The sequence below is a fragment of the Oreochromis niloticus genome, linkage group LG18, assembly GCF_001858045.2.
Source record: "Oreochromis niloticus isolate F11D_XX linkage group LG18, O_niloticus_UMD_NMBU, whole genome shotgun sequence".
Classification (NCBI taxonomy): domain Eukaryota; kingdom Metazoa; phylum Chordata; class Actinopteri; order Cichliformes; family Cichlidae; genus Oreochromis; species Oreochromis niloticus.
The window spans coordinates 27,342,261-27,459,646 of NC_031982.2; the positions used below are offsets into that span (position 1 = coordinate 27,342,261).

General features: G+C 42.1%; 7 protein-coding genes across 11 annotated transcripts; 4 read left to right on the top strand and 3 right to left on the bottom strand.

Moving 5' to 3' along the window:
* Positions 1-12,033: 12,033 nt before the first annotated feature.
* On the bottom strand, positions 12,034-68,486 carry LOC106097657 (acyl-coenzyme A thioesterase 5). Its single transcript, XM_025900391.1, has 4 exons — positions 68,404-68,486; positions 17,952-18,407; positions 15,821-16,008; positions 12,034-13,890 (listed from the first exon to the last, which is right to left on the bottom strand). The coding sequence occupies exons 2-4, from the start codon at positions 18,400-18,402 to the stop codon at positions 13,282-13,284; spliced, it is 1,248 nt and encodes a 415-aa protein (XP_025756176.1). The 5' UTR covers positions 18,403-18,407; positions 68,404-68,486; the 3' UTR covers positions 12,034-13,281.
* On the top strand, positions 26,645-30,728 carry LOC112842889 (uncharacterized). The gene is made up of 2 exons (XM_025900390.1): positions 26,645-29,133; positions 29,231-30,728. Exons 1-2 carry the CDS (start codon positions 29,075-29,077, stop codon positions 30,717-30,719), a joined length of 1,548 nt encoding a protein of 515 aa, XP_025756175.1. The 5' UTR covers positions 26,645-29,074; the 3' UTR covers positions 30,720-30,728.
* LOC109195671 (uncharacterized) lies at positions 32,143-35,484 on the top strand. Its single transcript, XM_019348164.2, has 2 exons — positions 32,143-32,277; positions 32,477-35,484. The coding sequence occupies exons 1-2, from the start codon at positions 32,237-32,239 to the stop codon at positions 35,184-35,186; spliced, it is 2,751 nt and encodes a 916-aa protein (XP_019203709.1). The 5' UTR covers positions 32,143-32,236; the 3' UTR covers positions 35,187-35,484.
* Positions 43,346-48,437, bottom strand: LOC106098395 (retrovirus-related Pol polyprotein from transposon 412). Its single transcript, XM_025900389.1, has 2 exons — positions 47,573-48,437; positions 43,346-46,083 (listed from the first exon to the last, which is right to left on the bottom strand). The coding sequence occupies exons 1-2, from the start codon at positions 48,101-48,103 to the stop codon at positions 44,818-44,820; spliced, it is 1,797 nt and encodes a 598-aa protein (XP_025756174.1). The 5' UTR covers positions 48,104-48,437; the 3' UTR covers positions 43,346-44,817.
* On the top strand, positions 65,354-70,424 carry LOC109195672 (zinc finger BED domain-containing protein 1-like). The gene is made up of 2 exons (XM_019348165.2): positions 65,354-66,820; positions 66,981-70,424. Exons 1-2 carry the CDS (start codon positions 65,378-65,380, stop codon positions 67,155-67,157), a joined length of 1,620 nt encoding a protein of 539 aa, XP_019203710.1. The 5' UTR covers positions 65,354-65,377; the 3' UTR covers positions 67,158-70,424.
* Positions 70,425-79,373: 8,949 nt separating this feature from the next.
* LOC100702363 (acyl-coenzyme A thioesterase 2, mitochondrial) lies at positions 79,374-96,094 on the top strand. 5 transcript variants are annotated; one of them, XM_003447487.5, is made up of 4 exons: positions 79,374-79,502; positions 86,358-86,813; positions 93,728-93,915; positions 94,988-96,094. In XM_003447487.5, exons 2-4 carry the CDS (start codon positions 86,363-86,365, stop codon positions 95,597-95,599), a joined length of 1,251 nt encoding a protein of 416 aa, XP_003447535.1. In that variant the 5' UTR covers positions 79,374-79,502; positions 86,358-86,362; the 3' UTR covers positions 95,600-96,094. The 5 variants fall into 5 exon arrangements, with proteins under 5 accessions (XP_003447535.1, XP_025756243.1, XP_019203887.1 ...); XM_025900458.1 differs by having other exon boundaries at positions 79,421-79,502; positions 86,363-86,813; XM_019348342.2 differs by lacking the exon at positions 79,374-79,502 and adding an exon at positions 80,624-80,841.
* Positions 96,095-103,278: 7,184 nt separating this feature from the next.
* On the bottom strand, positions 103,279-110,529 carry LOC102079261 (acyl-coenzyme A thioesterase 5). Its single transcript, XM_019348345.2, has 4 exons — positions 110,331-110,529; positions 106,972-107,427; positions 106,433-106,620; positions 103,279-104,667 (listed from the first exon to the last, which is right to left on the bottom strand). Exons 1-4 carry the CDS (start codon positions 110,512-110,514, stop codon positions 104,059-104,061), a joined length of 1,437 nt encoding a protein of 478 aa, XP_019203890.1. The 5' UTR covers positions 110,515-110,529; the 3' UTR covers positions 103,279-104,058.
* Between the last annotated feature and the right edge of the window lie 6,857 nt (positions 110,530-117,386).

Consider the following 117,386-nt stretch of genomic DNA (forward strand, 5'->3'; position numbering starts at 1 on the left):
CAAAAATTGTTTTAGAAGCATGGGATGGTTTCTGATGTAAAGTTCTCACACTGATATAGGTTAAGCGACAGTTGCTCAAAATTAACCAAAAGGTAGCACATTGAGACTTCCCCTGTCATTCTAGCAAATCCTGTTAAACACATTTACTACCCCATGCAATATAATACATATGCAAATTTATAGCTTCTTGACAATATTCGTATTTATTTATTTATTTAGCTTGTCTCACTGTGATAGGTCTGTGTAGCACAGGCCTACTGCTGGAACGCCAAGACAATTCTACTACAACAGTAAAAGCAAGACGCAAGTCACCAAAGTTCTTTGTGTTGCTCGTGCACGAGGGAGAGAACTGTGACGAGCGCCGTTCCTTCCGCTCAAACTCCAGTCACTCTCAGTTAGCTCCCCCATAGCACTATCCTTTATTGAGGTTACATGAATATGCATAGGTCCATTAACATATGGCGTCTTACATAGGCATACATGTGAACAAAGAGTACCGTAGGTGTGTGTGTGTGTGTGTGTGTCAAGATGTGACCCTGTGAACGACTCCCCAAAGCTGGTGCCAGGAGTCCAGGAGTCCATCTAAACAAAGGGCTCTTATGCTTAAACAGATACAGAGTAGGTGTCTTCCTATACCAGGGGTCGGCAACCCGCGGCTCCGGAGCCGCATGCGGCTCTTTAGTCCTTATTTTGCGGCTCAAGGTGGTTTGGGAAAATAGAAGAAGTATTTAGCTTAAGTGTATTTTATTTGTGTTTAGTTCTTTCTTTTTTTTAACTTGTAGTTCTAAATTGGAAGATTATTGTGATTTTGAAATATAAAAATAAAATGATATCTTATTATTTTTTTTTCATCGCTCACAGTAAGCGTCACACTCGCGGAAGCCGGTGTACCCGCAGAAACGCCGTGCATTTATCGAGACTTTCGACACCAGATAGGCCAATTATGGATCTTCAGATCCACATCGGCAGCTGTTCTCCACCATGAACTATGTTAAAAACAAACACCGCTCACGCCTCACAGATGACAGCTTACAGTCCTGCATGAAGATGAAAGCCCCGATTTGCGGACGCTGTGCGCCGAGGTTCGGGACCAGAAGTCTCATTGTAAACACATCATGGCAGACCCGACGATGTTTCCATGAACATGCTTTTCAGCATCTCTTTATTGCGCACTTTTCACACACGGTTGCTGTACGCATACAGCCGGCTGTAGCTTTTCAGCTCACAGCCCGACAACACAACAGCAGAGAGAACACAGACTTTAAGGCGGCAAGGCGCGATTGCGGGTGTCGCTCAGGTGCGTCCGACTCCCATGCAGCGGCACTGCAGACCACGCCCCGCCGCACGCATTAACCAGGTAAAATAGATATTTAGGCAGAATTTTGCAAATATCTATTTTTATTTTTTTTTTTAGCAGCATAGTGCTTTTTTTCCAATTACTTTTTAAAAGTCAGGTCAAGGCTCCAAAAGCCCAAAGGCGATATAAGGGTGGCGGCTGAGAACAGTTTTGTTTGCTACATGGGTCATTTTAGTTCAGCTGGGTGTCTTTCCTTTTGTTATATTTCTTTAAGAGTTCAAAATGTGTTAATTACATAAATAAAATGTAATTTTCTCTGTAGCACTTCATGGATTACATAAGCAACACACCTTAGTTGCTCTGTGGATTCTTTTAAAAAGCAGTTAAAAACCTTTCTGTTCAAACAAGCCTTTTGTTGATCTACGCATTTTATATTCTTTACATTCTTTACATTTGATCTTTTACATTGTGTATAATGTCTATTGATTGTATTGTTTATTTTAATATTTGTGTACAGCGCTTTGTGACTGCCTGTCTGTGAAAAGCGTTTAATAAATAAACTTTACTTACTTACTTTAGTTGTTCACACAAAGCACAAAAAACAATATATACAGTGTTATCTTCATTTCAGATTTCAAAAAGTATTTGCGGCTCCCAGTGTTTTCTTTTGCGTGGAAACCGGGTCCAAGTGGCTCTTTGGGTGTTAAAGGTTGCAGACCCCTGTCCTATACCATAAATCAGTAAGAGAAGGTACGACCTCTCTCATGACCTTAGGATGTGTGTGTATGCCAGAGTGCTCTGGGAGGCACACAGAGTCTTTGCAGACTGCTAAGGATCAGACATCCTATCACTATGCAATCGATTATATACCTTTAAGCATATATGAATATATATTTCTAAGCATAAATGACAATCCAACAATATAAACCTAACACACTGTATGAATATGTTATATGGGTGTGAAGTGAGACCACTTTATCCTGCAAGATTACTCAGTACACACTGAATTTATCTGAAGGATTTTGTAGTTTTTGTTAGATATTTTCATACTGAATTCTATAACTGAATACTGAATGAAGATCACTTCATGTTTTATTTCAGTCAACCAAAGAGTTGAGTTCAGTTTTTTCCTCTAAGTTCAGTCCAAAGCTCCCGTTTATCTGAAAGTTGACAATTTTTTTTCTGGAACAAGCAGCAGAAGAAAGAAGTGGAGGAAGGAAATCTCTCAGACAGATCCCCAGCAAAAAGATCACTGTCACAGTCCTTCCAGAGAGCAAAGATCTCCAGGTAGCTTATATAGTGGCGAAAGTAATGTTTCTGTCATGAATGATGCCGGTTCTTCAGCATTAGTTCATGACAAAGTGTTGTTCTGGTTATCATAGCTGTTAAATTAGCACACTGATTACTAGAGATGGGAACTGAGAAATGGTTTTTGTAGCAAACTGGTTCCCAGTAGTCCAGTTCATTGTGATTGTTAGTCTGCCTGCCTATCAATCCTTATTGGTTCCTGTTTCACTTGCGCTACAGCTGATTTCATCTGATTTCAGGAAAACAGCAGCGCAGTCCACAGCATGAATATGGAGTTCTTTTAGTCTTAGATTTTTTTCATGTTATTTTGCTTTCACTTTCTGCCATGTTTCAGTGTTAATTACTGTTTAACCTCTCTGACACTTGTTTTTTTTGTTCCTTCTCACTGACTTTTTATCTTTGCATTGCTATGATACAAAGAACCTGCTAAAGTAACCCCTAAAGCAAACCTTCTTCAAATGTTTGTTTCACAGGTTACTTTTGCAAATGGGTCACTGTGTTAGTCCATCCTTTTCTTAATTAAATCATTCAATTTTCAGTCAGTTTTAAGAAAAGGTGTATGGTGTATAGAAAGTTAGATTTCTGGGGTTTATTACACTTTTGAATGCATACTGGATTTATGCCTCTCAAAACTGACTTACTGAAGTTAGATTTCTAACTTGATCTTCCATCTATTGTCTCCTTACAACAGGTAGTCTGACAGAGAATGTTTTTTTTTTTTTTAACTTTAATTCAATCTTTTTCGTCTTTCAGAAAAGATGTCCTCTCAAGTCAGATTGAGGCTGCTGCCAAGAGCAAGGTGCCTGTTTGACGAACCCATTAAGGTGAAGGTGGAAGGGTTGAGGTCCAGACAGGTGGTCACCATGAGAGCCAGATTAACTGACGATAAGGGAGTGGTGTTCAGCTCCTCGGCTACCTACAGAGCTAATGGCAGTGGGGAGGTCGACCTGAACAAGGATCCCTCTCTTGGTGGGTCCTACGTTGGAGTAGAACCTATGGGTCTCCTGTGGTCCATGAGGACAAAAAGCACAAAAGTCTCACAAAAAGTTTCAAAAGGCAACATCTCTGAAGCCTCAGTTGGTGAATTTTTCTGTGCATGACGGGGAAGGCAGGATGCTGGCAGAAGAGACAAATGAGAGGCTTCTGATGGGAGATGGGGTCAGTCGGGTTCCTGTCAAAGAGGGGAACATTAGTGGAGTCCTGTTCACTCCTCCAGGTACTGCAGTTGTTCCTAGCTTTCTGGCTTTATTTTAATTTAACTACAGCCTAATGAATATTTCTGAACAAATATATTTACCATGGTCCTGGGTCTTTGGCCCCAGCGTTTTGAGTGCCGTTATGGATTTATGATTGTTGCCTTTTCTGTAAGAGATTATTTTAACTTTGTAGTTCTGAGTTGGTTCTTTTTTAGTGCCCGAAGTTTATCTTTATTTCTCGTCATGATTTCTTGTTTGTTATTGTTAGGTTCCTTTTGTGTCCTTGTCTCACCCCTGTGTCTTCTGTGAGAGTCAGTCTTATCCTCTGTGTTTATGTACCTATTTGTTTCACTAGTCTTTGTTTATCCCTTCTGTCTTTGTCAAATTTATGTGTCTTGGTGTTGGTCTCTTTCACGTCTCCCCCTCTGTCCCTTGCTTACTCTCTTACAGCTCTGATACGTCTGCCTCCATCAAGCTGTGTGTCTTAGTCTGCATCTCAGTGTGTTTCCTGTTTTATTTTGATAGTCCCTGTTTCATGTGCCCAGTTGTATTTCTCAGGTGTTCTCTCTTGTTACCTGTGTATATTTAAATCCTCAGTTTTCCTCGGTTTCTTGTCACGTTGTTCACATTTTGTGTCTGGAGTTCTGCCCTTGGCTCTTTATCCTGCCTACCACATAGCCAGATCTTGACAACAAGGGCATAAGCTTTTTTATTTCTGTTGTTGCAGTTTAGTTTTTTAATCAAGTAAATATCAAGTGATATTTCTGTAGTTAACACACTAATGGTCACCCTGTGTGTAGTAGATATTTACAGGACTGGTATAATAACTGTCAGGATTCCTGGGTCATTGACCCAGCGTTTTCAGTTCATGTTCTGTTTTCGCCACTCCTACCGTTTCCTGTTTCATTATGTTCACCTGTGTATTCGCCTGTGTCCAATTATCGTCATCATCCAGTCTGTGTATTTAAGTTCCTCAGTTTTACCACTTCTCTGTCGTGTCATTGATGTTAATGTGGATGTTGTCACTATTGTCCAGTCCTTGCGTTTGCCTTTCAGTTCAGATCAGTCAGCCGTTCTTTCAGTTCAGTTATTCAGTTAGTCAGCCATCTCCTGTTCTTGCCATTTGTCCCTCACAATAAACACCCTGAACCTTCACCGTGAATCCTGCGTTTGAGTCCTCTACTCCACCTCCACTCAGCAAACCTGACAGAATGACACGACCCGTGCCACGACGACACGCTGTGGACTCAGCGGACTCAGACCTGTTCGAGCGGCAGGACGCAGCGCTCTCCATTTGGGCGGAGAAGCTCAGGGGGAAACAGCGGCTCTTCTCAGAGAGGGAGCACGTCTTTGAGGGGACTCGTCTGGCTCTGGGCGAGCCTCGGAGACGCCGCGGTTCTCCACCTGCTGCCTCACCTGCATCGGAGCATTCGCCGCGGAGAGTGGGCGTCACAGGCCAAGCTTCGGCTGCTCGCTCTCCTGCCGCTCCGCTCCTCGCTCGCCCGCCAGCCGTTTCCCTCACCGGTTCTTCCACTTCGCCACGGCACAGCGGCTATGCCTCCCACTTCGGCTCAACGGAGGCTCCCGCGCCAGAGGTTCAGCTGTTCACCCCGCCCGCTTCCTCTTCCCGGAGAAAGCGGCGCACACGCCGTCATAAATTGGACTATTCTCAGCAACTCCCGGTGGTGAGTTCCAGTGACTGTTTTCCACACCCTTCATCCAATTGTTCTCTCAAAACGCATAACGGACTCATTTCTGATTCCTGGGGAACTTCCCTCCTAGAGGATGAAGTGGACTGGGAAGATTTTTTCTGCTCTGCACCCAGTGGCGGTCCTAGCCTGTTTGGTGCCCCGGGCGAACACTCCCTCTGGCGCCCCTCTGGCACACATGCACACACACATAAAACATATTAAGGATTGTACATTAACATAAAACTGTTGTTGAAACCATACTGAATTTCACCAGAGAAACACACACACACACATGAAGAGAGAGAGAGAGTATGCACTGTATGCAAACGGCTACCAAACAGCCATCATAATTTGTCATACAATGAGAACAGGACAAATCAACAACTGAGAATGACTAATTAATATTAAAATCTGTAACATAATGTATTGTTTGGAGTTTAGTCTGTTACTGTTACTATTTTTACCAATTCTTTTTGGAGCAACAGTAACCCACATTATTTCCTTAGGGATTAATAAAGTATTCTGATTCTGATTGTTTCAGGATGACCTGCCATTATCCAATGACACATCTGCTTACCTGTATCTTTTGCTCGTTTCTCCTCCTCTTCTTTTCTATTTTTTCTAAACTGAGCACCTGATGGCTTTGAACTTTTCTTGTCCATCTTCCATTGGTTTTAATTTTGCACTCCAGCATGAACACCCATCCCCCAACTCAAGGATCACCACAACATAACCTAATAGACCTACACCTTAGTTCACAGATTCACTTTGTCTAAGGTGTATTTCTGGGATTTCACACAACCCAGAATTCAAATCATGAATACATAACGGGCTTGGATTTACAACATTATGAATGAAATGTGCTCTATTTGGAAGCAGCCGGCCCCCCTCACCTTTCAACGAGTTGTGTGTGAGACTTTAAATCATCAAACTGTAAATTATAAATTATAAATTGTTATTGATCTCTTTACCCCGAGTCCTAAAGTGTATATTTATTTTCTTACTCTTCTTATATATATTGTTTGTTTACTTGCACTGCTGTAACTGGAGCCTCGTCGTCTCGTCTCTCTATATACTGGACTGTATGTAGCGGAGATGACAATAAAGTTTACTTTGACTTCAGCAGCAAGCAGGCGCACCGAGGGCTCTCGCGCTCACTTTTCGCATATAGAATTTCGAAAAAAACATTGGTGCAAATTATAAGTCTGTATCATGATGTCTGGTGTTTTCGTGTTTGTTGTTTTGTTTTTATTTTGTTTTATTTTGCGAGTTGGTTATTGGATGCCGCTCCAGCCAGCCAGTGAATCCCCCACCGCCCCGCCCTCTCCTCCCTGTGCCGCAAGCAGCAGGCGCACCTCGCAAACGGAGGGCGCCCTTACTCCCAGCAAATGGGCGATAGAAAACCGATCGGTGCCTACGACTTTCCCAATATGCGCTGGCTGATGTCGGTGCAGCATGAGTACGAGCAATTTTTTCTTTTCTTTTTCTTTTGCCGATGCCCGTGACGCCGCCCCCCACCACGATGCCGCCCCGGGCAATCGCCCGTGTCGCCCGTATCTAAAACCGCTACTGGGGACAGCCGTCGTCACGTGGCGGTGACGTAATCGCACTTAAAATGCGTACTTCAAGCGTGCAGACCCTGAATTGGGACACAGCCTTTGTCAGTGCCTCCAGTACAACCTGCAGGCAGTGTTGGGCAAGTTACTTTGAAAAAGTAATTAATTATAGTCACTAGTTACTTCTTCAAAAAAGTAACTGAGTTACAAGATTCTAAAAGTAATTAAATACTTGAAAAGTAACTATTGTGTTACTTTAAAAAAATGTTTAACCTTCTGGGGTCCAGGGTATAATTGGCCATTTTTAACTACTTTTGATTTTCCCTCTACATTTCACCTTTAAAAACTATTTACTTTGCCTTGTTTGGTATCATCCTTTTCAGCACAACCTCACGTGTTTCAATTTACAGTTATGTTTTCATTTTGACATACTGTATTAATACAATTGATCTAAAATCAGACAAAAAAAATAAAATCCAAGTAGAAAAAGTTATATTTTTTTACTGTAACAACCACCAACATGTTTAATGAATCATATTTCATAACTTTAAATGCAAATATAAATTGTCAATTTTAAAATCCTATGCACAACTTTTGCAAACAACAAAGTTATTTTCAGCCATTTATCTTTTACCCTTTTTTTTAAAATAACCATTTCAAACTATTTACATAACAATCAGATGCTCTGCATTCAAAAAGATGCCACACAAATTATTTCTTTCTGCTGTCTTCCTCTCTCTCTCTCTCGCCATCACTCCTAAAACTTCCCCCTCTTCCTAAACAACCAAATGTCACGTTGCCATATCAGTTTTGATTGGTTGACATGGTGCATTTTTCCACCAACACAAAGGGCTGTTTTTTTTGTTTGTTTGTTTTTTGGCCATAAGCAGAGTGCGCTCGCTAGCGCTGTCCTTAGACAGTAAATGGGACGAAAGTATTCAGAAAAAAAAACACCGCGTATATATTGTTTATCATGACTCTGGTTTTACATGGCCTATCAACACAATTTAAAAACTGGTATATATCACCTTGTTGCTTTGTCATCTTGAAGTGGTCATGTGATTGGCTTACCACCACTACTTTATTCTTCCTCAGTCAAACAGCAGCACTCATGCGATTGTTTTGCCCCCTTAGCTACAGGTGTTGTGCTAAGAAGTGATCGTCAGGCAGAAAGTGATTGCCGTCTGTGGGAGCGCGCGCAGCTGCTTAAAGCTGTAGCGCCCAGATTAATTACAGCTACTTCCGTGCAACTGATATAACATGCGGTAAGCTGAACACAGCTTTAACCATCTGTTTGTTGAAAAATAGTAACGCGACCGCACCACATTTTTTTGTTAGTAACGGTAATGGCGTTGTAACAATAGAAATAGTAATTAGTCAGATTACTCGTTACTGAAAAAAGTAACGCCGTTAGTAACACCGGTACTTGTAACGTCGTTATTCCCATCACTGCCTGCAGGTCCCATGAAAATACAGTGAAAGTGGCTAAGAGGTGTCTGTGAGCCCATTGCACCTTTAGTAAGACCGACTGTCACACATGGCAGCTACATACCCTCTCTGTATAGACTCTGTAGCAGGGGCGTTTTTAGCCCATATTTGGGGGTGCTGAAGCACCCCTAAAATGAATCAAAGCACCCCCAAAGATTTCTTACTTTTTGACAATATTTGCTGTGACACACTACTAAAAATATAAAAACCATACAGTATTTGGTTGACACGTAATATTCTAACGACAAACGTATAGATATGAGCTAACCGCCCTAACGAGCTAACCACGCTAACGCCATGCAGCCCACAGGGGCTGCACGGCCTAAAATCCTTTCATTTTCTCAAAAGTTGACAGCGCGCCTCATGTATGAATTCTGGTTGTGCTTACTGACCGCGAACCGATTTTATGCGGTACACAGCGCTCAGCAATCTGTCAAAAAATGTTTTGGTACGACTTTGGTAAGCTACAGAGCTGCACTGCTTGATGGATTGTCGGAGCATTACAGCTACCGAGGAGCATCGCGGAGTAATACGTACTGTGCTTCAACGTAATATTACCGTATTGTGTGTGTGTATAAGGACCATAAACGGCACCTGTTCAGAGACATGGTTACTAAGCGGATTTCAAACTCAAGGCTGTCAGTCACGCAGTAGAAGTTGGGAATAGAGCAGCTGTGATCTGTCTTTGTTATTATGCGCAGCGTCTCTTAGTTTACATTTTGACTGCACAATTGTGAGCTTTTTGTTATGCACAAAAACAACATTGTTTTCTTTTATTTATGGAGCATTATTATTTAATAAATGCTCATAATTGATTTTTGATTAATGTTTTCATGTACATCTATGCTGTATGTTAATAAAAGTGCCTGTGTGACATCTGGGACACAGCTTTGACTAAGAACTCTCTGTTTGTTTTTACTTTATGGCTTTAAAAAAAATATCGAGATATATATGTTATATCGCCATCCAGCTAAAAAATTGAATTTTGGGTCATATCGCCCAGCCCTAATTGTCAGTCTAAAGAGGGAGAGAGGAAAGAGGGGAACGTGAGGAGAAAGTACAAGGTCAGGAAGAACCAGGTAAGAAAACAGACAGGGAATAGTGACAGGCAAAACAGAAACTGTTAAACTGACAAAGAAAACAACCTAATTTTACTCATACAGTCTGGAAGTTGTGTTCTCCCTATATTAAAGCTGGTAAACAGAATCTGCAAAACAAACTGGGTTGAAACATCTTTGACTCTCTTTAACAACATTCCGACATAACATTATCATTGATTGGGGAGATTAAAATTAATGATATATTTTTATGTGGTTCAGCCACAACTCTACTAAAACCTTAGCCAGTAATAGGTAGGCCACCTTTTGGACCATCTAGTTGTCTGTATGCAGAGATGGGCAGTAACGCATTACTGTAATCCGATTACTTTTTTCAAGTAACGAGTAATGTAAGGGATTACCATTTCAAAAACGGTAATTAGATTACCGTTACTTTCCCGTAGGAACGCTGCGTTACTGCGTTACTAAAACTGTGTTTTTTGCAAGAGTGTCTCATTATAGTGATGTAAGCGAGTGCGACGTTCGTGACAACAGCTGTCTGCAGATCAACAATGGATAATATATCAAGTACAGGAGAGAGTATGAGCGTGCAGCGTTTAAAGCGTGGAAGTACTGACCTTATTTTGAGTTTGATTCCATAAAAAGTGACAAAAACATTAGCGTCCGTTGTGCGTGGGAAGAAAACTTCTTTTTACAGCGAAAAAACCCCCCCTTAACTTCCAAGCAAGCACCGAGTGCGCTACGACTGCAATGGGAAATTGACAGAGAAACTCGCGGAGTCTTCAACTGACCTGTTAATCAGTAATTAGTTACTGATTACTTTTTTCAAGTAACTTGACCAACACTGTCTGTATGTCTGCTGCAGTACATGCACCACATTTGCGCACTATCAGAAAGTGTCAAACAGAGCCCTGGTGGAGTGAGGAGCTGTAAAGAGAAGCAGAGTGCTCTGTTTATATTCTAAAAATGTTTTAAGCTAGCTTGTTTTAAAATTTCTGTACAGCAGTTTTAAATGTTTTCACACATACACCTACATTATCAGTGTTTCTCAAACTTTTTACAGTGTTTACCACCTGAAAAAATGTCAAGCTCTCCCAAGTACCACTATGAAAGCATCAAACTCAAAAATCTTACAACACAAAATTAGGGCTGTTCGATATAACGATATATATCGGCTGACGATATAAAAACGGCTATCGTTTCATTTTACGCTATCGTTTGTTTCGTGGTGTCGCAAAATAAACTGTTTACGGCAATATTTTTTCATTATTTTGATGGTCACTGTAGTGGCTATATTAATTTCCTAAAGTTCTCTCTTTCTCTTATATTTAATATAACCACACTACCAACGGACAAGCGCTTGTTTTTAAGCATTGTCGTTAGCAACAACGACGGTAAAACCACCTCGTGTCCGCTTGTTTATTTTCCACATAAACCTTTCACAATAAAGCTCAAGATCCTGTTGAGACTTTTCAAAATAAACTGAATCACGTGAAAGATGCAGAGTATTTACGGATGAGAAGCAAAAAAGAGCCGCCAGGTGCTAAAAAATAAACCTTAGACTCAAACGTTAGAACAGGCTTTTCCCCGCAGCATGCTGTGTAATAAATACTCACAAAGAAAATGGCGGCCGTTACAACCTATGTCTAAAAATGTATCGTTTCATGCATCAGTTAAAACACTCGACTCCAGGTACACGACGCCCAGCTGGAAACACTTCACGCAAGTCGAGCTGCCCGACATTCACGGAATTTACAGAAAATGTTACATTTTTGTGATTTATATCGTTATCGGACGATAGATGTCTTAATATCGGGATATGAGATTTTGGTCATATCGCACAGCCCTACACAAAATTAGTTTTAGTAAATTAGTATCTGCAGTAAAGATTTTTTAATATATTGTTTACATTGTACCATAGGCAAAGTTGCATCAATTTTTACAATTTTTTTATTCATATTTTGTACATTTGTACATTTCAAGGACTCTTCTATTTTTGGAGTGTATTTTTATGTATCTGTATTATATTATACATACACATTAAAAGTGAATCTCTGTCCAAAAAATGCTCTCAGTTTACTTGTTACTCACTATGATCATCATTCATAATTTTCCCCCAGTAATTAAGGTTAGGATATGTTTTTTTTTTTTATTCCAATCCATTCTTCTTTTGCAGCATTTAAATAACCTTTATGAGATTTGATGGTTTTGTTACAGATCTTTCAAAAAAGTGTTTTGCTTTTCTTTCACAAATGTGAGGATTAAATTGTGTTAAAATGTACAAAACAGTGATGTCATGTTTTGTGACCAGGACCCAGGCACAGAGAGACTTGATGAATTTAAGAATCTTATGATTTAGTCAAGAAATTTGCAGACTTGCACAGAGATGGTAAAATTATGATAACTGATAACGGAGACGAAGACAACAGACGACCAGGACAGGGAGGAACAGGGGTTTAAATGCACCAAGGAGACAGTCAGAGAGAACTCAGGACAACTGGACACATTTAAGAATGCAGGGACTGACAGAGACAGGGAAGAAGTCTCATCATGATGAGTAAAGTTCATCTTGCCTGGCTGGGCAGCTCCAAAGCGCTGATCCTAGAATCGCCCCTGGGTCAGTCAAAAAGGAAGTTGTGACTGCAGCAAGTTTAGACACAGTTTCACTCCTTCCTCCTCTTAGTTAATTTACGCCGAAGGGTGATTTTTGAACACATACATATAGCAAAAGATTTTTTTAAATCAAGTAAACACGATAATTTCATATTTACTCCCATTCCCACAATAGTTACATTGCACATAACAATTGATTGATTGATTGATGCTCATCACCAGCTCATAAAGTACACGACCAACTATATAGTGTTTAATCTAAGAAAGCATTGCATTGATAGGATATTTGAGATACTGACCAGTACACAAGGAGTAAATGTGAAGAAACTTGATTAAATTGTTCAGTGCATTAATTCCTATATATAATTTAATTAGTTAAATCCTAATTAGTGACTGCAGAAGATATATCAGGTCAAAAAGTAGGATTAGTAGTAGGATGAACTTTTTTCTGTATAAATACCAGGAGAGAAGAGCCTCTTTACTGGTCAACAAAGGCTTCATGGCCTTCCCAGTAGCTGAATACAAATCAAAGCTTTCAAAGGCAAAAAGATGAATCTGGACTACTTTGAAGAAGCGATAGACTTAGCTTTTCATGATGACAGTGCCATTTCGTGTCGCATACTTCATTCTCTATTGTTCTATTTCCTTTCTTAACCATTCAGCAATTTTTCCTCTTACAGCTGAATAAATGTACAATGTGTCCCAATAACACCAGGAGAGAAGGTTCATCTGCACAACACTATTTCAGAGTCAAAACAAATAAAAAGTCATTTCAATGAAACATTAAAAGAAGGCTGACTGGAAATAAACAATAGCTTGCTGCAGAGTCCAAGAAGACAGAAGATCAAGTGGCAATCTAAAGAGTTATAAAGAAAAGAGAAAAAAGAAACATGAGTACAGGGCTCAGGAGATACAGGAGGGGAAGACACATGTGCAAATCACAATTTCATCACAACTTCAAACTGTCACATTAAAAGCTATTATATTAATTATAAAATGTGATTTTCATACAGCCAATTTGCTGTCATGATTTATGTTTCTGTAACTCAAGCTTCCTAATCATCCTGTTTGAATCTATAATTTGGCTTTAGTCTGTGTTGCATCACAACTCAGATGAGTTTTGAAGAAATCCTGGATCTTCTTCCACAGGTGGATCTCAGCTGCTATGTGGGCCTTGAGCTCACCTCCCCACAGGACTGGCTTGCCTACACCTGCATGGAAGCTGGAGGGGCAGTGGGGTGCATAAGGTGGCTCCAACATGTGTCCAGCTCCAGGGTAAAAAACAGTCTCAAAGTTCTCCTTCCCATGATGCTTAAGTCTCACCACCATTTCATCCATGTAGGCTTTGCTGTCCCAGCTGAGGTCGTCCTCTACAGCCGCAAAAAGAAAATGGGTCTTGGCTCGTTCAATGGGGATGAGGCTGCCCTTGTTCTTCTCTGCCAGGGGATCTTCAAGAGCATCCTTTACAATGACTGCACCCGATTCAGTGGTAATAAACTTGCTTTCGTCATACAGTAATGATGACAGGATCTGCCGTTTCTTGTAGTAGAGAGGAGTGACCACATTGGCATTACAGGCATTGATGCACACTATGGCCTCGACACCTGGCACAAAAGCAGCGAGTGACAGTCCGATATTTGCTCCCTTGCATCTTGACATTATGCCAACTCCTTTACTGCCCACCTGTAAAAAAACACAAAAATTCAAAGGTGATAAAACATTTGGAGTCAAGGGCTGACTTCACTTGTCATTATTTTTATTTTTGTTGCAGATTGGTGTATATTGCCATTAGTGACACATTCACATATGCACAGTGAAGCACTGTGAACCTTCATGATTCCAATAAATAAAAGAAGAAAATGGCATTGTCGCTAAACAGGAAAAAAATTAAGAAATTATTAGCTACCTGATGCTAATAGTCAGTTGTGTACCTCATTTGCTTGATAACAGCCTGCAATCACTTTTTGTGGTTTTCAAAAAGTCTCTCACTTCTCCTGAGCAATCCCAGCCCATTAATCTTTGGTGAATCTCTCAAACGCCTCCAGATTTGATGGGCTTCTATCATGGACATTTTTCTTCACTTCACACTCCTATTTTGAATGGGATTCAAATCAGGTCTTTGTGCAGGTCAGTCAGTGATGTTCAATTTGGTGTTCTGGCCATAGTTCTTTGCAAGAAGAGATGTATGTTTTGGGTTGTTTGCTGGCTCAGACTGAGTTTTGATACTGATTGCTTGAGGTTTTCCTTTAAATCTTTGCATATCCTTCTTTTAATGATTCATCTCACCTTGATTCCAGTTCCAGATATTCCCACAGCATAATAGCATTATTATTATTATTTTGGGGCTGGTGTTCTTTGGGTTGTATGCCTCTCCCCTTTTTCTCCGAACATAACCAAGTGACTCAAAGAGCTCCAGTTGTTGTCTCATCTGACCAAAGGATGTGCTTCCAGTATGCATTATTTTTTTCCATGTTGTCCTTAGCATACTTCAGTCTGGTTTGAAGGTGTCTCATCTGCAGAAGTGTTATTTTTTTTTCTTTGTTTGTTTGCTCTAGTGATTGTCTTCTTTAAGACTACAATTCCAGATTTGGCTAAGTCATTCTCAAGTGTCTTGGCAGTAGTTCTGGGGTCTTTGGACACATCTCTCACTAGTTTTCTTTCCAGAATCTTGGAAATCTTTTGCTTTCTACCTCTGCCAAACTTGTTCTGTACTGTGTAACTCTCTCGGCCAAATTTCTTAAAACATCTCATCTTGAAACTTGGAAATGTTGTGATAACCATTTCTTGCTTAGTGATCTTCAACATTTTGTATTCTCAAGTCTAAATGGATTTCTTCTGTTTTTGGCATGTTACTTTCTCAAGTGACAGCTCACACCTTTGCTGAAGTTTGAAATTGTGTATTAACTGGATGATAACCCTCAGTTTCAACTTGATTTTACAAAGTTTGAGCATTACAAAGTTAAAGCACAGCATTGCACATCAGTGGCTTCTACTATCAATAAAAAGGTCAATTTTCAGGGGGTTTATAATATTGACCCTGAAAATTATTATTTGTTGGAAATAAATCACAACTGTGTGATAATAGAAATAATTCATGCTTTCTAAAGAAAATGGTAAATGGCCTGTATTTGTATAGCACTTTACTTAGTCCCTAAGGACCCCAAAGCGCTTTACACTACATTCAGTCATTTACGCACACTGACCACCACCAATAGGCAACGAGTGAAGTGTCTTGCCCAAGGACACAATGACCGAGACTGTCCAAGCCGGGGCTTGAACCGGCAACCTTCCGATTACAAGATGAACTGCCAACTCTTGAGCCACGATCGCCCCATAAAGAAAAATAGTGTGATTAAAAAAAGATACTATGTTGTAAAGCTTTATGCTCTCTGAAACGTATTCAGTTATCTGAATTAATGCAAATGAGAATATTTCTTAACTGCAGCCCTTCCCCCTTAAGTTGAGTCAAATCGCCATTAGCTACAGGAATACAGCAGATATTCCACCTGGGATCTACAAATTTACTCTCTGAGAGTACACAGCTTACAAAGACATAACCTTCCCTTTAGTATGAAACATCTTTCTGCAATCTGTGCGCACTAGAGCGACTCACCTTTGGTTGCTCTTTTAAGAAATTCATTGCTTCTTCAAAGTGGTCCAGATGCATCTCTGTGAAATTGTCACCCTTCTTATCGTACACCGCCTTTGAGAGAACCACAAAGCCTTTGTTAGCCAGTAGACTGGGTCTTGCCTCAGATATTGAGGTGGGCAATTCCAACACAGCAGGAAAAGGACCTTTTCCTGGAAGAAAGAAAAAAGGTTCTCGTCAGCAGCAGGTCACATTTTAAATTTTATTCTTAATGTCTATATAGTCTTCAAACGTAGATCTGTTCTCTGCTACAACCAACATATGTTTTATTATGATATGACTAATTAAATAACTCAACAATAGAAAGCCAAGACCCAGGTCAACTGTCACAGCCACAACTGAATAAAAGTCCACATAAAAGTGGGCAAAGCTTTTTGCCCACTATAGAATCAAGTTTTTATTGATTAATTTCTTCATGAATAACACTGATATGGTTAGACATTGATTCCAGTGTACCTATATACATGACAATTTGGCTTAAAATAAATGGAAAAATATTAAGGGGAAGCTAAGTTATAAAGATCAGTTTTTAGCAGTCATTTAGAACAAATAACAGAGTCAGCCGACCTGAATGACCGAGGAAGGCTGTTCACCAATCCAGCAACCTCAAAAGTACCATCACCTCTGGTTTAAAAATCAAAGCAAGGTAGTGTCAGGAATAGAAATATTTTCCTGCTATTAGTTGCTGCTATTTTGATAATCATCATTACCGTTTCAGGTTAATAGTGAGGTTGCATTCAGATGCACTCAGATGTTCAAATATATTGGTATTATATTAGCCTTTATTACAGGTCCAAGAAGAACCATTTTAAACGGTTGAGTTGAATCTATAATTTAAATGTTATTAATGCTTCTATGATCTCAGTGTAGAGGGCAGAGACAGGAAAATACACTCTGTGCCAAAATGAGACAGGAAACGCGTCTGCAGAGCATGTTTTTGCAGAAGTGAAACTCAAGCCAGAGTTTAAGTGCAAGCCAAAGAGCAGGGTGTTATTATGCATGTATCGTTGAGACACACACACGCTTAGTTAGAGGGATCACTGATAGGGGAAAGTTCAAATTGCTTTGCTTGGGGTTACTTTTAGACTATATTAGGAGGAGCAAACATATTGGCAGATCTGAGAAGGAAAACCTGTGTTATGAAAATGATTTTAATCTTTTATACATGATTGCATTTGAGCTTATTAAAGAGCTGTGGCTCCTGGTCACGTGAAGGTCAGAAGTGTAACGGGTGAGATGTGAGAGCATTTAAGGGCGAGACATATACATACAGACACAAATAGTGAGAGGTCATGACACGTACGCAGTACACAGCATGCACGCGCCCTCGCACGTGCACGCACACACACATACACACCATGGTAGATCTATTTTGGTAGGGCAGAAGTGAAGATGTGTGCCGACGTACTTAGAGGAAGTGCAACAGATGTCCCAGAGGGAAGCGACAGCGAAGACGAGCTGAGGGGAAGCACCGACCTGAAGACAATGTTCTTTAAAACTATGCTAAAGTTCATGGAACATGTTGTGGTTTAAGTTGACGTAAGCTGTACTTTGTCTGTTTTTGCAAAAGAGGGGGCTTTGTTGTCTCAACCCTATAAAACCTTGTCTAATGATTGTAAGTTCAGTTCGACGCTGAAATCTGCACAGCGGTCGGACTCACACATGTGTTTATTAAAATGCCGTCTAAATTGCACACGCCTGGATCTGTGGTTATTTATGGATTCTTCTCTCAACATTGAACCCTAACAGTAGCTTTATAGGTTAGTCACGGAGTTTTAAAGTGGATTTAGAATTTCACTGGAAGCCACAGAAGGGATCCAAAATAGGTGTAATATGTGACCACCAACTATTTTTGTTAGCAGTCTTTCTAGCAAGTCTTGCTGTGTTCTGCACTAATTTGATATGAGCTGTGGACGACTGAGAAATGCACCTGAAATGTGAATTGCAATAATCAAGGTGTGAGAATACTGAGATGTGAATTAGAAGTTTCAGATGAATGACACTAAAGGTTTAATTTCAACAATGCTGATTTATAAGCTGGTTAATATTACATGAACTAAAATGAAGACAGAAAGTTTGGAACCACCTCCAGTACCTGGAGGAGTGAACAGGACTCCACGGATGTTTCCTTCATTGACGGGGACCCTGGTGACCCCATCTCTCATCAGAAGCCTCTCATTTGTCATCTCTGCCAGTAATCTGCCCTCCTCTTCATGCACAGAAAACTTCACCACCTGGGGGTTTATGCAATTTGTCTTTTGATATTTTTTGTGCATGGTATGTGGCCTCATGGAACACAGCAGACCCATGGGTTCTACTCCAACGTAGCTCCCACCTAGCGAGGGGTCTCTTTTCAGGTCGACCTCCCCATTGCTGTCTGCCCTGTAGGTAGCCGAGGAGCTGAACACCACTCCCTTGTCATCAGTTGATTTGGCTCTCATGCTGACAACCTGCCTTGGCCTCAGCCCGGCCACCTTCACCTGAATGGGCTCATCAAACATACATTTGACGCTCGGCAGCAGTTTCAATCTGATTTGAGAGGACATCTTTTCTGAAAATGAGAAAAATTGGAGTCCATGAATGTAACATAAAAAGTCCCTTTTCAAAATAAATTTGCAAGAAGATTTAGAATGAGACAAGGTGAGATAGAAAATGGGAGACCCATCCATATTACATATTGTTTTATGCTTTCAGACAAACAGAGGGACAGATAAAGACTCAAGGGTGCCATTACTAACATCCAGTGTTTAAAACAATCCACTGTTCCAGTTTGCCCCAGAGCGTATGAAATCCTTTGCACCACACTCTATTCAAATATGTATTATTAGTTTTTGGTAGCTGGGGATCCGTTGACGGAGATGCTGGACAGACCTGGCACATTTAACATATAGTGAGGGTGCTCTGGGAACGCCTGGCACAGGCCTTGTTCTGCAAGATCTTCAACAACTCAACTCGCAAGGTGGTTGCCCTGAACCAAATGGTGGACACCAGAGGTGAAGGGAGCCAACAGGCTGAAGAAGGAGTCCTATCCGGCTTGGTTAGCATGTGGGACTTTGGGTGCAGTGACTTAAGCAAAAACTCGTGTATGGGAGGAGTTCAGAGAGGCCATGGATAAAGACTTTTAGACTGCCTTGAAGAGATTCTGGCAAACCTTCAGCTGACTCAGGAGGGGAAAGCAGTGCTGTACCTGCACTGTGTATAGCAGTGGTTCCCAAAGTGTGGGGCCCGCCCCCTAGGGGGGGCGCAGAGCTATTGCAGGGGGGCGCGGCATGAAAAGGGAAAAAAACCAAAAACAACGCTTGGACACTGCTAGCACGGGGCGCCCACACAAACGCAAAGCAGGAGATGAAGCATCGCTGAATATGTTTCCAAACCAACTTCATTCTAAGCCAAAGACTAGAAAATATGGTGAAGCATATCTTCCCTTTGGCTTCACCTGCACAAGTGCTGAGGTAGGTCTCCCTGCAGAATTAGTTTTCCCTGCATCGGGAGCAGCGCTGGGCTGTTCAAATCACGGACAGTATCCCACAGTTGTTTATGTTTTTGAACCCATTTTGTAGAGGGTTTTTTTGAAAAATGTATTGATAGCAATGTTGAACATTATTACACAGGAAAAAAAACAACTACATGTAAAATAATTACACCGTGATGCCTCTGCCTTTCTAAATGCAGGGACAGTAATGGCCTGTATATGTAAGCCTGTAAAACCTGCAGATAGTCAGATTAACAGTAACAGTATTTTGTCTCTATCTGCCATTCTGCAATTCATCTCATGTAAACAATAACGTGGCGCACAGTGTGACGTGAAAAAGGCACATACGTTTGACATTGCGTGACAAACTCTGTATTCCTTGTCCACACGTAAACGCAAAAAAAAGGAGTTTTAAAAAATCTCCGTTCTCGGTGATTCGATACGCCGTTTACATGTGCCCGAAACAGCTGCGCGTTCAAAAATACCCGTGTAGGTGCGGACGGAGCGTAAAAGAGTTGGTAGTTTATTTTCTTCAATTCAATTCAATTCAATTCAATTTTATTTATATAGCGCCAAATCACAACAAAAGTCGCCTCAAGGCGCTTTATATTGTACAGTAGATAGCACAATAATAAATACAGAGAAAAACCCAACAATCATATGACCCCCTATGAGCAAGCACTTTGGCGACAGTGGGAAGGAAAAACTCCCTTTTAACAGGAAGAAACCTCCGGCAGAACCAGGCTCAGGGAGGGGCGGCCATCTGCTGCGACCGGTTGGGGTGAAAGAAGGAAAACAGGATGAAAGACATGCTGTGGAAGAGAGACAGAGATTAATAACAGATATGATTCGATGCAGAGAGGTCTATTAGCACATAGTGAGTGAGAAAGGTGACTGGAAGGGAAAAACTCAATGCATCATGGGAATCCCCGGCAGCCTACGTCTATTGCAGCATAACTAAGGGAGGATTCAGGGTCACCTGGTCCAGCCCTAACTATATGCTTTAGCAAAAAGGAAAGTTTTAAGCCTAATCTTGAAAGTAGAGATAGTGTCTGTCTCCCGAATCCAAACTGGAAGTTGGTTCCACAGAAGAGGGGCCTGAAAACTGAAGGCTCTGCCTCCCATTCTACTTTTAAATACTCTAGGAACAACAAGTAGGCCTGCAGTGCAAGAGCGAAGTGCTCTAATAGGGTGATATGGTACTACAAGGTCATTAAGATAAGATGGGGCCTGATTATTTAAGACCTTGTATGTGAGGAGCAGGATTTTGAATTCAATTCTGGATTTAACAGGAAGCCAATGAAGGGAAGCCAAAACAGGAGAAATATGCTCTCTCTTTCTAGTCCCTGTCAGGACTCTTGCTGCAGCATTTTGGATTAGCTGAAGGCTTTTCAGCGAGTTTTTAGGACTTCCTGATAATAATGAATTACAGTAGTCCAGCCTGGAAGTAATAAATGCATGAACTAGTTTTTCAGCATCACTCTGAGACAGGATATTTCTAATTTTAGAGATGTTGCGCAAATGGAAGAAAGCAGTCTTACATATTTGTTTAATATGTGCGTTGAAGGACATGTCCTGGTCAAAAATGACTCCAAGGTTTCTCACAGTGTTACTGGAGGCCAAGGTAATGCCATCCAGAGTAAGAATCTGCTTAGATACCATATTTCTAAGATTTTCAGGGCCGAGTACAATAACCTCAGTTTTATCTGAATTAAGAAGCAGAAAGTTAGCGGCCATCCAGGTCTTTATGTCTTTAAGACATTCCTGCAGTTTAACTAATTGGTGTGTGTTACCTGGCTTCATGGATAGATAGAGCTGCGTGTCATCTGCATAGCAGTGAAAATTTATGCTATGTCTTCTAATGATGTTGCCTAGGGGAAGCATGTATAATGTAAATAGAATTGGTCCTAGCACTGAACCCTGTGGAACACCATAATTGACCTTAGTGTCTGAAGAGGACTCTCCATTTACATGTACAAATTGGAGTCTATTAGATAGATATGATACAAACCACTGCAGTGCAGTATCTGTAATACCTACAGCATGTTCCAATCGCTCTAATAGGATATTATGATCAACAGTATCAAACGCTGCACTAAGGTCTAGCAGGACAAGCACAGAGATGAGTCCACTGTCAGAGGCCATAAGAAGATCATTTGTAACCTTCACTAAAGCTGTTTCTGTGCTGTGCTGAGCTCTGAAACCTGACTGAAACGCTTCAAATAAGCCATTCCTCTGCAGATGATCTGTTAGCTGTTTGACAACTACTCTTTCAAGGATTTTTGATATGAAAGGAAGGTTGGAGATTGGCCTATAATTAGCTAAGACAGCTGGGTCTAGAGATGGCTTTTTAAGTAAAGGTTTAACTACAGCCACCTTGAAGGCCTGTGGTACATAGCCGATTATTAGAGATAGGTTGATCATATTTAAGATCGAAGAATTAATTAATGGCAGGACTTCTTTGAGCAGTTTTGTAGGAATGGGGTCTAAAAGACACGTTGATGGTTTGGAGGAATTAATTATTGAAGTTAACTCAGAAAGATCAATTGGAGAAAAAGAGTCTAACTTAACATTGATGGTACTAAGAGTAGCTGTAGATAATATTACATCTGTGGGATGATTATTGGTAATTTTTTCTCTAATGATAAAAATTTTATTTGTGAAGAAGTTCATGAAGTCATTACTAGTTAACGTTAAAGGGATGGTTGGCTCAGTAGAGCTCTGACTTTTTGTCAGCCTGGCTACAGTGCTGAAGAGAAACCTGGGGTTGTTCTTATTTTCTTCAATCAGTGATGAATAGTAAGATGTTCTGGCTTTGCGGAGGGCTTTCTTATAAAGCAGCAAACTATTTCTCCAGGCTAAATGATGATCCTCTAAATTTGTGACACGCCATTTCCTCTCCAGCTTACGAGTTATCTGCTTTAGGCTACGTGTTTGAGAATTATACCACGGAGTCAGGGACTTTGGATTTGAGGCCTTAGTTTTCACAGGAGCTACAGTATCCAGAGTCGTACGTAGTGAGGAGGTAAAATTATTAACAAGATAATCGACCTCTGTTGGAGTAGCGTTCAGATAGCTGCTCTGCTCTATGTTGGTACAGGGCATTGAAGATGATAACAGTGGGTGGATTATATTCTTAAACTTAGTTACAGCACTTTCAGAAAGACATCTACTTTGATAAAGTCTACTCTCCACTGCTGTGTAATCAATTATTGTAAATGTAAATGTTATCAGGAAATGATCAGACAGCAGAGGGTTTTCAGGAAACACTGTTAAATGTTCAGTTTCTATGCCATATGTTAAAACAAGATCTAGAGTGTGATTAAAGTGGTGGGTGGGTTCTTTTACATTTTGAGAGAAGCCAATTGAGTCTAATAACAGATTAAATGCGATGTTGAGGCTGTCATTTTTAGCATCTACATGGATGTTAAAATCACCCACAATAATTATTTTATCTGAGCTGAGCACTAAATCAGATAAAAAGTCTGAGAAATCAGAGAGAAACTCTGTGTAAGGCCCAGGTGGACGATATATGATAACAAGTAAGACTGGTTTCTGAGTTTTACAGCTGGGGTGGACGAGGCTAAGCATCAGGCTTTCAAATGAATTAAAAGTCTGTCTTGGTCTTTCGTTAATTAATAGGCTGGTGTGAAAAATTGCTGCCACACCGCCCCCTCGGCCTGTGCTTCGAGATTTCTGGTAGTTAGAATGACTCGGGGGTGTTGATTCATTTAAACTAACATACTCATCCTGCTGCAACCAGGTTTCTGTAAGGCAGAGTAAATCGATTTGTTGATCAATTATTAAGTCATGTACTAACAGAGACTTGGAAGAGAGAGACCTAATATTTAATAATCCACATTTCACTGTTTTACTCTTTGGTTCAGATGTGGATACTGTATTGTTCTTTCTTTGTGATTTTTTATGTTTAAGTTGTTTATTGCTGGTTTTTGGTTTGTTTTTTGTCTTTTTGGGAGCTGACACAGTCTCAATGGAGATGGGTTTTTGGGGGGGTAGCAGGAGGAGAGAAGCTGCAGAGAGGCGTGTAAGACTGCAACTCTGCTTCCTGGTCCCAACTCTGGATAGTCATATTTTGGGGGGTTTAATAAATTGGTCCATATTTCTAGAAATGAGAGCTGCTCCATCCAAAGTGGGATGGATGCCGTCTCTCCTAACAAGACCAGGTTTCCTCCAGAAGGTTTGCCAATTATCTATGAAGCCCACATCGTTTCTGGGACACCACTCAGACAGCCAGCAATTTAAGGAGAACATGCGGCTAAACATGTCACTCCTGGTCTGATTGGGGAGGGGACCAGAGAAAACTACAGAGTCCGACATTGTTTTGGCAAAGTTACACACCGATTCAATATTGATTTTAGTGACCTCCGATTGGCGTAAGCGGGTGTCATTACTGCCGACGTGAATTATGATCTTACTGTATTTACGTTTACCCTTAGCCAGCAGTTTTAAATTTCCTTCAATGTCGCCTGCTCTGGCCCCTGGAAGACAATTGACTATGGTTGCCGGTGTCTCTAGCTTCACATGTCTGAGAACAGAATCACCAATTACCAGAGTTTGACCCCCGGCGGGTGTGTCGCCGAGTGGGGAAAAACGGTTAGACACATGAACAGGTTGGTGGTGTACCTGGGGCTTCAGTTTAAGACTATGCTTCCTCCTCACCGTCACCCAGCCGCCCTCTTTCCCCAGCTGCTTGGGGTCTGCCGGGGAACAGCTAGCGGGGCCTACGCTATCTTCGGCTGCACCAGCTACAGGGCCTGGCTAGCTACGGGTGAATGAAGGGTGCGAAGCCGAGTCTCCAATTCAGTAATCCTGGCCTCCAGAGCTGCAAATATGCTACATTTATTACAGGTATCATTACTGCGAAAGGAGGCCGAGGAGTAACTAAACATCTGACACAATGAGCAGGAAAGTGCAGGAGGGACAGGTGAAGTAGCCATGGTGCTAACGAGTCGGCTACGAGCTAAGCTAAGCTAGCGAAACAGTAAAGAGACAGTGAGTGAATACTTTGGCTATAAATTAGGTAGTGAGTACACAGAAAGGGTGATTCAGATGAAGCACGTTAAGATTATACTATGAAAAAGGGATGTATCAAAAGATTTAAATTAAATTGCTAAGCAGAAAAGCTACTCAGAAACACCACTGTGTTTGAGCAGGAACAGGAAGTGATACTCTACCACAAAGCGAGCGAACACCAAGTGATTTTCTTACTACCTGTAATTTATTGCAGATTATTTGTATTTGCTTAATTGTTTAATAAATGTTTGAGGTGTGAAATGAACCGCAATGGAGCAAAATATGGGTGGTGTGGTTGAAGGATGTGTTTGTGCGTGTGCGCGTGCGGGGGGGGGGGGCGCGAACATTTTTCTTGTTAAACAAGGGGGGCCCAGCAAAAAAAGTTTGGGAACCACTGGTGTATAGTGTGGGTGGGGGGCTGTTGTTTTCGACTAAGAACATTGTCGGATGGTGGAAGGAATAATTTGAGGACCTCCCGAATCCCCATTGCTAGGGGCCATTCAGTCTTTATACCCTAACCCTCTGCGGTAGAGTATCACTTCCTGTTCCAACACACAGTGGTGTTTTTATGTAGCCTTATCTGCATAGCAATTTAATTAAAAACCTTTAGATATCTTCTTATTTCATAGTGTGATCTTCACGTGCTTCATTCGAAGCATACTCTCTGTGTACTCACTTGCTAATTTATAGCCAAAGTATTCACTCACTGTTTCTTTACTGTTTCGCTAGCTTAGCTTAGCTTAGCTCATAGCCGACTTGCTAGCAGCATGGCCTCTTCACCTGTCCCTCCTGCACTTTCCTGTCCATTGTGTCAGGTGTTCAGTTTCTCTTCGGCCTCCTTTAGCAGTAATGATACTTGTAATAAAGGTAGCCTATTTGCAGCTCTGGAGGCCAGGATCACTGAATTGGAGACTCGGCTCCGCACTCTTGAAAAACCTTGAGATAGCCAGGCCCCTGTGGGCCCTGCTAGCTGTCCCCAGACCATACATGCCAACGCTCCCGATTTTTCCATGAGAATCCCGAATTTCAGTGCCCCTCCCGAAAATTTCCTGGAGTCACCATAATCCTGAATTTCTCCCGATTTTCCACCCGGACATCAAAATTGAAAAACTATATCCCAGATTGGCCCAGCCAATTCCAGTTTCCAACAATGGCTACTACTACTGCAGCTACTTAGTTTTAATATTACTTTTATTACTCTTTCTGGGTCGCAAAATAAACTTTTAACAAATTTTCAGGTGAGAATGTAGCTGTGTAAACTTCAAATATCTGAGCCGGATAAAGATGTTTATTGTGTGGCTTTTTTCAGTGTTTTATTTGTTAGTGAGTAAATCGGTTTGGCGGAGATTAAAATTATTAGATTATCTTAGATTAAATAAAACTTTATTAATCCCTCAGGTGGGTTCGTCCAGCGTTTTTAAAAAGCTGAATAAACGTCAAACAGAAAACTGATTAAAGAGAAGTGTGAGATTGTCGAAAATGTACGCCAGTGTCCGGTTATATTTTAGATAGCAAGTAGCAGACGGCAGAGTTTCACTCCACCGAGAGAGCTCGTGATGTAATTCCAAAGGCTAGACCGTCCAATTTCACAGTCACTCATTTCCAGTCTACCCAGCTTTCGGAGGACCCGGCCCACTTAGACTGCGAAGGCCGGGTCCTCAGGTGGACGCAGCCTCTGAATTGAGACACCCCCGCTGTTTCGGGCCAGACAATAATATGTGACATTTAACTTATTTTATCCAATAAATAAACACTGTAAAATTCAAGTTTTTTGTACATATATGTATATGTACACCCCCTAACAGCCCTTTTGAATGTCTCCCTAATTCTGAGGTCTCAAGGTTGGCAAGTATGCCCCAGACAGACTGCCCTGAGCAGCCGTGGAAACAGGATGTCTGGGTGACTGTGAGGTAGAAGCATAGTCTTAAACAGAAGCACCAGGTACACCACCAACCGGTTCATGTCCCTAACCATTTTTCCCAACTCGGCAACACACCCGCTTGGAATCAAACTCTGGTAATTAGCAATTCTGTTCTGAGACATGTGAAGCTAAAGACACCAGCAACCATAGTCAATTGTCTTCCAGGGGCCAGAGCAGGCGACATTGGTGGAAATTTAAAACTGCTGGCTAAGGGTAAACGTAAATTCAGTAAAATTATAATTCACGTTGGCAGTCTTGGTGTTCCCCTGGAGAAGCTGGAGGAAGTCGCTGGGGAGAGGGAGGTCTGGGCTTCTCTGCTTAGGTTGCTGCCCCTGTGACTCGGACCCGGATAAGCTAAAGGAGATGAATAAAAGGATGGATGGATATTATTAGCAAGCAACCAACCACGCAACAAGTGCCCACTGTACTCTCTATCGATTCAACAAACTGTTAATATTAGATCCATTTGTCACAGCTGGCGAGGCAGGCCGTGTGGAGGTAAAGTGAGGACCCAAGTGCAGGCGAAGGTTGGTATGAGGAGTAAGTTTATTTAAGGTGGAGATGGCGAGGGCAGGAACTAAGAAATAACTAAACTGGTGTAAGAATGTTTAGCTTATTTTAGAGTTTAGGAATGTGTTAGCTAGGATAGAACTATTGTAGAGGCACTGACACTGCCCTGGATGTAATAAAGGCCTGACTGTGTCATAAAGTTAGGAGTAGATTTTAGGAGACCCTCCCCCAGTTGAACTGTGAATGTAAGACCAAGAAGAGTTAATGCTGAGTGGAAATTCACCAGGAGATACCTGAGTGGGGGTCTCATTATTGTAACTGGATAACTGTGGTCTGGAAGGGAGATGGACTTTTATGACCCCCAGGAAGTCACGTATACAGAGACACACAAACAGTGCTTTAACTGTTACGCACCCACACCCACATGCACATTCACTCACGTGCACACACATACACACAAGTATGCGCACATGTAGGCATTCACGTGCTCGTACACACACAAACATGTAAACATAGTGCTTAGTTTTATGGCACCTCGTAGAGGGATTAGAAGGGGGTCACTTATACAAAACTGCATGGAACAGACAAAGGAGTTGAGATCTGCAGAGGAAGTCCGGGGTTCTGTACATCTCCCTTCTAGAAGCTATAATCAATAAGTGTGTATTAATAAAATATTGTTAATTGACTACTGAGTCCCGGAGTTTTTTCTGGAAGCCTGACGAATATACGAACCGGGGTGGAACTGCTTTTTGCAACAGTTTTGGTGCCGAAACCCTGGGATTCGCTCGAGGCCCAGAGAGGACGAATTGGCAGAGCTGAGGTCGTGAAACGAGGCGAACAGAGAGCCGGCTCAATCATTATAAGGTAAGCACCACCTGTTTATTTTCGAAGTGTGCAGATTGAATGAAGTCTAAATTATCTGTTCGCTAAGTTGAGCGTATCTCAGTGTAAATTCACTCAGTATGTTAAAGAAACGGTGTGTGATCCGTTCTAGTGGCGGTGTGTGATCCGTCTTAGTTAGTAATTAATAGCATCGGTGTTTCATCCGTGGCGGTGTGTGATCCGTCTTAGTTATTAGGAAAAAGTGGCGGTGTGCGATCCGTCCTCCGTGCGTTAAAGCAGGAAACGTGTTACTATTAGTTAGAAAGCGGGGCTGAGAGGCCTCGTCGCAGCTGAAGGCTGTGTGCTCAGAGTTTGGCAACTACACCCTCCTTCGGACGCGTCGTTGGGATTATAGCCGGGGTGGTGACCTAGGTAGTGAGGGCGCCTTAAATAACTAAAGCTAGGTGTTGGATCCTAGTCGTGGTTGATAATCTGCATGAAAGTGGGAGCAAGTTGCTTCATTGACTGCAGTGTTTGTAGACTGCGTAGTGTGTGTGAAAGCGCCGTTAGAGTCGGCGTCTCGTCTGAAGTACAGGAGTCAATTAAAGTAATAAAAATAATTTGGGTCTAAAAGTGTGTGTTTGTGGTGTGTAGAAATCGCGGCAGGAGGCCGTGTCGCGAATTGTTGCAAACTGTGAAGTCAATTGGGGGGTTTAATTTGGTTTTATTTTTTGGGGGAAGAGAAACTGCGGTACCCAGTCCGTGGCGCAGCTTGAATAATTCGTGAGGCAAATGTGGTGCGATCTGACGATTGTGAGCCTAATTGTCCTATTTTTGTGAGGTGTGAGCGGACGGCACCCGCTCTTGGTGCTGACCAGGGCGTTCTCCTGAAATTAGCAGAGGAGGAAGTGTCCTGCAGTGAGTTGTAAAGGTGACTGCGAGAAATAGGAGGTGTGAGATAGCCAGCCCCAGGGGGCGGACTCATTTTTGGGACGAAGGAGGAGTACCAGTGAGGAGATCAGAGGGGTCCGAGGAAAACTACGGCGACATCTGGTGGTAAGTAAAGGGAATTTTAGGTGAGTAAAATCATGGCTGAACAAGAGGAGATTCTTAGAGAAGGAGTGAGGAGTCCAACGGAGGGAGAAATGCAATGGAAAACTGTTGAGAAGCAAAAAGAGAAATTAGGGGAAGCATTGAAGATCACCATGACAGGACACCTAACAGGTAAGAATGGTAAAATACTGGAAATGGGGAAGGAAATAATGAGTGTGTGTGATCAAGCTGGAATAAAAGGTGATATGCGATGCTCTCTTGCAAAAGTTTTGTTGGAAGCGGCCAAGGCATCTGAGGAGAAGGAGGAGAAACTCAGGAGAGAGTTGGATGGAGCAAATATCTTGGAGAAGAGGGGAGTTAAGGACCGAATAAAAGAGGAGGAGGAGAAACGAGCCAGGCTGGCTATATGGGGAATCAGCTGCCAAGGATTGGAGCACTGGATGAGGGAACCTGTGGAAGAGGAAGGTAAGTTGAGACCTGATTGTCTTCCACACCCACAGCCCACGGCTCCTCTTTTTTCAGCATGTCCTCCTCCATATTTCGGTAATTATCCTATGTTGAGCATTAAGGATGGCAGCATGGAGAATGAAGATGGTGTGGTGCTGCGACTAACTGGAGGGCAGGCTGAGTGTGAGTATGAGGAGCAGCACCGCCCAAGGCCGCAGCAACAAATGATAACAATAGAACCTGAAAAGACAGAGCCACCTGCTGCTCAGGTCCAGACCCATGTGGATCATAAAGAGGAGGAGGACGAGGAAGGAGAAGAAGAACGGTCCAGTGCAGCAGGAGCAACAGCTAGGTCTCCTCCGGAATTATTAGCCGGAGAGGCAGAGAGATTGGTGGAGATGCTTCGCAAGCGACTCGAAGAAGAAGAACTGACTGAAAAATTTAAAAAGCAAAAAGGAGTAGCTGAAGGGAAAGCAGTCCCGCCCTCGGATGTGAGAAAAAAGGTGCATCTTAAGGTGCACATACCTAAGGTAAGAGGTGTTGACTCTTGGGATGGATGGATACAGGGCACTCTGGAAGAGGATATAGATGAATGTAGTGTGCTTCAGAGTGCAGGAGGGGATGAAGATGACTCAAGAAGACGCCACGCGTTTGGATCTAGAAAAGAGCGAGAGGAGATGGAGGAGCAATGGCTTCAAAGTGGAGGAATGCGTGGAGAACATCCAATGTTGAGAAGAAGTCAAATGACAGCGGCAGAAAACCCCCAAAAGGGGGTCATGGGACATTCCAATTATGCATTAGAAATGCCCCTAGTGGTCACAGCAGGGGGTGAGAGACGATATAAACCATATGGAGTAGGGGATGTTACAGCCCTAGTGCAGATGCTCCCACCCATCATTGATGGAGGGGCGGGTTGGCTGAGACAACTTGATAAAGTGACATCAGGCACACAGCTCGCCCTGGGGGATTTTCGAGCCATAGCTGGCCGGTGTATGACAGTTACTGCGCTGGAGGAAATCCAGGTACTGGCAGCTGTCGTCACTAGACCAGACTCTACACCCTTTTTCAGAGTGCAGGAGCAGATTGGGAATGCTGTGCGTCAACAATACCCCACCCCAAATGCGGCTGCCATTACAAAGTTAGAATGGAAGCCTGATCAAAATCCCAGAGATTATGTAGAGCAGGTGAAAGAGAAGTGGATGCAGAACACGGGTTATAACCCTTCTGCACCGGGCCTTCATCAGGTTTGGTTTAGACAGGCAGTGCTAGAGGGATTACCAGAACAGGTAAGAGAAAAAATTCTGGATGTCCCTGACTTAGAAGGGGCAGATGCACATCGCTGGGAGAGATATTTGGTGCATTATTTGGATAAATATAAGCAAAATAAAGATAAGAAAAAAGGGGAGGTGGAGGAGATTCAGGAACAGTTGGTTAAGTTTAATTGGGGAGAAGCGAGACAGAAGGCAGAGGAAACGAAAAAAGCGAAGAAATTAACTGATTTATCTAAGGTGATGGTAGCTCAAGACTGCCCACCTGAGCTTAATATACCTGAATTTAACCCAAATATCTATCCAATGAATCCCTGGACACAGTATGGGGGTTAGCAGAGTGCACCCATGGCCAGCTGGGGAGGTAATATGTGGGCCGGTAGAGGACGGGCAAGAGGCCGTGGTGGCCCAGTGGGTGTGAGAGGCGCCTCGGGGTATGGAAGGGGTGCATCTGGAGCGGGTCGTGGGCCTAGAGGTGTCTGTTGGGTGTGTTATCAGCCTGGGCACTGGGCGAAAGACTGTCCTCAGCAGCCACAAATACAGCAGCAAATGGGCCCGCCTCAAGCAGGACGGGGTGGTCCATATTACCAGGCTCCAAACCCACACATGATCCCCGGACCAAGACCTCAAATGCCGACCTGGGAGACCGGCTGGGGCGGCCAGGACTGGCAGCAGTGACACACCCCATAGGGAGGCCGAGGAGAGGGGGGAAAGGCAGACCCCTTACTCTCACTGACGGTGAATGGACTGACTCTGCCGTTCCTTGTTGATACAGGAGCTACTTATTCAACCATCCAAGAAGTTCCTGATAACACTCAATTATCTGGGGACGAGGTCAGCGTGGTCGGCTTCTCTGGGGTTTCAATGACATTGCCAGTGACTGTTCCTTTAAAGACTGAAATTGGAAAGCAAGCAGTGGCTCATCCATATGTCATTTCAGCGCAGGTGCCTGTGAACTTGATGGGGCGAGACCTGCTCATCAAACTGGGAGCTGTGATCATGTGTGGGCCTGATGGTTTAACAGTGACTCTTAAGGATGGCACACAGCTTCCTTGTGTGGCCACAGGTACAAGAGGACAGTGGCTGCTGTCTGAGGACATTGACCGTACAGCAGAAATCTATTGGGCCCGGCTGACGACCTCTAACGGCATCCTGGCACACTTCCAGCTCTGGCGGCCCTGGCTCATGGCCCTCGATGTGTATGCTCCACCCATTGACCCATACCACGTGACACTCTTTTATGATCGCGAAAATACTGAGTGGTATGAAGATCTGTTCCATGAGTTCCTGGAGGGGAAGGCATGGCAGGTCTCTACCAGAGATATTTATGTTGGACCGCAGGGTGTAGCAGCCCTGGTCCATTTGTCGGAGGAACAAAAGAGCTGGTTCCGAATGGGTGATGAATCTGTGCCTCATGTGTCTCTAGCGGTTCATTCTGGACATCAAGCGAAGGACTTGGGTCCCATGATGCGAGTAGCTTCACGAGCAATTGATTGGCAACTCACACAGATTCCTGATGTTTCCTTCTCCCCAAGTACTAAAACTTATAGAATTTCAACATCCCACACAGATGACACTGTATTGGAACATCGTCACATTCGTAGGACACATGGCAGGGAACTGACAGATCATCCAGAGGCCATTAAAGGCCTCTTACAGTTGCCTCACACACTGTGGTCACAGGGGCCTACGGATGTTGGCTTAACCACCTGTTCGCCTGTGACCTTTGAACTTAAATCTGACATTCCAATATGGCGTCCGCAGTACCGACATTCACCACAGGCAGAGGAAGGCATTGCAGAGACTATTGAAGGGCTGTTAAAGGTGGGGGTGTTGGAGCCTTCCACGTCTCAATGGAACACGCCTATTTTGCCAGTGGAAAAGCATGGCACAGGTAAATATCGTATGGCTCATGATTTGCGGGCCATTAATGCTATCTTGAAAACTAAAACTGTGCCAGTTCCTAATCCATTTACTGCATTGACAAATCTCTCCCCAGATCAGCGTTGGTTTACATGCATTGACCTGGCAAATGCCTTCTTTTGCTTACCTTTGCACCACTCTCTGCGTGATGTGTTTTCTTTTTCTTACAGGGGTCAACAGTTAAGGTATACTCGGTTGCCACAGGGATTTGCTCTGTCACCGGGGATTTTTAACCAGGTGTTGAAGCAGACGTTGGAACCATGTGTGATGCCGGCTGGCTGCACTCTGGTTCAATATGTTGATGACCTCCTCATTGCCGCTCCCACGGCAGACGCTTGCTTTCAGGCCACCATGACCGTGCTCAGGAGACTGGCGGAGGCGGGCTTTAAAGTGAGTAAAGACAAATTACAGTTGGTGAGACCACAGGTGACTTTTTTAGGGAGAGAGGTGAAACAGCATATGGTGGGGATGATGGCTGCTCATAGAAGTGCCATTCTCTCCCACCCGCGGCCGGAGACTGTGAAAGAGATGCTTTCCTTTTTAGGTCTCACAGGCTACAGCCGGCAGTACATTCCAGACTATGTGGGCCGCACTAAGCCTTTGCGTGATTTGGTAAAGCAGCATGGAATGAGAGACCTGACTGCTAAGTTGAACTGGACTACTGAAGCTGAACAATGCTTTATTTCTCTGAAACAGGATCTTTCGCGAGCAGTAGATTTAGCTGTGCCAGATTACAACAGGGACTTCTTCTTAGATGTTTCTGAAACAAAAGGGGTGGTGAATGGCGTTTTGTTTCAGAAAAAAGGGGGAGGCAGACAGGTTTTGATGTACATCAGTGTATCTTTAGATAACATGGAGAAAAGGCATCCTACATGCACTCAGCATGTAGTTGGAGTGGCAAAGGCCATCCAGAAAGTAGCACATATAGTTAGAGGACACCCGTTGAGGGTTTTAACAACACACAGTGTGGTGGCTTATGTTAACTCACAGGCCTTCACCATGACCCCACTTAGACAACAGAGGCTTAGCAAAGTGTTGGAGGCCCCAAATTTGACTTTTATGCATGAAGGGATAAATATGGCGGACCAAATGGGGTCAGGGGAACCGCACGACTGCGCTCAGGCGGTCTGGAAAGAAGAGAAGACAAGACCAGATCTCAAAGCGGAAGCCATGGAAGGAGCGGAGGATCTCTTCACAGATGACTGCTGCTTTAGGGATGAGAAGGAGGGGCTCAAGGCAGGCTATGCAGTGGTAAGTAAGAAAGGGGAACAGCTGGAGGTGATCAAAGCAGCAAAGTTGGAAGGGCAGCAGTCAGCACAGAGAGCAGAGGTGATTGCACTGACTGAAGCCCTTAAATATGGTCAAGGAAAGAAGATAAACATTTACACTGATTCAGCCTATGCCTTTGGAGCTGCACATGTGGAGCTGGCTCAGTGGAAGAGAGCTGGATTCCTTACTACTAATCAACAACCCATCAAACATGAGAAGGAGATGAAGGCGCTGGAAGAGGCGCTGGAAGGACCCCTGGAGGTGGCAATAATAAAGTGCAAGGGGCACGACGATTCGGCCACCTGGGTTGCTCGAGGCAATCGAGCAGCGGATGAAGCAGCCAAAAAGGCGGTTGGCTACACGGGGATCAGACAAATGGTAAGTATGGGAATGGATTGGGAAGAAAATCCAGGGCTGGAACGTGAAGACATTATAAAAGAACAGGAGAAGGCCTCTCCAGAAGAAAAGTCACTGTGGAAGGAGAGAGGAGCCATAAAGGTAAGTAACATCTGGAGGGGCCCAGATGGAAGACCAGTGTTGACGGCAGATTTGGCAGAGAAGAAGATCAGAGAATCTCATGGCCTTGGGCATGTGGGTGTGGCCCAGATGGAGAGGAATCTCTGTCATTGGTGGCACCCATTCCTGAAGGACATGTTGAGGGAGCATGTGCGAACCTGCCTTATCTGTGGCCAACACAATCCTAAACCTACAGTGAAACCAGAGATGGGTAAGTTTCCCCTGGTCCAGAGACCAGGGCAGGAAATCGTGATTGATTACACAGATATGGTGACACCAGCGAGGGGTTTCAGATACCTGCTGGTATGTGTGGATAGTTTGACAGGGTGGCCAGAGGCGTGGCCAGCCCGGAGGGAGGATAGCACCACAGTCATTAAGTGTTTGATAAATCATTACATTCCCTGGCATGGATTCCCAGAGAGAATTAGATCAGATAATGGGACACATTTTAAGAATAAACATCTGCAGGAAGTGGAATCCATGCTAGGGTTGCAACACAGGTTTGGGACCGTTTATCATCCACAGTCGCAAGGTAAGGTTGAGCGAATGAACCAAAATCTAAAAAATAAGTTGGCCAAGATCTGTGCACAGACTAAAATGGATTGGGTTGAGGCGTTACCAGTAGCGCTCATGAGCATTAGATGCTCAGTAAATCAGTCTACCGGGTTCACTCCTTATGAGCTGTTCACCGGGAGGCAATTTCCTGGACCCACTGCAGGGGTGCCAGCTTTAAGACAGGAAATGCATGCATTTGAACATTTAAAGCAGTTTAAGGCACTAAAATCTCTTGTCTTAAGTTTTACATCCCAGGTGACTGCGGGCCAAGGACAGGAGCAGACGGTGCCAGAGGCGAAGTGGGTGTGGCTGAAGGTTTACAAACGGAAGTGGAACGAGCCCAGGTGGACAGGTCCGTTCGAGGTGGGGACCAGGACCTCACATGCAGTGCAGCTGAAGGGGAAAGGTGAAACCTGGTACCACTGGAGCCAGTGTGCTGTAGCTGAAGAGCCTAAGCGGTCGGAGAGGCTCTTGGCAAAAGAAAAGAGGGGGAACTCGGCTGAGACCCCCCACATGGATCCCAGCCCAGGGACAGAATAAATCCCTGATCCATGCAACGACTGAAGGGTAGTCTACCCCGGAAGTTGAAGAAAGAAGAGCGACAGAGAATCGCCCGACTCAGAAGATAAAGGTGGTTTCATAAAAACAAGTGGAAAGTGAAACTATATTGAATTAAAAGAGATGAGATTAAAAAACAACAACAAAAAAAACAAAATAAAACAAAACTAAGATGGGGTTATGGGGAAATTGGAAAGAAATGGTAGTGTTAGGAGTGATGGCTGTTGTTATTGTAACTGTGATTTTTCTTCTAAGTGAATTGCCCATAGACAGACTTGAATCCACTCCGGCGACTCCACCATCACAGGCCACGGCGAAGCAAACCAAACGCAGTGAAACAGGTAAATCAGATGAGTGTTTGGATTATTATGGCGGTATAGAGTTGGACTACGTTAAAGGGTCCACTACCTCGTATACATTCGACCTTTGTGCTGTCATTAAATGTAAAGGCTTAAACAGTTCATGGCGGGGATATGATGTCTGGGTAGGTTACAATCCAATGGTAGATATAGAGTGTAATAATCAGAAGCTTGGCTACCCCTATCACACTTATTGGAAGGGCCCGTGTGATCATTGGTCTACCATAGTGGAGTATTCTGGCACGTGGCGCCCCTACAAGGACACCACATGGCAGAAGCTTGGGTTTCAGCGGGACTTCTCAGCTGGGCAGAACCCGTTGACCCTCTCACTGAATCGTTGGTATGACACTGTGTGGCCCGCCCGATCTGTGGTGTATTTATTTATAGGTGCAGATGTCTCAGGGAAGGATCCATACGGTTTGGTTAAAATTAATTTTAGAGATTTGGCACACGATGTGGCTGAAATAACTGTATCAACACCTCCCCCACTATTGTCACTTTCTGAATTGGGCCCACAAATAATCGAGGTAGATTATACAAGACTCAAACCTAAACAGCTCATTTCAATGGCTACTGGCTATCGTGAAAGCAATTTATGGCTAGATTGGCTCATCCAAAATGCTAGGGAACAGAATGTTTCAGATTGTGTGGCGTGCGCAGCTGCCCGCCCACATCTTTTCACAGAACCGGCTCCTTTACATCCCGAAGACCAGTGGGGATTTGAGTGCATGCTCAGACTCACTAGAGAAGCGGTTTCTGAAGGTAATTGTACTACATTAGCAAGTTTGTTTCCACCAATAGGTAATGATACTGTACTTGGTCCCTTCACGCCAAGAAGAGCCAACTACACGTGTTTTAACTTTACTGTATCTTTCCCTGACAGACATGAGCATGAGGCCGGGGAGATTAACGCCGATTGGTGCACTGTGACGTACCTGGCCAGAGGAAAGTTATCAAGAGACACCGGCACCGAAATAGGCCTGAGGGCACGTGCTGGTTTGTATTATTATTGTGGTGGGTACAGATTGTATGTTAGAATTCCTACTGGGACTTCTGGTCTCTGTGCCATGGTACGTTTAGGTGCACCTCTTGTTTTAGTAGGTGAAAAGGGGGTGCGGCTGGCTAAGCCCGGCACCGCTCAATTGACAGCCAGGCGGAGACGTCATGTGTTGGCCAAGCGGTCATCAGGATTGTTTGACCTTACAATAGGATCACCAACGTATATAGATGCTATTGGAGTGCCTAGGGGTGTGCCTAATGAATTTAAGTTAGCGGACCAAATTGCTGGAGGATTTGAAAATCTTCCCATAATTTCTGCATTCTTTCCAGTAACTCCTAGCAAGAATGTGGATCGTATTAATTATGTGCATTATAACGTCTTGAGACTGGCAAACCTTACTAGGGACGCGGTTGAAGGGCTTGCTGAACAGTTGGGTCCAACATCTTTAATGGCAGTACAAAATCGGATGGCGTTAGACATGTTGTTGGGAGAAAAAGGGGGCGTTTGCGCGATGTTTGGGGATATGTGTTGCACCTTCATTCCAAATAACACAGCTCCCGATGGCTCTGTGACCCGAGCGCTGGAAGGCCTGAGGACGTTGTCCATCACAATGCATGAGCATTCAGGAGTGGATAACTCGCTGGAAGAGTGGATGACCTCTGTCTTTGGGCAATGGAAAGGTTTTATTATGTCAATTATGGTTTCTTTGTCTGTTTTTATTGCAATATTAGTGACGTGTGGGTGTTGTTGTGTGCCTTGTATCAGAGCCTTGCTCGTAAGACTTATCAATCGTGCTGTGGGAGAATCTGATACAAAGGTAGACACCATGATGCCACTTTTGGGAAATGGGGAGTCACAGTATGAAAACATTATGGTGAAAGATTTAGTGTAGTTTTATCTGCCGTAGGGCAGATAAAAAGGGGGATTTGTAAGAATGTTTAGCTTATTTTAGAGTTTAGGAATGTGTTAGCTAGGATAGAACTATTGTAGAGGCACTGACACTGCCCTGGATGTAATAAAGGCCTGACTGTGTCATAAAGTTAGGAGTAGATTTTAGGAGACCCTCCCCCAGTTGAACTGTGAATGTAAGACCAAGAAGAGTTAATGCTGAGTGGAAATTCACCAGGAGATACCTGAGTGGGGGTCTCATTATTGTAACTGGATAACTGTGGTCTGGAAGGGAGATGGACTTTTATGACCCCCAGGAAGTCACGTATACAGAGACACACAAACAGTGCTTTAACTGTTACGCACCCACACCCACATGCACATTCACTCACGTGCACACACATACACACAAGTATGCGCACATGTAGGCATTCACGTGCTCGTACACACACAAACATGTAAACATAGTGCTTAGTTTTATGGCACCTCGTAGAGGGATTAGAAGGGGGTCACTTATACAAAACTGCATGGAACAGACAAAGGAGTTGAGATCTGCAGAGGAAGTCCGGGGTTCTGTACATCTCCCTTCTAGAAGCTATAATCAATAAGTGTGTATTAATAAAATATTGTTAATTGACTACTGAGTCCCGGAGTTTTTTCTGGAAGCCTGACGAATATACGAACCGGGGTGGAACTGCTTTTTGCAACACTGGGAAAACCTAAAAACCTGAAACTGAAACCAAAATTCACGGAGTGACATGCAAAGGAAAACAGGAAGGACCATGGAGGAAACACAGGGAGACTGGGGGTAGACATCACAGACGGACCAGCAACAAGCAGAAGAAAGCACAGGGCTTATATACACAGAGGAGTAATCAGTCCAAAAACAAAACATCCACAAAAAAACACCGGACCACAGGGAGCAGTTCATAAGTGGTTCCTGGAGGCCAACCCGGAGGACGGCAACACAGGAGTCTACAACAGGGTAGTTCAGGGGGCCGACCAGGAGGCCAGCAGCACAAAGGTCCAAAACAGTTCCGTTCAGGAGGCCGACTGCGTGGAAGGCAGCGGCAGCGACACAGTTCGGGAGGCCAGCCACGTGGAAGATGACGGCGATAGAGCAGGTCCGAAGGCTGTCCATGCTGGTGAAGCAGTCCAGTCAGCGGCCTGGAAGGTGGCCGCCGATACCGAGCCAGACGTGGATGAGGAGGTGGCATGGCAACCGCAGGACCAGACGAGGCAGGATCAGACGAGGCAGGACCAGACGAGGGCGTGGCAGCTACAGCCGACGAAGCTGGACCTGATGGTGGTATGGCTGCCACAGAGGATGAAGCAGATGGAGGCATTGTGGCAGCTACAGCCGACGAAGCTGGACCTGATGGTGGTATGGCTGCCACAGAGGATGAAGCAGATGGAGGCATTGTGGCAGCTACAGCCGACGAAGCTGGACCTGATGGTGGTATGGCTGCCACAGAGGATGAAGCAGATGGAGGCGCTGATGGCAGAAGCGGTGAACAGGCCCCTCGGACCCTTGAGCAGAGACAGGCTGCTGGCCGGGCTCTCCAGAACCCCCAGCGGATGAGGCAGACGGCGACGTGGAAGCTGCGGAGTGCTGGATTGGCTCAGTCGAGCCTCCAGCAGGAGCTGATGCAGGGCCAGAAGGTATTGAGACCCCTCGCTGAATATGTAGCTGAGTGGCAGACTGGATGGGCGACAGAGCTATGGGGACTGAAGTGAGGGCGACAGAGCCACTGGGGACTGAACTGAGGGCGACAGAGCCACTGGGGCAGGGCTCTAGAGTGCGACCAAATTTTTCAGTGGTGCGACTAAAAAAAAAATATTTGGTCGCACCGGTGCGACCAAATATATTCGGGTAACAAAAAAACAAAAAAAATCTCTGCAACTCTCCGTGTGGTCAACAACAGACACACATTATGCCCCTATCGTGGACTAAACCAATCAGAGATAGTCAGGGGCGGGACCTCTCTGATTGGCCGTGGTCCAGTTGAAAGTGCAGGTGGAAGAGAGAGGTGAGTAGCTTGAATAAAGCGATATCAATTCATTAACGGATTCCACACAAAGACGTAAAGACAGAGCGGACCCGACGCATCAGAATCAACTTTGTCTTTCTCGGCTTTCTCACCCCACGGCCTGAACACGGACACACTGTCGGAGCTTAGCGATTCTGATGCGTCGGGTCCGCGCTGTGTTTCTGTCTTTTTTGCGCTAGATTCTGAGCTGCAGGTTTTGTCTCTCCAACCAAAATTCGCCGAGCCAGCAGCAAAAGAAGCAGCAAACTACGCTTCACATTTGATCAATGTCGTCATGAATTCCCTCTGAGTTTTGCTGTTTTGCTTCCACCACGATAAAAATCACACTTCATGCACAGCTCCCTCTCTCTCTGTACTTCAAGAACAGTTTCCCATCTCAAATCTCTGTTTTCTGCACTATCCATTCTCTTATTACCCACCAGTCTACCGTTGTTCACAGTGCTGTCGGCCGCTGTCATTTTCTTTTCTTTTTTTCACTTAAATGACCTCGGACAAGAAAGCCTAATTTCTGCTGTTCAATACTGAAGAAATTTAAACTTCTGAAAATTATGCAAAATTGCAGAATATTGCAGAATATTTTTAAGGTTATCTGCTATAAAACGCCAGACCAGGAAAATCTCCTTCATGTTTTTCTGTGTTTTATTCTCAGTTACTTTGACACAAAGGCATCTGCTGTGATGTTCACAATTCTGATGAAGTCTCATGTGTATCAGTACTGATAAATGATCAGAATTATAATATTTCTGACTGTCTGAGGCTAAATTGAATCGAATCAGGACTTTGAGAACCAGAATCGAATGGATTATAGAAATCAGTGATGATACCCAGCCCCAGTGAGCAGCCTAGGCCTGACAGAAGTGGATGTAGCTGTGGGTAATAAGAAAAGATGAAAAGAACTATTGATAACTTTTGTGTTAAGGACTGATCCGTCTGAAATTCATAGCCAGCTCTGACACGGTGCCATCAATCTTTGAATGCTGAAAAAACAGCAGTGTATCCAGAAAACACATTATATGCTGCAATAAATGCACTGCCCAAGTGTCTCCTCTCCCCACTGCCTTTCAGCAGCAGGCAGCAGTAAACAGGTCATCAGAGGAGCCAAGATGATGATTAAGTTTAACATTTTCTACAATATTGACAAAGCAATTTAAGCTCAAGTTTGTTAGTTAATAATTTAGAAATGAATATTGTCTGTATGGACTTCCCCCCCAAAGAAAGTGCACATGTAAAACTGCGGTGTTAAGCGATGCGGTTGAAAAATTTGAGTGCGCCTAACTTTTGTGCCGGTACGCCTAAATTTTTAAAGTTGGGCGTACCGGTGCGCCCATGTCAAAAGGTTAGTCTAGAGCCCTGCACTGGGGACTGAACTGAGGGCGATTGAGCCACAGGAGACTGAACTGCATGAGGGAGAGCACAGACATGACGGGCTGGGGAAACGGAATAAAACGCAAGGAGGGGAAACCCAATAAACTAAACAACTTAGGACCGAGAAGAATACTCCAAGAATAACAAATGAACTTAACATGATACAGAAACACAAGGAAACAAAGAACGCTGGGTCAAAATGACCCAGGACCATGACACCATTTCAGACAGTGGCAGTAATATTTTGCACTGGGCAGCAAATCAGCACAACAGGATCTTCCAGAGTGACACATAAACTCTCAGTGTCCTATTTTTGGTCAATTTTTAACAGCTCTTGCCCAGCCACTGTTAATGTGATACCTTTGCAGATAGATACCCTCCCATCCCCCCATACATAAAGACTTCTGTCTAGTTAAGTAAATCTTTTCTAAGTTTTCTATGTCCGGTACAATTATTAACTCAGTTGATGAACTTGAAGCAGATTTGACCACACAGCCATTTCAAAATGTAAACAGCAATTTCAAATTTCTTTTACATTGTTTAAAATTAAACTTTTAAAAACATAGATGTGGATGAGGTCAGAAGAACGAAATCCATGACATTAATGCACAGTCACAATTAATTAAAAGCTAATAAAACTTACAAGGTGGTAACACAAGCTGTCTCGAAATAACAGTGAAACTTTTATTGATCTCTCAATGTGGTTCACAAATTACATTTGCTATAGACGCAAAGCAGTACTTCATCCACCTCCGAATAATTCTTGTGCTTATAGGTTGTCTTTTAACAAGAATATATTTTGGTAATAGCAGGACTAAAATAGAGCTAGTCTAAAACATATGATACTTATTTAATATGCTGCACTCTGCATGAATTTCTCAGCCTACTCTAAATAATTTCCTCAGGGAAGAATAAGGTATTCTGATACACCTTTCTGTACTCCTTACAGGCCAAATACCTCTTTACGAAAATAATTAATGTGGTCAAAAAGGGATATTAGGTTAAAAAGGGATATTTGGTAGCAATTAAACACTATGAAAATGCCTCACATGCATGTTTTTTGTTAAAACCAAAACTCACCAAAGAGAATGAGTCTGAAATGTTTGGCGGTTCGTGCTGTTTCTCGATGAACCTGTAACCGACCCAGAGTTTGGGCCGGTAAAACAGATTAAATGATCCTGCAAAACAGGGAAATGATGAGACAGAGACGACTGGTGAAGTTTCTCTTTGCCTCGCTTCTGCCATATTTATTTACACAATCACGTGTATTTTCAATTTGCAGCACCAACATTCTCCATATGCAACAGAAATAACAACAAAACCGTCTGTATGTTCAAGCTGCAATACCACGATCTTTACATGGGAAACAAGAATACTTCATGTGTCACTACACATGAAGTATTCAAATCATTTACACAGCTATTCTCTCTGAATGACAATTCGAAACAATATGAAATGCATGTTCAAATACATTTTTACCTCTATTTAACTTTTAACCCAAATACCTATGTATTCTGATTGTTTTAACCACCATACCAGTGTTTGGTCTTAAACCAATTTAGCTTAGTAGCTCACAAATACATGAAAGAGGCATGCGTATGCTGGCAGGCTTAGCTTTAGCTTTAACATTCTCAAAATCACTTTTTAAAACCAGTAAACAGTCATTCTTCACTGCCAACAGCATATTAACATTCATATTCACAATATCAGGATACAACAGGGAGCTTATTCAGCTAAACGTCCTGAAATAAGTGCAAAATGAAACCAAAATGGCGCCCGTGGCTGGCTAGGCTTCGGCATTTTTCCAGTCCTTCTACGTAACAAATAAACGTAACAAATAACAGGGTTTACCCACTGATTTATACCCCCACATTTAGCTGTGTTTCTTATCAATATTTTACAACCGTTTTAATATAGTTTTACCGGTTACTAACCTGCAAAACGGGGAAATGATGAGACAGAGACGACTGGTGAAGTTTCTCTTTGCCTCGCTTATGCCATATTGGAGAGGAGGACCTATTCTCAGTGTTGCCAACTCCTCAGTAAGGAAAATCGCTATTGGTTGTCCTAAAAGTCGCTAGAAGTCGCTAAATGACGTCATCACCTAATTTGCATAATTGGTCATGCTAATATAATTGTAACCTATGTTGTTGGAGAGAGAAATAACATCGTGGAAGAGACATAAAGTGAGTAAAAAACGTCCTAAATGCATTTAGAGTTTATTTAGAACTACAAATTAAATTTCTTTTAGCAATTATTGTTTTTTTTAATGTCACAATTCCAACCCTGCTCCTTCACCCGGGCTTGGACCGGCAAAAGTGATCCGAAATAGGCACTCTGGTGGAGTTACTTTGTGTGTGTGTGTTTATAAGTAGTTTTAAACCTTGTGATCCACAAAACAGCATAAGAGTAAAAGAGTGAAAGAAGAACTGACTGTGTTATAGCACCCGCTGCTTGTTGAGAGTAAAAGCGATACGCGCTTTCACGTCTTTTTTTTAGCGACTTTTTAAAGAAAAAAAGTCGCTAGGGGGTCTGAAAACTCGCTAAATATAGCGACAAAGTCGCTAAGTTGGCAACACTGCCTATTCTGTCTCACTGAGCAATGCGCCACCCGGAGGCCGGGGGGTGCAACTACCTTTTACACATAGTTCATTTCGGTGACAAATCTCTCATTTTTAACAAGTACTACTTCTAATGGGATCACACATTAGGGTGTCACACGCTCCCTGACAAATGGAAATGGCTCCTGACATTCAAAAATACCAAAATTTTCAAAAAGTAATACAGTCAAATACTCAACATGGCATATGTACAGGGTAAGTATATGGCCCAACTGGATAAGGCACACAAGATGCAAACCCTGGGCTAAATGGTACAAAAGGTGTTGGTGTCCACGGCTGGTATGGAAAGAATGGCGCAGCTAGTGCAGATACTATGGCCTGTGGCTGTAGAGCCGGTTCTCCCAGTGACTCATAAGTAAACACTTGTCTAGGTCTCCTTTCTCGGGCTGACCTTCTTAACTCAGTCTGTGGGTCACCTGCTGGTATCTGTGGCAGCGCTTGCCCGGGTAAAGTGAACCTTTCACCTTCTTCTTCCAGACAATCCGGCTGTGCCTGTAACTCAGGGACAGGGGGCATCTGACTGTCTCTTCCTGTCTGTTCATGTTCGCTGGAGGTTCTCGCTCTCTCACTGTCTCTAGATGGTAACAGAAAGCGGTTCCTTTGGTCCTCAGGGCCTTGGCTTGTTGGGGGTACGCCAGATTGACTATAATGGATGTCTCTTTCAACATGTCCCACCTCTCTGGGGAACCTAAACCAGTACCCTCCTGCATCCTCATCAGATTCTGAGTCACTAGAATCACCTTTCTGTCTGTTTTGGTTGCTTAACTTAGTTTTTCTCTGTCTAATCGGTTTTTCAGGTGCTTGCTCAGATCTCGGAGGCGGAGCCTCAACTGGGAGGTCGTTAACAAGTAAAAGCAGGTTATGGTGTAGGACCCTGGTCTTACTTCCATCACTGCCCTCAGAATAGACTGCATAAACTGGATTATCACCTATTTGCCTTTTAACCAAATAAATGGTTTTCTCCCAGTAAGATCGAAGTTTCCCTGGTCCTCCACGTTCACTACAGTTTCTTACGAGGACCCTATCACCAGGCTGTAAGACCACACCCCTCAGCTTTTTTTTTTTTTTTTGCCCACCTGTCAGTGTAGCTTTTGTGTGACATTATCTGTTTCTCCCCTACTAGACCAAATAGAATGTCTACAGGAAGGTGCAGGTGATGCCCAAACAGTAGAAAATGGGGGGAAAAGCCTGTGGATTCATGGCGCGTATAGTTGTAAGCGTGAACTATGTGTGGCAAATGATCCTTCCAATTCCCCTTTTCTTTTTCACCGTTCTTAACATTTGTAAGAGCGTCCTGTTAAACCTCTCAGCATGATTACCTTGAGGATGTTATGGGTATGTTCTCGAGTGTCCAGTACCTGATTTCTCCCTCGGTGTCTTGAAAAGTTCATTTTCAAACTCGCGCCCTTGGTCGTGATGGAGTCGTGCTGGGTACCCAAAGCGCGGAATGAACTCTCCAAAGATTCGCTCAGCTGCTGTCTTCCCAGACTTGTTTTTGGTTGGGTACGCCTGGGCAAACCTGGTGAAGTGGTCCACGACGACAAGAATGTATTCATATCCCCCCTGGCTGGGCTCCAGGTGGAGATAGTTGATGCAGACCAGATCCAAAGGCGAGGTGGATGTGATGGTGCCCATTGGAGCACGTACTTGGGTTGTTGGTTTCTTGCTAATGATACATCGGCACTTCCTGGTAACATAGCTTTCTATGTCCTGTTTCATGTACGGCCAGTAGAACCTCTCTCTCGCCAGTGCCAGTACTCTCTCTGTGCCGATATGTCCCATGTTGTCATGCAGGTGCTTTAACACCGTCTCTTTGTACTTGGCGAGGAGGATTACTTGTTGCCTTTCACCTGTCTGTCTATACATTAGTCCGTTTTTGAAATGTAATTTGTTCCACTCCTGCAACATTTTCCTCATTGTTTTAGTCACTGTTTCTCTGATGTCATTTGTTAAGACTGTCATTTTCTCCTTTAGCCTCATTATTTCTCCAACCGTTTTGTCTTCTCTTTGTGCTTGAGCTAGCTTATCTTGGTCAATTGCAGGAAAAACTGGATGTGGCTCCTGGGCTGCATTTTCAGCAAGAGTTAGGGCAGCAATCCATGCAACATCACTTTCTCGAGCTGCTCTAGCCCCACCCCAGGCTGCTTGGACCACCTCAGATGATAACTCCTCAGTGCACTCACTCACATACATGTCAATGTTAAGGGGCAGACGGGACAACGTGTCAGCATCAACATTGGCCCGGCCAGGCCTGTATTTGATCTCAAAGTGAAAGTCTGACAGTTCCCCGACCCAGCGATGGCCCACGGCATTAAGCTTGGCAGTACTCATAACGTAGGTCAATGGATTATTATCTGTATATATAGTAAAATGTGGAGCATAGTACAGATAGTCCCTAAAACGCTCACACACTGCCCACTTAAGTGCCAGAAATTCTAGCTTGCCGCTATGGAGACGATAGTTCTTTTCTGCTGGTGACAATGTCCTGGACCCATACGCTATTACCCGTAATTTTCCATCCTGGCGCTGGTAGAGAACAGCACCGAGGCCCTGTTCTGAGGCATCTGTGTGGAGGCAGAATGGTGAGTTAAAATCAGTGTTGGGCAAGTTACTTTGAAATAGTAATTCAATTATAGTTACTAGTTACTACTTCAAAAAAGTAACTGAGTTAGTAACTGAGTTACAATATTCTAAAAGTAATTAATTACTTGGAAAAGTAACTATTGCGTTACTTAAAAAAAAAAACAAAGAACGTTTAACCCCCTGGGGTCCAGGGTATAATTGGCCATTTTTTTACTACTCTTGATTTTCTCTCCACATTTTACCTTTAAAAACTATTTACTTTGCCTTGTTTGGTATCATTCTTTTTAGCGCAACCTCACGTGCCTGAATTTACAGTTCTGTTTTCATTTTGACATACTGTATAACCAGAATTGATCTAAAATCAGACAAAAAACATAAAATCACAGTAGAAAAAGTTATATTTTTACTGTAACAACCATAAACATGTTTAATGAATCATATTTCATAACTTCAAATGCAAATATTAATTGTCAATTTTAAAATCCTATGCACAAGTTTTGCAAACAACAAAGTTATTTGCATCCATTTACCTTTTACCGTTTTTTTAAATAACCATTTCAAACTATTTAAAGAACAATCAGCTGTTCTTCAATAAGATGCCACACAAATTATTTGTGCCACTCCAAAAAAATAATTTCTGTTCACTACAAAGGAGAACATCACAGCCTGATACCTGCAGGTCTGACAGCAGCAGGTGTATCACTCCTGTTTCTACCTGGAGACAGCAGTCGCCTCATTGTTCTGACACACAACACAAAACTATCCACAACACTACACACTAACTACACAAGACAACACATTAACTACACACTCCAAACACGCTAAACGTCACAAATCTCACATCTCAAAACTCGCTCTCTCTCTTTTCCTGCTCTCTCTCTTTCTCTCTCTCCCTCTCTCTCTCCCTCTCTTTCTCTCTCTCTCTTTCTCTCGCCGTCACTCCTAAAACTTTTTTTTGTTTTGTTTTTTTGCTCATAAGCAGAGAGTGCTTGCTAGCGCTAACGTGGCGAAACTATTGAGGAAAAAACGCCGCGTATATATTGTTTATCATATCTGGTTTTACGTGGTCTATCAACACAATTTAAAAACTGGTACCTTGTTGCTTTGTCTTTAAGTGGTCATGTGATCGGCTTACCACGACTACTCTATTCTTCCTCAGTCAAACAGCAGCACTCGATTGTTTTGCCTCCTTAGCTCCAGGTGTTGTGCTAGACAGTGATCGTGATTACCATCCGCGGGAGCGCGCAGCTGCTTAAAGCTGTAGCGTCCAGATTACTTACAGCTACTTCCGTGCAGCTGATATAAGATGCGGTAAGCTGAACACAGCTTCAACCGTCTGTTTGTTGAAAAATAGTAACGGACCGCGTTACCTTGTTAGTAACTGTAACGCCGTTGTAACGATAGGAATAGTAATTAGTTAGATTACTCGTTACTGAAAAAAGTAACGCCGTTAGTAACGCCGTTACTTGTAACGCCGTTATTCCCATCACTGGTTAAAATCTGGGTAGGCCAAAACTGGGGGACTCGTCAGCATGGTAATTAGGTGTTCAAGTACATGCTGGTGTTCACTAGTCCATTCAATGGGGGCCCTAGATGACAACTGAAGACCTTTAGTCTTCAGTTGGCGCGATGGGAAGGTTGGCATATCCGATTTAACTTTTAACAGTTCATAGATAGGTTTTGCAATCCTCGAAAAGTCTTGGACGTAGCTTCTGTAGTAGCTTAAGAAGCCAAGTAGAAGCCTTATATCACCAACTGTTTGAGGTGTCTTAGTTTTTAGGGATTCTACTGCCTCTAAGTCCTTTGGATCAATCCTTACTCCTTCTGCAGATACAAGGCGGCCAACATACCTTACTTCTTTGCGAAACAGTTCGCATTTTTCGGGTCTTAGCTTTACTCCGTGCCTCTGAAGTGCTCTTAAAACTTGTCTCACACCTTCAACATGCTCTTCAAATGTTGGTGCATAGCATAAAATGTCGTCCAGGTATGGGATACAACAATTGTCCCTGAGTGAATCTAACATCTCCTCCATGCTTCTTTGAAAAGCCACAGGTGCATTGGAGAGGCCGAAGGGTATTCATACCCACTCATAAAGGCCCCAGGGGGTGACGAATGCTGTGAGGTGACGTGAGCCCTCCACCATGAAGCCCTGGTGGTACGCCTTTCCCTGATCAAGGATACTGAACCATGAATGCCCCCCCAGAGTGTCGGTCAGGTCTTAGATCCGAGGAAGAGGGTGTTTATCCGGGATGGTCTTCTGGTTCAGCAGACGGTAGTCTATACAAATGCGTAACGAGCCGTCTGTATAACTGTATATCTCAGATTTCTGTATAGTTTTTATTTCATATTTATATCCTGTTCATAGCCTGTACATAGCTTGTACTCACTACAGCCTGTACATACTTATAGTTATAGAATATTCATAACATACTTCACACTGTGTACATTATAACATACCATAATAGACCCATTTCTGTAATATACTTACACATCTATATTATTGCTAATATATATTGTAATATATCTATATCACGGATAAAGCACTTTCTGGATGGATGCAAACTGCATTTCGTTGCCCTGTACCTGTGACATGTGCAATGACAATAAAGTTGAATTCTATTCTTTTCTATTCTTTTTTCCGGACACAGACGACTGGAGCAGCATACGGTGACCTGGATTTAACAATCCACCCCTTGGCCAGGAGGTCCTGAATGTACTCCTTCACTTCAGAGAACAAAGGCTTTGGGACAGAGGAGTAGGCTCTCTGCACTGGGATGTCATCTTTGAGGTTGAGTGACATGTGCAAACTAGGAATACAACCAATATCATGAGCATCTTTAGCGAAAGCTCCTGACTCCTCCCATTACATCTTTTCCACAATGTCTTGCTGCTGTTTCTCAAGATGGCCTAGATCTACTGGTGGCTGCCACAAAGTTCTAGGGCAGTGGTTCCCAAACTTTTTTTTGCCAGGCCCCCCTTTTTTACAAGAAAAATGTTCGCGCCCCCCCACCTACCCCCCGCACAAACACATCCTCCAAACACACACACCCATATTTTGTTTACAAACTCCATTGCGGTTTATTTCACACCTCAAACATTTAGTAAACAATTAAGCAAATACAAGTAAACGGCAATAAATTACAGGTAGTAATAAAATATACTACTAACTCTTTTACGCTACGTCCACAACTACACGGGTATTTTTGAAAACTCAGCTGTTTCTATGCGTTTGGGCTTTTCGTCCACACGTAAACGGCGTTGCGATTCACCGAAAACGGAGATTATTTAAAACTCCTTTTTTGCGTTTACGTGTGGACGAGGAATACAGAGTTCGTCATGCAACGTCAAAGGCATGTGCCTTTTTTCATGTCACGCTGTGCGCCACGTTATTGTTTACATGAGATGAATTGCAGAATGGCAGATAGAGACAAAATACTGTTAATCTGACTATCTGCAGGTTTTACACGCTTACATATACACACGCAGTTACTGTCCCTCCATTTAGAAAGGCAGAGGCGTCACGGTGTAATTATTTTACGTGTAGTTGTTTTTTTTCCTGTGTAATAATATTCAACATTGCTATCAATACATTTTTCAAAAAAATGCCTCTCTGTGGAAAATGGGTTTAAACACATAAACAGCTGTGGGATACTGTTTGTCCGTGATTTGAACCGGGGGGAACAAATTACGGCAGGATCAGCCTGATATTATTTGTATCCCACTGTAACTTTACTGCATAAAGAGCTAACATCATGCACATTCTTGATTTTTAGTTCACAAACACTTCTTGTAATAACTAACTACTCCTGACATTTTGGACCAAAATGTCAGGAGTAGTTAGTTATTACAAGAAGTGTTTGTGAACTAAAAATCAAGAATGTGGGATACTGTTTGTCCGTGATTTGGAGAGCACAGCGCATGCTCCCGACGCAGGGAAAATAATTTTGCAGGGGAGACCTACCTTGGCACTTGTGCAGGTGAAGCCAAAGGGAAGATATGCTTCACCATATTTTCTAGTCTTTGGCTTGGAAGGAAGTTGGTTTGGAAACATATTTGGCAATGCTTCATCTCCTGCTTTGCGTTTGTGTGGGAGCCCCGTCAAAAACCTGTCCACAGTGTCCAAGCGCTCTGTTTTTTTTCTTTTTCTTTTCATACCGCACCCCCCCTGCAATGGTTCTGCGCCCCCCCTAGGGGGTGGGCCCCACACTTTGGGAACCTCTGTTCTAGGGGAACCTGTCTCTGCCTGACAAACAGTAGTTGCCTCTACTTTAGCGTCGCTTTCAATGGGTGAATCTGTCTCTATCACCTTCTTAATTGCCTGGACGCTACCAATAGTGGTCTTTCTTGATAGAACAATGTCATGTCTAGTGTGGTTTTCTACAGGCACAGCTACATAAGGTAGTTTGCTGGGCTGGATCTCTAAGAGTCCCTCTCCTAGTCCTAACTGCTGCAACTGGACAGAACTCTCTTCAGGCTCGAACAAGACTAAATGTTCACTTGGGTCAAGCTGTGGTGGGACTTTACACTTTACCCACGTTGTGCTGCCAGCAGGAATTACTGTGTCTCTGTAACCCACCCTCAAGCGCCCCTGAGCTGTGTTCTCCTGATGTGTCTGGATGAAATGTACCATTCCCTGTGCTTCATCGACTGGAATAGACAGTGCACCCCCAAGTAGCTTAGCCAAGTTAGAAGCAGCCTGTGCTGGGCTTCCCTGGATTAACACTTCCACCACATTGAACCCTATGAGTGGTGTGTCTAAAGACACTGAGCTAATTAGAAATGGCACGTTCATGGAAAGTTCTGGGTCTTCATTGCCTGATAAATTTACAGTTAATATTACCCACCCATCAAATGGAAGAGATTCCCCATTAACTGCATAAATCTTTGGCACTTTCCCATAGTCAGTTAACTCTATGAGCTCTGCTATCGGACGAACATTGACATCTGGAATGTATTTATTTTTCCAAGCTTGGTCTATCAAGCTAACCTGAGCCCCTGTATCTACAAGAGCGGTCACAGTTAACCCATTAAGAAGGCATTTTGTTGTTGCTTTTTTTCCTATTAGTCTTACTATTGGCTCTCTGTTGCTTACAGCAGTTTTTAGTGGCTCATTTTTGCTCTTCTTGGATTTCTGTCTCTTGAGTTTAGCTTGGTGCACTTTTGTGTTGTCACATGATTCAGTCTCTGTGTCAAGGTGGGACTCAGATGTTGTCCCGGTCACAGCTGGTCCCTCCGCAGCAACCGGCCCTCGTTTCCCAGCTGCTTTGGACGTTTGAGGCAGCCAATTGCTCTATGGCCTTCTTCGCCGCATGAGAAGCAGTGGTTACAGTTTTTAGAGCCCACCTGTGAACATGTAGAACATGCATAAAGTCTCTCAGTCTTTGTTGCAGCTGGTCTAGCTGTACTGCTAGAAGACTCTTTCTTCATTTTTTCTGCGAGTGAAACTACTACTCTAGTGAGTGCATCAGTCTTCTCTTCCAGTTGCTTTACTGTGTCGGCTGTTGACTTTTGGTCTGCAACCTCTCTCTTTGTTAGTTTGGCTTTCCCTTGATCCACATGGGCAACATGAGCACTGAACTGTTTTGCTCGGGGTGTGGAACCTAATCTCCGGTGATGCTCAGATTCTTCACTGGTCACTTTCATTGCATGTTTCAGAATCATCTCATCTGTCACTGACTGATTCGCCAGCAAGGGCTTCAGCTCTCTTCTGATATCATTGTCCTTATGTCCGATCCCCTGATAAACTGTGTGCAAGAAGACACCTTGAACTGTTTCTGGGGTATATTTAATCTCAGAATCAGTCTTTTTGGACTCAAAAAGAACTCTTTGTTTTAGGCCAATTATGCGGTAGAGAAATTGCTGTGTTGTTTCATTTTCTCTCTGTTTGGCACAAATCAGCTCCTGGAACAGCTCTGTACTACTCCTTTCTCCAAGATGGGACTGCAGGAATCCTTTTAACCCGGCAACTCTCATGTCATCTTTATTAACTAACATGTCGTTGAAACTGCCTGGTTTAATTATTTTTGACACCCCTCTAACAATCTCAGATTCTGTAAAATTCTCTTTTAGACCCTCCTCTATCTGCCTACACACACTGTTGTAGCTGATGTCTGACATGTGATCTCCTACTTGGCCTCCCTGAACCTTAAACTCACGTCTCGGAAGATAAGGTAGGTCTTTGAGGGAAACTACAGGGCTGGGGGGAGGTCTAACATTACTTTGTGAGGTGAATTGTTCTTGGGCTTGTTGTAGTGCAGGAGTTTTTACTAAACCTTGCAATGTCCTACCAACCTTCTCATAGTCGGAAATCATTTTAAGGAGTTCTTCTTGTGGGATGTTAAGGCTAGAGTTAGACTGATCCATGTTTACTTGAGCTGCATTGAACTGGCTGGGCTCTGAGATAGGGTGGGGTGCACGGTCTGGCGTCTGTGTTTCCACATCTGTCTCCACTGCACTGGTCTGGTTGTCGGTAGGATTCAGAAGTTCACCTACCATGTCCTTTAACGCCAACAATTCCCCCATCCCACTGTCCTCAGCTTTTAACATTGCCTCACTGTAGATGAAGGAGTTGATGTACTCGAAGCTTCCTTCTGCGTCATCACTTGACAGTTCTGACAGATCCTTGCCTGGTACTGGACCCACCTTTGCAGCAATCTCAAAAAGTTGATCCGGCGTCAGCGCGAAAAGGCCCTTCCTGATGTCCCACACCAGGCTCTTCCTTACGCCGTCAGCCATGATGTCCTCCTCGTTGCTGTGCGATGGGTAATTCTAAGCTGGATCTCACCTCTGTAGTGGACAGCAGCTCCTCTGCTTTACACCAACTCTCCTTGGACCATCAGCTCCGCAGCAGGTCTTATGGATGTGTGAGGATCAGCTCCATTGATGATGTGGAACCAATCCCCGTACGGGCCACCAAGAATCTGTAACCGACCCAGAGTTTGGGCCGGTAAAACAGATTAAATGATCCTGCAAAACAGGGAAATGATGAGACAGAGACGACTGGTGAAGTTTCTCTTTGCCTCGCTTCTGCCATATTTATTTACACAATCACGTGTATTTTCAATTTGCAGCACCAACATTCTCCATATGCAACAGAAATAACAACAAAACCGTCTGTATGTTCAAGCTGCAATACCACGATCTTTACATGGGAAACAAGAATACTTCACGTGTAGTGACCTTCAAATCATTTACACAGCTATTCTCTCTGAATGACAATTCGAAACAATATGAAATGCATGTTCAAATACATTTTTACTGCTATTTAACCCAAATACCTATGTATTCTGATTGTTTTAACCACCATACCAGTGCTTGGTCTTAAACCAATTTAGCTTAGTAGCTCACAAATACATGAAAGAGGCATGGCAGGCTTAGCTTTAGCTTTAACATTCTCAAAATCACTTTTTAAAACCAGTAAACAGTCATTCTTCACTGCCAACAGCATATTAACATTCATATTCACAATATCAGGATACAACAGGGAGCTTATTCAGCTAAACGTCCTGAAATAAGTGCAAAATGAAACCAAAATGGCGCCCGTGGCTGGCTAGGCTTCGGCATTTTTCCAGTCCTTCTACTTAACAAATAAACGTAACAAATAACAGGGTTTACCCACTGATTTATACCCCCACATTTAGCTGTGTTTCTTATCAATATTTTACAACCGTTTTAATATAGTTTTACCGGTTACTAACCTGCAAAACAGGGAAATGATGAGACAGAGGCTGTGTCCCAATTCAGGGTATGCACGCTTGAAGTACGCATTTCAAGTGCGATTACGTCACCGCCACGCAACGACGGCTGTCCCAATTCAAAGTGTACTTCAAATGCATACTCCAAATGCGCCGTCGATTTCCCCAAATATCAAGCGTGGTCCGGTGCACGCTTCGTGGCCCCATATATCCCACAATCCATAGCGCGGCGGTGGGTGTGGATAATTTTGCCGCAAAATACGGCAGAAGGGAGCGGACGAAGAGTGAACTGTCAAAACTAAGTACTGAATATGATGTCACTTATTTATGTGCGAATGTTTAAGAACATTAAAACATTACTGTTGGTCACATGTCGGCAAAGTTATGTGACATTAGTGATGTTTGTACTTTCAGCGGTAACTTGGTTTTAAAGCCTCTACTTCTAAATATGTATATAGTCGACCTTAATCTTACAGAGAATGTGATGATTTTATGGATAATTAAAGTCAGTCATATATCCACAAACACAACAAGCTGAAAGTCAGTGATGCTGCTCGGTTTGCAGTCCTGAATATGACGGCACAAGCAGGATTCACTGCCCTGTTAATGTTAGCTATGTTATATTGCTGCCTCTGTTCGGTGGTGTCGAGCCAAACGGACTTTAACGTGTGTTTGAACGAGCTGACGGTTCACTCGTTAAGCTGAAAGAAAGATGCTTTAATCACAGGAGTCACACATGTGTCCACTGGACCATCTGGGAACTCTTCTTGTTTAGCACTCGTAATAACACAAACACTAAATCCTCCTTCTCTTGTGCTGTTTTGTAGCAGTGTATACACCTGAGACTGTCACCTGTCTGTCTGTCCTGCACTCTCTCTCTCTGTTTCTTTCTCTCTGATTGTGGAATAAAAGTATGAACATGTATTTATAAGTTACACTTGTGTTTGAATCCTGCAGCTTATCACACATTTGATTTCCATGTGTGACAACTGCAAGTGTCCAGAGTGAGGACAGACTGAGGGACCCACTGCTGCACATCATCTGTGAGGCTTTGCACCCCTCATGATCCACCAGGACAAACTCAGCAGTGTGTGAGGAAGAGGAGGAGGAAGAGCCAGCAGCAGCTGACAGATGGAGAGAATAGACAGACTGTTCCCTGTTTGTGAAGGACTGCTAGAAAAGTTTACAATAACTAATTGTCTGTCCTGAATCAGTCTTGTTAGGTAATGTTCAAATAATGTTATCATTCCAGTGTTTTCAGTGTGGGAGAAAGTACTCAGGGCCTTCAAGTTACACACTATGAAAGGCAGCAACAAGTTTAATATTCAGAAACCTAAAGTATGTATCAGCAGCAGAATGGAGCTAAAAATAAATGTTTGCTTCAGTTCTATGAAGCTTTGAGTATTTTGGATTAGTAGTACTGCTGTGTTTGTTGCATCATATTGCTGTAATTGTTTATATGCTTTATATATTCTGAGGTAAGTTGATCTATAGTGTTACATCATATTCTATAAGGATGTTATGTGTTTGTATAGTTTCTGCCCAGTTTGACCCATTTAGCAGAAGTCGGCCTGTTTAAGGCTCTGATATCTATTCTGTATGACTTAAAGCAGTTATGACATGGTCTGATTTTCTCACCCAATAAAGCAGAGGTTCCCAAAGTGTGGGGCCCGCCCCCTAGGGGGGGCGCAGAGCCATTGCAGGGGGGCGCGGTATGAAAAGAAAAAAAAAAAAGAGCGCTTGGACACTGTGGACAGGTTTTTGACGGGGCTCCCACACAAACGCAAAGCAGGAGATGAAGCATCGCCAAATATGTTTCCAAACCAACTTCCTTCCAAGCCAAAGACAGGAAAATATGGTGAAGCATATCTTCCCTTTGGCTTCACCTGCACAAGTGCCAAGGTACGTCTCCCCTGCAAAATTAGTTTCCCTGCGTCGGGAGCACGCGCTCTGCTCTCCAAATCACGGACAAACAGTATCCCACATTCTTGATTTTTAGTTCACAAACACTTCTTGTAATAACTAACTACTCCTGACATTAAATGTCAGGAGTAGTTAGTTATTACAAGTTAATAACTAACTACTCCTGACATTAAATGTCAGGAGTAGTTAATAACAAGTTAATAACTAACTACTCCTGACATTAAATGTCAGGAGTAGTTAGTTATTACAAGTTAACAACTAACTACTCCTGACATTTAATGTCAGGAGTAGTTAGTTATTACAAGAAGTGTTTGTGAACTAAAAATCAAGAATGTGGGATACTGTTTGGATACTGTTTGTCACAAACACTTCTTGTAATAACTAACTACTCCTGACATTAAATGTCAGGAGTAGTTAGTTATTACAAGAAGTGTTTGTGAATTAAAAATCAAGAGCTAACATGATGTTAGCTCTTTATGCAGTAAAGTTACAGTGGGATACAAATAATATCAGGCTGATCCTGCCGTAACTTGTTCCCCCTGTTCAAATCACGGACAAACAGTATCCCACAGCTGTTTATGTGTTTAAACCCATTTTGCACAGAGAGCCATTTTTTGAAAAATGTATTGATAGCAATGTTGAATATTATTACACAGGAAAAAAAACAACTACACGTAAAATAATTACACCGTGACGCCTCTGCCTTTCTAAATGGAGGGACAGTAACTGCGTGTGTATATGTAAGCGTGTAAAACCTGCAGATAGTCAGATTAACAGTATTTTGTCTCTATCTGCCATTCTGCAATTCATCTCATGTAAACAATAACGTGGCGCACAGCGTGACGTGAAAAAAGGCACATGCCTTTTTTTTTTCTTTTTTTTTTTGTCTGTCCCATTTGGTTCTTAAGCCGTCAGAATTGTTGTCTGAAGACCAACAAGGATACCAAATGGATTTATTTTGCCAAATGGATCATCATGGCATTGCCGTATTGGTCCATTTGATCAAACTTTGTTGTTATTATTTATTTTATTTTCAGTTGTTACAGATGGGACAGACATGACTGGGGGATAGGAAAGGGAGAAAGAAAGAGAGGAAGGAAAGGAAAAACAGAAGGGGAAAAGGACAGTGAGAAAGGGCACTTATAAAGACAAAGAGAAAGAAAAAAAAAAAAAATCTCCTGGATCACCTGTTGAGAGAAAAAGAAGAGAAGACAAGCAAAAAAAACCAAACAAAAACAAAGCAACATACTAAACACAACACCATCACGTTAATCTAGCTGAGTGTGAACAGCAGTAAATACTAAATATTGAAAGTTGTTGTGCAGCACGCAGGAAAGACAGCGCACAATGTGCTTTGAAGTAGCAGCTAAGAAAGGTGTAGTTTATGCCTACGAACAGTGAACACCCGTGTGCACACCTGTGTGGATCAACGCGCTTGTATACAAAAGGTTTTCCCATGTCTGCTAGAGGGTGTGGAGGCCCATAGCCCCGTCCCCCAGGGCATGAAGCAGGCATGGAGGAGATCCAGGCTCCAGACATCCAGAGGACCCAGAGTGCGAGAGCCCAAGGAGTACCACCGGAGGGGCATCCGTGCCACCTTCCTGGGAAGGGCTGAGGAGATCCCCAGACGAGGGGGTCACCCAGTAGCCACGGAGCAGAAGCCAGAGGGGGCTGCACCGGCGTGCCCGCCGGCTCTGCACATACCTTTGACGTTGCGTGACGAACTCTGTATTCCTCGTCCACACGTAAACGCAAAAAAGGAGTTTTGAATAATCTTCGTTTTCGGTGAATCGCAACACCGTTTACGTGTGGACGAAAAGCCCAAACGCATAGAAACAGCTGAGTTTTCAAAAATACCCGTGTAGGTGTGGACGTAGCGTAAAAGAGTTAGTAGTATATTTTATTACTACCTGTAATTTATTGCCGTTTACTTGTATTTGCTTAATTGTTTACTAAATGTTTGAGGTGTGAAATAAACCGCAATGGAGTTTGTAAACAAAATATGGGTGTGTGTGTTTGGAGGATGTGTTTGTGCGGGGGGGGGGGGGGGGGGGGGGGGTGGTTAGGTGGTGGGGGGCGCGAACATTTTTCTTGTAAAAAAGGGGGGCCTGGCAAAAAAAGTTTGGGAACCACTGCAATAAAGGAATATTTCATATATCAGTCTACTCTTCATTCTATCAGAAACAGTTATCACAGCTCGTACATTTTCTTTTTACACATATATGTAAGCATTGAGCCACATTTAGTAATGCCAACATATTGAAAGAACAATGTTTGTCTCTTATATATAATACATCTGTATATACACTGTCAGAGATACTTGTCTTTGAGTGAAGATTTAAGGTGATAGGAAATATAATTAACTGCTACTTGCATCTTTGACCCAGAGTTCAAGCTCATATATACATATATACATATGTATGTATATATATATATATATATATATATATATATATATATATACATATATATATACATACACACACACACATATATATATACATATATATGTATATGACAATACATATAATATTGTCCATATTATATTAACATTACCACAGTGAGATGACTTTAGTCTCATGAATAACATTAGCTAATTATTATTTACTAACTAATCTTGAAATGACTGTTCAGTACAGAAATGAAACCCAACTATCATGTTTTACAGTCCCGTGGTCTCAACTAATCAAAGTGATGTCATGACAAAAATGAATGAACAACAAAACATTTTTCTCCTTCATTTCTGTCAAACAAAGCTGTGTGAAACATTTCTTGCAGTTGGTGTCATGGTTGCTAGGCAACCTGAACAGCGTGATGAAGGCTAGACCGTCCCATTTCACAAGCCTCTCACTTCCGCACTTCCCGTACTTGTAGTACGCACCGTACGTAGTACGCGTAGTGTGCGTACTTCAAGCGTGCAGACCCTGAATTGGGACACAGCCAGAGACGACTGGTGAAGTTTCTCTTTGCCTCGCTTCTGCCATATTGGAGAGGAGGATCTATGACCTCGCTATTCTGTCTCACTGAGCAATGCGCCACCCAGAGGCCGGGGGATGCAACTACCTTTTACACATAGTTCATTTCGGTGACAAGTACTACTTCTAATGGGATCACACATTAGGGTGTCACATACCCGTGATCTTGCAGACTTGTGATAGACCTGAGACGCAGCCCAAATAAGCCACAAATTCAAAATATGCACAAAGTAAGCGAAGTGGTGACTTGTGTGGACTTTGCCTTAAAACGCAACAGTAAACCATTAAACAGAAGTGGCTACATTGTCTCTTTGTTTTGTTTTGTTTTTCCTTCTCACATTAATTATATGGAATTGTACATATTAACTTTTACGCCTAACATTATGGAGTTAATCTGTAGGTCGGGAAATATCAATTATTAAATATATATATATAATCAGTTAAACGTTTAAATGGCATTGAAGACTACACAATCTGAGAAACTATGATACAGCCATATTTGTGAAAAATAACGGTGATTTCCAGTTCTGTTTTGTTCTGTTTTACTAGTATTAAGAACAGAAGTATAGATGAGTTTTTCCAGTAGAGGCTTTTGCACCTCTCAAATGGCTGAGGTCATGACAGATAGCATCTTTAACATGGTCAGCAGCTGGGAACATCATCTTAAATAAGAGCAAGCGTCACTCCAGAGCATGTCCACTGCAATAGTAAATTAATCTATAAACTTTAGAGACATGTTATTTTTGACTGAAAATAAAATATTTTTGATTTAACTTGAAGCTTTATTTGAACTTATAGACAATTTTAGAAGCCAGTTTTAGTTTATTATAGTCCCATGATTGTAGATTACTTTTGTTTAAAATACTACCAGCAGATTAATTTATATTACTTAGGATTTTTATTTATTTAATTTTTAGTCTGATGGTCCTGAGTAATTTTAAAATACATTTGACTATTTTCAATATGTCATATGTGTCCTGGGTCATTACTTTAATTTTCTGTGGGATGAGACAACAGGGTGAAAGTCACAGGTGAACAGAATTGTGCAGGTGAGGTACTGGAGCCTAGAACAGTATATTGTAAGACTATAGTCCTACTGTGACCTCTGTGTAGTGTCTTCTCTGGTTTGCCTGCATTCACAACAAAAAGGCAATGGTTAGAATGCTCTCTTTTAATGTCGTGGGCAATCAGCACAAGATCTCGCAGGAATCCTCCATTATTCTGAGGATTACATTTCCACTTGCAGTGTGATCGTATAGTTTTAAATTTATACAACCAAAATAGAAAAACCTCAACACCATTAACATTGCATGTTAAATTTCCCAAATGAAAGGAATATAGAAATATATTTCAAAGCTGTACATGAAACAATGTGAATTCTCTAAACAGTGTGGCACAGTCACATACCTGCATTCACAACAAAAAGGCAATGGTTAGAATGCTCTCTTTTAATGTCGTGGGCAATCCGTACAAGATCTAAATGGGAAAGCAACAACAGAGTTAGCTAACTATGCTCCCCTTTTGTTTCCTCTCTTCGCAATAAAGAAATCTCACCTAAACATGCACTCAGTTCAACATAAAGACTGGAGAAATGACCCGCAGCAAATGGTGTATAAACAACAAAAAATAATCGGGTCAGACTGTATTACTTTAACAACCTGTGATATGATTTTTCTTCCCCACCACATTTGCGCATTGCTTACCTCGCAGGAATCCTCCATTATTCTGAGGATTACCCAGAATCCCTTGCCATTTGTGAATGTTGCAGGGTGACTTTTACAACACAAGGTGGCGCCAATGTCCCATTTAGCGGGATTTAACTTCAACTCTATTTAACTATGTTACACACACACCCCTTAAATCCTGCTAAATTGGGGCATGACAAACAGAAAAACAGGAAACGTTCAATGCATAAAACATAACAGTGTGACCGTGGGAGCACAATATAGTTCAAGTCAGTTAAAAAAAATACTTTCCATATGGAATAAGGCAAGCAAGAGAGCGGCCAATTCCCCTGTCAACCCAGATATGAAAGATGCCGTATACACCTCCCATGACGTGAACATTGCTCCAAGCAGGTATTACCCAAAACGTTTTGAGTAACAGCACATTTGCAAAACGGCTAGTAATCTATCCTGAAAACATATTTCGCACAAATGAAAACAAGGAGTCAACTGTCGACACTGAATCATCAACATGTTGTTCATTCATCTCACAAATAAGACGTGTTGGAGGTTTCACAGGTCTACCTGATCTAGTACAAAGAGGTGGTGGCTGTGTACGCACCACATGGGCCTCTGTACTCAGTCGTGTGTCAGTCACAAGATCAGGGGAAAGGACATGTAGAGCATCTCCCGCCAGAAGCTGCGAGGAGGCACTCCGGGACACAACACATTCAACAGAGGGGGCAGGTGAGGGCAACTGGGAAACCACCGGGTCACACACAGCATTTGGAGCCACAGTCGAGTCTGCCTCAGAGTTTGGGATGCTCAAAGCCGCATCAAGAGAACAACCAGTATGGCCAGCCGCAGAGTCCCTATCACTCGCCTGGTCCATCTGCATGAGCCAGCGAACCGTCTTCGTCTCACCATCCTGCACATCACCTGGAAGTTCTGGTTCACCTTGTCCGCTATCAACAACCGAGGGGCAGGTCGACACCGGCAGGCATTCATTTCCTGCAGGAAGGAAAATCACAGGAAGTAGTAGGTTTCGGTGAACAACTTTTTCCCTTAGTGACACAGGGTCTCTGATGTGGTACACATTAATGTCAGGTTTCACAGATGCCACCTCAAAAACTGTGGATTCTCATTTGTCAGCGATCTTCCTCTTTCCTCTCTCACCACGATTAGCGAGCAAGACTCTGTCACCGACCAAGAGGGGCGCACCCTTAGCTTTGCGGTCATAATTCTTTGCCTGGCGGGTCTGGGCAATACGGCTGTTCTGCCCGGCAACGCGGGCAGCCTCAGACAGGTCACGCTTCAAATGGGCGACAAATTCACTGTGGTCAACAACGGCACCATCAGGGAGAACATGCTGGAAAACAACATCAACAGGCAGACGAGGAATTCTCCCAAATATGAGAAAAAAAGGTGCGAAACCTCTTGTTTCATGTTCAGTGCAATTGTAGCAGAACGTCAACATCTGAAGCATTTGCGGCCACCTGGCTTTGGATTGAGGGGGCAAAGCCCGTATCATGTTCCCCAAGGTCCTGTTGTATTGCTCAACAATACCATTCCCCATTGGGTGGTAAGGAGTGGTGTGTGATTTCTGGATGCCAGCCATGTCCAGGAGCTCCTTAATGAGTTGACTCTCAAAGTTGGCTCCTTGATCAGAGTGTATACGTCTGGGAAAGCCGTACACACAGAAAAAGTCATTCCACAGGCGGCGAGCAACCTGCTTGGCAGACTGATTCTTCCAAGGAAATGCATGCGCTAATTTGGAAAAATGGTCTGTGACAACCAAAACATCAACGCACTTCTTGTCAGTCTGTTCAGCAGTCCAGAAGTCGATGCAGACTAGCTCCATCGGTTCAGTGGTACAAATGCTCTCCAGTGTGGCACGGTCATTCGGCTCCGGGGTTTTCCCAACCACACAACGAAAACAGCTTTTCACATGATTGATGATGTCACGCTCCATCCCTGTCCAAAAGAATCTCTGCCTGGCAAGAGACAGGGTGCGGACTTGGCCCTGATGACCCACCGTATCATGGACGCCTCGGAGAACTTCAGTCTTCAGAGTGTCTGGGACAACAAACTGGTAAATCGTCATGTTCATGTTCCTGTCTTTCTTCACCTTATACAACATACCATCTTTAATCAAGAGTCTGGACCAATGTCTGAGTAACTTCATTACACCATGGGACTCGCCAGCACGTTCATGCCTGGTGGGCCTCTTGTGATGCCGGACATAAAAGAAAACTCTGCCCAAAACCTCATCTTGTTCCTGCAGGTTAGCAAGTTCACTTCTCGGTGTACAGGCAGGACGGGCAATAGTTGGGACCTGAGGGATATCAGATCTCACACCTCTCACATGGTTGATACCACCAGTGTCATGTGCAGCCAACACAGCAGAAACATCCTGTGACGAGAGAGAACCTTGAGGGTTAGCTAGGATAGTGGTAGCTTCCTCCTCAGATTGATCCACAACCAACTGGCAGTTTGCAACACACCAAAACACATCTTGCACAGTCCCATCCACCAGACCGTGCATTTGGTTCAATAGGGCAGCATAAGGTTCAGTGACTAGCCTGTGGCCTATGCATGACTGGACAAATGGCTCTCTACTCAATGCATCCGCGACAACATTTTTGGTGCCAGGGACATACTTCAGTTCAAAACTGTATGCTGCAAGCTTCGAAACCCATCGTTGCTCACATGCATCTAGGCTTGGTTAAGATGTACGTCAGTGGGTTATTGTCCGTCCACACTGTGAAGTGGCTCCCTTTCAGCCAATGGCTAAACTTGTCACAGACTGCCCACTTCAGAGCAAGAAACTCCAAACGATGCGCTGGATAGTTTAGCTGAGAGTGTGACAGGGTCTTACTGGTGAATACCACTGGTCTGGCGATCCTACTATCAGGGGGCAACTGTGAGAGGACGGCTCCAAGGCCGTCAAAGGAAGCATCAACTGCAAGGATAAAGGGTGCAGTAAAATCTGGATGGGCTAATGTGACACTATGCACAAGTTCATGTTTTGGGGCCTTGAATGCTTCCCTGCACTCATCAGTCCAGTCAGCTGGAGACAGCTTCACGTGGCCCCTTTTAAATTTAGGCTTATGGCCTCTACCTCTCTTGCGTAGCGCAGCTGGTTCAGCCACAAGATCAAACAGTGGCTTAGCTTTTGCAGAGCACCGCTCGATAAAATGATGGTAGTAGAGAACCATCCCCAGGAAGGATCTGATTTTCCTTGCACATGGTGTCACCCCGTCAGACTCCATCAGGTCTGCTTCCTGCACATTGTCTATAGCCTGCACTTTACCTGGGTCTGTGTTCACACCCTCACCACATATGATGTGTCCCAGGAACTTCGCAGAACGCTGAAGAAAGTGGCATTTCTTAGGTGAGAGCTTCAGGTTGTTGGCGGAAAGTCGTGAGAAAACCATCTGCAGACGTTCAAGAGCCACCTGTTCGGATGGGGCATAGACCATAAGGTCATCCAGATAACACAACAAGCTTGTGAAGTTCTCATCACCAAAAATGGACATCATCATTCGCATAAAAGTAGCAGGACTATTTGTCAGGCCTTGAGGCATCCTGTTATATTTATGAAGGCCAAATGGGGGAGGAGAATGCCGTGTATTTTTTGTCGTCCTCGTGGAGTCTGACATTGTAAAACCCCGATGTGAGATCCATTGTAGAAAAAACGACATTCCCACCAAGTGCTGCGAGGGCGTCTGACTGATGAGGCAATGGATGTGCATCCTTAACTGTTCTTGCATTTAACCATCTAAAGTCATTGCATATGCGCAGGTCACCATTTGGCTTAACAACTAAGACAAGGGGTGATGAGATTTCACTCTGGGACTTATGGATTATCCCTGACTCCTCCATCTCATCTAGAGCAGTGCGAAGCTTCTCGTAATGGCATGGTGGGACCCGTCTGTATGGCAGTCTGAAGGGCTTGTCATCCCCCAGGCGGATTCTGTGGACAAAGTCAGCAGCCTCACCGCAGTCCATTTTGTGCCTTGAAAAGATGGACTCATACTGCTCAATGAGTCGCAGCAGCCTATCTCTCCATTCTGGGGAAACTTCACAGGATGAGAGGTCCAGGTCCTGCAGGCCCAAATCACACAAGCGCTGTGACATCTCCGCTTCTGATCTCAGTGCGGGCGACGAGTTCTGTATGTATTGTGTACTGGATTGAATTTGAACAGGTTCAGGTAAGTCCTGCACAGAAAGACAGGGGGACACATCAGCAATCTTAGCATTTCTCCTGAGAGTGAGGTGCTTGTCGGAGGGATTCACCACTTTAACAGGGACCCAGCCATCCCCAAACAAGGAAGTGACAACTCGCCCCACTAGGATTTATGCAGGTTTGGATCGAGACTGAGTGGGTTCAACAATGACAGCACTTCCCACCGCTGAGGCATCAGGAGCAGGCAGCTTAGCCCACACTAAATGTTCAGACAAGGGCTGCAAGGTGACACGTCTCTTAAGCTTTGCAGTGCCAAAACTTGGAGGCATTGCTCTGCCACTACAGTCATCAGAATAGGATAGCAAAGTTGCCAAATGAGGAAAAGCATCATCCTGGGTACCAACAGTCATTCTTAACTGCGAAATAAGCCACTTTATCGCATTGCTGCCCAGAGTCATGTCATCAGCCTGGCCCGGAACCACCAGAACGGGAATCACCGCCTTAAAGCCATATATTGATACTGTAAGATCATACATAGCAGATGGTGTAACGAGGTGACCCCCACAACTAGGGATGTAAGAAAATATCGATACAACGAAATATCGCGATATTTCGTGCAATGATACTGAATCAATATTCAAAATCAGTGTTATCGATTTTTTTTTTTTTAATGAAAAATTACATGCATTTACTGTTTTTACTTTTGTATGTTGCAATTCAAACTCCGGCCACTGGTTTGCAGTTTTTACCGCCTTTACTTTGACGTAAAAACAAGGTCTCGCGATAACTGTAGAAGCGTCTAGTTTGCCAAAACCAACGAAGTAGAACAGTGGACGTGTGGCCAATTGTGCTAGCTAACTGATGACTGAAGAGGAGAGGATACAGCCGGCCCCCGCAGCTTTCAAAGCTGATGTGTGGACTTATTTTGTATTTAGGACAAAAGAAGGCGGTAAAGACTATGACAAGAGCTATGCAGTCTGTAAAATCTGCACCGCCAGAGTCAAATATTCCGGTAACACAACAAATTTAAGAACACGCGTGTCTAGACACCATAGCAACGTAGCATCAAATGCTAATTTTAAAACGAAACGAGGTGACCCCGCTCAACGGACAATTGAAGAAGTTAACTTTTCGAAACTACCAGCATCTTCAACTCGTGCAACAAAAATAACGCAGTCAGTACTTGTTTTTATTTGCAAAGACATGCGCCCTCTGAGTGTTGTGGAGAATAAAGGATTTCGTAATATGATTAAAACGCTGGAGCCCCGTTACACCGTTCCTTCCCGACAACACATCACGGACATCGCTCTGCCAAAGTTGTACCAAGAAGTCAAAGCGACAGTGCTGGACTCCCTCAGCTCGGCAGAGACAGTTGCTTTGACATGCGACGCTTGGATTTCGAGAGCCACTGAATCGTACGTAACTGTTACAGCACATCACATAACGGACCAGTGGAACCTTCAGTCTCATGTACTACAAACACGAGCCATGCATGACAGTCACACAGGTGAGCACATTGCAGCGTTACTAACTGACACTGTGGCTGAATGGGGATTGAACACAAAGGACCTTGTTGTTGTTACCGATAATACACCAAACATGGCTCTCGCAGCTAGACTTGCAGGCATGACGCACATACAATGTTTTGCACACAGTCTGAATCTCGCCTCACAGAAAGCACTGAAAATACAATCCGTGGTGCGACTTCTCGGGAGGATCCGACGTGTAACAGTCTTTTTCAGGCGCCGCACCACAGCCAGCAACCAGTTGAAGCAGAAACAGTGCCTCCTTCAGCTACCAGCTCACAGATTGATCACGGACATAATTACAAGGTGGAACAGCTCCTATGATATGATAGAACGATTTTTAGAACAGCAACCAGCCATCTGTGCAGCTCTGCTTTCTGCAGAAGTTAGGAAGAGTGAAAAAGAAATTTTCACATTAAGTGAGTCTGACATCACATGTGTAGAAGAAGTTGTCAGGGCACTCAAGCCTATGAAGGACGCCACCCTGGTGATGTCAGAGGAGAGTATGCCAACCCTGTCCATCATTGCTCCTCTTCATGCCAAGCTTGTGATGGGTGCACAAGAAAGTGTTGATGATACACCGACAGTAAGGGACATTAAGACTGCCATAGCAGAAGATCTGGGAAAGAGATATGTAAATGAGAGGGAGACACTATGGATGGCATCAATAGTTGATCCTCGGTTTAAGGACCTGCCCTTCCTGTCTGAAGCAGAGACCAGTGAGACCTATTCCAGACTGTTGGACACTGTGGTGACTGTGATAAAGAAGGAAAAAAATGTAAGTAAATAAATGAATTTATTTGGAAAAATTCAACTGAAGTTATAAGCAAGTGAATAAAGTTAAAAAAAAAACGCATATTGATGACATTTGTCATTAAATATTAGTGAAAAACAGGGTGAATCTTGGATTTGAATTTTGACTTTCTGACATTTTTCAGCAGCAAGAGAATAAGGAGACTGACAAACAGGTGGAGGAAGAGAATGTCACAGAGGAGGCTCATCACCCACATATCAAAGACAGCTTTGACTCCATCCCTCGGCCACCCCTAAAGAGACAGAGGACCTCATGTGCATTCCTCATGTGCGTAGCTCGGAGCTACGTTTGCCTCTACTAGTGACAATACTGCACCAAAATCAGAACATGATGTTGCTGCAGCTGAGATCAAGAGGTATAGAGATGAGACCCCTTTGCCTCTCACAGGAAATCCTCTCAGTTGGTGGAAGGACCATGAACAGGAATACCCTCACCTATCCAAAGTAGCAAGGAGTTTCCTATGCATTCCTGGAACAAGTGTCTCTGCAGAGAGAGTTTTCTCCTCTGCAGGAGACATAGTAAATGCACAGAGAAGTGTCCTGAGAGCTGACCATGTCGATCAGCTTGTATTCCTGCACAAAAATCTGGAAATTGAACAATAACCACTGAGAAAACACTAAACATGTAAAATCTCTGATATGAGAATGTTTGACATTTTGGTTGAGTCTCATAAGCACTTTTATTTAGATGAGTAAATTCCTTTTTTCAGGTTGTACTAAAAGTGTTCCATTGATGGACACTGCAGAGCTGTACTTTATTTTAATAGCACTTTACATTGTTTGTTAATGTTTACTTGGATGGATTCTTCAAGCAATTTCATTTTTGATTTATATTTGTTTATGTTAAGGTCACATAAAAAGTGCTTTGTTTTGATGCTCCATAGAGCAGTTTTTGGATAAGTATTTTACAATCATAGTACTTAGAAAGACTTCAGTGTTACATGTTTACTTTTTTCATGTTAAAAAAAAATACTTGATATTTCAGTAAAGTAGTTTTTGTTTGTTTATTTGACATGACTTCTAATAAGGCAGATGTTAATTTCTCCATTCATTTTGAACTTAGAGAGAGTGTTTATGTTTCATGTCAAGCATTTAACAGTTTGGACTGTTTACTGTGGGTTTTCCAAACTAAATTCAGTCCTACTAAACACAAATATCGTCTGGCTTTTAGTATCGCAATGTATCGTATCGTCTACCCTGTATTATGATACATATTGTATCGCCAGATTCTTGCCAATACACACCCCTACCCACAACCAACAATGACAACGTCTTCAGCTGAACGTCTCTCAATATTAGGTATCGATTGTGAAAGTTTCTCATCAACTGTCTCACTTATGGTGCACGCCATAGATCCACTGTCCACTAATGCTTTAAGAACTTGTCCACTACTAGTAGTCACTGCAGAGTAGAATAAGCTATCAGTGTTTGAAAGCCTATGCAAGCCCTGTGCAATCAGTGTTTTATTTGGCGGGACAATGCCACTGTAAGTGGAATACAAAGTGTCATAATCATTAATATCAGTCATGTCCAAGGTGGGAGGCTTACTTTCTGGATCTGCGCTGTCCTCCCCTCCACGCAGATCGTTCAGTTTCCCTGATGACCATTGGAAGGAGTACACTTGCCCACTGGGCAGTTACGTCTCGAATGACCAGGTAGGTGACACAGGAAGCACCATCTGTTTTCCCGACAGTGCGTGAGTGTGGAGTGAGAGCTATCTCTGCAGATGGAACATGGTGTGTCATCCAAGCCCGGTATTCTCGGCAGTCGGGCACTCTGTCGCCTGGCATTAGCCCGAGCATAGCCTGGGCCTTGAAGCAGCACCTTCTCTAGCATGCTGATCAACCTCTCAATAGCAGGGCCATCCTGACTCACAGCTGGTCTCTGCTCATGGTCAGCCAAGCAAGGAGTAGCATCTGTGCTAACTTCTGCCTTATTCACATAGACACAGTTACCCTTCTGTGGAGGAGACTGGAACCCCTTTCCCAGGTGATACTCATCCAGTACCTCCTGAACTTCATGAGCTGACCATTTATCACATGTTTTGGTTCTAAAAATAAGAGCCAAGTCTCTGCAGGGGCAGTGTCTGATGAACATGCGTGCAACCTCCACACCAGAGTTCTCAAACGATTTCCCCTGCTCCTTAAGACAGTTGCCAACAACATCAGCAGCCTTGTTCAGCCTCAGCCAATACTCATATGGATCCTCCCGGTCCTTCGGCAGGGTGGAATAAAAGTCAGCCAGGGGCACAGACGAGCACTGGGTGGAACTAAAATGTTTGTGCAGAAGTCTGTAGATAGCTTGTGGATTATGCCGGACATCAATTCCACCATTCCTCACACCAAATTTCACAACATCTTTTGCCCTGCCTCTCAGATGCATCAAAATCTCCTCAGCTTGGTTTTCTGGGAGAATGCCACTCTTCTTTATGTAACTCTGCATGGCTTCCTGCCACCCATCAACAGACAATGAGTCCGAACTCTCCCCCCGAAACACAGGTGGGTCTTTAACCTGTCTTGGAGCCACCAGCTGGACTTGAGAGAGATCTAGTGAGCGGCCGGAGTGGAGATCCATACATTTATATGTTACAGAAGCAGGGCTCGAAGTGTGTGGCGTAGTCAGGTGTGACAGAATGCTATCAGCCAGGCGTTGCCCAATTTGCTGCACAATGTCGATCATTTAGTCGACTAGACTCACATCAGTTATTGGGGGATCTGAGGTAGATGCCTTAGTGCACTGTACTGACTGCGAATTAGCCACAAGCCCACAAGAACTACCTGCTGCTCTATGCCCCACCCGACAGTCACCCAGTGAAAAAGGAACAGTCGTAAACCCTCTACCCCTACCCACACCAAGGGGAGTCACATTTGGGGTGTCATCAGAGTCACTTAGATCCATATCTAGCAGGATATTAAAAGAGCTAAGATGGGCTTAATACAATATGGTGATATACAAAGCCAATATGAAAGTATATCCAACAGTCTCCAAAGTTTGATCCTGTTACCCAACAGTCTAAACAATGAGGAAGCTGATGCTCCACGATGATGCTACGACGAGAAGACACCAGCCTGATCCAGCAGCGTCATGAACGAGTCACGGCACCAATGTGACCTCTGTGTAGTGTCTTCTCTGGTTTGCCTGCATTCACAACAAAAAGGCAATGGTTAGAATGCTCTCTTTTAATGTCGTGGGCAATCAGCACAAGATCTCGCAGGAATCCTCCATTATTCTGAGGATTACATTTCCACTTGCAGTGTGATCGTATAGTGGTAAATTTATACAACCAAAATAGAAAAACCTCAACACCATTAACATTGCATGTTAAATTTCCCAAATGAAAGGAATATAGAAATATATTTCAAAGCTGTACATGAAACAATGTGAATTCTCTAAACAGTGTGGCACAGTCACATACCTGCATTCACAACAAAAAGGCAATGGTTAGAATGCTCTCTTTTAATGTCGTGGGCAATCCGTACAAGATCTAAATGGGAAAGCAACAACAGAGTTAGCTAACTATGCTCCCCTTTTGTTTCCTCTCTTCGCAATAAAGAAATCTCACCTAAACATGCACTCAGTTCAACATAAAGACTGGAGAAATGACCCGCAACAAATGGTGCATAAACAACAAAAATAATCGGGTCAGACTGTATTACTTTAACAACCTGTGATATGATTTTTCTTCCCCACCACATTTGCGCATTGCTTATCTCGCCGAAATCCTCCATTATTCTGAGGATTACCCAGAATCCCTTGCCATTTGTGAATGTTGCAGGGTGACTTTTACAACACAAGGTGGCGCCAATGTCCCATTTAGCGGGATTTAACTTCAACTCTATTTAACTATGTTACACAACAATAGTCTAATAATGTATCACAAGTGTCCTTCTCTCAGAAAAGAAACTGTCTAAACTTTAAACTTTGAACAGTGTAGCTGTTGCAGTAAAATGTGTTTATTTGTTCTCAATGTGCTTTATGGTCATCGCTCCATGCTCGTAAACCTGAACAGCCCTTGGTTTGTTGCATCTACTGTAAATGTCCTGGTATGTTTATGCTCGTGAGGCCCCGCTTTCACGGTCTGTATTCATACTGAAAATCAAGATCAAGCGATCTTTTGTTGCTTAATGTTCCATTTGCCAGAACTGAACTGGGAAAGAGGGCTTTTAGTTATGCTGCCCCATCCACATGGAACAAGATGCAAAAAGATTGGAAGATAGCAGATCTTATTTCATTAAATGCTTTTAAGTCTAGATTGAGAGAGCCAGAGGAAATTGTTGTTTAAAATGTAATTGTTATTTTACAATATGTATGTAACTTTGTAATTTTTAACGTGTTGTCGCCTCTTGGCCAGGACTCCCTTGAAAAAGAGGTTCTTAATCTCAATGGGATTATTTTCCTGGTTAAGTAAAGGTTATAATAATAAAAAATAATAATTTGTGTGATGTTCAAAACGGGGAATTTAATCTAATTTCCATGTTGTATTGTTGCCACCTTCTGGTGGACTTGAGTATTGCGCTTTGAGGCGCTCACGCTTTGGACATACGTTCAATTAAGGCGCACATGTCGCCAGAGACTGAAGACTCAAACCAGAAAACAAGCAATGTTTGTACGTTTTCATATTTGGGTTGTAATTTTATTTTGCTGACACAATATCTGTGTTTTCATTGCTTATTTCACTGTAGTTTTCCACGGTGTTTGCTGGTGAAGAGGATATTAAAAAACAACAACAAAGCGAAGGATTTATTATAAAAAGACTAGTGATCTGGCTCTCAAACTATAGCTCCCAATGACTGTGCATCAACAGAGATACTCAAACTACTCAAAACAACAAATGTTATGTTTTCATTAAAGTGCAAAACTTGATACATAGTAGAGCTTATTAACGCAGCTCTGCTACAGCTGAAAATGATTTCCGGCACAGGTTCCTGAAACAGTCCAATCAGACATGCTAATGGTTTTGAAAGTGCATAGAAAAATACAGAGAAGTCATTAAAATCTAAAATGCATCATGGATACGTTTATTTTGTCAGCTCTTTCATAAAAAAAAACATTGTAATGTAGTGGTCTAGTTTATTTTTGAAGAACTTACACTTTTCATTTTGTAAGCTGATGGTTTCTGTACTTTTTCATATTCAAAGGTCGGATATTATGCCGCTGCTTTACTGTCTTTCCCACCAGAGATCAAGTTAGTTTGACTTCCTGTTCTTGTCCCAAAGCAGTCAGTTACAAAGTAAACAAAGATTTAAAAAATCAATTTACAAAAAATAAGTACAGTAATGTGGAATCAAATAACAAAATCAGCATTATACAAAGATTTTAAAAACATGTATCTACATAATCTTTTTGGAACTGTGATAAAGGAATAAATTCTCTTTTCATGATGACAATGCCTTTTAATGTTGTGTAGTTCAATCTCCATTTTTATATTTCCTTTCTTAACCATTCAGCATTTATCTCTCTCATGGCTGAATAAATGTACAGTGTGTGCCAATAACACCGGGGGAGAAGATTCATCTGCAAACACTGTTGCACAGCCAAAAGAAATAAAAAGTAATTTCAATGAAACATTAAAAAAGGCCGACTGGAAATAAACCATAGCTGACTGTAGAGAAGAAGACAGAAGATCAAGTGACAGTCCAAAAAAATATAAAGAAAAGTGAAAAAAGAAACACATGTATAGGGCTCAGGAGATACAGGAGGGGAAGATGTGTAACATGTGCGAATCATAATTTCACCTAAAATTTCAATTTGTCACATTAAAAGCTATTCTCTCTTGGCTATTGACGGAGGCGGTCGCACTTTTCTCCTTCTCCCTCGCCCTCTCCCTTATCTTTCCTGCTTGGCTTCTCATGGCTTTTGTATAGTCTTGCTTATTCTCTAACCTTCAAAGAGTTTCTCCGTCTTGTTCTCTAAAACCTAAAGAATTATGGATTTGATCAACTGGTCCCGTAATGGAAATGACACCTTCCTGGGCTTGGGAGAGCCCGATTGTCCTGCGGAGACGTTTGCCACCGGATACTTGATGGTCAGTTGCATCGTGTGTCTGGCAACACTCTCGATGAAGGACATTGAACGACATCTACCAATTCAGAAGCACGATAACAGAGTTCTGGCTGAGTGGAGCTGGCTCGGACCTGGCTTATCGAAGTACAAGAAGCGGCTACAGCTGTTCAAAATCCCATAAGGCTGGCAGACATGATAGACGATGGGCAGGGCTGTGTGTACTCAGACTGTGTTTTGAACGCAATATGGATAACATCTTGGAGAAGAACAATGGGAATTGAGAGAATTGGTGACCAGTGACGGACATTAGACCAACTGTAAAAATTGGATGCAGTTGTTCGCACTAAACCCAAACATTCACCATCTTCACTCATGTGGCTATCCCACTGGCGCCAGCTGAAGGCCTGCCAAGGTCGAAGCTGACTAGAACAACAAAATTCTCCATGATAACAGCATTGTTGTCAGAACTCTTTGTCCCTCATTCAAGGCCATCCGCGTTGATCAAAGATTGTTGACTTTTGCTTAACCGGGTGAAGGGACACTTTCTCTCAGTTGAACACAGAACACACACGCACACATACGCATGTACACTGACACAGACCTGCACTCACCCCACCACCCCATCCAAACGCCTTCGAAGCTTATGTCTTCTATGTTGTGAGATGTGATGATTCATGTGCTATGTGCTGAGGTGTTTTTTTCTGTTCTCAAACTGATCTCCCTGTTGGAGCTCAGTGTGGGGGGATTTCTTTTTTCTCCTCGTCTTTCCTCATGTTGTGCATTTTCCATTATTATACCTCTCTGACCTGTCTACCCCATGTGATGTTTGTGTAATGTATGTATGGTCGGAAGGGTAAGATACTGCTGGCACGGCTGGCAGCCTTAACCCAATTTCCCTCTGGATGAATAAAGTATTATCAATCAATCAATCAATCAATCAATTTACTTTAAGGATAGATGGGACAATTAAGGAAAATATACAACAAAATACACACAATTTTTTTCATTTGGCCTCACAGCCATGGCTTACATCCTGAAAGGCCCTGTTAAACTGTAAGATGTCAGGGTGGTTCTTCTGATTCACAGAATAGGGTAAAAAACATAAAGCTTCACATTCTTTGTCTTACCGATGTGAAACACAAATGGAAAATAAAACAAAGTGATGACCAGAGCTTTTGAATCCTTCAACATAGTACACCATCCACTCACACCAGGGTGCTGAAACAGGTCTCGCACTAACAATGCTGCATTTCCTGTGGGTTTTCAGGCCTTAGAACAAAGACACCTCCATGTTTTGGAAAAATAGCCACCATCCTCATGAACTAGCAAACTTTGTACAGAGGGTATTCTTGTGCACACGCACACAAACATGCACAAGCACAACTGATTGGGTGAGGGGGGTAAGCTAGTGGGGTAGTTGAGAGAAAAGTGCTTCTATGTTACTACTTGCCATGTTTTATAATTGGATGCCTGTAAGTGAGTCTGTAAAGCATCTTGGGTGATCTATTTATATTTTTTCCATGTCCATGTCCAAAAATGCTATATTTGACCACATCAGCAATGAATAACTAACTGGGTAATGTATGTGTGATAAACAAACTTCAACTGTAAGAGACTGATGGTACAGGCAGAAATGTACTCCCAGGCGTCCTGGGTCAGACAGGTCAACCAGAAGTAATGCTGCAAAAACTTAATGGTTTGGTGCATTCCAGGGTGATAAGTGAAGCGGGCTGTGTGTGCCCAGTGCAGAACCTGAGATCGGACAGATTGGGGTACGAACAGCCGCCGGGCTGGTCCGTCCTGGTCTGGTTCCGTCCTCTGAGCCTCCTGGATGGCTGTCTCGATCTCCCAGGAAATAACTCCCATGGTGCAGGTAGTTGGGAGAATACTGTCTCAACTACCTGTCTGCCATCTATATATATTTTTTTTTTTTTTTTATTTGTTCATTTCAGGCACAACAAAAATACATATATTAAACATAAAGTGCACAAAACAAAAAGCAAAATTTGCCTGAAAAGGAGTGGGACGAAGAAAACTTATTAAATCCCACCCCTATACTCACTCATCAACAAAAAACAATAAACTTCCCGCAGCTACGCCCATCGTTGCAGACCAAACAAACCCATCAACAGCCCCGGGCACATGCAAGCATCTCAACGGCAGCTCGCAAACAACAAATAGAACCTTCATAAATGAATACAGAATATATTAATTATAAATTGCGTTACCACAGGTAACAGGCAATAATAATTACATAGTAACAAATACACATACATATACATACATACATATATATCTACACACACATGTACATATATGTACATACATACGCACACACATTTTTTTTTTTTTTTTTTTTTTTGGAATCCATACCAGCAATGGTAAGAGAACAGACATTACAGAGCACACTAAAACCATCATTGAGTATACTGTGACCAGACCAACTGTTTGTAGAGGAATTTAAGTCTATGAATATTTTTGCATTGTTTCAGTTGTAAACTCAGACTGTTCCAGATTTTCACACCACATACAGACACACAAAAACCTTTACGGGTTGTTCGAGTTCTGGGTAATTTGAATTCTCCGAAGCCTCTCACATTATAAACCCCTTCTCGAATTTCAAATATAGTTTGTAAATTTGCAGGTAGAAGTTTATTAAAGGCTTTGTATAAAATTATGGATGTATTGTAATTGACCAGATCCTGGAATTTAAGTAACTTTGCCTGAAGAAAGAGTTTGTGAGTATGATCTAGATAACCAGCCTTGTGGATAATACGCAGTGCTCGTTTCTGTACTGTGACTAATGGATTAGTTGTATTTTTATATGTATTTCCCCACACTTCCACACAATATGTAAAATATGGAAGAACCAGGGTACAGTACAGAGTACGAAGTGCATCTTTATCAAGGTATGGTTTCACTTTGTTCAAAACTGCGAGGCTTCTTGAAATTTTGGTTTTTATGTGTCTGACGTGGGGTTTCCATGAAATTTTATTATCAATTACGACTCCCCAAAATTTTCCCCAAAACTCCCCAACCAGTTTTTGATCCCTTCCTGGGCACATCCTGGGCCATCTGACCTCAGGAAATCACATGATAGGGTGGGGCTAGGTTTCACAATGAGCTCACTCGAAACCTTGGCTGATTGTGACCTACACCCGTTTTCACACCTTGGCTCATGTGATTAGGTAGAGGATCATTAGGTTGTCCTTTTGTCCCTCTTGGGGGGATACTCCCACAGGGTTTAAATCAGGAACTCTCCACCATTTGACCCTAGAACTGAAGAAGCTTCTCGGATGAGAGGTGAAACATCTTCAAGCAACTTAAAAAAGTCCAGATGCTTTTCTTTCCAAGCTCCTTAGACTACGATGACCTGGATGATTGAGAACCTTCACAGACAATAGGTGAGGATTGTGAGACCCCGGTCTGTAAGTGATAGAAAAGTAGAAACGGGTGAAAAACGGGGCCCACCTTGCTTGCCGGGCATTGAGTCTCTTAGCAGACTGCAGATAAGCCAGGTTTTTATGGTCTGTCCAGACAATGAAGTGTTGAGCTGTGCTCTCCAACCAGTGCCTCCACTCCTCCAAGGCGAGTTTAATTGCCAGCAGTTTCCGGTCACCAACATCGTAGTTCTGTTCTGCAGGGGTGAGACGGTGAGAGAAGAAAGCACAGGGATGAAGCTTACCATCTCTCTGCTGGGAAAGAACAGCTCCAACTGAGGCATCCCCCTCAACCACGAACTGCAGTGCGAGATCGGGCTGGACCATGGGTGCTGAGGCAAACTGCTCCTTTACCTTCTGGAAGGCTGATTGGGCGGCATCATTCCACTGAAAAGGAATCTTGGGAGAGGTTAGTTGAGTAAGTGGCAAAGCAACCCTGCTGAAATCCTGAATAAACCTCCCCTAAAAATGTGCAAACCAGAGGAATCGCTGCAACTGGTGCCGATTTGTGGGTTCAGGCCATTCCACCACATTTCTCAAGTCCACTTTACTGAAAACTGTGGCTCCCTGGAGCAGTTCAAAAGCAGAGGTGAGGAGAGGCAGTGGGTATTTATTTTTTATTGTAATGTTGTTTAATTCATGATTGTCTATGCACGGCCGGAGAGTCTTGTCTTTCTTCTCAACAAAGAAAAAACCTGCTGCGACAAGTGAAGAGGAGGCGCAGATGACGCCGGCAGCATGTGACTCAGTAATGTATTTCTCCATAGCCTCTCATTCAGGTAGCGAGTCCACACACGAGTCTCTCCTTTCAGAAACCCAACTGCACTCTCCTCCTGGATATGGAGATCTCCTTCACTCACACTCCAACACACACTCCACTCTTTGGGTACTCAGGTTACGGGAACAGGTGCAAGGAAAATCTGTACACACAGAAAGCTCACTTAACTACTGAAACAAATAAATGCTAGGATTCAGATTACTACAGATGAACGCATTCTGTACTGTACAGGAGACACGGCACAAGATTGATTGACAATGACCTACAGCCAATCGTGACGCAGAATACAATGCGCTGTAAAAAAGGAAAAAAAAAGGAAAGCATTTCATTACAGGTAAATGGTGCTACACTATTTATCTGTATATGACAATAAAACTTGAAACTTGAAACTAAAACTGGGTATTACACAGTGTGTGACAAAAAGAGAGTAGACCCAAAGGTAGGACACCAACGAACTCAAAGGTATCAGAGGTTGGAGAGCTGGGGAAACCTGCAGCTGTGAAGGGAATAAATGTTTTCATGTACTACTATATAAAAACCTGTACATTACTACAAAAAATCTGCATTGAACATTGCCATGAGAGCTGTCTGGTGGTGAGATTTGCTTCTAAAGTGCTCTGATCAGATCTACGGGCGACACGGGCAGTTGCCCGGGGCGGCATCGTGATGGGGGGCGGCATCACGGGCATCGGCAAAAAAAAAAAAAAAAAAAAAAAAAAATGCTCGGGCGCCCTCCGTTTGCGAGGTGCGCCTGCTGCTTGCGGCACAGGGAGGAGAGGGCGGAGCGGCGGGGAATTCTCTGGCTGGCTGGAGCAGCATCTAATAACCAACTCGCAAAATAAAACAAAATAAAAACAAAACAACAAACACGAAAATACCGGACATTATGATACAGACTTATAATTTGCACCGATGTTTTTTCGAAATTCTATACACGAAAACTGAGCGCAAGAGCCCTCGGGGCGCCTGTGCGCTGCTGAAGTCAAAGTAAACTTTATTGTCATCTCCGCTACATACAGTCCAGTATATAGAGAGACGAGACGACGAGGCTCCAGTTACAGCAGTGCAAATAAACGAACAATAAATATAGTAGAGTAAGAAAATAAATATACACTTTAGGACTCGGGGTAAAGGGATCAATAACAATTTAAAATTTATAATTTACAGTTTGATGATTTAAAGTCTCACACATAACCCGTCGAAAAGGGAGGGAGACCTGCTGCTTCCAAATAGAGCACATTTCATTCATAATGTTGTAAATCCAAGCCCATTATGTATTCATGATTTGAATCCTGGGTTGTGTGAAATCCCAGAAATACACCCTAGACAAAGTGAATCTGTGAACTAAGGTGTAGGTCTATTAGGTTATGTTGTGGTGATCCTCTGGTTGAGGGATGGGTGTTCATACTGGAATGCAAAATTAAAACCAATGGAAGATGGACAAGAAAAGTTCAAAGCCATCAGGTGCTCAGTTTAGAAAAAAGAGAAAAGAAGAGGAGAAGAAACGAACAAAAGATACAGGTAAACAGATGTGTCATTGGATAATGGCAGGTCATCCTGAAACAATCAGAATCAGAATACTTTATTAATCCCTAAGGAAATAATGTGGGTTACAGTTGCCCCAAGAAGAAATGGTAAAAATAGTAACAGTAACAGACTAAACTCCAAACAATACATTATGTTACAGATTTTAATATTAATTAGTCATTGTCAATTGTTGATTTGTCCTGTTCTCATTGTATGACGAATTATGATGGCTGTTTGGTAGCCGTTTATGTTAATGTACAATCCTTAACATGTTTTGTGTGTGTTTGTGTTTGTGTGTGTGTGTGTGTGTGTGTGTGTGGGTGGGGGGGCGCCAGAGGGAGTGTTCCCCCAGGGCGCCAAACAGGCTAGGACCGCCACTGCACATCTGCTTACATTTAGTTGAATTCAATTGTGTAAATTTCCAATAAACAGTAAACCCATAGCTGCCTCGACACAAAGAAAATATACTGGAGCTCACAATTGAAACTTGTCGATTGTCATTCTTTTCCCCTTGTTGAGCCAACCAATTTTAGGCTTCGAAGCCTAGAATCGGCTGAATCCACCTTGACCGCTTTAAGGAAGCAATGGAATTTATTAAAACTGCAGTCTGAGTTGAGACTTAGGAGCTTTTCAAAAATAGTAGCAAAGTAAAAGGTGGAGGTCCGCATTTTGAGAAATATGCAAAAAGAGAGATGGGGAGCATTTTGTAGTAAGCTGCAGCTGGGTGCGACTGATCTCAGGTAACCATCGGCACTAATGAAAAAAAGTGTGTGCGTGTGTGTGTCAGCTGACTAAGCTGAGGTGAATGCTCTAAATTGGGACAGTATTTGGGTAGCGACTGAGTCCGAAAGAGGTTCTTCAACAATCAGGGCGCGCCATTTTACTCTGAATACTTCTCGGTGAGTTTTTTTTTTTTTTTTTTTTTTTTAAAAAACAAACAGTTATGAATATGAAACTGTTCTTTTTTGGGCTGCTCCCTTTAGGGCTCACCACATTGGATCATCCTGAAGTTTAGAAAGTTTAGAAAGTTTAGAGACCAATTGCTGGAAAATAAATTATTATCTAAAGGTTAACAAATGCGTCATGACAAATGATCATATAATTATCATCCAAACTAAGATTTTACAAATGTGTGCAGTGCAGTTTGAGAGCTCACAAATCCTTGCTCCACTCCACACAAATGCAGAGCAATTTCAGCAGACGGTAAACTATGCAAATGTATATTTCAAAGTCTCAATTGTGGTTTACGCAAAAAAAATTATGGAACCCAAACTTCACAAATATGATAATTTCTACTATTAAATAAAGCTTCCTATACATATTTGTAGCGTTTTTCTGTCGCTCACTTGCAGATGGGTAAATACAGATCCACGTCACACTTCCACAAATAAAAGCTCTATTCAAGCGCTAGTGGGAAATTGGGATATCTGGGCTTATTCTATTCCTTTCTTTTTTCAAATTAAATAGACGATAACATTTTTCTGTTCAGATGTCACAGCTGGACTGGCCATAGGGCATACCGGCCCAGTGGGCCGATCGTGATTTTTCGTTTTTATGGGCCGATGTTTTTTTTTTGTGTGTGTTTTGTTTTTGTTTCCTTTCTTTCTTTCTTTCTTTCTTTTGTAACAGTATAAACAGTGAAAGGTGGTGGATTGGCCAATTGGTCATGATCGACTCTGGGCTGGACCAATTACAGCCGCACCCTCCCCCTTGCTTGAGCAACATTTCTGAAAGCAATCCTGTCACAGACAAACAGAAGAAAATGGTATCGAGGTATCCGTATTGAGGTGAAAAGATATGCCCCGTACTTCAGCTAGAATGAAAAAAAAAAGAGACACAAAGCTGGAGTTACTATTTGTCTTTACGCTGCGCAGCTGCCTCTTCTTCTCTCATTCTTTCCCCCTCCCGGTGCTGTTGCTACTTCAATCATGAAACTGGTCAATGATCAGCTGATCGGTTTTTCTGTCGCAAGTCCCGTCTCTCTTCTTTGTTTATCGCCCACTTTGCGCCAGAAAGAGGAAACCAACGGATGTCGCGCTAGACAACAGCAGTACGTTTAAGCTTGATCAGCTGTTGTTAGAATGTATTTAATATTACTTTCTAGTATCAGCTGATGTTTCCTGGAGTCACAGCCGTAAAAGCTGCTGGTCATCATGATATCGGTTTGGATATCTGGTGAGAGGGAAACATGAAGATGAAACCAGGAGATATCCTTAAAGAATCATCAAAGCTGAACAGGTGATGGAGAAACAGATTTACCTTTTAGGTGACATGAACTGAACTGTTTCTAAGAGACAAAAAACAACAGGATCCTTTTCTACGTAGCTGACAGCTGGTAACTGTGCAGAGGCGGGTCTAGCAAAGTTTTGCCAGGGGGTGAGGTAGGGCATTACCAGGGAAAGGGTGGCACAAAAAATACTTTTCTTTTTTATTCTGATTTAAAATGTCTAGCTTTTAATAAATAATTATCTGCATCTTACAACCAAAGTGGCCATCTGATGTAAAATCGATAGAAATCATACATATACCATCAAGACAGTGTACATCACTGTCACAACAACACAAGCATTTCACTACATGTTGTACTCTAAATAATTGTGCATGTGACAAATAAAGGTTGTTTATTTGATTGTTTGTTTTCATTCAAAGGCTTTATTGCTTTTCCTTTAATACCTGGTTGGCCGGTGTCTAGTCAAAATGGCCGGGAGGATTTTTTGTCCCAATCCAGCCCTGTCAGATATGAAGGCAAAATTACAATGTAGACAAATGTAAATAAAGCTAGATTCTGCTTGTGTTCTACATAACCAATGCCTAGATTTAGAGTTGACATTAAAATAAAGTTAGAATTCTGTTTTATAACAACAACAACACTAATAATAACCATAATTATAATAATTATTATTATATGGCAGGTGGAGTTAATGATTCGCAGAAATAGCTAGTAAACTGGCTTCTCTTTTACCTTTATACTTTGACGACATTTCAGAGCCTATACTTTGAGGACAAATGTGGGTAAATCTAGGTCGAAACGCCCTCATCCTGCAACAAGAGCAACCATGGCAAAGATGTCATTGAAGTGAAGTTGTTAATTTTCATCTAATTTTTCAAACGTATTGTTTTAAATGTTTAAGGGTTTTTTTTTTGGGGGGGGGGTGTCAATGATTTAGATCATTTTATTACAGATCACAAAGTTAAAATACCTATTAGAAGTGACTGATAAACAAAGGGTGTAACAGATAACACAATAACTAATGTATCTAAATCCAGTCTTAAAGTGATGACGTGATGAATCCTGCTTCCGGGCCCAAACTACCCTGCTTTTAATAAGGCTTTTGTGTATTTAACATGTTTTAATGCTTTGTACCTTGTTCTATTTAATCTCAACAAGCCCCTAAAAATAGTCAGTGATCACTGTCGGTCTCTCTCGGTTTTTATTACCACTATTCATTTTAAAGCTCAGTTTTTAAAACCTTACGATGTAACTACAGCCCAGTCCATGCAGCAGTATATGAATGACTAACCTCGTATTGTGGATGAATTATCTCAGTTGTTCTCCCGACTGAAGTTCGGTGTGTTTACAGCATCCTGCCATGCAATTGCATTTGTCTCTGACCATCGAGAATCGTCACATTAACATTTATCGAGTGGAAAAATGTTAGTGTTTATCCTCCAGCTTCACTGTTTATATTATGCAAACATAACTGTGTCACTAGCAAGCACGTAGCACATTGTTATATACCAGCTAGTCCAACTTCAGTAACCCTACAAACGTCACTGCTGTTTACTTTCCTGTCTTCATTTATTTCGGAAGTGATAGCAGAGCTGTACGTCTTAATTTGTGTCAGAAATCCCTCAGTCAGGACATGCTATATTATATTTAGATGGAAACTAGCGAGCTAACTTCTAACTCCGTTAAATTTCATAAATTCCATTTTTATGGTTGCCTGGATGTTAAACTTAATTGTTACACCTGGTAGAGCAGCCAGACTGATCATTTTATTACAGATGAAAGAATTTAGAGAGTTTTTCAACTCTCAGTAATGCTGCCGTGATCGTTTGACTTTGGGACATGCAGCAGAGTTTGGGCCCAGACATGGCTAATAACGTCAGACTTAAAGACCGGATAGTTTAATTAGTACAAAGATAATTCCTTAAATAAAGGACTGTTTAAAAAAATATATTTCTTTGGATTGACTTTGGACTTTTCTCTGTTTATCCCAGAATCTTCTTTTTTCCCCATTTGCATGTGTTACCACCTTGTAAGGTTTGTTAATATTTGTTAATATTACCTAAAGGTTCCCGAAAAGAAGCTTTATATCAAGGGTAAACATAGTAAACATAAGACAATATGGTTTTGTGAAAATGTATTACAAGAAAAAGGTTAGCAAGCCACCAAATGTACCCCTTTCTGGACCCACCACTGTACTAAAGTGAAAGCAGTCTCTCTCTTTTCCTCTCAGACAATATTTTGTGATTAAAAACAAACTGCCTATTGTACTTGACTAATGTTTGCCATAGAACAGTGTTTCCCAACCACCGTGCTGTGGCACATAGGTGTGCCGTAAGAAATGATCAGGTGTGCGGTGGAGGATTATCTGGTTCCACATGATTAGTACTCTAAGCAACTGGCATAACGGGCAGAACAATGACATTCTCTTCCCTTTCAGGGCAGTACAACTACGTGCTCTAATTAAATGGGTTGCCAACTGCCAGTAAAACAGAAGACGAAGAAGAAATTACATAATAGTCATGCTGTGAGTTAGACAACACAGCACGTAATAGCAGCGAAATAACAATAGATAAATATTTGAAAAGAAAAAATAGTCAATCTGACCTGGGCGCTGGAGGAAATTCCGACCCTGATGAAGTCCCTAGTAGTGGTCACAAGAAAGCAAAAAAGGTATACTGGCAACAAACCGAGCCAATTCTGCTATGCCATTATGCTTTTTGTGACATTTTTGTTGGATGGTGTGCCATGTGATTTTTCTAATGTGAACTATGTGCCATGGCTCCAAAAGGTTGGGAAACACTGATATAGAAGACTTACAGTGCATTCTGAAGAATTTTTAAATATCTTTAACACACAAGAAATGAAAGCTTAGGTGGTGGTGGAGAAGGGAAAGGAAATCCTGTCATGTCTGGAGCTAAACACCACACTTTTCAGATTTGTATTTTAAAAACTTTTAATGACCATTTATCATTTACCATCCATTTCACAATTATTTCCTTTTGTGCTTGTGCATCATGGTTCCAATGTGGCAAAAGTGTGAAAAGTTAAATGGGTATGAATACTTTTTCAAGGCTTCTTACATTTAAAAAAGCGATGTAGTGGTTTACTTTGTTTATGCATTTCTGACTAATGTACAGGATTCTTCGTGTGTCCAACTCTGCTATGGCTGGTTTATATTGCTTAATGTAGTCCAGCCAGAGATGAGTCAGATACTGTTGATCATGATATTTTATTACACCGATTAGCACATGCTGTAGGTATTACAGGTACTGTGCTGCAGTGGTTTGTATCATATCTATCTAAAAGACTCCAATTTGCTCATGTAAATGGAGAGTCCTCATCACACACTAAGGTTAGTTATGGAATTCCACAGGGTTCCATACTAGGACTAATTCTGTTTATGCATTATACATGTTTCCCTTGGCAGTATCATTAGAAGGCATAGCATACGTTGTGACTGCTATGCAGATGACACCCCACTTTATCCGTCCATGAAGGCAGATAACACACACCAATTAGTTAAACTGTAAGAATGTATTCAAGACATAAAGACCTCAAACTTTCTGCTTCTAATTCAAATAAAACTGAGGTTCTTGTACTTGGCCCTTAAAATTTTAGAAATATGGTATCTAACCAAGTGCTTACTGTGGATTGCATTTACCTTGCCCCCCAGTAAAACTTGCTGTGAAAACTTACATATGCAAATTGTGTCCTTCAATTTGCATATGTAACAAATATGTAGGACTGCTGTTTTCCCCCATTTGCGTAAAATCACCAAAACGAGAAACATCCTCTCTCAGAGTGACACTGAAAAACGACTTCGCACATATATTACTTCTAGGGTGGACTACTGTAATTTGTTATTATTAGGTTATCCACACCATGAAAAGCCTTCAGATGATCCAAAATGCTACAACAAGAGTACAGACAGGGACTTGAAAGAGAGCATATTTGTCCTGTACTGGCTTCTGTTTATTGACTCCCAGTAAATTCTAGAATTAAATTTAAAATCCTGCTCACATACAAGATATTGAAAAATCAGACCCCATCTTAATGACCTTATAGTGCTCTCTTCCACATCATATCTTTATCCTGTCTTCCTCCCCTCATCCCCAACATTAGATAAAGAGATTGTTCAAGATTGGTGAGATATGTCCAAGCCATTTGTTACGGTTTCATTTTTTTTTAATGGCAATGTTATTGAATTATTATTATTTTGTTTTTTACATTGATTGGTGACTTACAAAAATACAAATACAAATAAAATATACATTAACTTTTGGATGGAAGTAAACTTAAATTCTAATATAAAATACTTCAGTACATCTCATTTAGCTTACTGAAAGCTCTAACCCCCTACAACAGGCATGGGCAGTGTGCAAAATATATACAGAGCCATACATACTCCAAAAATGCTCTGTTTACAGCTTTAATGATAATGTTTTATTATTACAAAATAAATAGTGTGTATGAAAAAAATACATTTCCCAAAGGGACTCCTGCAATTAGACAGATTTTTGTTGTATTAAAGAAATCACAAAGTTCTTCAGATATCAGTGGACTGGTTCAGTGTCAGCACTGTGGGTATGGAGAGATGGAAGGGAGACAGTTAAGCCCGAGCCAGAGGTTTGGCCTGTTTGGCATGACCGCAAGTTGCCAGATAAATGATTTAGTATACATATGTACAAAGGGTCTGCGTGCACCAATTCCATGTTGGCTAAAAAAAATCATTAGTTAGGTTAATAAAGTATCCTACTAATACTAGGACAGCCTAGCAGTTTCTTTTATATGGCCTTCATTATAAATTTTAAGTTCCAATTGTCTTTCTTTTCTCCTTTGAAACCCAGACATCACTTTTAACTGGGCCATTCTACTTTCTTCCCACTCTAGTGCTGGATTTTATTCTTTGTTGCTAAAAATAAAACAAAACTAATGCCAGGAAACATCACAAGTACCTTGTGACGGAAACACTTTATGGTGATAGGTAAACAATTTTTGTTAAGGAAAAAAAGGTCTGTTCTACTGTTTTCTAGGGCGCATTTAAGTCTCAGGGTCTTAGAACTGTTATCCTTTAGTCGCTCTTACAGTGCCCCTGCATATAGCCACAGTCACATAATCTCTAAAAATGGACATATCACACAGAACTTGGCATTGAACGCGTGTTTAAACTTTTAGTCTCAGTGTTTGTTTCAGTTATGTCAGTTATTCACTTTCTGTTTTCGTTTTATTGTCTCTTGTCTCTTTTTTTGCAGTTTTACTTCCCCTGTTTTCATTGTCTTGATTAGTTTTAGCTGTGTCTTGTATGTTTCTGTAAAACATGGACTTTTACAGTGAATTTTTTAGAATGGTTATATTGTTAAAGTACTGGATTTATGTCTCTAAGACTAAATGAATGAAGCTGGATTTGGAGCCTTATTTTTCATCTTGTGTTTCACCACATTTTTTCTCCTTGTAACAGGCGGTCTGAAAGAAGAGGTTTATCACATTCATTCATTCATCAGTACAGTCCTTTTTCTTCTTTCAGAAAAGATGTCCTCCCAAGTTAGACTAAGGCTTCTGCCGAGTGCCAGGTGTCTGTTTGATGAGCCCATTCAGGTGAAGGTGGAAGGGTTGAGGTCCAGACAGGTGGTCATCATGAGAACCAGATTAACTGATGAGGAAGGAATGGTGTTCAGCTCCTCGGCCACCTACAGGGCTGATGGTAGTGGGGAAGTCGACCTGAAGAGAGATCCCTCACTTGGTGGGACCTACATTGGAGTAGAACCCATGGGTCTGCTGTGGTCCATGAGGCCAGACACCATGCACAAAAGGTTTCAAAAGACAAGATCCCTGGAGCCCCAGGTGGTGAAGTTTTCTGTGTACGAGGAGGAGGGCAGGAGGCTGGCAGAAGAGACAAATGAGAGGCTTCTGATGGCAAATGGATTCAACCGGGTCCTTGTCAAAGTGGGGAACATTAGTGGAGTCCTTTTTACTCCTCCAGGTATTGTAGGTGATTCCTATCTTACTGTCTTCAGATTTGTTAAATTATAGCCTCAAGTAGGGATGGGAATTGAGAACTGGATCTTCTAGACATCCACTTCCTAGTAGTCCAATTCCTTGAAATTGTTAGTCTGCCTGCCTATCAATCCTGCTTATCAGTTCTTGTTCTAATGGTACAATAAGCTGATTTTAATTTTATGTGTGTTTGTGTGGAGGATTCAAATAGCAGCACAGTCTACAGTGTGGATATGGACTTAACTTTTATTTTTATACCACAAAAGGACAAGGGCACAATGGTGATGTGCAAAATGCATTCAGGACAGAAAACAACCACATGCTCCAAACACAACTTTGCCATTTGCAAGTACCTGCACAGATAGCATGGTACCGCTAAGCTAGCCAAGAACCCAGGGTGACGCTGAATGTAATCGAATATTGAACCCCAGCTGGCACCCAGATGGCAAACTGGTGAGCAGTCAAGGTGGAGCCTCCATTTCTACCTGTTCAAGTTTCTAAAGCAGAATTACTGTGGCAGTCTCTTCAGACTCTGTCTTTGCTAGCTCTCATCTTTGCTTTGTACTGCAGCTTTGAGTTCTATTAAGAGCAGCTTTGGTTAATGTTAAGAGAAAGATGAAATGTGTGTCCTTATTAGGATAGGGATTTGTGTTTGTGTGTCGGACTGTAGCTTTAAGGTTTAAATTAATAAAAGGTAATTATGCGACCCTGGCTTCAGGTCATTTTACAGAGTAACCTGAAAGTAATGCAATGAGAAGTATAACAAATTACTTTCTCCTGGGAGTAACTAAGTAATGCATTGCATCGATTGTAAGAAATGTATTCTATGTAATTTGTGTAATTTTTACTTTGCGTAATGACCCCAACACTTTTCACAACAAAGAGGGGAAATACTTTCAGTATGCACAAACATTTGACCATGCAGCATGCAATTAATATGCACATATGAAATGTCTTTGATTCTTTCATATGCTGCTTAATGGTGGATCTGAATCTCAAAAGGAAGCCAAAGAGAACCCAGTGAGAATTGATAACTAATTAAATTAATAAGTGATATTGAATGGAATCGGAATAGCTAAATTCTTACAAATTCCCGTCCCTAGCTTTTAGTGTGATTTTAAACAAATATAAATAAATGATTTTTTTGCATCAAGGAAACATCTTTTTGTCATGGCCGTCATGGCCGATGTGTTTGAGGTGTGGACCCAAAATCAGGCACGGAAGAAAAAACGAAGTATAACAAAAAGCGAGTCATTTATTTGATGCTTGTATCCAAACAGAAAACAAGGCAAGGGGAACTGCGGAAAAACTTAACTAAAACTGAAACTGGGATAAACTAAAACTAACATGAAAACATCAACATGGGACGCGTTCAAAGATTCAAAGTGTTTATGGTCATGTGTACAGAAGAAATAGCATTTCTCTGTGCAATGAAATTCTTTCTTTGCTGTCCATACACAAATTCGAAGTTCGGTAGGGTTGAAGGAACAAGATAAATAAGGATAAAAATAAGACAATATATTAAGATAAATAAGATAAAAGGATAGAAATAGTGAAAGATAAATAAATAAGTAGAAAAATAAGTGAATGAAGACAAGTGAGGTATGCAAATGTCAATGTAAATGGATGTACAAAGGAGCTTAATGTGCACAATGAACTTAGAGTGCAAGGTGTCTCGATGTGCAAATTGCAGTTGAGGTAGGTCAGCTGTTCAGGAGTCTAAAGCTACGTCGACACTAATGCGGTTTTGCTTGAAAACGCATCGTTTTCTCTCCGTTTTGGCCTCCCATCCACACTGAGACGGTGTTTTCGTTGATGGAAAAAGCAGCGATTTGAAAACTCGCTCAAAAACGCATACATTTAGAAACTGTGCTTTCTCGTCACAGTGTGCACAGCGAAAACGCAGACTTTCTAAAACGATGACACATGTTAGTCATATGATGCAGTCATGTGACCAATTAAACTAAGATAGCGGAGAGCATTATACAGCAGTTGTTTTGTTTGCTCTCAGTTTTGACAGCCCTATTAAAGATTAATATCAGTTTGTACATGCTCCAGATAGCTTTTCTTCAAATTCTTTAATTCTCACTCGCTTTTGCAACTTTGTACTTTTGGGTTACTCGCAGCAACAACTCCACCTCATTGTCAGTCCATTTAAAATAAATTGGTGCTTTTCCTCAACATTCTGCCTCGACGTTTCAAAGAGCCAGAAAGTAAATAAACGGCAGACAGAAATGAGGCAGGCTGAATCATCTTGCGTTTCACGCACGCACAGTACTGGAACGTAAGCGTTTTCGGCCGTTTCAATGTGCACGCGCAACTCTGTGAAAACGACTGAAAACGCTACTGTGGACGCGGAGCGTTTTCAGATGAAAACACCGTTTTCAAATCTATCCGGGCTAGTGTGGACATAGCCTGATAGCAGTGGGGAGTTGTTGAGTCGGGACATTCTGGTTTTCACACTTTCTGAGGGCAGAAGCGTGAACAGTCTGTGTTGGGGGTGTGTGGGGTCCTTGAGGATGGAGGCAGCTCTCCTCTGGACTCTGCGATGGTAGATGCTCTGCAAAGAGGGCAGCGGAGTCCTGATGATCTTCTCTGCAGTTGTTATAACTCTCTGCAGGCGTTTGCGGTCCATAGTAGTAGTGCTACTGTACTATGCAGTGATGCAGCAGGTCAGTGTGCTCTCCACAGTGCAGCTGTAGAAGCTGCTGACGATCTTGGCCGGCATCCCAAATTTCCTCAGCCTCCTCAGGAAATACAGCCGCTGCTGAGTCTTCTTGACCAGCTGTGTGGTGTTCAGCAATGTTCCCTCTAATTTTTCATGTGCCTGAGCGAACACACAATCTCCCTGAGCGATCCCTTGGACCACTGTGAGTGACATCAGACATGTGCACTGTGGTCACACTAGCATCGAATCCATCCAAGTTACATGGTTTATTAAAATAATCAAATTACAGCATTTACATTTATGTTAGACTACTTTTAATTAACTGCTTTAGCCCACTTACAGTGAAAATTAAAGAAAAATCTTGTTCATGACCTGTGTAGTATGTTAACACTATTGGAAGTAAAAATAACTTGAACTCCAATCTTGAAAACACAACTTTATTTTTTGTAATTTTTTTTTTTTTTTTTTTAAATATAAAGCTCTGACTTGTATTATGAGTATGAGTCTGTGGTCTGGGAGAGAGTCCTGTAACTCTCTGTCTGCAAAATACAATATATAATAACCAATGTTGGGCAATTAATTACAGGGAGTGCAGAATTATTAGGCAAGTTGTATTTTTGAGGAATAATTTTATTATTGAACAACAACCATGTTTTCAATGAACCCAAAAAACTCATTAATATCAAAGCTGAATGTTTTTGGAAGTAGTTTTTAGTTTGTTTTTAGTTTTAGCTATTTTAGGGGGATATCTGTGTGTGCAGGTGACTATTACTGTGCATAATTATTAGGCAACTTAACAAAAAACAAATATATACCCATTTCAATTATTTATTTTTACCAGTGAAACCAATATAACATCTCCACATTCACAAATATACATTTCTGACATTCAAAAACAAAACAAAAACAAATCAGCGACCAATATAGCCACCTTTCTTTGCAAGGACACTCAAAAGCCTGCCATCCATGGATCCTGTCAGTGTTTTGATCTGTTCACCATCAACATTGCGTGCAGCAGCAACCACAGCCTCCCAGACACTGTTCAGAGAGGTGTACTGTTTTCCCTCCTTGTAAATCTCACATTTGATGATGGACCACAGGTTCTCAATGGGGTTCAGATCAGGTGAACAAGGAGGCCATGTCATTAGTTTTTCTTCTTTTATACCCTTTCTTGCCAGCCACGCTGTGGAGTACTTGGACGCGTGTGATGGAGCATTGTCCTGCATGAAAATCATGTTTTTCTTGAAGGATGCAGACTTCTTCCTGTACCACTGCTTGAAGAAGGTGTCTTCCAGAAACTGGCAGTAGGACTGGGAGTTGAGCTTGACTCCATCCTCAACCCGAAAAGGCCCCACAAGCTCATCTTTGATGATACCAGCCCAAACCAGTACTCCACCTCCACCTTGCTGGCGTCTGAGTCGGACTGGAGCTCTCTGCCCTTTACCAATCCAGCCACGGGCCCATCCATCTGGCCCATCAAGACTCACTCTCATTTCATCAGTCCATAAAACCTTAGAAAAATCAGTCTTGAGATATTTCTTGGCCCAGTCTTGACGTTTCAGCTTGTGTGTCTTGTTCAGTGGTGGTTGTCTTTCAGCCTTTCTTACCTTGGCCATGTCTCTGAGTATTGCACACCTTGTGCTTTTGGGCACTCCAGTGATGTTGCAGCTCTGAAATATGGCCAAACTGGTGGCAAGTGGCATCTTGGCAGCTGCACGCTTGACTTTTCTCAGTTCATGGGCAGTTATTTTGCGCCTTGGTTTTTCCACACGCTTCTTGCGACCCTGTTGACTATTTTGAATGAAACGCTTGATTGTTCGATGATCACGCTTCAGAAGCTTTGCAATTTTAAGACTGCTGCATCCCTCTGCAAGATATCTCACTATGTTTGACTTTTCTGAGCCTGTCAAGTCCTTCTTTTGACCCATTTTGCCAAAGGAAAGGAAGTTGCCTAATAATTATGCACATCTGATATAGGGTGTTGATGTCATTAGACCACACCCCTTCTCATTACAGAGATGGACATCACCTAATATGCTTAATTGGTAGTAGGCTTTCGAGCCCATACAGCTTGGAGTAAGACAACATGCATGAAGAGGATGATGTGGACAAAATACTCATTTGCCTAATAATTCTGCACTCCCTGTATATAGTTACTTCTTCAAAAAAGTAACAGTGATGCAAACAACAAAGTTTTTTGCAGCTGTTTACCTAAAAATGCAGCCAAGGCGTTTTTTTAAATAAACATTTCAAACTATTTACAGAACAATCAGGTGTTCTTCATCAAATTTGAAACCACACAAATTATTTGTGCCACTCCAAAAAATAATTTCTGTCCACTATGAGATAAAGGAGAACGACAGCCTGATACCTGCAGGCCTGACAACAGGAGATGTATCACCCCTGTAACACCTGTAACATTCAGTAGTCGCCTCATTGTTCTGACACACACAACAAAAGTATTGACTACACTACACACTAACTACACAAGATTTGCGCTAAACGTCTCAAATCTCACATCTCAAAGCCCCGCCTTCACTCCTAAAACTTCCCCCTTCCTAAACAACTAAATGCCATGTTGCCATATCATTTTTTGATTGGTTGACATGGTACATTTTTCCACCAACAGGAAAGGGTGGGGGGTTTTTTGGTTTTGTTTTTGCTCACAGGTGGAGAGTGCTTTTGAGCGTTTTCCTTATAAAACGCAGTTTTTACTGTTTCTTCCTGCAGTAAATATAAACAACGATAGTATTCAGGAAGAAAACCAAACATTGCAGATATTTTTATCATAACTTTGGTTTTACATGGCCTATCAACACAATTTAAAAACTGGTATAAAGTCCAAGCTTTTTTCGTAAATTGTTCCGTCTGTCTTGCTCACATCTCCAATGGTTGTTCACGTTGTCATTAACGTGGCTTCACTCCACATCAGCCACACCGCTTTGCTAGCTAAAACACCAGTGTCGGCACATAAGGACGTTAAAGTATTAATTTTAATTTCAATTCAGTTTAGATTTTTTTTTCTGTGCACAACGCAGATTTTCTGTGCGCAGAGACCATGCCAGCAGTGCGCAATTGCGCACGCGCGCAGCTTAGAGGGAACATTGTTGTTCAGTGTCCAGGTGAGGTCCTCACTGATGTGAACGCCCAGGTACCTAAAGTTGCTCACCCTCTCCACGTCACTCTCCCAGATGAACAGCGGCTGGTGAGGCCTCTTCTTCTTCCTCATATCCATTATCATCATTGTTTTATCAGTGATGAGTGAAATTGTTGTCCTCACACCATGACACCAGACCGGCCACCTCTCTCCTGTAAGCCGCTTCGTCCCCTCCAGTGATCCGACCAATCACTGCATTGTCATCCGCGAACTTCAGTATGATGTTTTCTTTGTTGGAGACTACACAGTCGTGTGTGTACAGGGTGTAGAGCAGTGGTTCTTAACCTGGGTTCGATCGAACCCTAGGGGTTCGGTGAGTCGGTCTCAGGGGTTCGGCAGAGCCTCCGCTGCGGAGGTCCGGACACACCCGAATTATCGTGTAAATTCCTGATGACACGCCCCGTTTGGCCATCACTGGCTGCAGATGATCATGCTACACTCAGCCCCATCCTCTAAACTGTAGAGGATGGGGCTGTGAGGCTGTGAGACGCCAGTGTGGAAACACCTGGGGAAACACAGGTGACACAAATGAACATGACGCCACAAGGGTAGCAAAATTAAAGACACGGAACATGGAAACACAAGACTTTCAAAATAAAACAGGAAACGTGGAGAGACATCATGTACAATCATGCCAGCTTGAAATGAGAGACACAGAGGGAGATTGAAACAGAACCACAGGGGACATGAGAGAAAGGGAATGAGACATGAGACATTCCTGTTTAATTTGGTAGCTTTTGTCTTATATCTGTAGAATTGTTATATTTATTATTAATTCATTATGTTTGAAATGACATTTTACTGATTATTGTTAAATTACACTTGACTTCAACAATTTAGATCAACTGAACTGAATAGTTTTTGGCATTATAGACTCAAAACTAACTATTTAATAGTTCAATATTTAATTCATGAAAAGTCTTAAAACTTAATTCTATAGTGGGGAAAGAGCTTTGAGAATATACGAGTGTCAAGGCTTTTATTCAGTAATGCTATGACCACTGATCTCAGTAGAAGTTAATAGAATGTGAAATATTACCTACTACTCTCAGGAAACCTTTTGTCTTTGTTCCAGGAGACGGTCCTTTTCCTGCTGTGTTTGATATATCCACCTTGAGATCTGAGCTAAGAGCCAGTCTACTGGCTAACAAAGGCTTTGTGGTCCTCGCAGTAACTGTTCCAACAGATAAGGCTGGAAAGACCCAAGAGATGCATCTGGACATGTTTGAAGAAGCAATGGATTTCTTGAAACAGCAACCGAAGGTAAGGTATTTTAGTGAGTACTTGTAAGGACTGCAGAAAGGAGGACTAGGTGTTGTAGTGCTGTAGCTAATGGGGAATATAATTCATCATCCCCATGAAATTCTGTGCAAAGGTACTGATCGAGAGTATGTCCATTAGCGGAACTTCCAGTCACGAAACACTGGATCAGCTCTTTACCTTCTCGAGGATATTTGAGGGCGTGTTATAAGATCTTAATGACTTGTAGTATCATATCACTTCACTCTCAGACTGTGTGCTTGCTTTTGTTTTCCAGAATATTTAAAAGTTGAATGGGAGGCAGAGCCTTCCGTTTTCAGGCCACTCTTCTGTGGAACTAATATAATTTGGATTCAGGAGACAGACCCTATCACTACTTTTAAGTTTAGGCTTAAAGCATTCCTTTCTTGCTAAAGCCTATAGTTAGAGCTGGATCAGGTGACCCTGAATCCTCCCTTAGTTATACTGCAGTAGGTGAAGAAAAGGCATTTGACTGCATCCCTCAGAGTATTCTGTGGGAGGTGTTTCGGGAGTATGGGGTGTCTTGCCCATTGCTACGAACCAGTCGTTTCAAGAGCTTGGTCCACATTGCAATAACCTTCTCTCTAAGGGAGAGAGGGTTGGGAGTTCAACCATCCAGGAGGGCCTCAGAGTAGAGTCATTACTCCTCCACAACGAAAAGGAGCCAGTTGAGGTGGTTTGAACATCTGATAGGGATGCCTCTTGGGCTCCTCCTGGGTGAGGTGTTCTGGACATGTCCCACTGGGAGGAGTTCCTGGGGCAGACCCAGGACACACTGGAGAGATTGTGTCTATTGGCTGGCCTCGGAACATCTTGGTTTTCTCCTGTATGAGCTTTAGAAGGTGGCTGGTGAGAGGGAGGTGTGGGCCTCTCTGCTTAGGCTGGTGCCCTCAACCTGATCCCAGCATAAAAAAATTGATTGATTAACGATGTATAGATGGATGGATCACATTTCCATTTAATTTGTTGGGATGGTTACAGTTCTTCCAAAATGCAAATTACATGTGTGTTGTTATTTATAAATCATCTTGATAATTTGTGTGTTATTTCGCAGGTGGGCGGTAAAGGAATTGGCATAATATCAAGATCAAAGGGAGCAGATATTGCACTCTCACTTGCTGCGTTTGTGCCAGGTGTTGATGCTGTAGCTTGGGTGAATGGCTGTAATGCCAATGTAGGCACTCCCCTGTACTACAAGAAACAGCAGATCCTGTCACCCTTATTGTTTGATATAAGCAAGTTTATTCCTACTGAGTCAGGTGCAGTCATTGCAAAGCATGCTCTTGACGATCCCCGAGCAGAGAAGAACAAAGGCAGCCTTATCCCCATTGAACAAGCCACGAGCCATTTTCTATTTGTAGCTGGAGAGGACGACCTCAACTGGGACAGCAAGGCCTACATGGACCAGATGGTGGAGAGACTGAAGTGTCATGGGAAGGAAAACTTTGAGAGTGTGTCTTACCCTGGAGCTGGACACTTGCTGGAGCCACCCTATGCACCCTTCTGTTCCTCTTGTTTACATACTGAAAGTAAAGGCTTAAGTATTTTGTGGGGAGGTGAGCCCAAGATCCATGCAGCAGCTGAGGTTCACCTGTGGAACAAGATCCAGAAGTTCTTCAAAACTCACTTGATCTGTGATAAACCAAAGACCAAAGCCAAGTTATAAATTTTAAAAAGGATGATTAGAAATCTGGAGTAACAGAAAAATAAATCGTAACGGAAAATAAACAGTAAAAAAATCACGACTGTTAATACCTTGTAATTAACACAATATTTTTAATGATATTTCTTCAATTTCTTTTTGTGTGCTCACATATATAACAAGACCAATCTAACAATATAATAAAACAGATAAAACAAGAAAACAGATCACATCTTTAGAAATGCAATTTGTCAGATGGTATACATGTCTTTAAACAGCATTTTAGAGCATGGAGGTACAGTTCAGTTCATACTGCATTTAGTGTGTTCAGTTTACTGTAAGTGCATGATGCATACAAGTTTCAGTGACCGATACATTTTATAATCACAACCTATTGTAGGTAAGCTGAATTAACAAAGGTCCAGTTTTTATTATCCTGCATCTCTCCATGTACTCTGTGTTCTGTTTTTGTTTTGTTTTTTTCATTTTTGAATAAAAATGGTTTTCGTGTCCTCTTGATTTTTGCCTCTATACTCTGGACTCAACAGCCCTCTATTACTTATTTTTAGTCAGCCTCTGTTACCAAGTTTAGAAAGTTTTATTTACATTACTTCTGATTCATTTTTACTGTACAGTCATGTCCTTGCTTGGGTCATCTCTCCTGATCTTGTCATTCCATGGGCATGTATTCAGATTTAATGACGGTAAAAGAATATTTAAGTGTAAACATGAAAATGAGAAATAGCACATTTCAATAGTTGTTCTTTTAATTTGATTTGGTGATTTTAAATTTGTCATAGCTGTGAATGTGAATAGTTGCCTAGATCATAGGCCTATTTTGTGTGTGTGCGCACATGTGAGTGAGTACGGACCAGACGTGGTCTGTGTGTGGCTGCTTGTTTTCTTGTAATGGGGAATAAACTGAGTAAGTCTGCCTTGAAAGGGGATGGAATAAATTGCAAAGTATTCACCGGGCAGCACATAGTATGTAGATCATTGAAGAAAGAAGTGAAACTGTACGCAAAGCAGGTGAATGTGTCTGACGCCACTGTGTGTGTGCGCCCCAGAGGAGTGTGAAAGTATGTGTGTGAGAGTTGTCTCCAACTGGGGAAGAGGTGATTCTGCAGGTCACCAACTACCCCAGTGGACACAAAAGAAATAAAGTAGTTGTGTTGTTGATTAAAAAAAGTAACGATGATATGAAGAGTGTTTGGTTTTTCTCAGCCTAAAACACCTACAATCTCACTTTGTTTTTAAGAAAGGAGAGTTCAAAAACCAGAGAGAGGAGATGTGTGTTGTTTAAGCAGTGATGAGAATGATGAAAATGTCTCAGTGTGTCACTTGCAGGTGAAGAGCAGACCTGGATCAATTTTCCATATGCAGCAGTTGGAGGAAAATTATAGGTTAAACATCAATAGGAAACACTCAGGCCGAGCTTTTGGCTGAATTGTGTTTACAGCTTAACTCCTATGTGTTCCTCACCCTGAAAAAGCAAGCTCCACAGAAGCTAACTTCTCCTTGAAGACAAGGAGTGCAGTCCCAGAAGCACAGGCATGAACATCAACAGTTGACAGCAGGCCAAAGCCAAGAGACAACAGCAGTGTTCTGAGCAGCAAAGACCCAGCAAGCAGCAGCACTATGGGCAAACGGTATCAGAAAGAGAAAGAGAAGACCCATCATCATGGATGGATGGAAATGCATTTCCAGCAAGCTGCAACTTGACTGTGTGTGAAGAGGACTTTTGAGGAGACTGTCTGAGTGACATTTGCCACTTTTGGAGTAAAATGGCAAGATGAGACAGTGGAAAACACAGGACAAAGCTGAAGAGAACTGACTGTCATTGGACTGCAAAATGGGAGAGGAGAACGGAGTGGAGGAAGCAGATGAGAACACAGAGGAATGCTGTTGTTTAGTGTGGGAAATCAAAATTGAGTTAGCAAACCTGGGAAAAAGAAAACGGACTGCTTTAAGTGGGAAAATTGAGAAAGAGTCTGGACTACAAAATGAGAAAGGTACACAAAAACACACACAAACAGAAAATGCATTAACCATACTAACCCTATACATATATACATACAATGAAACTCATGAAGACCAGACAGCATCTTAAGCATGCGATTCTGTTTGTCATCTTGTCCAAGTCACTTAGTGAGATGAAAAGTGATACATAGACTAGTGGACTAATATTATAGTAGGAAAGATGATTGCATTATAGATAGGGATGGGTATCGAAACCCGATTCTTGTTGAGAACCGGTTCCCACTGTTTCAATTCCTTGGAATTGTTTGCCATTTTTGCAAACGATTCCCTTATCGATTCCAGTCGCCCCGAATGACGTCACCACGTTGCGGAGTGTCATTTACTTGGCAGGGCGCCTAAGCGGCTCAAACGCTCAAAAGTCTGGTTATACTTTACGAGAACGGATGACAACAGGGCAACTTGCAATACTTGCAAAGTAGATATTTCATTTAAGGGAGGAAACACTACGAATATGCAAAAGCATTTGCTCACAAAACACGCGATGACCTTAAATGAATGTCGTGTTTTTAATTCCGTTCCGGACACGCGAATCTCAACCCAGCAGCAGCGGTAACGTTTGCACGTCCTCTCCCGTTAATACGGCAGGTAAATAATGAACTAACAGTGCATATTATGTTAGTGCGATCTGCCTTATTACAAAACCTGCCATTACTGTGCGCTGCATTTAGGTGACCATGATGAGAGAGACAGACAGAGTCTGGCTGGCTCAGATGCTGGCAGTTCTTGCTGCAGTCTACCGGTTGTGTCTCCTTTCAGGCCAGGATAGACGAATGTCACCGAGCAGTGACCAAGTTTGTGGTCAAAGGCTTGCACCCATTTGCCACAGCAGATGCCCCCGATTTTCGGTAAGTGAATGTGTTTAATTGTAGGAAGGGACATTACTGGATATTCTTGTGTAATTGCTACAGAATAATTTATGTTATGCTTTGTTATTGCTACAGAAGAATATTTATTTTATTATTGTACATTTACAATTTTTTTTCCTGGGGACCCTGTGACACCCCATTGAAGAGCCGTAGGCTGTGGATCTCTTAAGATCTCACTGTTGGGTTTGTAAGGCCATGTTACTCCTAAATTTCTATCTTGTTCAAAGAGAAGATATAAAACAAAGTTCTAAGCTAATCGACCTTAGTGTTCTCTTTTTAAAAAAAGAATCGATAAAGAATCGAATCGTTAAACAGAATCGAAAATGGAATCGGAATCATGAAAATCTTATCAATACCCATCCCTAATTATAGAGGGGGAAAACAGAATGCTGATGAGGGGTCTTGAATGAGTGAGCTGAGTGAGCTAATAGGTTGTTGAGTTTCTGAGGTGTGTGAAGAAGTTTTAACATGGCACACATCTAGTTACATGAGAAGAAACTTATTATGTGATAAGACAATAGGGTTGTGTTGTGTGTGATGTGGTGTGAGGTGTGTGGCTGATGGATGAATGTTTTGAGATTAATCTAGCTGATTTGTCTTTTGTTACAAAGTTGAACCTGCCAATGGCAGTCCATGCTCCACCCCATAATCTGCTCCTTCTTCCAGTCGACGTGTGGGTTGTGTTGCGTAAGCCATGGATAACCCAGCACGAGCGGGGTAACCGGTGCCTTAAACACGCAGAGACTAATGTTCTCGGTGTGGTTACCTGAGAGAGTGAGTGTGACGGGTAAGGTGACGTGCGTTATGTCTGGCAAACGCTGACCGGACAGGGCGGACACACGGAGGGGATGAGGAAGCGGTCGGGTGCTAATGCTGAACTTAGTAACCAGGGATGCATCAATGAAATTCTGTTCGGCACCAGAGTCAATTAACACAGAGAGAGAATGTGACGAAGACTGGATGGTGAGTTTAGTGGGCAACAAGAGACGGGAAGAGTGCCGGAGAGAGCCGCGAACGCCCCAGCTTCATGGGTTGCTCCTCCTCTGTTCCAGAGGCTCTGGCCTCTTGTGCTTCAGGCTGGGCGTCCCTAGGGACCAGGGGTTCTCGAAACAGCTGCCTTCGTGAACTCTGGCGCGCCCGCAGGCGATCATCAACCTGAATGCATAGCGACATTAGAGCATTAAGAGAGGCAGGGAGTTCGCGCATCATTATTTCATCCTTGAGCTCTTCACGGATGTTATTTAATAAGGTGGTTCTCAAAGCTTCAGGGCCCCACTTAGTCTGTGCAGCTAGGGTCCAGAAATCAACAGAAAAGTCAGCCATGCTTCGCCTACCTTGTTTCAGATTAGTCCAATGATAGCCGGCAGCCTCAGCACTTGAGCCTTTGTCAAACACAGACTTGAAGCAAGACAGGAAATCATCGTAAGACATTCCGGGGCAAGCTTGCAGCTGGGCCTGAGCCCAGGCCAGGGCTCGATCCCGCAGTAGCTGGGTGAAGTAAGCAATCTTAACCCCGTCAGAAACAAATACATGAGGTAACAGTTGAAACTGCATGAAACAATGCAACAAAAATCCCGCACACTTCCCCGTCTCCCCAGAAAAAGCCTCAGGTGTGGGCAAAAGTTTATCCAGCGACACCGCGGAAGCTACTGAGGCTACTGCGCTAGCAGCCGGAGTAGCTGTAGCTGCTGTAGTGGCAACAGGAGCGTGTGTTACCTGGGGAGGGAACACGGGAAGCGGGTTGTCGGCCAGTGGAATCCGTTGGGCGAAAGCCTGAGTTAGTAATGCCACCTCTCCACTGAGCTGGACTAGCATTTGTTCATGTCGGTGCAGAAGCTCCTCCAGAGATGTGGGTGCTGCTGCTGCCGAAGCCAAGTCTGCCGAGTCCATAATGGTGGCTGGATTATTCTGTCAGGCTCAGGAGAGACTCAGAGGCAGACTGTCTCAGAAGTTCACAATTTATTGACAAACGGACACCAGGTGCAGATATATACAGGTGAAAGTCACAGGGAAGGGGTCTCCAGGAAACACAGGCACGGGGAGGGAAACGCACGGGGCTATGTACAACAATCCTCCTCTGCCGCTCAGGCTTGGCTCTTACACTCTGGCTAAAGCTCACCAAAACAGCAGTCCTCAGGCTGGTAAATTGAGTCTGGCACAGGGAGAAGAGAGCAGGTAAGTCACAGCACGAATGAAACTCAGGAAATAGCTTGAATCTAGCGTTGACACTGATGAGCGTTTCACAATAATCCAGCGATGAAGCATTCTCAGCCGCCGCCTTAAGTAGTGAGCGTGATGATGAGATGATCGTTTGCAGGTGTCAGAGCCAGGGGCTGGAGTCGCCATGACTCCGCCCCGGTAGAGCGCAGCGCACGGGAGGAGAGAGAGACGCAACACAACAAAAACACTTGTGGCCATACTGAGTCAGCTGAGAAGGCACAGGGACCATGACAGAAATAGAGACTCAGCGTGGCTGCAGCTTGTTGCTGTGTCAGCTTAAATCAGTCATGTGATTTGGAGGCGCAGCGTGTCCGTGGACCACAGAGGGTTAATAACACTCATCTTCATTCCATTTCCAGAGTGTTACAACCAACTACCTGTGTGAAATCTGAAATTCCCATGGTGTTATTCAAAATGTGCTCTGGAAAAATCATAAGCATCACTTGCTACTGAAAACAAGAAAAAAGCCGGTCCTGCTATGGGCTGAACCATTTGTTAAAGGTGGAGGGGGGGAACACTATGCAATATATTCAGTTTTAGCATTTATATTCACTGTTGACTGTAACTACGCTCAAAGTGTTAATGCTATCCTATTTTAATAAACAACACTGTCATATGCAAAACTGGGGTGGCACTTGGGGTGGCAAGGGCTCATTTTAGGGTGGCACTTGCCACCCCATGCCACCCTTCTAGAACCGCCCCTGGTCTAGTTAAGTAAATCTTTTCTAAGTTTTCTATGTTGGGTACAATTATTAACTCAGTTGATGAACTTAAAGCACATTTGATTCCTCTTTCCATGACCACACAGCCATTTCAAAATGTAAATAGCAATTTAAAATTTCTTTTACATTGTTTAAAATTAAACTTTTAAAAACATAGATGTGGATGAGGTCAGAAGAACAAAATCCATGACGTTAATGCACATTCACAATTAATTAAAAGTTAATAAGACTTACAAGGTGGTAACACAAGCTGACTCGAAATAACAGTGAAACTGTTATTGATCGCTCAATGTGGTTCACAAATTACATTTGCTATAGACGCAAAGCAGTACTTCATCCACCTCCGAATAATTCTTGTGCTTATAGGTTGTCTTTTAACAAGAAGAATATATTTTGGTAATAGCAGGACTAAAATAGAGCTAGTCTAAAACATATAATGCTTATTTAATATGCTGCACTCTGCATGAATTTTTCAGCCTACTCTAAATATTTTCCTCAGGGATGAATAAGGTATTCTGATACACCTTTCTGTACTCCTTACAGGCCAAATACCTCTTTACAAAAATAATTAATGTGGTCAAAAAGGGATATTTGGTAGCAATAAAACACTATGAAAATGCCTCACATGCATGTTGTTTGTTAAACCCAAAGCTCACCAAAGAGAATGAGTCTGAAATGTTTGGCGGTTCGTGCTGTTTCTCGATGTACCCGTGATCTTGCAGACTTGTGATAGACCTGAGACGCAGCCCAAATAAGCCATAAATTCAAAGTGGCGACTTGTGTGGACTTTGCCTTAAAACGCAACAGTAAACCATTAAACAGAAGTGGCTACATTGTCTCTTTGTTTTGTTTTGTTTTTCCTTCTCACATTAATTATATTAAATTATACATATTATACATATATATTAACTTTCATGCCTAACATTAGGGAGTTAATCTGTAGGTCGGACCATATCAATTATTAATTATATATATATAATCAGTTAAACGTTTAAATGGCATTGAAGACTACACAATCTGAGAAACTATGATATACAGCCATATTTGTGAAAAGTAACTGTCTTTTCCAGTTCTGTTTTGTTCTGTTTTACTAGTATTAAGAACAGAAGTATAGATGAGTTTTTCCAGTTGAGGCTTTTGCACCTCTCAAATGGCTGAGGTCATGACAGATAGCATCTTTAACATGGTCAGCAGCTGGGAACATCATCTTAAATAAGAGCAAGCGTCACTCCAGAGCATGTCCACTGCAATAGTAAATTAATCTATAAACTTTAGAAACATGTTATTTTTGACTGAAAATAAAATATTTTTGATTTAACTTGAAGCTTTATTTGAACTTATAGACAATTTTAGAAGCCAGTTTTAGTTTATTATACTCCCATGATTGTAGATTACTTTTGTTTAAAATACTACCAGCACTTTAATTTATATTACTTAGGATTTTTATTTATTTAATTTTTAGTCTGATGGTCCTACTGAGTAATGTTAAAATACATTTGACTATTTTCAATATGTCATATGCGTCCTGGGTCATTATTTTAATTTTCTGTGGGATGAGACAACAGGGTGAAAGTCACAGGTGAACAGAATTGTGCAGGTGAGGTACTGGAGCCTAGAACAGTATATTGTAAGACTATAGTCCTACAATATGGTGGACTTGAGTATTGCGCTTTGAGGCGCTCATGCTTTGGACATACGTTCAATTAAGGCGCACATGTCGCCAGAGACTGAAGACTCAAACCAGAAAACAAGCAATGTTTGTACGTTTTCATATTTGGGTTGTAATTTTATTTTGCTGACACAATATCTGTATTTTCATTGCTTATTTCACTGTAGTTTTCCACGGTGTTTGCTGTTTCCTAGGTCATCTTTTTAATTTGCTGGTATCTCAGAAAGGAAACTGTGTAAATTAAACTTTAAACTGAGGTCTATTTGTGAGCTCACTACATGGTGTTTTTTAGGCTTTAACAGTTTTAACATGCTTGTTTTTTGTTTTTTTAATTACAAAATAAACAAAAATTTAAAAATCGATTTACAAAAAATAACTACAGTAATGTGGAATCAAATAACAAAATCAGCGTTATACAAAGATTTTAAAAACATGTATCTACACTCACCATATAATGTTTTTGGCACTGTGATGATGACAGTGCCATTTAATGTTGTGCACTTCAATCCCCATTTTTTATTTCCTTTCTTAACCATTCAGCATTTATCTCTCTCATGACTGAATAAATGTACAGTGCGTGCCAATAACACCAGGGGAGAAGATTCATCTGCACAACATTGTTGCACAGCCAAAACAAATAAAAAGTAATTTAATTGAAACACTAAAAGAAGGCCGATTGGAAATAAACCATAGCTGACTGTAGAGACCAGGATAAGAAGACAGAAGATCAAGTGACAATCCCAAAAAATTATAAAGAAAAGTACAAAAAATGAAACACGAGTACAGGGCTCAGGAGATACAGGAGGGGAAGATGTATAACATGTGCAAAGCATAATTTCACCTAAAATTTCAATTTGTCACATTAAAAGCTATTATATTAATTATAAAATGTGATTTTCACACAGTCAATTTGCTGTCATGATTTATGTTTCTGTAACTCAAGCTTTCTAATCATCCTGTTTGAATCTATAATTTGGCTTTATTCTGTGTTGCATCACAACTCAGGTGAGTTTTGAAGAAATCCTGGATCTTCTTCCACAGGTGGATCTCAGCTGCTATGTGGGCCTTGGGCTCCCCTCCCCACAGCACTCGCTTGCCTACACCTGCATTGAAGCTGGAGGGGCAGTGGGGTGCATAAGGTGGCTCCAACATGTGTCCAGCTCCAGGGTAAAAAACAGTCTCAAAGTTCTCCTTCCCATGATGCTTAAGTCTCACCACCATTTCATCCATGTAGGCTTTGCTGTCCCAGTTGAGGTCGTCCTCTACAGCCGCAAAAAGAAAATGGGTCTTGGCTCGTTCAATGGGGATGAGGCTGCCCTTGTTCTTCTCTGCCAGGGGATCTTCAAGAGCATCCTTTACAATGACTGCACCCGATTCAGTGGTAATAAACTTGCTTTCATCAAACAGTAATGATGACAGGATCTGCCGTTTCTTGTAGTAGAGAGGAGTGACTACATTGGCGTTACAGGCATTCATGCACACTATGGCCTCGACACCTGGCACAAAAGCAGCGAGTGACAGTCCGATATTTGCTCCCTTGCATCTTGACATTATGCCAACTCCTTTACTGCCCACCTGTGAAATAACACAGAAATTAAAAGGCGATACAAATCTTTAAAACATTTGAAGCGCAGGGCTGACTTCACCTATCATTATTTTCATTTTTGTGGACTACTGGTGTATATTACCATTAGTGAATAAGTAAACACATTCATATATGCACAGTGAAGCTGTCATGATCCGGGTGAGTGGCTGGAAACTTCCATCAGGGTCCTGAGTCTCCTTGGTATTTGGCCCTGGGCAGGGCCGCTATATCTCCAACAGCTTAACTCACCTGGAGCTGAGTTGAGGCAATCAGGCTAAAGAGATTTAAGCCTTACGCTGATATTCCCTCTCCAACAGTTTGTCAACTACTCCGTGTTGGTAGCCGGCTCTAATGCTCTATGTTATTTGCCAAGTGCTTTTCTTGCCTTGTTCTCTTGTGCCCTAGCTTTCCCCAGAACCTCCAAAACCCTTACCCCCGAATTAAGCTAATCTCTTGGACCTGGGATAACCCACCTCTTCTCTGGAAATCTCTCCGTGCCTCACCTGCCTGCCCTCCTGCCATCACACTCCCTCGGAACCTACGGAACTCAGGTCAGCCATCTCACACCATCTAACTCACGCCACCTCTCCCTCCAAGCATTTTTCACTCCACCTGCAAGTAAGCAAGAAATACAGCCATGCTCACCTTTTCTAGTACTCCCCTTTTACCACAGTTCTAACCGCACTCTCCTCAGTGTGATCGCTCTACGTACCAAGGCACGCTACAGTTACCCCTTCAAGCCCAATTTCCCCCACTCAGCCCCATGACCACGTTATCACGCTACGCAGAGCCCCTGTTAAATTCTGTGCTTCGTTGTGTTCAGTTATTGACCAATATTGTCCCACCAGGGTTAAAATTATTAGCTACCTAAGGCTAATAGTCAGCAGCTTTCAAAAAGCCTCGCACTTCTCCTGAGCAATCCCAGTCTATTCATCTTTTGGCGAATCTCTCAAGCTCCTCCAGATTTTATTGGCTTCTAGCATGGACCTTGGTTCACTTCACACTGCAAATTTTTGTTTGTTTGTTCTTGTGATTGTCCTTTTTGAGACTACAATTCTAGATTCTAGTGTCTTGGCAGTAGTACTGGGGTCTTTAGACACATCTATCACTAGTTTTCTTTCCAGAGTGCTTGAAATCTTTTGCTTCCTACCCTTCCAAGCTTGCTCTGTACTGTGTGACTCTCTCGGCTGAATTTCTTAACATCGCATATTGAAACTTGGAAATGCTGTGATAACTTTGTATATCTATTTCTTGCTTAGAGATCTTCAACATTTTTTATTCTATAAAAGTATAAAAGGATTTCTTCTGTTTTTGGGGTGATGCGTTCTCAAGTGACAGCTCAAACATTGCACAGCAGTGGCTTCTACTATCAATAAAAAGGTCAATTTTTCAGGGGGTTGATAATGTTGATCTTGAAAATTATTATTTGTTAGAAATTATTATGTTATTGTGTGATAATAGAAACAATTAATGTTTTCTCAAGAAGATTTGTGTGATTACAAAAAATATGTTGTAAAGCTGAGGCTTTATGCTCTCTGAAACGTATTCAATTATCTGAATGAATGCAAATGAGAGTATTTCTCAAACTCCACTTAAGCTAATTAAGATCCCCATTAACTACAGGAATACAGCAGATATTCCACCTGGGATCTACAAATTTACTCTCTTCTCTGAGAATGCACATCTTATAGAGACATAACCTTTCCTTTAGTATGAAACATCTTTCTGCTGTCTGTGGGCACTAGAGCGACTCACCTTTGGTTGCTGTTTTAAAAAATTCATTGCTTCTTCAAAGTGGTCCAGATGCGTCTCTGTGGAGTTTTCACCCTTCTTATTGTACACCGCCATTGAGAGAACCACAAAGCCTTTGTTAGCCAGTAGACTGGGTCTTGCCTCAGATACTGAGGTGGGCAAATCCAACACAGCAGGAAAAGGACCTTTTCCTGGAAGCAGCAGCAGGTCACATTTTAAATTTTATTCTTAATTTCTCTGGAAGCCAGTGAAGGGACGCAAGAATAGGTGTAATATGTGACAGTCAGCTATTTTTTGTTATCAGTCTTTCTAACAAAGTTCTTGCTGCATTCTGTACTAAGTGGACATGAGCTGTAGAGGACTGAGAAATGCACCTGAAATGTGAACTACAGTAAGCAAGGTGGGAGAATATTAAAATCTGAACTAGAAGTTTCAGATGATTGAATGACAGTAAAAGTTTAATTTCAACGATGCTGATTTATAAGCTGGTTAATGTTAAATGGACTAAAATGAAGACAGAAGGTTGGAACCACCTCCAGTACCTGGAGGAGTGAACAGGACGCCACAGATGTTCCCTTCATTGACGGGGACCCTGGTGACCCCATCTCTCATCAGAAGCCTCTCATTTGTCATCTCTGCCAGTAATCTGCCCTCCTCTTCATGCACAGAAAACTTCACCACCTGGGGGTTTATGGCATTTGTCTTTAGATATATTTTGTGCATAGTAAGTGGCCTCATGGAACACAGCAGACCCATGGGTTCTACTCCAACGTAGCTCCCACCTAACGAGGGGTCTCTTTTCAGGTCGACCTCCCCATTGCCGTTAGCCCTGTAGGTAGCCGAGGAGCTGAACACCACTCCTTTATCATCAGTTAATTTGGCCCTCATGCTGACAACCTGCCTTGGCCTCAGCCCGGCCACCTTCACCTGAATGGGCTCATCAAACATACATTTGATGCTTGGCAGCAGCTTCAGTCTCACTTGAGAGGACATCTTTTCTGAAAAAGAGAAAAAGATTGGACTTTATGACATAAAAACTCCCCTTACACAATACCTTTTGTAAGAAGATTCAGAGACAGATCGATCCATATTACATTACATTATATTACATTTACATATTATTATTATCAGACAAACAGAGGGACAGATAAAGACTCAAGGGTGCCATTACAACCATGCAGTGTTTAAAATAACCCACTGTCCCAGTTTGGTCTCAGAGTGCAGGACATCCAAATCCAAACTCCACTCAAAAAAATGTGCCAGTTTAAATATGTATCATTAGCAAGAAACCACATTACAAGTGCCCACTGTACTCTCTGTTAATATCATTAATAGCTGTTAATACTTGATCCATTTCAGACAGTGGCAGTAATATTTTACACTGGGCAGCAAATCAGCTCAACAGGATCTTCCAGAGTGAGACAGAAAGTCTGACTATTTTTGGTTAATTTTTAACAGCTCTTGCACAGCCACTGTTAGTGGGATACCTTTGCACCAGATACCCTCCCATGCCCCCATCTGTAAAGACTTCCATTAAAGGGTTTTTATATTCAGTATAATTATTCAGTCACTTGTTGAACTTCAGGCAGTTTTGATTCCCGTTTCCATCACACAACCATTTCAAAATGTAAACATCGATTTCAAATTGATATTTCTCTTCCATTGTTTACAATTAAACTTTTAAAAACATTAAATCTGAATAGATGTTGATGAGGACAAAATGTCCCAAATCCATTACATCAATGCACAGTTACAATTAATTAAAAGTTAATAAGGCTTACAAGGTGGTAACACAAGCTGACTGGAAATAACAGAGGCTCAAAGAGTCCAGGGTAATCAGGAAAAGTGATCCAGTGTTTATTGTTGTGGAAGCAACATACAGTCCTGCCTGGGAGGATGATGTGTTCAGAGAATTTGATTTATATTCTGTGATGCAATCAGTTAAACCAGGGGTAGGCAACTCCAGGCCTCGAGTGCCAGTGTCCTGCAAGGTTTAGATCTCACCCTGGGTCAACACACCTGAATCAAATGATTAGTTCCAGTCCTCTGGAGAATGTCAAGACATATTTAGGAAGTAATTTAGCCATTTGAATCAGCTGTGTTGGATAAAGGACACATCTAAAACCTGCAGGACACCAGCACTCGAGGCCTGGAGTTGCCTACCCCTGGGTTAAACTGTTATTGATTTCTCAATGTTGTTCACAAATTACATTCTCTATACACTCAAAGCACTCCTGCAGCTTTAGTCATCCGCCTTGTGAATATGGGTCTTTTAACAAGAGGAATATACTTTGGTATAAACATGACTAGACAAGGGTAGTCTAAAACATACCATTTTGTGTAGCCTGCCTTTTCCTCAGGGATTAACAAAGTATTCTGATGGGCCTTTCTGTACTCCTAACAGACCAAAGAACGGTTGATAAAAATAATTTCTATGTTTAAAAAGGGATATTTGGTAGTATTAAAATACTATGAAAATACTTCTCTATAAATTTTGGTAAAATGTACAAAAATTATCAAAAATAAATGTAATAATTTTGCAGAACAATTCTAGAATTGCAGGACATATTCTGTCCCACTCATGCGCAAAACACATGACATTCTTTTTAATGCTTTACAATCTGCCTTATAGTGTACTTTCTAATCTCCTGTAATACATCATGTCATATAAAGTCATATATTTATAGTGGCTAACTTGTTACAACTGCATGTCTCTAAAAAAACAAAGCAAAATGAAACAAAGAAACCCCCCAAAAAACACAGAAGCTCAGAAAAACATTAGAACTAGAGCTTGATTTTTTAAATTAACACAACTGAATTAAAAGCTTGAGCAATGTGTGACATGGTTGACTGTAAATAAATATATATTTAAATAAAAAGACTACATATACATATATAATATGCACATATACATACACACATATATATAGATATATATATATATATATATATATATATATATATATATCCCGAGGTCAAAATGGGAGATGCCCCCAAGGGTGGTGGAGAATGACCGAGCTAAGATCCTGTGGGACTTCCAGATGCAGACGGACAAAATGGTGGTGGCTAACCAACCGGACATAGTGGTGGTAGACAAACAGAAGAAGACGGCTGTAGTGATCGATGTAGCAGTTCCGAATGACAGCAATATCAGGAAGAAGGAACACGAGAAGCTGGAGAAATACCAAGGGCTCAGAGAAGAGCTCGAGAGGATGTGGAGGGTGAAGGTGACGGTGGTCCCCGTGGTAATCGGAGCACTAGGTGCGGTGACTCCCAAGCTAGGCGAGTGGCTCCAGCAGATCCCGGGAACAACATCGGAGATCTCTGTCCAGAAGAGCGCAGTCCTGGGAACAGCTAAGATACTGCGCAGGACCCTCAAGCTCCCAGGCCTCTGGTAGAGGACCCGAGCTTGAAGGATAAACCGCCCGCAGGGGCGCGCTGGGTGTTATATATATATATATATGTGTATACATCTCTCTCTCTCTATATATATATATATATATATATATATATATATATATATAGATATATACACACACACACACACACACACACACACACACACATATATATGTATGCGGTAAATGAGCTTTTTAAGAAGAGAAATGGTAGATTTGTGAAGTTCAAATTTTGAATTACGTTTGAATTACGTAAATTATCACTGTACTGTAACATGTACTTGCAAAATAGCTTTCCATATGTTTACATTGCTTAGTATCTGTGGACTGGAGCACGGATTTGTGAGCACTCAAAATTAACTCAGTCCGCACATTTGTAAATCGTAGATCATATCATACGCATTTTTCAACCTTTCGAGACAGATTTATCTCCATAAATGTGCAATAGCCGAAAGAGAGTTTTACATGGATGTTTTTTTTTTTTCCTTAAAACCAAAACTCACCGAAGAGAATGAGTCTGGTGGTCAGTTTTGTTTCTCGAAGTACCCGTGATCGTGCGGACTTATGACAGACTTGAGTCACAGCCCAAATATGTTTTAAATTCAAAACACGCTCAAAGTAAGCGAATATCTTCTTGCTTCTGGTGACGACTTGTTTGGACTTCGCCTTAAGTATCCCAGAATGCATTTCAAACGAAATTCAGAACTGGAAGTAAAGTTCTGAAAAAACACTGTTTCTGGTGCACAAAATAGTGCGACGATTTAGGATGTAGCAACATTAAATATCCGGACAATTTATCAAAATATTACCTATTTGCAAAAGTTAAGCATAAGATATATATGTATTTTTTTTTAGGAAATATAGATATATAATGGGTGACGTTTGCTTTACTTCAGTGGTGTATTCTTGAGAAAATCGGTTTTGCAGAGTTTAAAGTCAGCCTGCAAAAAGTGGCTGATTTTATTTCACTTTAATGTATTGACCTCGGTGTTTTTACCCACCACAGTCAAGCCAGCCGCCGCTTATCAACCGCTTATACGTTCGTGCGCGTCTACACTGAGTTTTAAGGTAGTGTGTAACATGTCGATCTGTTCGTGGATATCCTGAAAGCCGATGTCAAGTCAGCTCCAGAAATGATCAAATTATTTTTCAGCTGTTTTCAAAACAAACGGTCCGGTGTAAGTTTGTAGATTATTTTAGAATACAGAACAAAGGTCATTTTAGCATCTGACCGGATTGTTTTTGTTCAGTTAGCAGCATGATCCCTGAATACATGTACAAGAGTAACATAATATTTTTTAATATTATAGTTCATACAGCAAATACATGTTACTGAAAGGTTACAAGTCTGTTGATTATTCAGTCGTTGACTAATCATTCACCATAGTGAAGTTCTTTAACAACTGATTTCAATGTAAATTAATGAACAAGTCAGGCCACTGTTTGCTGCAGTCTTTCCAGATTACTTCACACTGACGGTCCCTTTAAAGTCGAGCATTTTGCAAGAATGAACTTTGCATGCCCCAGACTTTCAAACTATAGGTGGGTTCCTGATAAGTGGATACAAACAACTCAAAACGGTGAACTGCAATTGTCGCTTAACAGTAAAACTGGGTTGCAGTGTTTGTGAATGCAGCTTTATTGAAACTGTAAATGATGTCTGACAGAGGGTGCTTGAATAGAAGGTGTGAGAAGTTATTATAGAATATTACTGCTTACCTGTACTAAAAGAAAGGTAGATTGTCATGCAGTTTTACTTGGGTAAACACACATTGGTTGTCAGGGTACAATGGGAATGCCTTGTAATAAAAAATGGCTATTTTTCTCGAGTTACCTGGCTGCTTTGCTCACAGCCCTGAAACTCTGAAAGTGTTTGGTTGACTTTCACATTTTCTGCGAGTTCGTGTCCTCAGGTTTGTTCTAACCTTTACCCATACTGAGTTCTCTTCGTTGGCTCCCTATTAAATCCAGAATTGAATTTAAAATCCATCTGGCTACATACATTGAATAGCCAGGCCCCATCTTATCGTAAAGACCTCACAGCACCAAATCAATGGAGCCGGTAGAGTATTTCGCTCTCAGATTGCTGCTTTACTTGAGGTTCATAGGATATTTAAAAGTAGAAGGCAAAGCTGGTTGGTGATGGAGATTGTTGGTCAAACCTACAATCTGTGTGTGTGTTACACAGCTTTTTCTGCCTTTTCTTTTATTCTTGCAAAGGAAGTTGTGCTTATTTTACCACTAGTTGAGCTTTTAATGGTGGAAGGCTTACCAGCCACATTTGAAACACTGTCCTCTGGATTAACACCATCATCAACACCAATATTTTAAATGCAAATGTTCACAACCAGATAACCATTCACTCACTTTAAATAAACTCATCATAACACATTGTTTTTGCTTTAAACCATGTTTCATGCTTTTCATTTTCATCATCTGGTAACACACAGATCAAAGAACCATGAATAGTTTTTGCTTCATTACACAAAACAACAAAATCATTAATTGAGGCTTGAACCATATAGATATAGATACTATTATCTATATCTAGTGATATACTTACAATATAGATATTATTTTCAATTGAGTCCCTTATACTCTCTTTTAGACGATTAGCTTTATTTAATCTAGCTTTTCTATCACATTGCAGTCTGTCCAGTTTCTCTGCAAGTGCTTTAGCAGTTATTTTCTGTGGGTCGCTTGGCTCTGTAGTTCAAATGTTTGAATTTGATTTGGTAATGATTTGTGGAAGAACAGGATGTACCTTTGGTTTTTGGTTAAACATTTGCAACTCTGGTATAGATAAATGTGGTATATTAACTTTGACACACTCCAATCCCTGATATCCAAAAGGACTGTGTGGGGGAAAAAAATAAAAATGAAAATTTCCCTTTAACGTTTTGTTTTAATGTTCAGTTTCATGCAGTTTGGTCATTTTAATTTCTCTTACCAAAACCATAATGCGATTTCATTTTCTATTCTAGATTTTCTAGTGCTGTCAGCGTTAATCTCGTTAAAATCACGTTAACGCCATAACCGCATTAACATGGCAAAACTTTGTTAGCGAGTTAATGCGGGTCACCCCATGCGTGGGGCTGCATGGCGTCAACGCGTTAGCGCAGTTAGCTCGTTAACGCATTAGCGCCGTACACTACACTACAATTGGGCCCCATAGATTTAATTTCATGATCTTACGTGATGTTACTAAATTACCAAGGCTTAAACTTGAATATTATAGATGGATGGATTTCAATTAAAGGTTTTTTTATGTTTAATACAATTATTCCCTGGATTAGACAGTTTAATTCCTCCTTCTAGCTGTTTTAAAGCATGAACAACTATTTAAATGTTCAAGTTTCCACTTCATGTTAACGCTTAAATATTCTTTTACTCTCGTTAAACATGAATATATTCCTATAGAATGACAAGATCAGGAGAGATGACCGAAACCAAGGACATGAATGTACAGTCAAAAGGAACCCCCTCTCTCCTGATACGTGAACAAGACCCTGGGATACATAAACTCTTTCACTTGGGTCAGCAACTCATCCCTGACTCGGAGTGGGCACTCCACTTTTTTCCAGCTAAGGAACATGGCCTCAGACTTGGGGGTGCTGATTCTCATAAAAATCCACCCTAGGGGTCCTCCCACCAAAGACCTCCTCGGTGCCCAGACTCATCTACCTCATCCCCAGACTCTACTTCCTCTGCAGAAGACGTGTTAGTGTGATTAAGGAGGTCCTTGAAGTATAAACTGACGACGGTCTCTAGTCTTGTCAGCCGAGAATCTTTACGGTCATTGTCGGCCTCCAGATCTGCTCCGTCTTTCTTCGCCAGCCTACTGGTCAGCCCTCTTAACTGCTGTGTCTGCGTAAACTAGTTTTTCAGCATCACTCTTAGACAGGATGTTTCTAATTTGAGAGATTTTGCGCAAATGAAAGAAAGCAGTCCTACATATTTGTGGTCAGAAGAGAGTCAGACACACGAAAAAAGCTCTAGTCAGAAATGCATAAGCAGAATAAAAAATCACTTTTTAAAAAAATGTAAGGTGCCTTAAAAAAGTATTCATGCCCCTTGAATTTTTTGTAGATTTTGCCATATTAGAAGTATAAACCTCAATGGATTTAATTAAGATTTTATTTAATAAACCAAGAGACAGTAGAGCATAATTAAGAAATGGAAGGTAAAAAAGAAAAGTGGCTTTCATTGCCAACACGTTCTCACTCCCTAAGTGTAATATTTTACGCTATGTGACAAATCGTCAACATTTTACGCTTTCGGGTACCCAACACGTTCCTACATGACGAGATCGGAAAATTGAGAAAACATGAGAACCGTTGGGACTCAATCTACACATGTTCGTTCATTTTCTTCAAATCGCTTTAGAAAACACTATTTCATGCCATTTCTGTGCTGGTTAAGGTTACGAATAGGGTTATGGTTAGGAAAAAACAAAATGGGGGCTCCGGCAATCGGGCACCAATGTGCAGGCCATCCTTGCTCCCGGTTCAAGGAACCATGTCCCTCACGTGAAGCCCCGAAAAAGGGATTATTTTAGCATCCTGAGTATGAGGCCTCCAGATGAGGGAGGGAGGGGGGGAGGAGAGGAGAGGGGATGGAAAGAGGACAAGCAAAAGAGAGAGGGAGAGAGAGAGAGAGCAAAGGAGAGAGAGAGAGAGAGAGAGAGAGAGAGAGAGAGAGAGAGAGAGAGAGGGTTGAGTTTGGGGTCTAGGGTCATCCCAGCATAGGGTTACAGGTGGTTAGGTTTAGGATTTAATTCAGGGTTGGGCTTCAAGAATGAGGCTGAGCCCAGCCCAGGGTTAAAAATGGTTAGGTTTAGGATGAACCTCAGGGACAGGATGCTACATCAAATATATACAGACAGGCAGAATCACGGTGACAACTGTTAGAGTGAATTGTTAAATGTTTGTCATTTTTATTCTTACCATTTGTACTTTAACTGTGTGTTGAAAGGAATTCTTTTGTTCTCCCCTCCCCAGATTCTCGAGGTTCTGAGTGGGGGGCTGTAGTGTTTTATCACAGGCAACATCCTTGTGAAGGTCTGTTTGATGTGGTAAAACTTCCTGCCATTTGTATGGCTTCACTGTGTTATCTAGGTGAACCATAGATTGGGTGTGGGGAGGTTACCCTCTTTATGACCTAGGATGTTGTTCCTGCTGTGTGACCCTTTTTGGTCAGCAATTCACACACACACACACACACACACACACACACACACACACACTTTGCAAAACCACAGGCAAGGTACCCTTTGTGTGTATGTATACATCATATGTTAATGACCCTATGCATATTCAAGTAACCTCAATAAAAGGAGTGCTATGGGGAACCTGGCTGAGAGTCTGATGGAGGTCAAGTAGGTGGAACGACACTTGGCTCCAGGCAGGCCTCCCTCATGCATGAGTAACCCAAAGAACTTTGCCTACTTCGTGTCTTGCTTGCTGTGTTATTACATTGCCTTTAACGTTCCAGCGAATAGGTTTAAGCACAAGAACCTATCAACAACGATGATGATAATAATAATGATGACCCCCACAGTAACAATAAGACAATAATAAAAGACAACTATGTACATTATATGGACTTTATGTCCATTAAAAACTTTTTTCATTTAACCCTTTAGGGTGTACAGTGTCTAATTTGGCAATCCAGAGTCTCTCAGCCTTCCTCCTCTGCTGAGCTGTCCATCTGGGATTTGCCTCTGTCACTGTGGCCCTGACAGATTCCCAGCCATGTGACAAGAAGTGTTGTACCAGATATGTGTGTGTGTTTTCCTTAACACATTGTATCTGTGCTGGGTGAATCTGGTCAGGAGTGTGTTACCTGTCTCCCCAACATATTGAATTCCACATTTGCTACAAGTAATCAAATACACACAGTTCTTGGAACGTGGAGAACCCTTACACTGTGAGTGGAATACATTTCCATTTGAAAAACTACGCAAACATTTTAGGTGCTTAAAAAATTGCCCCTGATCTCTGAGTTTGGGCTCAGAGAGAGGTGAAACTTTTGCGCTAATGAGGAAATCTCTCAAGTTTCTATTCCTCCTAAAGGCAGCAATCACCTTATAATCTCCCAGTAATTGGGTTTTCTGGACAAGATCTTGAAAATGGTTCTTAATCACTCTGATCAATTTACATGTTGATGGGGCATATGTCACAACCACTGGCAGGATAGGGGCTAAATCAATGGGTTTGGTTTCTAGGAATGATTTAAAGCATTTCCTAAGGAAAGAGCGACAATACCCCCTAGTGGCGAGAGCTGAGAATAGGATTTTGGTCGCTGCTTTGAAGTCAGTCTGCTGGGTGCAGATTCTATGGAATCTTAACAATTGGGACTTGATTAAACCAGCAAACGTATGTTTTGGGTGAAAGCTTGTTTTAAACAACAAAGCATGTGTGTCTGTGGGTTTGAAAAATACTTTGATGTCCAATTTGTGGGTCTGTGAAAAATTTGGGCCTTTAAAGGTGGTTGTGTCCAAGAAGTCAATTGTGGTTTTACTAATTGTGGATTTGAGTTTAATTGAGTCATTATGATGGTTCAGAGTGCTTAGAAATGTTTCAAAATCTTGTTCAGAGTGGTGCCATACTCCCCAGATGTCATCGAGAAACCTATAGTAATACAGTGGCTTTTTAACACAGTTTGCCAGGGCTGCAGTTTCCCATTCGGCCATGAATGTGTTGGCATATGCTGGGGCAAATTTCTTGCCCATTGCTGTCCCTTTTATCTGCAAGAAGAAGTCCCCGTTGAATTCAAAGTCATTTCTCGTGAGATTAATTTCCAACAATTGTAATAGTTCTTTTTCAGGCCTTTTCTTATCCGGATACTTATGGAAAATATTCCTGATAGAGTTAATTCCCTCCTTAATATCAATATTTGTATAAAGGCTGTCAATGTAAATAGAGAAGAGAAACGATTCAGCGGGTACTTCAATTTGCTTCACCTTTTCCACAAAGTCATAGGTATCTTTAATGTAGCTGTCATGCTTTGTGGATAAGGGATTTAAGAAAAAGTCCAAATACTCTGCTGTGCGGTAGGTTTCACTTTCACAGTCAGACACGATGGGACGCCCGGGGGGCACCTGAAATGGTACAGACCACTTTTCTGGGTCTTTGTGGATCTTGGGCAACAAGATCAAGTATCGTATCAATTTCAAAATACTCTTGTATGCATTTAAAGCTATTCATCATCTCTCTCCTCCATATCTCTCTGATCTGGTTAACATCACCGCCCCATCTCGTTGTCTCAGATCTTCTTCATTTCCTAAGGAAATGAAGAATCTTCTTCTTCCCTTTCAGATCTTCTTCTTCCCTTTCACTCTCCGTCCCCTCCCCCCGTCTTGTCACCATGGGGAGCAGGGCTTTCAGCTGCTCTGCTCCTCGACTCTGGAATTCCCTACCTCCTGATTTAAGAAATATCTCTACCTTCTCTCTCTTCAAGTCCCAACTCAAAACCCACTTGTTCAAAATAGCTTATCCCACATAACCTCTCCACTATGGTATTTTAAATTTGTTTATGTTTTATGATTGTGTAAACTC

Bases quoted from the DNA above. Each gene is read 5' to 3' on its own strand.
- LOC112842889 (XM_025900390.1), top strand. From the start codon at position 29,075: ATGGGGAATCAGCTGCCAAGGATTGGAGCACTGGATGAGGGAACCTGT. The intron at 29,134-29,230 runs GTAAGTTGAGAC...TCCTATGTTGAG, and splicing joins GGAACCTGTGGAAGAGGAAG to CATTAAGGATGGCAGCATGG.
- LOC100702363 (XM_003447487.5), top strand. From the start codon at position 86,363: ATGTCCTCCCAAGTTAGACTAAGGCTTCTGCCGAGTGCCAGGTGTCTG. The intron at 86,814-93,727 runs GTATTGTAGGTG...TCTTTGTTCCAG, and splicing joins AGTCCTTTTTACTCCTCCAG to GAGACGGTCCTTTTCCTGCT. The intron at 93,916-94,987 runs GTAAGGTATTTT...GTTATTTCGCAG, and splicing joins TCTTGAAACAGCAACCGAAG to GTGGGCGGTAAAGGAATTGG.
- LOC109195672 (XM_019348165.2), top strand. From the start codon at position 65,378: ATGACTGAAGAGGAGAGGATACAGCCGGCCCCCGCAGCTTTCAAAGCT. The intron at 66,821-66,980 runs GTAAGTAAATAA...GACATTTTTCAG, and splicing joins TGATAAAGAAGGAAAAAAAT to CAGCAAGAGAATAAGGAGAC.
- LOC106097657 (XM_025900391.1), bottom strand. From the start codon at position 18,402: ATGTCCTCTCAAATCAGATTGAAACTGCTGCCGAGCGTCAAATGTATG. The intron at 16,009-17,951 runs GTACTGGAGGTG...TCTTTCTTCCAG, and splicing joins AGTCCTGTTCACTCCTCCAG to GAAAAGGTCCTTTTCCTGCT. The intron at 13,891-15,820 runs GTGAGTCGCTCT...GTTTTTTTACAG, and splicing joins TCTTAAAAGAGCAACCAAAG to GTGGGCAGTAAAGGAGTTGG.
- LOC109195671 (XM_019348164.2), top strand. From the start codon at position 32,237: ATGGAACACGCCTATTTTGCCAGTGGAAAAGCATGGCACAG. The intron at 32,278-32,476 runs GTAAATATCGTA...TTTTTCTTACAG, and splicing joins AGTGGAAAAGCATGGCACAG to GGGTCAACAGTTAAGGTATA.
- LOC102079261 (XM_019348345.2), bottom strand. From the start codon at position 110,514: ATGCATTCTGGGATACTTAAGGCGAAGTCCAAACAAGTCGTCACCAGA. The intron at 107,428-110,330 runs GTGAGTTTTGGT...TCTCTTTTTCAG, and splicing joins CACCAGACTCATTCTCTTCG to AAAAGATGTCCTCTCAAGTG. The intron at 106,621-106,971 runs GTACTGGAGGTG...TGCTGCTTCCAG, and splicing joins CGTCCTGTTCACTCCTCCAG to GAAAAGGTCCTTTTCCTGCT.
- LOC106098395 (XM_025900389.1), bottom strand. From the start codon at position 48,103: ATGGAGGAGATGTTAGATTCACTCAGGGACAATTGTTGTATCCCATAC. The intron at 46,084-47,572 runs GATTTTAACCAG...TTGCCCAACACT, and splicing joins CCCCAGTTTTGGCCTACCCA to GATTTTAACTCACCATTCTG.